This window comes from Microtus oregoni, unplaced genomic scaffold, assembly GCF_018167655.1.
Source record: "Microtus oregoni isolate MIOR12 unplaced genomic scaffold, Mior012 000050F_ref0000143, whole genome shotgun sequence".
Taxonomy (NCBI): Eukaryota; Metazoa; Chordata; class Mammalia; order Rodentia; family Cricetidae; genus Microtus; species Microtus oregoni.
Window position 1 is genome coordinate 15,877,570 of NW_024543256.1, and position 144,179 is coordinate 16,021,748.

The window sequence follows — 144,179 nt, forward strand, 5'->3', positions numbered from 1 at the left end:
TGAATTTTTAACAATCTAATTGAATTACCTAAATGTAAAGTAGATAGAAAATTGAGACTGTAAACATGAAGTCTTCAGAAAATTTATAACTTCTGGTATCTTACCTTTCTGTTGTTATAATAAAACACTATGACTAGGAAAACTTATATAAAATAAAGTATAATTGGACTTATGGTCTCAGAATGTTCAAGTCCATGATGGAAGAGCAAAGGCATGGTGGCACCAACAATTTAGTGCTCACATCTTGATCCAAAATCAGGAGGCAAAAAATATAATAACAGCACCAGTCTTTTGAAACCTCAAAGTCTACCCCCAGTGACATACCTCCTCCGACAAGGCCACACCTCTTAATCCTTCCCAACAGTTCCATCAGCTGGGGACCAAGTATTCAAATATACGATCATATAATTGCAATTCATATTCAAACCACCATACCTGGAGTCAATATTGAGGGACCAAAGACTTTCTTATTTTAGTTCATACATGTATTACTAAAATTTGTCAATAAGTATGCATGTTTTATAACTTCAAATAATTAAGATAAATTACCTTCTGAATGTAAACTTAGTGCCAGTCTGAACTGATTGAAGAGGGAGCATGAACTAAGGCCAAAAAGTATCTGGGAAGTATCTGGGATAGAGGCACTTAGCCTCCTGAATTAAACTTTGGGGTTGCTAGCCTGATACAAGTCAGTCCAGATGTTTTCATGGTGGAAAAAGAGCTAAGAGTTGCAGTAGACTTCTGGAGTGGCTAAGGGGTTTGCTTTGCCATCACTGTCTTGAGGACATCTAGAAATGAAAGATTAAAGTACTAGGTGGTTACGGTACAGTTAAATGGAGTGGGTTCTGAACAGAGAAAATGAAGAAGTCTATTTCTTGCTTCCATTACATTCACAAAATCTATGCAAATTATCTCAGATCCATAGGCCTTAAGTAACAGCAGTTCATGTGTTCCTTTTTTCCTATTCACAAGGCAGATGCATCTTCTGCTACTGCCCTAACACCTTTGAATTTCAGTATACTTTTTGCAGTATGGAGTAGACAGTCATATTTGGGGCATCAGCCAATGGTTGTTCTGTCTATTGGTTTGAAAGTTGAGGGTAAAGTAGATTTGTTTTCATACTTGTTGAGGTAACCATGCCTGCCTGCAATCCTTACAGGCATGCCCAAGTGATGGGTGGCAAATGAATAAGAATCTTTATATGTACAAACTAAACATTGTTCACAAAGGTTTTGTTCAAATACTTCTCAACGGCTTACTGTTCAGCAGTATTGGTTTGGGGCTTGGGGCTTGTGGACATCTGCCAGGACCATGAAGTATCTTATGACTTCTGATGGCTTGTTCAACGTGTGTCTTTAATAAGCCTGAAGAGGCTCCAGTAGGATACCAGGAAAGGCGTCAGTTCCTTGCTTCTTTGGGTTTGATGATCTTAGCCCATTTGAAATACTGATTGCAGACTCAATCCCTAATAATATGAGTCTTCTAATGTACTTTGTGGGGCATCTGAATGGGTCTTTTGTCTAATCGCTTCTCATAAATGTACAGTTTAATCTCAGAAATTGTGCAAATTTGGCAAAAGAATAATAATCAGCTAAGGTGTTTTGCTTCAGTTAGATTAGCTTTTAAGCTTTAGATACCTTTTATCAAGGGGTTGAGACTGGCTAAGCATATTAGCTAGAATTTTATTTGTTACTGGCATCCTGGGACTTGGCTCAGTTTATGAATATGAGAAGGCAACACAATGTTTAAATGGGTTAATCCAGGGAGAAGGGTTTTTCTAAGAGTAACTGATCTCAACAGTCTAGTAGGAAACACAAAATTACTACTATCTTCTTTTCCAAGGATTTCCTCATGTGTTATTTCTTTTCAGCCTAACAAAGTTCCCATGAGTCAGGTAAAGAAGGAACAAATGTTCTCACTTGCCTAGTGAAGAAACTAAGCTTTGGAGATGTACCTTAATTTATCCCAAACCCCAGCAAGTTACCGGTAGCACTTAAAGTGAAACCGAGCTATTCTGACCTTCTCGATGGTATCAGTGATATGGAACTTAAAAAATGATTTGGTAGATAGTTTTTCTTCTGTCAAATATTTTAAAGCAAACTACTTTAAGAGACTGAAACTTTAGTTAACATTAATGAGGTAATGCGTTTCTTTTTCTTTATTTTATTTCAAAATGTGAGGAAGCTCATTTCTACCTACCAAGTCACACAAAGCACAGAGAAGGTGAGTTCTGAGTTGGGTTGCTAATATGCTTGCCCCTTCCCTTTCATGTTCTTCAGTAGTTGCCACAGTCACCCAGGTATCTATTGGGCCAAGCCTCAAAGCTAGGAAACTCTTCTCTCCAGTAGGCAATAAATTTCTAGAATTCAGAATTGTAAACATCCCCACCATCTTTACATTGTCTGCAGTGAACCTGCTATTTAAGTCTCCCTGGGCAATTTCACATTATGTGAGTATAGTTGAATGAGATGAGATTCATAATAAAGATGAATCTGTTTTTGATTCTGCATGCCCTACATCACCCTTGTGACCTTGAGTAATTTGTTTAACTCTTATGACCCTCACTTTCTTGGTTCATAATTTGCCATTCATAATATATCACACACAACTTCTTGTACCAGTGCATGGATCAGAAACTAGTATATGTATATAGCTTCTGCCATGTGCCAGGTATACAGTGATAATGATGATAATGATAATGATGATGATGATCTGCTAAAAGGAACAGATTTAATAGTTTTATGATTTAAAACTAACATTCACTAACTGACTCTTCAGAACATTAATGTTGCCTGGAATTAAGAGTCCCAGTTAATGTTTGCTCTGCACTAATGAGCTAAAAAGAAAAATTACTTGCTTTGTCATAGACAATTCAGATCATTTTAGCACCCCTACCCCAGCAAACAAAGCTCTACTGTGACGATAGTTTATCTAGTTTGACATCTTCTGTGACTGACCAGAGTATTTGCCAGATCTCTTTACCATATGTGTCAACCTTCCCTTGGATCTTGCTTTTCACACGAGATTGGAAGGGAGTCAGAAAAGAAATCCAATTCTTGCCCTTCTGTTACTACCTCTTTGACATTGTGATTTAAAATCAAACACTAGAAAAACTCCTAAGTGCATGCCAAGGACTTCCAGGCAGCATAAGGTTCTTCTGGTATCACAGAATGAGGACTAACCAATGAGTGGCCAATGCATAGCACCTTGGGCAGCATCTAGAAGACAGTTTGTTGCCAATTGTGTTGTTGTAGTTACTTAGATGAACGGTGTTTTAGGCTTTCTGTTGACTGATTGTTCCAGCGATTAGCATTCAATACATTAACTAATCCTTTTGGACACCAGAGGTTTCTATGAGCCTCTGGAAGCTAAGAGGCTGGGAAAGACCCTTTCCTAGGGGCTTCTGAAGGAGCCAGAATCTTGATTTTGGACTTATAGGCTCTAAAATAGTGCTCCTTGGAACAACACATTCAATGTCCTCTTCCAAAGACAAAGGTCATTGCTACAATGAGTATCACAATTTAGTAAACTAGCATTCACTACTATAAATACCATGTGGAATTTTAGGCTTACTTAAGATGAAGAAGAAGAATTTTATGAAGTTCATCTGAGTCTACAGCTATACCGTACCAACACATCTCATCTGATTTCAGAAGGAATTAATCAGAGTACATAGTATTATATAATAGAATATATAGCAGTTCTTCAGTAGAAAAGTCATCATAGTTACAGTTTTTCAAAGTCTGTGAACTCTGGCTAAAGTAATTGGAAAATAATTGGTTAATATGTGATTATAAACTGATCCATAGCCTAGTAATTTCAAGTCTCTCTCCCATGGAGGAGAAGAAAACTGAGTAAATATGTTATTCACATATGTGTGGCTTACTAAGTCTAAAGACCAACTACATTTGGAAAGTAAAAGTCAGGAAGTAATAAAAGAACAGGAACCAAATGAAAATTTTTGGTCTTTCTTTTCTACTAATGTGATATAACTTGCCAACTGAGCTTGTCCAGAAAGTGGCACAAAAGATGAAGGAAGAATATGAAAGATCACAGGAGAGGTTAGAAAAGACAGCGCTACACAAAAGATGCAATTCATCACCAATAATATATTGGCCTCATAATGGAAAGAGGTCATACTATAGTGAATACAATTATGGACATTGCAAAATTAAGAATATGGTATATTTCTAATAGTGGAGTCCCTGATAACAGTCAGAGCTTGAATTTAACAGCTACTATGTGCCTGAAACAGAGGGAAATGAAATTCTAGTCCAAGTTCTGTCCCTTACCAGCAGAGCAAACTCAGAGAAGGTATTTTCTTATTGATATTTATTTCCCTAGTCTATGAAATTAAAAAATTGAATCCAAAGACATGTAAAACCCCTCCTGCTTTGAAATTCTACAAACATGTTTATTGAAACTATTAAAAAAAAGAAGAAAAACAGAATGTTTGGGTGGCATTTCGGTACATAACAATGATGCCTCTCATTGTCACCAACCATTGTGCTTGACCTGATTTCTTAATACATGCAGAGCCATCACCAAGCACTTGATAGATTGTGCCAACATTGCTATGAGTCACTGAGTTATTTTCATTGCTGTCTTTTTGCCAGCTACTACTCTTTGCACCTAGAATCAGAGTGTATACCCTATCTGGTGTCAGTACCTCATAATTTACATGAAATAATAAGGTTCTGGTAACCTCTAAAGTGATTTACTTTATTAGTCTGTGAAGACACCAAGAAATTTGGAGATAGATACTTCTTCATCTTTTCTATATTATAAAGAGGCTGACATTTCTTTAACTCAGTGGCACACAATTCAAAACCACAAATGCAAAAATGTAAGGGTTATCCTCACATCCTTCCAATGTTTTCAATATAATTGCTTGTCTCTCAGCCAGAATTCTCATCAATAGAGAAAAATAGGAGGATCAGTCATTGAAGTATTTATATTTAGCTTTCAAATGTGGTATTTAGTTTTTATATGAAAAGTTTTGATAATGCTTAGTTATATCATACTACAGCAAATATTGAGGCATATGACAGAAGACTAGCTAAGGAAACTTCAGAAGGTTTACAGCTGTCAGAACGCTATACAAGGACTTTTCTGACCTCACCTACTACCAAGTTTTTCTACAGTTAAAATTTTTTTCTATAGGGCTTTATTTCTAATTCCTACGAAGAACCATAATCTACAAACTGAAGTGGGAAAAAAAAGAGGCAAAATGAGCTAATAGCAAAAGGAGGCAAAATTGGTTTTGGCAATCCATCTGTCTATAACAAAGAATTAACTGTATTCTATTATGGTATAAGTAGAAATTATGATACATATGTATTCATAACCTTCTTTTCCCCATGTTTCACGAAGGAGAGATTTTTTCCTCAGAGTTTCAACATTCTAAGAACCTATCTTTGGCAAAATCCATCTTTGACCTTTTGTGCTGTAGAACTCAGAAGCAGCAAGAGTGTATGAGAGGGAAGGGGGAAGGGTTACTACGCCAAAGGCATAAAACTCTCTCTCATGGAGAGGAGAATTTTGTGAAAAATGAGAGATTTTGTGTGAATCTTTAAGAATGGTGAGGGAGTGGTGTATTAAAGGGAGAGGCACTGGATACCTGTGAAGTGGGAGTTTTTACAAAGCAGAAAAAGGAATTGCAACTTTAGTTGTTTATTCTTAAGTACATACATCGTGGCCTTTTTATTAGTATATGATTCTGAGTTATTTTGAGATTATTTTCAACTACTAAACACTCAAACTCCATCCTACTTTCAATGATTTCATAAAACCATCTTTCTCTTAGGTTGTATGCCTTGGCCCTGTAGATATGCAAAGACATTTCCTAGCAGACCTGACAAATTGGCTTTTCCCAGTAGCTAAGCACCAAAGCCCTCCCTGAGGCCTTAGCAGTCTGCTGGCAATAGTACTATTCCTCATCTCTGACATTTGGTTAAAAATTGTAACTTCCCCCACAATGCTTTGGAATCAATTTTCTCTTCTTCTGTCTTCATGGAAACTCTATGAGATTGCTCTATGGTCCTGTGATGTAGAATCAACATACATATTATTACTGCCTTTTGCCAGTGAGTAATTGGCAGAGATTACAAATACTTGGCTCTTAATATCAGTGCTCCTTGAGATACCTGCACATAATTTGGCAACAAGTTTGTCACCTGAGGGATAACTATATATAGAAGATACTTGCAAGTGGATGGAGGTCGTGTTCTCTGTCTATTCTGTTTCCTTAAATTTGATTATTCTATTACAGGTGAATAGGATGAAACTTACCTAAACTCAAATAATTTATCTTTCTTGGAGGGTAATGAAAGGAAGATCCATACTGACTTAACATGTGATTTTTACATGCCTTTCTGTTTTTTTTTTTTTGAAGAGGAAATTATTTCCCGTTGAAAATAATGTCTATGCATCTTGAAATTTGCAGCCAAATGGATGATTCTAGAAAACATCATATTGAGTGAGGTAACCCAGACCTAGAAAGACAATTACCACATGTACTCACTCATAAGTGGCTTTTAGACATAAAAATAAACCAGCCTACAATTCGCAATCCCACAGAACCTAGACAACAATGAGGACCCTAAGAGAGACATAATTAATCTAACCTACATGGGAAGTAGAAAAAGACAAGATCTCCTGAGTAAATTGGGAGCATGGGGACCATGTGAGAGAGTTGAAGGGAAGGAGAGAGGCAGGGAGGGGTGCAGAGGAAAATGTATAGCTCAATAAAATCAATAAAAAAGAAATTTATGTCTATGAATTCTATAAAGGTACATTTCCATAAAGAAAAATATAAAGTATATAAAGAGTTACATGATCAATTCCACCTTAAATTAAACAACAGTGAGAAGATCTGTCTGCACAGATAAGCTCACGGGCATCATTTTTACTCAGCAGTGAAGTACGCACCTAACTGGGGAAAGAGTTGTGTTTTCTTACTTATTCTTTTAGCTGACAAAAAAAAAACTCAGTGTGAAATTTAGTGACCAAATATGATGACTAGTCTGGGAGTCTGTCTGAATATCTAGCATTATTTCTTATACTCTTTTCTTTTGTTTTTTTGGTTTGGTTTCTTCTTCTTCTTCTTCTTCTTCTTCTTCTTCTTCTTCTTCTCCTTCTCCTCCTCCTCCTCCTCCTCCTCCTTCTCCTTTTCCTCCTCCTCCTCTTCCTCCTTTTCTCCTCTTTTCCTCCTCCTCTTTCTCCTCTTTCCCATCCTCCTCCTCCTCCTCCTTCTGTCTGAACTAAGCTAGTTTGGTGTGGTTTTAACATTTGAACACTGTTTAAATTTAAGAAGGTATGCAAATGATTTATACACCTAAGAGTTCTCAGTAGAAAGAGATCTTAATATTATATCTGAAATATTATCTTTACACACCACTTGATTATTTCACCTCTGTTTGAGTTGTCCTGATAGAAAAGAGAAAGCCTTATCACAAAAATTCTAAAGCTCAATCACTAGTTTTAGACAGCTCTTAACTACTAGGAAGTTCTTATGTAAAGTTTACAACCCCAATTTTATAATTTGACCAAGATTATTCTTAGAACACAAAAACAAAGTGAATGTTATGCTCATCAGCAAGCACATTCTTTTCAGCACATGAATGGTAAAGGGTTTGCTCCCAAATAGTAACCATCAAGGGAAAAATAGGTAACTAATTACAACATAATAAATATGTAGCTTAATTTGGTTGTTTTTAATAGTATGTAGAGAATATGAAACACTACATGGTTTTGCAAATAAAAATAAATTTAACTTCTAATAAATGCAACAAATACAATATAGTTTGCTTTCAAATAATATGCATTAAGTTTATATACATATATAATGATGAAAGGGAGGTGATATAGATAGACAGATAAATGGAAATACAAGAAAATATTAAGCCAAAAGTAAATATATATATATATATATATATATATATATATATATACATATACACATGGAGATACATAGAAGTATTCATTTATTTCATACAGTAAAATACATACCAAGTGCCTCTTAAGTATATTCTTACTGTGTAGAATGAGAAATTAAACATTTTTCAAGCCCTTAAGAAGTGTATAATAGTTCTTTTTTTCCTCTAAGTCAAAGAATAATCCAAGATAACAAATGTCCAAACACATTAAGAAATTAATAGTTCATAATCACTAAGTATGGATAAAATTATTATAGAAATTGAGAAATAAGGATATATGCTTTGAAGAAATAGGAAGGGTTTTCTAGAGGAAGTGGTATTTAACTAGACTTTCTTTGAATGATGGGTGGTATTTGGGCAGGTGGAGACAAGGAGACAGAGAAGGATGTTTGGGTAGAAGGAACAACATGAACAAAGGCAAAAGCAGAAAATCAGAAATAGGACTGGGTTAGGGAAAGCAATAGTATGGACTAGAGCAAAACCTGGGAAGCAGAGGGTAAAAAAACTAAGTAAAAGTCAAGGAATGACCAAAAAAGGAACATTAATGTTTTAAAAATCAAGAGTATTATACAATCAATACTGTAGCACATCCCCCCCAAATATATTGAATACAGAGATAGTTTTATATACAGCAGGGGGAAATCACCTACAGGAACACAATCATCTTGTAACATGCTTTTGTAATTGCATATCTGATAAATCATTAATGTAGCACTGTACTTTCAAATTATAGGCATAAATGGAGATGACTCCCATGAATGTTTGAAGCAAGGGACTAAACCTCTGCTCGAAGAGGTTCTACATGTTAGAAAACATGCTTACTCTGTGTCTAGATGGCTCCTAGATTAAGAGATGCCTAAAAGTACAGCCCGCTCTTGATTCAGAACCACATGAAAGACTAAATTAAAATACTGTCACTGATGAAAAACAAGTTCCAACAGGCAGTCCTTCTAAGTTGTTTCTTTTTATTGCCAGTGTGACTTAGAACAATTGCTTTTCCTTTGCTTTATAAACCTAGGAAACCATGGTCTTGAAGAGTTCATCTGAGGCTACTTCCCAATCTGGGCTCAATCACCTCTGCAGCTGCTGGCGTCAGTGAGCACAGGGACAAAGCCACTTTATTGGCAGCCTGACCTTACTGGGTATACAACTGTAGCCACACTCAGCCTCTTTTGTGACTTTGATGGATAAAAGTGCTGCTAAAAAGTAGCAATCATATACAGTTTTTGTTTTGCTTTGAAGCCTGAAGGCTTGGTTCTCCTCTATCTTCCCTCGTTTTAAACTGCAGCCCTCATATGTATAACAGACACATTGAAGCTATTCTTGACTTCCTGATATCTGCCAATGTAAGCCATAACCTCAAGAATTTCTGAGACTTTAACTCTGTCATACATAAACCATGTACCTGTGAATGAATCCAACCCATAGGATGAGGCAGAATTGGAGATTTATTTTGTGTTCATTTATATCAAATCAACTTAGTAATTGTATGACCATGAATAAGGCAATTTATTTCCAAGGAATTCACAATCTTTTCTTTCTTGTTAACATGATAGTGTCAACAGTTATACCATCCTATGCTAAACTATTCCTATCAAACTCATGTCTATATATAAAGTTAAAATTATTATGTTCAGGATCTCTATGAAGTAGTCCCAAATATCAATGGTTGTCATAGATAAGCTAGAATATCTTTACCTTAGTAAAACTGATTGTTTATCTAGTAACTAAATGGTGAATTCAAGGAAATGTCTTCTCCTTTCTGAACCCATATTTTCCTCCATATTATGATGAGTTAACATGTTCAAAATCTCTGCCAAGTCTATGATTATATGTGCAATTTAATTGGAATTAAACACCTCTGAAAAAATATTTAGGGACATTAAGAACCATTCTGACTTTTACCAAAGTGAGTATACAGATTAATAATTAATTCTACTCTTGTTCTTTCTTTGAAATCGACCCACTAATGTTTAGCCCTATTGAAAATCCAAACTGGAAAATAAGGTTCTACGGGTTCCTGGTTACTTCAGGAGAAATCCAAACAAAGTACAATTAACAGACATGGCATGTCTTATAAAAGCTAGTTTATGTCTATATCTGTGCTGTACCTACCAACTATCTTGATCTGCCAAGAAGACATGAGATAGAAAAACAATAAATTTTATTGTGCAGACTCCACCACTTCCTTTTTATAAGATTGATTTATTTATTATATATGCAGTGTTTTGTCTGCATGTACACCTGCACACCGTAAGGGGGCATCAGATCTCATTATAAGATGGTTATGAGTCAACACGCAGTTGCTGGGAAATGGATCCAGGACTTCTGGAAGAACAGTCAATGCTATTAACCTCTGAGCAATCTCTTCAGTCTTTATTACTTCCTTTCAAAATTATTCTTGATACAGCTTTTGTGTATCACAGGCTGGCCTCAAACTCACTAAGTAGCTGATGATGACCTTGAACTTCTGACGCTTGCCTCCACCTCTTTATTGCTAGCATAACAGTCATGGACCACCACACCTGACTTATGGAGTACTGGGTGTTGGACCTAGCTAGCAAGGGCTATTCATGCTAGGTCAGCACTCTACCATCTAAGTTACATCCCACCCCAGAATCTATTATTCTAATGATCTGTACAAGCAACCATATGGGAAAATGTTCTTGTAAACACTCACTCGAGTTTGTCTGAAGAAGAAGTTAAAGTAAATGGTCAAACCATTGTGGTCTTTCAGCTAATTAATACTGACTTGCTTCAACTGTGTAATATTCTATTCCTTGATTATCACATAGATGTGACCACCTAGCATATAAAGTATTGCTGATTGGCTATTTACCACTTCCTACTCCTTGCAAGTTGATTTCATTTGGATTGAGAACAAGGATGTGATGAGATTCTTGCTAATCAAGTTGTCTGTATAATAATAAGCCTAAGGCAAGGCAGTCATGGGAGTCCTCAGGCCAATACATCTTGATAGAGCAACTTTATACAGTAAATCAAGTGATAGACCTTGGAGGAGGTAGGTAGTCATCTGTTATCTTCTTTTATTTTGCTATGCCAAGTAAGATAAAGAACAAATGGATCACTAAAATCTGTCCACAGTCTCCAAGACTCAATGCCTACCATAAAAATATTAGAAACATTACTGGCAAGAAAACAAAATCAAAAGAATTTAGTTTGAGAATAAACTGACTTAGACTGGATAGAAGATATTATATCATGTCATAATCTGTTAAGCCAACCCAAACAGGAATTACAAAATAGAATAAATGATCTAATGTGATTTTGAACAATTCTAATTTCCTTTGTGGCTTTCTGTGTTTTCTACATTTTCTACAATGAACACATACTGCTATTGAGATTTATAGAAAAAAAGCTAAAAGAAAAAAAAAAACTAAATAATCCCCCATGAATGACCATTTCAGTAAATCATGTTTAGAATGTACAATAAAACTTCAAATAAACAAAACGTAACTTGTACTTCATTAGTGTTTTGCTTTCTTTTTGCAATAATCCTTTTGGAGAAAACAGACAAATAACAAGAAAACAAGAATATATAATGGTTAAAATGAAACAAATTTAAATCTCTATTGGAAAATCTTTAGTTTTCTAAATATTTTATGTCATACAGGAAATGCAAGCCACTTAAAAACTACTGCTTTAAAAAAATCATTTGGGTCCCTACCAACCCCAGCCACTGTGCTAGCAAGGAACACACACATAATCCCTTGTATATAGGAATCAGACTATACCTCACAAAGTCAATCAAATGAAAGTGAGGAATACGTTTCTTCTTCTTAAGTAATTAACAAATACTAAGGCAAATAGAAGAAATCTCTTAATGGTGAAGGCATTCATGAAAAAGAAACCAAGAATGCCTGGAACAGCTTTACATAAAAAATCACTAATGATTAAATCAAAGAAAAGAATATGTGATCATAAGAATACTGATAGGCTAGGAGAGGTACCAGCTAAAGGGCAAGAAAGGAAGTAGAGAATAGGGTCAGGCAAACAGCAAGGGAGCACTCTCGTTAGGTCTTTTGCCCAATGGAAGATTTGAACTAGACCAGTGATTCTCAACCTTCCTAATGTTGTGACCTTTTAGTACAGTTCCTCATGTTATTGTGACCCCCAACCATAAAATAGTTTTCTTTGCTACTGTTATGAATCATAATGTAAATATCTGATAGGTGACCCCTGTGAAAGGGTTGTTTGACTCTCCCAGTGAGCCGTGACCCACAGGTTGAGAACCATTGGGCTAGACAGTAATTATTTTGAAGACCTACATATAGGGAAGCCCAGAACTGGAGAATGATGGGATGATCCTGATCCATAGAACACTGTACCTTAGCACTAAGCCCCATCCCTTCATCCCAATGACCCTTCCATTTTCATAGTAGGGAGCCTTGCTACCTCTTCTGAAAGAGCAACACTGCTTGGAATAATTTCTCACTCTAGAAACAAAGTCTTAAAAGCTCAACTTTTGACCAAGTCCTTGACACAAATAGAAGAAGACAATTTTATGTCTCCTTCTCCAGAACATTCAGAAAAGGAAAAAGAAAGTTAGGCCCACGTCAGCCATTCTGAGTCCTAAAACACTGGCACAGTAAGTAAACCACCCGAGACTGTGATAGCAATTCAGGGAACTTGGATTCAGCACCGAAGGCAAAAGAACTGCTAGGGCAGGCTTTTGACTCCAAACTCAGATTCGGGGTAAGTTGATTATGGAAAAATTAAATAGTGAGAAAGGTACCAAATTATACCCTAGGCATTTCTTCCTTTTAAAGGGGTTGGTCCAGAAGAATTAACTTCTTTACTGGCTTACATGTTTGGGTTAGGTTTTAATAAAGAGATTATTTTCATAATAATGGGGAAGAAAGCTTGCTTAACCACTTCAACCATGCCTGTTTCTTAAGCCTTGCTTCTTTAGTCCATGTGACTATGGCAAGCCACTGCCAACAACCTCTTGAAAATACAACCTGGAAAACTAAAATTATAAGTAAAAACAAATATTGAAAGGGCTCACTTTTAGGGACAAGGATAAGGGACTGAAGACAGAATAGTCTGAAGAGAAGAGAAGTATAAAACCTCAAGGAAATTGTTCACTTGCGTCTCTGACTTCTATTATCTTTTATCCTGACAGTGTCTCTTACATTTATTCTTTCATGTTCACTGTATGTCCCTGAGGCCCAGAAAGATCCTTACCTACCAAGGACAATTCAATTGTATTATCTAGATTCTCTTTACTTACATAAGAAAAGAGACAGTAACAATTTGGGAAAGATTTTGAACAATAAGCAGTAAGAAGAGAAATTTCTTCTTAGCTTTCTGTTATCCAAATAACACAGTTATCCAGACTCTTTTTCTCCCCTCCATTCTCTATACATTCCAGTCAACTAAGGCCACAGTGGGACAGGAATAAGCTGGACGTTGGATGGAGGACCCTTTTCCTGGATCTAATCTCATATTTCCCTGGATCTAATATCATAGTATCAGAGCCATAAATTATACCCATTAAAAAAACTTTCTAGACATTCAAATGAAGTTAAAAGGAAAACAAAGTGTCCCCTACTTTTTTTGTGAAAATGGAGATCTTATCTTCATCCAAGTCAACCCTGCTGCTTTGGAATGATTAAGCTGAAATATGGTTCTCGACCCTTCCTGGATGTTCACATGCACTTCAGCTTGCATTCAAATAATTGTGGGTTTTTTGTTTTGGTTGTGTTTGGTTTGGTTTCAGTGCTACCTTGGTAATGAACAAAGCTTATGGGCGAAGTCCCTTCCCAGGAAACCCCATCTATTGAGATTGGGCTTGACTTATCCCTGGAGATTGACAACCACTGAGGAATAGTTATTCACTAATATCTTGCTCAGGCAGAACAATGTCTTGATCTGGAATGAGCTTCTCCATTGCTTTGTCAAGAGAAGATTCAGATGCCAGAGCTCTTCCATCTAGGTAGGAGAAAGAAAAAACAGTAAGCACACTTTCTCTGTCCAGCCCCTTCCACGGGCTTTCACTAATATTGATTCTACCCACATACAACCTCTATTCTATGAACAAGCCATAAATTTCTACTTTCCTGGATCCTTGAATGAATGACCATCATTGCCTTGGTCAGTTTTGCATGAATACAGGATTTAATTTTCACAAATATTGGACAAAGGAGGAAGACAAATATACAGGTAGTTTAAATTTGCTAATGAATAATTTGACTATGTGAAACGTGGAAGGCTTTCCTTAATAGAAACTGTGGGATTGTGCTCATATTTATATGAACATATATCAGATTTCTAGTCAGTCTGAAAAGGCTGATTTAGCCCACACGGAGCTCTAACTTAACTTTTCTTCTGAAAGCAGAAGGCTAGGAAGACTTTCTCCCATTCTTTAAAGTATCCTCAAGGAAAAGTTTTTAAAGAGGTGGAATAGAAACTGATTTTCCCATCTTTGTAATCATTTAACCCATCTCCCAGGGATCCATTGTACTCCTGTTCTCCTAAACCTGCCTGTGTGACTCCATTCTTCACAACAGCAGACTTCCATAATTCTCCCTGTCAGGACTGTCAGGGCCTCCTAAACATAGAGTTCAGTTCATATTCATTAGGATAGATATGGACGATTAATTGCTTCAAATTCTGCAAAAGGCACATCCATGGATAAAAGAAGTAGCTTATCGGTCTCAAATTCACCAGAGTTAGTGGAACTTAGGAATTGTAGGGAGGGGAAGTGAAAAAAGCAGACTTGGCAAGTCACAAGTATTTAGGGACACTAGATAAAAGCTACTAGATGAACAGTGTGACCCTGCCTATCAGCCATCCCATGTAGTCAGCCTCTCAAAGCTGTGCCCTCTTTTCTTTCTGCAGTGTCAGACTAACCTCACAGGGCTTGATAAAAATTGGTTCTCCCTCAGTAGTGCCAATGAAGTTGGCAGCAGGTCAGAACATTCATACATATTATGGGTCTTTTGTACATTGGGTCTCTTTCAATAAGAATCAGCCTGCGAATTCACAGAAATTTGCAAACCTTCTTGAGTAAATGATCTCATTGGGTGGCATTAATGCAGGGCATTTAATGAGAAATAAATGAGGTACTTGGGAATTCTTGGGTTTAGGTTAAGCTTTCTGAAATTTGTCAAGGGTACTGCTCTTTCTAGAGACTTTTGGTGATTTTCACAGGCCACCAAGATCAGAATGGTCAATTAATGTTATAATTTAAAGCACAAATACAAATGAAGCCAGGATCAGAGGCTGAATCCCCCCTCGACCAATGGTTTCCATGTTTCATATAGCCACAGTCTTGGCTAGCTGCCAAAAGTCCAGATGAGTAAGTTTTATATACTGCCTAAGCTACATCTGTTTAAGGCTGGAGCAGTACCATCATGTACACAGCAATGATGGTAAGTCAGCTGCACTGTGTTCTGCTGCAAAGTCCAGCGCCTTTTTAGGAATAGGTGGGTTCTTCTACAGTTCCTTCAAAGTCTGCAGGACTCTTTGGGGGGATGGGGAATTTTTCAAGGGCTTTCAAACTCTGTCCTGCCATGGGGGGAGCGGGAGGGAAGGGGAACCAGAGAAAAAATAAGGGAGAGAGGGAAAGACTGAATCTGTGACTGGTGGTACCCTTGTTTCCCTAGTCATAGGAAAGAATGTTTCCGGAATTGGATGACTGCGTATCCCAGCTGCTTATCTGCTTATGTTGGTCAGCAGGAAAGAACAAAGCCAGACCACAGGTGGCAGAGAATCAGTAGGTGGGACTGGAAGGCCAAGAACAGCTGCTTGTGAAACGGTACAGTTTTGACTAGTACGTAATACTTGTGGTTGTTGCAAAAGTGAAGATACTCTGTGGTTTCCTTATGACAGAAATACTCACAGACAACTGACAAAGTCCAGAAGCTGGCATGAGAATAGGTGTTATGTGGGTGTCTTTTGTAGATTTTGTTATAATTGTGATTATTCTGGGCCATACTAGAAAGCAAGAGACCAGGAGTGTACGGAGCTACTCCACTGTTTTCTTAGACTCTTCTGATATCTGTAGACTTTTGTGACTTCCTAAAGATACATGGAGAAGGAAATGAGCTTTAGAGCCAAAGTTTCTTTCCATGGAAGGGAGAATAAGGAATCAATCTACAGAAAAGAAGGAGTGAAGGCCATGGCTCAGTCAGTTAAGTATTAGTCATTCAAGCAGAAGGATCTGAGTTCAAGACTCTGCTGCTCATGTAAGAAGCTGGGTGCAGTAGTATGCACGTGTAACCACAACACTGGGAAAGCAGAGACAGAAAATGTCCTGGTGCTTCCTGGCCATCAAGTCCAGCTGGATTGGCAAGCTCCAGGTTCAGTGAGAGACCCTGTCACAAAATAGAAAGTGAAGAAGACAGCCAACATCAGCCATCAACCACTGGTTCACACACACACACACACACACACACACACACACGAGTGTTCATGTGTACCTGTACGCAAGTGCATAAACACACACAGAGAAACAGTAAAACAAAAGACACTGGAAGGAATATAAGAAAGCAGTATGTCCCTCAGATAAAATTATATGGTCATAATTATTTTGCTATTGCTTCTACAAAGCCATCTGATCTTAGGAAAAGGGAACAAGGCATCCTGACCAAGCCAATGGACAGACAATCTTATTTGCTTAGCAATTCTACCCAAGGAAAAGATCAAGCGGTGCCTCCAGAGGAAATGACATAAGTATCCCCTTCAATATAGTCATGTCAATGTATCCCACAAAACCAAGGATATTTCTGTATTACTTAGATAGATGCAAGTCTCTACAGACCTGCAGTGACTAACCATATGTCCCAGGTACTTAGCAATGAAAGACAGGTGCACCTGCCTGATAACTGTAAAAAAATGTCGTAGTTGTAAGCATTCAGACATGTGATCAATGAAGAAGTCAAAGGGTTCTTAGGCCACGGCAGTCAATACCCCTCAGATATCACTCACTCTGTAACGGGCATCTCCATGATACTTTTTTGTCCAACTCAGTGGAGTTTGGAAGTTCACCACCCGCATTACCTTCTGCCTTCTGCCAAACGAATAAGGTCTGAGAGTGGCACACATACCAAAGGGAGCCCCAGTTTGGGAAATCCAGCAAGCTTTTGTGCCATTTTCCCACTGGCCATTACCTTACGGCTTATTTTGCACCAGCTGCCTTTCTGCTTTTCTTCTTTGGAATACTGCAATCTCTGCTGGTTGCAAGCCATGGCCCACTTGCCTGCAGGACAACAGACACGGAGCTAAGTACAAAAAGAGTATGTCAAATTGGGGCATAGGAAAACTGACCATGTGGTTAAGTCTGAATTCCACTTACCCATCTTTGCCCACCGGAGGAGGTATAGGAAGAGGTTTTGTGAAACCTTTTTTCCCAATGAGCCAGAAGGTCTCCTCTGTGCCTTTGCCCTTATTGAAAATACAGATAACCTTAAGCACATAAGAACCATTTTTTTCTAAAGACATCCTTTCGTCAGTAGGGTACAAGCATTCAATTCAGCTCCACAATAGTCTCCATTCTCCCAGTGGCAACATTCCTTGTGCCTATTTTTCTATATGGCCTCCTCACCATTTGTACGTGAGGCATGACAAGCTACGGATTCAAATTGAGCACCATATTAAGCTGTCATTCAGATATTCTGTGTACTCACCACTAGGCAGTGCCATCTTCAGCAGTGGACTTTTTACTTCAAAGCAATCAAGCATCTGGATAGTTAACTGAAGGTGCTGTTTATTATTTTGGCCCTGATCTTTTGGCATTAAGCAAGCCACTAACTTTTCCTTCTAGCATATATGCATGCAGAGTCTACTGTTCCCCATGCTCTACAATCCAACAACTTGTAGAAAAACCCAGAAGAGAAAGTAAATGTTATTTCCAACTTTGCTTTTAAACCCAAGACATCTTGATTGCTGTGAGAACTCTATATTTACACAGCATATTTTTTTATGACAAAGGATTCCTCTTGGTAGAGTAAGACCCTAAAGATGCCCCCATTTATAGGCAAGTTGGTTGGCTGTCAAGACTCACAGGTCACCAGGTGATGGTGGCACATGCCTTTAGTCCCAGCACTCAGGAGGCAGAGGCAGGCAGATGGCTGAGTTCAAGGCCAAGCTGTTCTGTAGAGTGAGTTTCAGGACAACCAAGGCTACATAGTGAGACTCTATGAAGTAGTAAGGGCAGCGGGGCTGCGTTCCCAGCACCCCGGCCGCCTGCTCGGCTAGCTTATGCCCCAAAATAATTACACATCATGTCCTTAGGTCCAAATTTCAAATTCAAGGCATCAAAATATCTATGTTGGATTAGCTCAGCAGCATTTATAAATAAATATCTTTTAGTAGCTTTTGCTCTTTCCTCAGCATTCAAACAATTCAAAGAGAGCATAATAGCATACAGTATCAAAATTCTCTGTGTATTTTCCATCTTTGTGCAGCTTTGTTTTAACCTCTATTTTGTTTATTTTTACTTTTAACTCTTTGCTTTTTGAGACAGGTTCTCTGTATCTTTGACCTGAAGTAACTCTGTAGACCAGGCTGTCTTTGAACTCTCAGAGATCCGCCTGTCTCTGCCTCCCAGGCGTTGGGATTAAAGGTGTATGCTAATACACCTTGAACTCACAGAGAACTGTTTGTCTCTGCCTTCTAGGCACTGGGATTAAAGGCGTGTGCTACCACACACAACAACTCTCTTCCTTTTTTTGTTTTTTACTTTAAGAACTTCAACTTTTAGTCTGCATATATTTTTAACACACTTCAAACCATTTAGAAATTTTCTTTGTCTTTGAATCTCTCTTTACTGTATATCTCTCTTTTTCTGACCACATGAGTCTTTAATTTACCAAGCAATATCAGTAGGATTAAATGCGTGGCTTTGCTAGCTAGATCCAGTCCATTTCTTAGCTTTCCAGCCTCATGGCAAATATACAGGCTGTAGCTATGTTTACTGCAACAACTGTATGGCATTTCAAGGTCCCTGCCAGCAAGTGAGCTACAACAGACAACACTCAAGTCCTCTCTTGGTAGCCGGCCCTCCTGCCTCAAACAGTCAGAGTTTGCCCTGGCAGGATGGCCCAGAAAGCCGGCATTTTTAAATGGCGCAGCTTTTTTCCTGCTACGGCTGAAAATCGAAAAGCATGCGTTCAGCTTTTCGTCAACACCATTTAAGTGTTTCGTGGCAGGACCTCTTAATGAGCTGCAGGCTTTGCAGCTAAAGCTGAGTCAGGAAGCCTCTCTTAGATGAGGCGCTTGCTTGCCTCTAGCAAGCAGAGTAGAACCGAGAAATTGCTGCTATCAAGAAGCCAGGCACAATGCTTTCATTTTGTTCTAGAATTACTTCCCAAGCTGTCTCAGGCTTTATGTGGAAGCAGTTGTCCACGTGGGCGCCATATGAAGTAGTAAGGGCAGCGGGGCTGCGTTCCCAGCACCCCGGCCGCCTGCTCAGCTAGCTTATGCCCCAAAATAATTACACAGACACTGTATTCTTTTAAGCACTGCTTGGCCCTTTAGCTCTAGCACTTACAGGCTAATTCTCACATCCCGATCAACCCATCTCTAATAATCTGTGAGAATCGGTCTTACCGGGAAGATTCTAGCCTAGTCCATCCTGGGTCGGAGCTTCATCCCGGGAGCGGGGCATGGCGTCTCTCTCAGGCGTCTGCTCCCGAGAGAGCTGTGTAGTCTCTGAGCTCACTTCCTCTTCCTCCCAGCGTTCTGTTCTGTTTACTCCTCCCACCTATCCTCTAACCAATAAAATGGGCCAGGGCAGTTCCTTTATTAGCCAATGACCTTCCTCCATCAACTCTATCTTGAAAAAAAAATGAATCCCAGGTCTTAGAAGAGGAAGATCACAAATTCGTGCTAATCACCACCAGACTATCTCTCTAAAGAACCTGAATCACCTCCCTCTATTCTTTCCCCCACTTTTCTAGAAAATCTTTCTCTTAAGTGTGCGTCTCTCTCCTCGTTCTTTCAAATACTTTTTGCCTGTTTTCTCATTTCCTCCACTTCACAAGAAAAAATGTTTATTTAGACTGAAAGTCCTATCTTAATAATAATGGCATTAGGCATATGAAAATTAGCATATATACATAGTCTCCAAGAAGTTTGCAAATATTTAGTTCAAACGAACCCTCCAGAGGCAAGTAGAAAAAGAATACTACAAAATCCAAGTTCTATTACCTGCCAACCATGGAACTGACTTTCATACAGCAGGACTGTTTCTCAAGAGGAAAATAAAGGCCAGAATAGGCCCTATCGCTCATTCTTTGATTTCATATATCCTTCCTATACCATAGTTTTGAATAAAAAAAATGGCTCTCTCCTTAAGCATCTCACAAATTAATTAACAAACAAATAAAAAAACAAACAAAAAGAACTATCAGGCCACTTTTTGTAAAACATTAAGTACTACTTGTCTATTTCCCCTTTCATCACTGTACTTAGTAAAATGTGTTACATAACATTGCTTAGTAAATTATTAGACAGTTCCTTTAACTGCAATTCCTAACTTTTGAGCACTTAGAATTTTCATAAGGTTCATAGTGTGAGAACTCAAAACTTGAGGATCCAACCCTTAGCCGTATTTGACTGTCTCTCTTAAGATCTACAGGCCGCCAAGACAGCACATTAATTTCCAGAGAAACTTTGTGAATGTCAAGACTATGAAGAGATTTGGGTGTGTCCTGGGTGACTATGAAATGCCCAAACTAATGCTTGCAAAAGCTGATAGGAGGCAAGATTATAGACCCAGGCAAGGTTCCAAATCAAAGAGTATGCAAAGGTGCTCCAGGGGTTTCCTGGGGTTTGGGAGCTCATCCAAACAGATTCTTGGAATCTGGGCTCCCTGTTTAAACACCCACTTGCACTATTATGAAGACAGGGAGAGAAAGAAAACAAATAGGGCAACAACCAAAGTCAGACACAAACTCTCTCACTCAATATCAATCCCTAGGAAGTCCCAGAAGATCCCTACCCCATCCCGCCCCCACATGTATGCCAAATAATAGCATCTTGTTTTGGCATGATACTTTTAAGATGCTTTGACATCTCCTGTCCTATTTATTCTTTTTAAAGTTCTTGAACATATTTTTATTATCAGTCTCATTCTACAATTGGAACACTGAAGTCCATGACGTTAAATGGCTCATTAATAAGAAAACATAACAGACTAGAATCCAAGTCTACCAGACTGAAAATTATGAATTCCTTTCCCTTCACACTACCTGTTTCTCCAATATATTGAAGTCACAGGGCATATCTAGAGGCCAAAAGTCAACTCTTAGGATCTTAAAGGTTGTGAGACTAATGGGCTTCCTGGTAATCTTCGATAAGAACACACCTCTATGTAGATAAACAGAAACACAGAGAAGATAGGTTACTTGTCTGATATCATGCAATAATTATAGAACAGACCTTCATAACCCTAACAATATTAACTTTTCATTTCTTAGTCATCCCAACCCCCGCCCAGTGTGTGTGTGTGTTATGGGTTAAGAGAAGGAGTAAAAGAAATTGGAAAAGAAAAATCACAAAACAGTGCTAGTGTTTATATACCAGTGAACTAAATACCACTTAATCCCAGAAATTAGAGACAAAGTCTGAAAGCATCCACCTAACACTGAAAACACATATTTTCTGAGAACAATAGTTTAGGGGAACCTTTTCAGAATGTAAGTTTACATAAAAAAAACTTTGAGAAATGGGACTGATATGATACAATATATACAAAATTTCAGCAACAAACTCCAAACTTGTCAAGAAAACAGTGATCTAAGTAAACTCAGCTGAGGGAAAGGATGATAAAAACGGCCTTGAGTTTTATAGAGCCATCAGGAGGGAACTACTTGAGAAGCAGAACTGGCAGGTTAGGTATTGGTAAACTTGGTGCTGATATAAGTGCAACACAGGGTTAAGTGGGCATTAGGGTTGCTCTCCTGATAGGTCAAGCTTCTCATCTGTAAATGATTCCTTTCCTAAGCTACCTCGGCTTCCTCATTTTTGGTCTCTTTCTTTATATACCCAATCACCGTGAATATGCAATGTAATTATTATATTCTATTCTCTTGCCCAATCTAAGCCACTGCCTGAATTCCACTAAGGGAGGCCACATAGGAAAAAAATCACTTCACTGAAGGAAATAAAGTAAAGGAAGAACATTGCTACTGGATCCAAAGGTGGAGCTCAAGCAAAGAAGCTGTACTGGAGGGAGTTCAAGCATCAGTCAGCTGGAAAGAGACCATGTCTGTAGCCACCAACTTTGAAATCACCACTGGTTGGCCAGCACATGTGGTCTTTCTGCCCCCAAGTACTAAGGCGACTTTTTCTTGCAACAACAGAGTGGATGAGGGGTGAAAATCTTGAATTAAGACATCCTAAAGTGTAGTAGCTATATGATACAGTCAGAGCAGGCTTGCATTACCTGTTTCTAACACAGCAAAAACTCCCTTTGCCCAAGTCCTGCTATACAATGTGTATTTTCTGCCTCTCGTGGTGAGGGAGGGGGAATGAATGGGAACCAAAAAGCCTTTCCTATGCTCTCCCTTCTCTTTGGGCCTTCTCTTCTTTCCAATATTCCTATTTGCAATATTCCTTCCTTTCCTCAGCTGTCACTTTTTCCTCTTCACTTTGAACCCTGACCTCTTGATGTCTCTTCCTCATGAGGCTCCTGCCACCCTAAAATACAAGGCCCAGCGGGGCATTTATAAAAAAACTTCTTCCTCGCACTTGTGAGGAATATCTTCCAAAATTCCCTGGGATAGGGGAAGCTTCAGGTTGCAAAGGCTGCTTTGAATTTCAGCCTCCTTTCTCATTCATGTACTGGAAAGTCCTACAGATTCAACTGCCCCTGTCTAGAATCTGTACAGCAATAACAAAAAAAAAAAAAAAAAAAAAAAAGGCCATGGGACGGGACTATAGTCAGGTTTTTTTTTTTTTTTTTCTTTTTCGGTTTTCAAAAGTGAGAGCTCTTCAGCTTTTAGGTGAACTTTCTGAACTTTCTGTAGCAGTAATATGAGGAACCTGCTTCAGCCTTTGTCCCTCAGTGCTGGGAAATGACAGAATCACAAAAGCCTTGAGCCATCCAATTGCTGCCCAAGTAATAACCCTACCCTATCATGTCATTGTGTGAATTCTCTGCAGAAGTGATGAAAAGCCTTTGTCCCCTTATAAGTGAGTCACCCCAACTACCAGAAGATATTAAATATCTATTGGAAGAGCTGAACTAACATGAGGTAGGGAAAGGGGTAATGAACTAAACTTAGGCCTTCAGAAATCTAACTAGATGGAAATCACTACCACCATTCAGGGAAAGTATGCCAATGAGATAAACAAATGCACCACTCTGACTGCCCATCTTTTGCTTTTCCTCACGAACAATCACTTAAACATCATCTTCATATAACATGGTGTTATGGGAGCAAATCAGGCTTATTGAGATTTGGCCTGATTCTGAAGGCAAATGACTATGTGACCCCATCAAAAGCCTTCACCTTTCCAGGTCTTGATTCCTTTTCTGAAATGAGCAAGTTAGATTATCAAATCAGAACACTGGAATCTCCTACATTTAGATCCATGTGACGAGAAAGAGAGGAGAAAAATTCAATGGAAATTCCAAAAGGGAGATTGAATTATTTTATTGCCAAATTCCAGTTCAAATAATAACCTCAACAGAAAGGAAATATACTACTAAATGTTTGCCTTTCATAGAAACAGACTCTGTCCTTATCCCCTACCTTTCCAGTGCCCCTGATCTTGAAGAAATACCTGTGTATATAATGGGTCATTCATTGATGTGACTTAAAAGTCAGAAATGGTGGACACTGAGTGCACTAAAAGAAAATATAAATTCATCAATACTATGACTATGATCAGCAGTAACGAAGAGTAAATAAAATGGAAGTTAGACTATCAAAATAATAGCATAACCCATTAGTAAATCAAATTCTGGACAGATCTTTTAGAAGAGATAGAACTTACAGTCTGAAAAAAAAAACCAGAAAGATTTTCAATTCTCCCACACCCAGTTAAAGGTTAATTGTTCCAAAAGAAAACCAATGAAGCACAAGAGACCCTCAAATGGAACCTATTAACCTCCTAGACAATATCTCAGATGAAAGGTCAGGTCATGCAACAGCAAGGGGTCAATTTGACCCAAAGGTTGAGATGGAGAAAGCAGCACTGTGCTCTCAGCTACAATGTAACTTCCTCTGAGGGAAATGTGACTTCAGGAGCTTGTTGCACTGGCTTTTATTAAGGCTGAATTATTCAGACCTATATAATCCTCCTTTAGATCAAAGGTGTCACTTCCAAAACAGGTACACTTGCAGCCATGTCTCAGTATTATCATATTTAAAACACCAGTGAGAAATAGCCCAAGACTTATGTCCTTCAATATCTTGTGGGCATCAGACATCCCCAACATTTTTTTCATGGGTTGTCGGTGCTTTCAGATGTAAACGTGCATGACCATAGTCTTTCCTAGTCTTACATTAGGGAACTGGATCTTTAAATATTGATCTAGGATCAAATTGTAATTCTTTTTGTTATTTTTTTAAATTTATTTATTTATTAAAGATTTCTGTCTCTTCCCAGCCACCGCCTCCCATTTCCCTCCCCCTTCCCCAATTAAGTCCCCCCCCCTCCGCCCGAAAAGCAATCAGGGTTCCCTGTCCTGTGGGAAGTCCAAGGAACCCCCCACCTCCATCCAGGTCTAGTAAGTTGAGCATCCAAACTGCCTAGGCTCCCACAAAGCCAGTACGTGCAGTAGGATCAGAAACCCATTGCCATTGTTCTTGAGTTCTCAGTAGTCCTCATTGTCCGCTATGTTCAGAGAGTCCGGTTTTATCCCAGGCTTTTCCAGACCCAGGCCAGCTGGTCTTGGTGAGTTCCCAGTAGAACATCCCCATTGTCTCAGTGTGTGGGTGCACCCCTCACGGTCCTGAGTTCCTTGCTCATGCTCTCTCTCCTTCTGCTCCTGATTTGGACCTTGAGAATTCAGTCCTGTGCTCCAATGTGGGTCTCTGTCTCTGTCTCCTTTCATCGCTTGCTGAAGGTTAATATTCAGGAGGATGCCTATATGTTTTTCTTTGGGTTCTCCTTATTTAGCTTCTCTAGGATCACTAATTATAGGCTCAATGTCCTTGGTTTATGGCTAGAAACCAAATATGAGTGAGTACATCCCATGTTCCTCTTTTTGTGTCTGGCTTACCTCACTCATTCTTGAAATTTGCATACAAATGGATGGAAATAGAAAACAAATTGTAATTCTTTACTGAAGACCAACCACTTACTTGCCCCCTGAGACAAGGTCCCTCAGCTTCCTGACACTGTTACTATATGACCTGACACCTTGCTGAGACTGAGTCTTAAGCAAAAGTCCAAGATCTGCTCTCATATATACTCGCAGAAGCAACCCATCTAGAGGCTGGTTATGATCTGACTAGGAAGGCATGGCTGAAAAGAACAAGAACCTTTTAGCATGTATATTCATCTCTTTTCTTAACAGCTCAGTCCCCGTTTGTCTTTCTCACTGAATCACATTCCTGCAAAGCCTCCGCTCAGAAAAGGCTATTCTGTTTCTAAAAGCCATGTCCCTGACTAGTGTCTTCATTCCACTATGTGCCATCCCACTAGCATCTGATCTTCAGGAAATCTTGAAGTAGGGTGAGCCTACAATATAGCTCAAAAGGCAGTTGATTTTAATCACTAACTAGCTATGTGATAAGGAGGACCACTCTTAAGTCCCTAATCATTCCCATTCAAAACTCCCAGTGTATTTAACTGGATGTGAAGGAGATACTGATGAAATTGATTTCTTCATTAAGAAGTTTGTTACACTCCCTAGTGTCACATCCAATATGAGGTCAGAGTTTCTCTCTTATCAGACCTTCACTCAGTGACGGAGCGTACTGACATATTCGGTTCATAGACTTTAGAAAAGCACACTCCCCAGGTTCAGGAGCACAGAGATCACACGAGCATGCTTTGTGTCCTACACAATGCCTTTCTTGCAGAGCCAGGGCTTAAAAAACACTTACTGTGGATGATTCGGTGCATCCATTTTCTCTTCATGCCTGACGACCAGACAAGATGCTACCTAAAGCTCAGAATTTAATTTTTCTTCTCAGCTCCCTATTTCCAAAGTGAAGTGTGTGGCGTTTTCCCTAGAGGGTACCAGAATATGACTTCAGCCTTCTCCGAGCTTACATCAGTGCTAAGCATTGTGCCAAATCTGCATTGCAGTTCCATGCTCATTTTCACTCCATCTTGGGTTGCACTTCAAGCACAAAGTCATATGCAAAGTCATATTCACCCAGCAGCTCCCGGATGACTATCTCCATGACTTCTGCCATATCAGTGGGGTTTTAAAGACTTTCCCAGATGCCAGGAAATTTATGCCGCAAGCACTCTGTAAGTTCTGTGCTGCCCCCTTAATCACGACTGCACAGGCTAGATGGGCTAAGACTGGACCCATTGTAGAAACCTGCTTCTGCTGTACATGAGTGATGTGGAGTGGGGTCACACAGGGCACCACCTGCTGTGCTACATGCCCCCATATCATGGGGGACTAGTTTCAGTATGTGTTGCTGAATTTGAGAAAGAGCTTGCTTAGCAGTGGCCAGGGCTGCTGATGGTTTAAATGATTTCTTTCTTTCACCTAAAAAAATAATCCATGGAATCTGTATGTAGGGTTTAATGGTGTTCTGTATGTTTTCCTTATGATAGCATTTGCTTTGCTTAACCATGGTATAAATAAAAAGGCACATTGTGGTTCTGATGTACCTCAGTAGAGGTGGTGAGTAACCAAGAAACCAATAAAGCATCTTGTCCATAACCACCAATGGCAGAACCATTTATACAGTTTTATTTGCAAGGAAAAGAAGAAGCAGAATTTTTGCTACTTTGACCACTTTGAAGGAAGTAAGGGTTTTATGTGTAGGCAAGTTGGAATTAATTATTTTGGAATTCCAAGCTCCTTAGATTGAAAGATTATTACTAGCTGAGTTCTGCAGGCTTATTTGATAAAGCCAGGGACTCCTGGGGTCCTAACTAGTTGAAAAATTGGACTAAAGCAACAAGCAGCATCCACCAGCTGGGAGGCAGCTGGCTCATGTGCCTTCACAAACTAGTTGAACACTGAAAATGTCAAGTCTCTTACCTAGTTCTTTTCTCTACAGGGCTCCTTCCCACCTACCAGGCTGGCCAATTCTTTCTTTTGCCCAAAGACATTTTTTTTAGTTGTTTTGATCAAATTGACTGGCTGTTTCAGTATCACTTAGCTACAGCTTTATTTCTATAACAGGATAGGTACATGTTCAGTCCAACATCACCCCCTACTGGCTCGCTGTTAGAGACCAGAGAAATGTGTGATAAGTCTTAATCGTCTTGAATTATCTTTCACTTTTCTCCAAAACATAATAATACTGAGTATCCCATTTTCTTCCTCCCCCTCTTGCAGAATCACTTTCCCAATCATGAGATGGCCCCACTCCATCCATTCATCTACAGATACTCACGTAGCCCTGTGGATTCCATCCGAGAAGCTGTGTTCACAGTGTCTCCAAACAAGCAGTATCTGGGCATGGTGAGGCCCACCACTCCAGCAACAACAGGCCCTATTAAACAGCAGGAGAGTGGGACTGGAGTCAATAGGTGTGTACTCGGTGCTACTAGAAGAGACGTGCAAGCAGGACAGGGGTGGCTTCACAGAAGAACCAAAATTGCCATCAAACTGATCTAGAAATCTAAAGGAAGACTGGTGATTGAATAATAAATGCTGGTCTACAAGAAGGCAAATTTGCCATGCTCTGGACGCAACTACTTTTCTGATTTACACCTCTATTCTAGCAACAGGTTCACTCAAAATGCAAAATCTGTCAACAATGCAAAATAACATCAGAATCAAACCAGAAAAGCCTGAGGAAGAACCCAGGATTCAAACGGGTTTGTTGTGGTGTGGGGAAGGAGTGGATATAACTGTTTCTTATGCCTTAAGGTTGGAAGAATCTTTTAATCTATCTCCCAACTGTGTCTACAAAGAGAATTATTGCTCCAACAATCAGAAAATGTGTAAACAAGTGGAAGTGACTTTCCATTATCTGTGGTAGGAGTGTGGAAGAGCAGTGTGCAGAGATAATCTAAAATTATTTCCCATTTGTCCTTGCAGGAATTTTTGTTCTTATAAAAATGGCCGTGTTACATGTTCAAGATAACTGAAGAAAAAAAAATACTTCAGCAGGCAGACAGAAAAATGAGCTCAACAGTCTATTGAAAGTTCCCATTCTTAGCTTTCTGATTTTTGTTTTTTCTATGTTTAAAATTTTCAGCATTATATTTTTTGCTGTTTCCTAAGTTAAAGGCATTGTTTTGTTTCTAAAGATTCTTTCTGCTGTGAATAAGAGCAAATCAGAACTAAAACTATATTTTTTCATTTTAATTTACTTCTTTCTTTTTCAGTAGCATCAATTTGGGTACCCTGGGAGGCACTATGGGAGTCAAAAACAAATAATGTGCTATCTAAATTATAACAGATATTCACATCTGAATGAAGAGAAGAGACTACCAAGCAGGAAACATTCAAGCAATGTGGCTGAGGCCAAGCAAACTGTACAAAGAGAACTGAAGCGTTTTAGAAAGTGAGGTGTTCAAAAGTGACTTTTTTTAATTTTGAGGGAATAAGCTAGGATCCTCACATTGGAACTATAAAAAAAAAGAATATAGACAGTGCTTATTTTCGTACTCAAGAGTTCAAAATAGCAGTCACAAAACCAGGCTTCAAATTTTGAATATGTATTTATAACATCAGTGTGTGTGTGTGTGTGTGTGTGTGTGTACCTCTCTTTCTCCATCATTTAGATAGACAGATATAGATAGATATAGATAAAGATGGACCCATCCCCTGGGAAGACTTTTTCTATAAAATTCTGTTAATAATATTTGTTATATGAAAGATGATGGGTGTATTGAATTAATGACTTTATTTTTATACTTAATACTTGGAATTATCTTGAGACATAAAGGCTTGAAAACCTACTCACTAAAAATGTCTATGTTTTAAAATGTCTACTATAAAGTCCACGTAGTAAGTTGAAAATGAATAAGAACTATATAAGAGGTAATATCGGCCATGAAATTATAGCCTTAAGCAGGGATTATGTGCTGATATAATTTTTGTTTACACTACACTTGCTTACCCCTTCTTTTAGTTTTCATGACACCTTTAGAAGAACTTCACAATTTGTATGTAAAAATTATATACTTGTACCAATTCCCATTCCTTGCCCAATTCAGTATTTTTCCAATTGATTATCTAGGTAATAGCTATATCCCCTGGTACCAAATAAAATGAGGAAATATTTATTTTACATGAAAAAAAAAGAAAGTGAGGTGTTATATGAAAGAGGGTTTCTGCAGGCAAGGCTTTCCCAGCCTCTTGGAAGGTGACTAGGATTCAGTTACAGGGAAAAAAAGACATAAATCAAAGGCTTGTGGTTGGGATTTCAGCATGCATGGACTTTGGGGAAGCTCTTAGAGAAAACATTCTACCAATTTAGGCCCCCAGGGAGAAACTATAGATAAGTAAAGGTTAAATAGGTTGTACAAAAATATAGTCCTTGGCCCACTAGAGAATTTTGAGCAAAGGTTATATAAAAAATATTCTTTGTCTTTTTTTCTTCTCTGGTCAGTGTATTGGATTCATTGAAGCAGGAGTGGATGACCCTATAGAAAAGCTATTGGGCATTTGGTGTCACAAAAAATGAACAGAAGGCATTGGAAAGGAGGTATGGTGCAAAGTCAGCAGCCAAAGTGGGCACCAAATAGATAGGCATTAGGAAAAGAGAACCGGCAGACTTGGTAGCTGTCTGATTGATAGCCATGACTAATTGGCATGGGGCTCTAAATTTATGTTCATTCACTGGAAAAGACAGTCTGAAATTTTAAATATGTTCTATTTGAAATAATTAGAAAGTACCCAAACTGAGGGACACTTGGGACACTGCAGACATGACACTGGAGCACAAATGAGAGCAGTGGATTTTCTTTGGAGAAAGAGTGAGCAGCTGCTATATTTGATGCAAAAATATGGCTAAGTATGGTTCCTGCTGCCAAAGAATTTGAAGTCTAGTGAAAGTGTGATGTGGCAGTCCCCTCTATGTGCTGTGATTTCCATTAATGAATAAAGAAAATGCCTTGGCCTGTTGATAAGGCAGAACTTAGATAGGTGGGGAGGACTGGACTGAATGCTGGGAGAAAGGCAGAGTCAGAGAGACACCACAGAGCAGCCAAAGACAAACATGCTGAATCTTTGAGGGTAAGCCACTGCCACATGGCGATATACAGATTACTAGAAATGGGTTAAATTAATATAAGAGTTAACCAGTAAGAAGCTAGAGCTAATGGACCAAGCCATGTTTTAATTAATACAAATTCTGTGTGATTATTTCCATTTTGGGCGGCCAGGACCAACGAGTGGCCCCTTGTAACAGAAGTGCAAACAAGACAATGTGGATTATGCTGATAGTTATGGGAAGGATGAATAGAGAGAGGCAAGCATGGAAGCAAAATGATGTTATTACAAGGATTGATCCAGGAAGGAGATGCTGGTGGCCTAGACTTGAGTAGTGATTGTCAAAAGGGCACAACACAGACTCAAGGAATGTTTTTTTTAATATTTATTTATTATGTATACAATATTCTGTCTGTGTGTATGCCTGCAGGACAGAAGAGGGCACCAGACCCCATTACAGATGGTTGTGAGCCACCATGTGGTTGCTGGGAATTGAACTCAGGACCTTTGGAAGAGCAGACAATGCTCTTAACCTCTGAGCCATCTCTCCAGCCCCTCAAGGAATGTTTAAAAGGACAAAAAGTTTAAAAACTAGCTGTTGGGGCTGGTAAGATATTTCAGAAGAGAAAGGCAGTTGCCACCAAACTTGACAACCTGAGTTTGAGTTCCAGGACCAACATGATAGAAGGAGAGAAGCAAGTACTGTAAATTGTCCTCTGACCTTCACACAAGCACTGTGGCATAAACACACACACACACAGTCAAGTAGAATAAATAGAAGTTGGTTGAATACTGAAGGTCAGAGGGAGAAAGGAGTCCAGGATGGCATCTAAGATGATAATCGGGTCGTTGGCAGTAACGCTAAATGAAATATAAAACATGGTGGAAGGACATGTGTATGGGAAGAAGACATGTTAAGTCTGAGAACAAAGTGAAATGCTCAGGTGGAAATGTCGTTAGGAAGCGTGACACATATAGGTGAAGCTTAAGAGAAAAGACTGTCCTGGAGCTGTGGTGTTAAAAGGAAGTAATATAATAATATTTGAAGTTCTAAAAATGTGGTTATAAAATAGATACATAAATCATCTACAGTCACCAGCATATATGTAGTAGTTAAGAGGAAAAGATATAAGGGGAGGGGCTTTATTTGAGAGGGGATGAGTCCAGGAGAAAAATACTTTTGAATCATTGATTACATTATCCTAAATATCACAAATACTTGGTGATCTTGTAGCATAGCAGACATAGTCATGGTGGTGAGAAATGAGAAGGACAGACTGCAGCATCTATGGTGTGGAACATGGGCTGCTGTCCACAGCAGTGTTATAAGTGGAAGAGAGAAGAGAAACCGGCTAGGCAGAAAGTAATGAAGCACTTCTGGATACCAGGCTAATGCAGCTGTCCAGAATCAGGGGACATCTACATAATTCTCCTTCCTCGGCTAAGTCATCTATGAGGTGCATGGAAATGATTTCTCTTGCTTTGGCTAGCTTCCATTACCTGAGTGCAGACCTATTCGAATTCTGACTGGCACTTCTGGCATGTGTCGCATCTTAAAGGTCCCCACAGAGCTCAAGATATCCAGAGACATGTTGGCAATCTCAGCAGCATGTCTACTGCCATTCCTCTTTGGGAGGCCCGAGGCCACCATGTAGGCATCTCCAATGGTCTCTACCTAGAAATTATAAAAAGTAGGATTAACAGACACGTAACCTGTTCATGTTCTTTCCCACATACACAGGGTTTCAAGAGTATGTGGAAGCCACATATATAAAGTGAAGAAGGCAGCTCGGGGCTGTCAATCATTGACAAGCCTAAATGTACATCAGAATCATTTAAGGAGCTTTTTTTAAAATACTGATGCATACGCCTCACAACCAGAGATTCTGAAGTATAGCTTCTTCAAAGGCTATTGAATGACTCTACAAAAGTACCAAGCTTCTGGAAATTTCTGTATGATGAGAAAATAGAACTACCCCTAAGATGTTCCTGGCAAATTAGTTGGGGAAAATGTACCCAAGATACTGTCAGAGAGAAAGCCCTTCTCTAGTGAATTTTAGATAAATGGGCAGCCTTGGGAAAGTACAGGGAAAGGGAAAAGGGACAAAAAGAGTCTGTCCCCCTGACTTGCCTTGCTAATATGATCATCAGTGTCATAAATCTTTTGGGTATGAGAACTAGGTCTTTCCCCACCAATCACCTCCTTCTCTCCTATGCTATATCTTCGAGGGGGCGATAATTCTGGCCTTTGACTATTCTGCAAGAACCAGAGGTTAATTAATAACATTTTAAATTTTTTAAAAAAGAACCAGGGCTCGACACTTGGAAGTAAAGACGAGTCTCTGCTCCTCATCTTCCCCACAGAGTGTGCTCACTCTGAGTTAACTCGTACATGGAAGCTTTTCAGAAAAATTCAAGTCACAAGCAAACTGGACGGACTTCAATGAAATGCAAGAGTCTGGATAGCCTACTATATATGAGATTATAGCTAAAAAGCAATGCAATTCTGAAGACATACTGCCATGCATAGAGAGTCTCAGAGTCACCACTTACAATTCAGGGACTTCCTCTATCCAGTGTGCTTATCTTTAAAATAAGATAATGTCAGTCCTCATAGAATTCTTAGGACTAAATAATTTAATGTACATCAAAACACTTAAAGCTGAGCAGGTGGATGATAACATATATTAAATATAAGCTATTGCTACTGCTACCATTATGACCACCTCTAACAACGATAACAAAAAGCACGTCTTAAAGCCAGTCTTAGGACTATGGTTATTATTCAGTTCCATAAAATGAGGTTTAGGATTCAGCAACAGGGCTCACATAATGACTTTCTAAATTTAAATCAATAATAATAGACCTTTGACCCCATGGGACTTTTGCTTCAACGTGCTTCCCCTCAGTCTCCCAGCATTGGTATGGTTTGGAGGGATAATCTCTGCAGTCAGATAGTCATGACATCTTTCACAAAAGAAGAGTTACAATGCAAATGTCATTTGGGTGCAGTGAGTTAGTGGCTGGCCATTATCAGAGCATGGTAGCTGACCATTTAGCTTTGATAAGTTGTTAGCCCAGAGACCTCAGGGATATAGATGAGGACATTAGAAGAACACAAAGCCTGGCTCAGGCGAGCACTGGAGTGTAGATGGCTATGAGGAATTATGGGATCTATCCGTCAAAGGGCACTTCAAGGAAGCAAAAGCACAGGAAAGGATCTGGTTGAAATGGGGCAGTGGAAGAAGCAAAAGCGAAAACAAATCACCAGCTTCTGCAGCAGACTTCTCACATCCATTCCAGATTACCAAGGGCCAAGGGAGGTGACGCCAATTCCATAGGTAAGGAAAATGGAAAGGCATACAGCTTTGGTTACTCACTGATGGTTCAATTTTTATTTTCTTTGCAATCTTTTGTTTTAAATAAACAGGCTTGAAAATTTAGATTCCAGTTTTGGATTCAGACAGTCCTGTTCCATCTTAAAAAAAAAAACAAAAAAAAAAAAAACACTAACTCCATATTGCAGCCAAGAAGTATTAGAACAGCTAATGGCCTCATCCCCAGGACCCCCAATGATTGTCAGGCAAGACAGAAACCCCAACAACACAAGTGTAAGACTTGTATGACAAGAACTTTAAATCTTTGAAGAAAGAAATTGAAGGAGACACCAGAAAGTGGAAAGATCTCCCATGATCATGGATAGGCAGAATTAACATAGTAAAAATAGCAATCTTACCAAAAGCAACCTACACATTCAATGCAATGCCAATCAAAACACAGCAAAATTCTTCACAGACTATGAAAGAACGGTACTCAACTTCATATGGAAAAGCAAAAAACCCAGAATAGCCAAAACAATCCTGTACAATAAAAGAACTTCTAGAAGCATCACAATCCCTCACTTCAAACTCTACTACACATCTACAGTACTGAAAACAGCCTGGTATTGGCATAAAAACAGACAGGAGGACCAACGGAACTGAATTACAGATCCAGATATCAATCCACACACCTTGGAACAGCTGATTTTTGACAAAGAAGCAAAAAGTATCAAATGGAAAAAAGAAAGCATATTTAACAAATGGTGCTGGCAAACTGGATATCAACATGTAGAAGAATGAAAATTGACCCATATCTATCACTATGCACAAAACTCAAGTCCAAATAGATCAAAGACCTCAACATAAAGCCAGCTTCACTGAACTTTATAGAAGAGAAAGTGGGAAGTATACTTGAACACATTGGCACAGGAGACCACTTCCTAAACATAACCCCAGTAGTACAGACACTGAGAGAAACAATAAATGGGATCTCCTGAAACTGAAAAGCTTCTGTAAAACAAGGACATGTTTAACAGGACAAAATGGCAGCCTACAGAGTGGGAAAAGATATTTACTAACCCCACATCAGACAGACATCTGATCTCCAAAATATACAAAGAACTCAAGAAATTGGTCATCAAAAGAACAAATAATACAATAAAAAAATGGAGTACAGACCTAAACAGAGAATTCTCAACAGAGAAATCTAAAATGGCTGAAAGACACTTAAGAAAATGTTCAACATCCTTATTCTTCAGAGAAATGCAAATCAAAACAACTCTGAGATTCCATCTTGCACCTGCGTGAATGGCCAAGATCAAAAACATTGATGATAACTTATACTGGAGAGGTTGTTGGATAAAGGTAATATTCCTGCATTGCTGGTGGGAATGAAAGCTGGTACAGCCCCTTTGGATGTCAGTGTGGCGATTTCTCAGAAAATTAGGAAACAACCTTCCTCAAGACCCAGTAATACTACTTTTGGGTATATATCCAAAGGATGCTCAATCGTGCCACAAGGACGTATGCTCAACTATGTTCATAGCAGCATTGTTTGTCATAGCCAGAACCTGGAAACAACCTCAATGCTCCTCAACCAAAGAGTGGATAAGGAAAATTTGGTACATTTACACAATGGAGTACTACACAGCGGAAAAATTAATGACATCTTGAATTTTGCAGGCAAATGAATAGAGCTAGAAAACATCATTTTGAGTGAGGTAACCCATATCCAGAAAAACAACTGTACTCACTCATAAGTGGTTTTTGAACATAAATTAAAGAAAACAAGCCCACAAATCACAATCCCAGAGAACTTATACAACAATGAGGACCTTAAGAGAGAAATACATAGATCTAATCTACATGGGTAGTAGAAAAGATACGATCTTTTGAGTATATTGGGAGCATGGGAACCTTGGGAAAGGGTTGAAGGAGAGGGGAAAGGTAGGAAGGGGGAAAGAGAATAATGTAGAACTCAATAAAAATAAAAAAAGAAGGTAGAAAAAATAGAAAACTCTAACCTCAGTGAGGTAACTCAGACCCCCCCAAAAATGAATATAGTATGTACTCACTCATAAGTGGATACTAGATATAAACATAGGACAATGAGCCTATATAGTTCATAATCTTAGAGAAGCTAAGTCATAAGGTGAACCCAAAGAAAAACATACAGACCCACTGAAAATTGGAAACAGACATGATCACCTGACAAAATTGGGAGCTTGGGGGCAGAGGGGAGAAGAGGAGCATTGAGGAGAACTTGAGGGAATGGGATAGTCAAGATGGAGGAAGGACAGATAGGAGAGCAAGGAAAGAGATATCTTGATTGAGGGAGCCATTATTGGGTTAGCAAGAAACTTGGCTCTAGAAAAATTTCCGGAAAACCACAAAGATGACCCCAGCTAAGACACTAAGCAATAGAGGAGAGGGTGCCCAAACTGGCCTTGCCCTGTAGTCAGACTGATGATTATCTTAAATATCACCACAGAACCTTCATCCAACAACAGATGGGAACAGAGGCAGAGACCCACATCGGAGCACTGGACTGAGCTCGCAAGGTCCAGTTCAAGAGTGGAAGGAATGAGAATATGAACAAAGAGGTCAAGACCATGAAGGGTTCATCCACTGAAACAGTTTCCCTGAGCTAATGGGAGCTCACCAGCTCCAGATGGACTGGGAAGGAACAAGAACAGCACCAAAATAGTCCCTCTGAATGTGGTTGACAGTTGTATGGCTGGGGCAGACTGAGGGGCCACTGGCAGTGGCACTGGGATTTATCTCTGCTGCATGTACTGGATTTTGAGATCCTATTCTCTTTGGATGGATATCTTGCCCAGGCTAGATGTAATAGGGAGGACCTTGGACCTTCCACAAAGCAAAGTGCTTTACCCTCTCTTAGGATTAGAGGAAATGGGGTGGGAGGGTATGGGAGGAGGGGAGGAAGTGGGAATATGGATTGGTATTTTTTTTTAAAAATCTAATAAAAAAGGTTTCATCATCCAAAAAAAAAAAAAAACACTAACTCCATATTGCAGCCAAGAAGTATTAGAACAGCTAATGGCCTCATCCCCAGGACCCCCAATGATTGTCTGAGCAGAATCAGCTGGATTGATTGAACTAGTGGTTGTGTTACTGCCCATGCTCATCTTTGATTTTAGTTTCAACTGAATTAGCTTTTAGTGATTTGTTTTTCTCTTCAGGCTTCTTGAGTTCAACAAGTTAAGACAGGTAGTCTGATTCCATAGATTTTTTTTTCCTCCACAGTGGTTTCCATGTGCATTTCTTGATTGGTTTGAAGCTCCTGCTGATTGACAGGTATGATGCTTATTTCTGAACCCTATTTAGATAGCATATTTTAGCCTGTAAGGGTCTCTATCAGTCTAATCTGAGATAAATACACTGCCAAGTATGTGATTTGAGAGTTGGACCATTTGAGGCTACCATAAAGGATCCAATACATGAAGCTGCTCATTCTCCAGCTCTTCCATGGTTCCTGAGACATGAGTTATCTAAACTTGGGGATATTTGAGGCATCTTTTATCTCCAATACAAGTATCCATGTCACTAGCAACATAGAAATGTCTCTACAGAACTATGAGACTTTTAGTCATTTTCTACCTATTCCTACCCAGAGACAATATACCATGTAGAAAGGATAATAGTAAGGAAGCACACTGCCAACAAGAGTGAAAGGAGTTATCTGTTATCTCCTTATTTTCTGCAACCTTTGATTTTTTAAAACAGAGTGGAACTAAGCTGGAAGGATAAGAAATGGTGAATTAACACTTCCTCAAAACTTAGATGAATAGATGTACTTTGGGTTAGCCTGTATCAGTCCCCAAAAGTTGCATTTGTAAGAGCACCCTGGTGTAATGCTGTATTCCTAGAAACAATACCTAAGGGGAAGAGCAAATTTCCATAGCATGTATTATATATACATAAACTTGACCTAGAATCATTCTGTAGCAGCCATCAACTATGAAAAAAATCATCTTTTCATTACCCAGCACGATACATTGTCCATTGTGAAAATGCATTCACTGAACTACAACATGGCTCCCCATCTTAACCTCTTCTTGGTCATAATTCTAAACAACATCTCAAAAGAACTCTCTCAGACAATCTGTTCCTTGTTTGAGACTTCTTCTACTTGGCCTTCATTTCCAGCAAAATACCAGTGGAGTGAAGTGCTATCTTAATTTTTATTTCTAAAAGACAATATTCTGTGAAATTGCATCCTTAAATTTTGGAAAACCCATAAATCTCATGTAAAAATTTTCATGTGAGAAAGCATTAATCTGCTAGTTATCATACCTTGTAGACATCATGGCTACCAATGATGGCATCAAAGAGTGTATACAGGTCATTCAGAAGATCCACCACTTCAATGGGCTCACTCATGGCTGAGATGGTGGTGAAGCCCACAATGTCACTGAAGTACAAGGTGACCAAGTCAAATCCCTCAGGTTCAACTGTGCAGCCCTTCTTGAGGGATTCAGCAACTGATCTGAAAAGCAGACATAGCTATTCCTAAGAAGAGAGCACCCTCCCCTCCCCAAGTGCCACACACTAAAGACAATTTCTCTAAAAATCACTGTCAGGAAAATGATGAAAAAGAGCTTCACTTGGGCAGAGTATTAATGATTTCATTCAACAAGTATATACTGAGCACAAGCAGTATGTCAAGCACTGGGCCAGGTGATGTGGGAGACCCCTCTGTGTGCTGTGATTACCATTAATGAATAAAGAAACTGCTTTGAGCCTATAACAGAGCTATAAGGGAACAGATCTAGGCAGGGGAAAACCAAATAGAATGCTGGGAGAAAGGAGGTGGAGTCAGAGAGAAGTCATGGAGATAGATATGCTGAAACGTTGCTGGTAGGCAACAACCTTGTGGTGATGCACAGATTATGGAGATGGGTTAAATTAATATGTAAGAGTTAGCCAATAAGAAGCTAGAGCTAATGGGCCTAGCAGTGTTTTAATTAATATGGTTTCTGTGTGATTATTTCAGGTCTAAGCTAGCCCAGCAGCCGGGAACCAACAAGTGGCCCCTCCCCCAATAGCCTGGTGCTTTAATATAACTTGAAAAGATAGATATGGTCTGTGTTTCCATGGAGTTCCTTCAACTCCCAGGGCTTCTACTTCACCCACTCAAAGCCACTGGGAATACAGAGGGTGAAGGACAGGGGGTGGGGAGACACAGTTGGTTGATGGGTAACTTTTTTCGCCTTTTTTAAAAAATGGAACACACTGTTATAATGCTTCACACTCCTTGGGAGTTCACACATACAGTGGCAGCATCTGTGTTAGAAGCTTTTCTGTTTTCTGTTTTTCAATTTCCAGTTCTTCAGTCCGTTCCCGGATCAAATCTTCCAGGTTGCTAGAATACTGCTCTAACATCCGAAGCATGGAATCGATAATATTAGTCTTTTTCCCTTTATTGAAATATTTAAACTGAAAGTAAAAGAGAAAGAAAAGCCTATGACTGCTTGAGCGTCAAACTCAGTAATGATGGAGTAGGCCTCATCACAAATCTTTTCCTCAGAAGTTCCACATCAGGAGAGATGAGCCCAGATATAAATAGGAAACGTCTCATTGTCACCCTGCTCCATTCACAGAGCTCTTTCCCTTCCCTAACCCCAAAACATTTCCCCCATTATTCTGGTTCTTACGAGTCTAGACACAGAGGTTCAGAGAAAGACCTGCCGGCACTGAAATGCTATAACAATAGTAGCCATTTTCAAGAAAATAGGGTTTTGTCTAGAGCCCATGTCAATTGTGGGTAACATAAGAAGGAGAAAGAGGGCAGGAACTGATGTTTTATCACTGACATTATCAACCTACAAAATCACCCTTATCCTCAAATAATACAGTGTTGTCAACAACTTTCTTGACAACATAGAATGTTCAAAATATAACATGGTAAATACCATGCAGTCCAATACCAAATGGTTCCATCTAATAGCTGCCTTTCATATAAGTCAAGTCATGTAGAAGTTTAGCTAGTTTTGGTCTGTGTTGCTTCCTGACTTCTAAGAGGTTGCTGCTGGGTATGTTCAATACATCCTCTTGGGACCTTGTCAATCTGTGAAGAGCTTCCTAACATAAGCACTACAATCAGGAGCACATAGTTCCCTCAATGCTGTTCTAGTCACCATGTTCATAACCAGGAAAGATTGGTAGTGGTTATGATGAATAGACTTTGAGGGTTCTGCCCAACAAACTTCATACAGCATGGCTACACATGCTCTTCTTGCCCCAAAGTGGACAGTAAGAGGCTCCTTCTGATATCTGTCCACATCTGTATGTTCACTAAAATCCTAAGCAGCCAGTTCAGATCCTCTGGGTTCCCCCTGTAGCCTCACTTAGAGAAGCTCATTCACCTCTTTGCATTTAAGTTGTATTAGGTGCAGGAATTTAGGAGGCTATTCTTATCACTGGACAGACTAAACTTTTAGTAAAGCATTTTAGTGAGGGTAGCCCCAGTAATGTTTTGTTTGAAAGTCACATGATGGGCATTCTTCCTATCAGTGACTTCTCTCCTGCCTTCTGAAATAACATCTTTAGCATCAACACAAGGACAAATGATTTTTTCCCCTGCCTCACAGTATGTTTTTTTTAGAAATGTGACCTTTATGGTCCTTTGCCTTTTCCATACCATTGAACACCTGTTTGAGTGTCCTCAAGAACTCCAGCCAGACTAATGGAAGTATTGTTAGCTGGAGGACACGGATGACTTCAAAAGCAGGGTCCTCTCAGGTTCTCAGTCCAAGTCTTTCTCTTTTTCGCCTCAGATACCTGTCAGTCATAAAGCAGCTCAGTGCTGGACTCTGGCCAGGCTCAAAAGCCTCTCCTCCAGAGCTGAAACAGCACTCAAGGAGAGCACCTGCAATTTCTGTATAGTGCAAGTCAACAAGTCTTCAACTGCCTACACCAACAGAGGGGCTCTGTCTTTTCTCCCAGGCTCTTCCTAGCTCCATTACCAGGAAAAGTATCAAGGTCTTTAGAAATGCAATATCTTGAGGAGAGGGATTATCACTTTCCATGCACCCATATTCCCTCCACTACTCTCAAGGAACCTAAGAAATCTGTCTGTTTTGTGTGAACACCTTTTCAAACAAGTCTTATTTCTTCTGACCCTACATAAACAACCTGACATCACCTAAATACTATACTCGGCAGAGTTCCCTAGAAACTTTTAAACAAACGTAGTTGTGTGAGAAGTACTCCATGTGCCATGATACTTGTCTTTCAACAGTTTCAATGCTAAGTCTTACAAATGACCAGTGGCTTCATTCCATCATTGAAAGGTTGCTGAAAGCAGATTGCAGATGGCTCAGAAAAGACACTCATGTACAGAAGAGCACCAGAACCAACCCCTGAGATCATAGAGGATGTGCCTGTGTTATTCCAGGCTTAAGAACCTCAAAGCCAGCCCTGGGTCGCTTTTAAAAGAGGAATGTCCTTTCCCTTTGTAAGGAGCCCCTTCAACAATATAAGGACTCCTTAGCCTCAGGGAGGCGAACTACCATACATTGATAATATTAATAGATTTACCTGGTTAAATATTTCATCAAAAGTCGGTCGTTGTTCTGCAGCCTCAGCCCAGCACTGCTTCATCAGATGGAGACACTCTGGAGGGGCATACTCAGGAGAAACCACTGGCCTATACACAGGGGGAGGCTTTTGGAGTCTGTCTATGATTTCTTACAAAGCACAAGAAGAAAAAAGTTGGTGGTGAATCAAGAGAGAGGCACCAGGAGTCAGCAGAGAACTGAACTTCAACCAAGAAAGGGATTTGTCAGGATAAACCATGAAGGGACCTTTTCTTTCATTTCCCCTCAGACCGCTTTTTTTGTGAGTACAAATCACAAAAGGCCTTTTGGGAAGGTAGTGAGAAACTGATCAATTGGATTCTTAAGATAATTGAGTCACCATGTTATCCTGCTTCTGCGAGGTCATAGATGCAGCATCTAATGCCAATTCCAATATGGGCAGCTTCAGTATCCTGTCCCTTTCATCTATCCCCAAGTCACCTCACAATTACCACAGCACAAACACTGAGCCTTCTCTGTGAGCCTGTATCCAGCCAAGGTCCATGAATTGGGTCCTAGGATAATCACTAAACAAAGGGAACTAAGAACAACAGCGAACAATTCAGAGCCTTATTGAGACTCTTATGGCTGTTGGTCAAAGAATGTCACTTGGAGGGAAAAATTTAATACATGCCAAGCTATCGAATGGGCACTTGGCATGTGTTATTTCATCTGATGTTCAACACGAACAGATGAGGTAAGCACTTTTATTCTTTCTGTAGATGGTAAAACTGGAGCACACAGAGTAAGTAACTTGCCAGAATTCACATGGGTAGTGAGAGTTCAGGTCAGAACCCATGCAATCTTCATCTATTACACTGTTCTGCTTCCAATGCCTCAGGTCTCAACCACAAGATCATAGACCCTCTTTATAAAGCCAAAAGTCTTCAGTGGCCAAAGGCTTAGGTTATCCAAACTGAGTCCTTTTACAAATGCAGAAAACTCTTTATAAATAGAAAATCATTAGCTCCCAATGTTCCCTTCTACTCATACTAACCTTCAAACAAATGTTTCTGCTTTTAGCCTAAACTTCTCCAAACTATTCTAAAAATATGTGTTTAGTCATGTCACTCTCTGGTTCAAAATGCCTCCATGACTTCTATTTCTAACAGAATAAAGTCCAACCTCTTCAACATGGCCCTATTTCTTCAGACTCACTCCCCGTCCCAAGTCTCCTCTCCACCACCACCCTCAACTGTGATCCTCAGCATCCACCACCAAACTTTGACTGCCTTGTCTACCTCTATATTGACTGTAACACTGCAGGAGCGCTGCAAGATGCTAGGCTCCATGGAAGGAGTTCTGTTCTTGCCTCGATTTCTCTCAGTTCTGTGTACAGCTCAGTCTGGCTCCTTTAGCCTAGAGCAGCCTGTAATAGAGCTCTCAGTACCATAGATTCCATGGCAATTAACCCCTTGGAATGTGACTGCCCCAGGGAGTTACTGTTTTATCAGAACATACTTAGTTGACTGGATCACTTCTCTGCTGAGGCCCAGCATGGCTTATTTCCTTGAGGATGTCACAGTCCAAGGAGATAAGCAATGGAAAATACTACAAATGCTTTGGCAGGTACAGAGAGATGCAGGCAAGATGCAAACTGAGCAAGTCAAAGGAGAATCTCCAGAGTTGAGGACCGGAGTTGAATGAGGCCAGGTGGGAAGAGGGTGAGGAAATTCCAGACTGAATGGGCAACGGCATAAAGGTGGGGGAGACCATGTACTCTCAAGGCAACAGAATACTAGAAGTGGCAAAAGATAAGTGCAGACAGGGAGTGGATGGACTATGAAGGGCTATTACATCACGTGAGGAGCCTGAGCTGATTTCGAGAGAGACGAAGAAAAATTGGAGGGCTTTAAACAGAGGTATGATGTAGAATGCTGCTGACGCTGGCAAAAGACAGCTTCATAACTTAGTAAGTAATGTTTCCTACATTTTCAAAACCTTTTCCTTTGAAGTTAATTTAGACTTCCAGAAAAGAAGCACAGTAGTACTCAGTGATGACCTGCATACTTCTCACTGAGCTTGCCGTAATGCAAACATAAAACAACAGTGAGGACATTGGTATTTGTAGCACGCCATTATTACCGTCCTTATTTGGATCCCAGGAATGTTTACTTGAATGTATTTTTTCTATTCCACAATCCAATTCCAGATCTTTTTCTGCATATAATTGTTATGTTATCTCTTCCAACCTATGATGATTCTTCATCCTTTTTCTTGCTTTCATGTTTTTAGATACATTTGATAAGGATTGGCCAGTTATTCATTTATTTATAAATCCCACACTGGCCTGGAACTTGCCATCCCCCTGTCTTGGCTTTCCAAGACCTAGGATACCAAGATTGGGCCACCAAGCCCAGGTGCTATTATTCCCATGAGGTTATTTAGCAGGCATGTCTTTCAACCAGGATTCATCTGAAGTTCTCTCGTGATTAGACTGAGGCTATTCTCTGCTTTTGTCTTTGTTGTTGTTGTTGCCAAGAGTGGTACACCACAAAAAATGGTGTTCCTGTCTAAGTATGAAGCTGCACAAAGGTGATGCACTATCTTACTGCATCATGCCAGGGGTACATGATGTAGGGGTGTATTATTATAGGCAAAGGTAACCTCGATCACTTGGTTAAGGTGCTGTCACCAGGAGCCTCACAACTTGTAAACCTACTATTTTTCCCTCTGTAGTTACTAAGCATCTTCCAAGATCAGATGAAACTGGGTGCGTTCAGAGTGATATGACTGCATATAAACAGTTACTAAATGTTTTGTAAGCTCACATGTTGAGAATATGCAGCTAGCTTGTTAGCCCTAAAACTTCCACACACTGATTTTATTCTCTGTTGATGGAACTGACCTAACACTCACGTATTTCAGTGGAGACAGGCAAGAAAAATCTGCGACACTGCTATGGGGAAAGGCTGACACCACAGGAGTACCAAAGTACTTGGGAAGAACTATCAGGGGAGCAGAGGAACTACATGGTGGGGGTAGTGCAAACTAGAAAATTAACATAAGTCCTAAAGTTCCTGGATTATACCTGAGTTTGCAAAGGGACCAGCTTCCTGGGTGAGGGAATTTCTTCCAGATGCCTAAAGCTCTCTGGCTCCAAGCCCTGCCTTCGTATAACAGACCAACTCTTTTCAGACTAGCAGGCTGCTGTGCTAACACACACTGGCAAATCGTGACCTACTGATATGGGATGGGACACAGTGGGCCCCTAGCATCCAGTTCTCAGTTCCTGCTTACCTTTGGCAGGCAGATCCATCATGCAGAAAGGAGCACCCCGGACCATCACTTCTTGCATGATGATGGCAAAGCTATAGACGTCTCCTGCAAATGAACCTAACCTGATGCCCCTAGGGGCTCTTAACAGTTCAGGGGCTGTCCACAGCAGCTCTGCAAGGAAAGAATTATCTAATAAATGTGAGGAGGATTAACTGACATCTGCAACACCCTAAAGGGTTCTGAGTGTGCTGTTTTACTAACTGCCTTATATTTTTATTAGACAGACTGGCATGCTAGTGCCCCTCAGGGTCTGAATCTATTAATCTAAGGGATTACATAGAGAGAGAGAGAAAACCTACTATTCTCTCCACCCCTTAGAACTATGCAGCAAGACACAATATAAAGGTGTGGGGAAGGTCAGGACACCAGAAGTCGAGGCACTATCTGGTGCTTGCTTTCACGCTCTCTTGAGCCTGCAAGTAACAGTTGGCAGGTTTCCATGGAAAGGCAAGGGCAGTGCCAGACTGGTTGCCATGGATTTGCTGTTTGCTAAGATCTATATGTGTCTGGTAATTTGATTTTGCCGGGGCTCAATTTGCTTGCCCCAGGTCTTCTCTGAAAGGATGAGAGCATCCCCAGGCCTCTTGTGTTCCTTGCAGAGCAAAAAGTTCTAGCAGCTGCTTACCTGGCTCTGCAAATATTCACTGAGTGTCTACAATGTATCAGGCACTGTGCTGTGTGGAAAAATGGTGCCAAACATGACTCAAACTTTCACTCACCCAAGAAGAGTTTATAAAACAGAGGACAAGACAGCCATGTGAATCCCTTATTGCAATTACAATATATGAAAATCACTATATTATACAAGGAAGGGAATCTATTAAAAACCAAATTTGAGTAATGGCTGTACTGTGCTGAACTTCTGGCCCTATACAGGGCAAAAATTTATCTCTATTCTCAGAGTTTATAGCAGTCAGAATATCGGAACATTTGTAGCAGGCATCTTAATGCAAAAAGAAATGGACTTTTATAATATAAAGGAGGAAGTCAAAAGAGGGGGTGGACTTTTTGTTATTGTTGTTGAGTGGAGATATAAATAAAATACCATTTCTGTAAGATAAAAAATGGCTTAATATGGGTAATTTCATCAGATTTTAAACTAACAAACATCTGAGCTGGCTAAATTAATCCAGGAAGGCTTCCTGGAAAAGTTAAATCTCAAATGTGCTCATTAAGAAGGTCAAGGGTGCAGCCCCTGGAGCTGAGAGGTGAGGGCTTTGCAGGAAGAAAGAACAGTATGTACAAAAGAACAAGAGGCAGAAAGAAGCAAATTGCAGGTGGTGGGAAGGTGGTAAGCAGATTAGTGAAAGGCCCAAGACAAGGGCGCTGGTAAAGAATAATGAGAAAGGAGAAATGGGGCTGGTGAGGTGGGGGGAAGGGAGGGTGGCAAGAAGAATGAGGGCAGAAGGTGAGAGGCCCTGAGAGCCAAATGAAGGCATTTGGAGTGAATACAAAAGGCAGTAGGGGTGCTGGGGCTGAAGAGGGATTTGATGAAAACCCTGTTTGGGAAGATTAATCTGGAAACCGGCACAAGCTCGATGGAAGGAGAAAGGCTGGAGTCAGGGCGATCAGCTAGGAAGTCCATGCAGTAAAAGCTTGCCTGAGGTGAAAGGGACCTGAATGGGGGTGGGGTGCAGCAGCAAATCTTGGACCTGAATAGCTGAGGGGCTACAATAGAAAAGGAAGTGGCAGGGTCAGCTGCCTCCTCCCTGGGCTTCGTGAAAGAGGAGTTAGGGGAAATGCCTTTGAGTACAGACTGGAAAACTGGAGAAAGCCTGATAAGGGGTACAGATGCGAGGGCCAGGATTAGGGCTGGTAATGGCTAACTTTTCATCACGTGCAATGCAGAGGTATTAGGAAGGGAGCCTAGGAGACAAGTTCCTATGAATCAAGAAGGTACGTAGAAAACGGAGATTATTTGCTTTGTTAGTAAAAATTCAGGAAAGAGAAGCACAGTCTTGTTTTTAGACAGCCATAATGAAGAGGCTGGAACAAGATCTTCTAGACCCAGTCTTTCTCATGTGCCCATCTTCTCCCCTCTTTGCCTTTCAAGCATCTATTCCCAGTAACAGGCACCTCTGACTTCCCACCCAACAGTCTCTGGTACACTCACAGTAGAAGTTCACTTGCGGTGGTGGTTTGCTCTTATGTCTGCCTTCCTAGAAAGTCATATTTACAAAACCACTGAAGTGACTGAGTGATCCTCTAGTCACCGTGAGAATTTAAGCAGAATAGGTTGAGAAGGGTGAGCCGGAGTGGATATTTGAAAGCAAAAATAAAAATGGCACTTGTTCCTGGCATGGTCTCCCTGCACATTTAAAAGCATGAGAAGGGGAAACAAGCCAACCATCTGATAAAAAGCTCAGTTATTAAACACAATCATTACCAAATAGTTCTTTCAGAGAGCACAGGAGCATATGTTGTTAATGGCTAAAACAAGCTTGAATCTCTAATACACTACAGTTGAGAGCGAACAGTAATGAACACTCATCCCATCTTCCAACCCATCCCCCCTTCCTCATGTCCACCCCAGAACCAAGAGCCCCTGGCTGCCATTAGATATAGACTGGCAGAAAGGTGAGAAAAAAATTACTCTGGCTTCTTTTGTATTGGCTGCAGCTACTACTTACATGACCTTGTTATATTGATATATAGTCAACTTCGAAAAACCATGATGATATAGCATTAAATAATCAGAATGGAATTCAAGAGATCTGGGTTTATAAAGCCCAGTTTGACCACTAATCAGCTTACTTTCCTCAACCTCAATTTTCCCAAAGCAAAAGTTGAGCAGACCCTATAAGCCTCATCATTTAGGATAGATCAGTTCCATCATTTCATTTTTTTTCTCATTCATTCATTAACCTAACAAATATTTATTCTGTTACTGTGGGACTCAAACCTGCTTCTTATCTCCATGGAGCTTATAGTTTGGGAATGAAGAATAGATAACTGAGTAGATAAATACTACTAGCAAAGTACAAATCTACAATAAATTTGGGGACCTTAAAGATCTTGAAAGCAACTTAGCCGGGCATACGGGGTCATAGGAAACATCTTGATGCAACAATACTTAAGATGAGTCCTAAAGGAAGAAAACTGAGCTGTGTTCAGATAAATGTTTGTGACAATGGGAAAGGAAGAACATCCCAGGCAGAAAGCGCAGCATACATAAAAGGGCTAAAGAAAGAGCTTGACATACATAAGCAACCTGATGGAGTTCTTCAGGACTGGAGCAAAGAGACAGAAGAGAAAGGGTTAAACCCGGACCAAGTAAGACTCAGGTAAAGAATTTGAACTTTGCCCTAAAGGCAATGAGAAGTCATTCAGTGAGGGACACCTAGAATGAAGCCAGATTTGCAGTCTAGAAAGTTTGCAATGGCTGCAGTCTATGGAGAATAGACAGCGATTTCGAGAGTGGAGTGAAACAAGAGTGAGAAACAAAGATGCAGAGACAGTACACAGTACACGCCCACTCTCACGCACATCCATAGAGGCACAGCTAAAGGCAAACTGCAGAAATCCTGTCCTCACTTTACAACAAGATGTCCCTAAGGTTGAAAGTTTTGCCAGTCTGTGAATTAATGTGAATTAAATGGAACCCTGAGAAAGTATTGTGTTTTACCTTTTCTCCATGTCTAATTTTTACAGAATGTTAAGTACCTGCCATCTCTGCGGCTATTATCGCAACACCTTATTGTAAAGCAAGGCAAATGGCAAACTAGGCATTCGAACTAGAATTAGACAAGTAATTACCACGCAGCTATGTCAGGGACAGGTAAATGGAGAGGGAGCAGGAGAGAGGAAATGTCATAGCTGTCACTGTTATTTTTCCAAGAGTTTCAACTCCTCCAAAACATGAATGGGAAGAGAAAGAGAAAACTAGGGTTTGTTACCTGGGTGAAGACCTGAACTGAATTGCAGTAAGGTGACTGTATGATCTGAGTACCTGGTGAGCCTCTGTTCTCTCATCTGTAAATGGGAGAATTGGACCAGATGGCGTCCTACAGTTTAGTGTTGCATACATTTTGGAAAGTGTAGTTTGATACCTTCAATGCCTGGCTGTCCATCTCTATCTGGGCATGTGGCTCTCTGTCTTTAATTGTTCTTGCCTCCCCTGTAGTGAAGTCAGCAATTTTTAAACTTGCAGGGCCACCATGTTCTAGCCGCCTGTCTTTTGTGGACTGTCTGTTCTCCCACACCTCAGGTTTCTCCTTTAGCTCTGATGAGTTGTGATTCTGCCCAGCATTCCTTAGTGCTGCTACTTGTGCAACAGACAGAAGCCAAAGCCCAAAGTGGATGTCCCAAGCATGCCTGCTTACTTACAAGTCTTTTACTCGGTCTGAAGCCATTCTACACAACTCATAGAGTGCTCAATTGCAAGGGGCTGCCTCCTTGTTTCTTTCTCTCTGATAGATATGTTCTAGTGACATCCCATTCTAGAATAGAGTTTGGCGGGGGGGGGGGTCCAACTTCTAAATCACTCTCCATTCAAGCTGACAAGTATTTATTGAGCACCTACTGTGTGCCTAGCACTCAGCAAGATTCTCCAGGGACTGCTGGGGTGTCTAAACAATACAGCCTAATCTTGCCTCAGCAGGGACTGAACAGTACTGCAATGGCTTTGTTTGGAAGGAAAGACTGGGCTGAGGTTACAGCCTGCAGACTGCATTCAAGTCCCTTGGCTTGGAAATGAGGCTGGATTTTCAACAAAAGTGAGGAGTTGAACTCACCCTAAGGCTTTAATTCAGTGCATAGTTTCATTTGAACCTTGATGTTGCATTGTGTGCACCAGAGGGTACAATTCATTGCTTACCTTCTTCAGAAGGTTCCTCTTCAGAGAGTCTCAGCATTTCTAAGATGTCATTAAAGCCATAATCTGTCACCTTTAGTACAAAACGCCCATCTACAACACAATTCCGAGATTTTAGCCTCCCGTGAATAAATTTTCTGTGGTGTAAGTATTTCATTCCCTGCAGATGATACAACAAAATTTATTTAGCCACTCATTTAACTGTTTTATGCCTTTAGAGCCAATTTCTGTGATTGTTAATGGCACGGGTGATTATGATCCAGAGTCCAACCCTTTTTTCCTATTTGCAGACAAAGCAATCCTTTGACACGATGTTGAGGTCTAGTCTAGCTCGAGAATGCTTGGCTTTGATAAAGAAAGGTATCTTGTGTTTATTGAGAATTATGTGCTACTGGGAGATGTATTGACATTTCAAGTACAGGATGGATCCATACACGTGTAATTGCCAGGATCTGGGAGAGTCTCATTCTCCCCCACAGATCTAATGCAATTCTCAATCCATTATTAGCAGAAGCAGAAACTGGTGAGGCAATTTAACAGGAGCTACAAATTGTTTACATATGTACACTGTAGGGGTTCTACTTTTTCAGAAAAACCATGTACGCTTGTAGATATGTACATAAACAAAACAAGAAAACACTGCAGTTTTGATTTTCTATAGTGCATAATTGGAAATAAACTGAGTATCATAAGGGAGTAGCTAGATTTATGATACATTCTTATTCTTGAATATTCTGTAACACTTAGAAAGAATAAAGTCGATCAGTATGCACTTATAGTGATATAACTATAAACCAAATACAAAATAGTGAGCTGCCAAGTTATGGGATGGCCTGTGTATTAAAAATAAATATAATTGTTTTAATATATGCAAATAAACATAAAAGGAATTTCAAGTCTAGTTTCCAATGTTTTTGCAGTAGCTAACTTATAGTAGAGGTGATAAAAGGAAGACGGCTGGATAAATGTCAATATTTTTCCCACATAGGTTTGTAACACTTGGTTCTAATTTAATGTACTGTTTTATAAGGAAAGAATGGCTAAATGAAGAAAGCTAGGTATTTCCGATCTGTGGGATGCTTGAGAGCCTGTACATGACGTTCGAATGTGATGTACAAGAACTGCCCATCAGATGAATTTAATCACTTGACATAGACATACATCTGTATTTTAGTATTTAGAATTGCTGATGCCAAGTGGCCTTTTAGTGAACCAGCTCTGCTTCGCAGCCTGGTACCTCTTTGCATTCTCACACTTTCCATTCTGTGCTCTCAGGAAGGCTTGCTCTTCAGCACTTTCAAGCCAAGTCTACAATGGGCATGCTTTCCCCCAGGATAGCTAGTGTTTGAATATCACTGACTATGGGCCTGAAGATGTGTGTAGTGTGAGCAGAAATAGTACTAGAAGAGGAATTGGGGGATTTGCATTCATATCAACTGTGACAATATAGCTATACTGTCATATTTTCACAGCATTCTATTATCATCTCTGTCACACAATAGTCAGCTGATAAATACATATTAGGAACCTACTATCTGTGCTAGATATTGTAAACTAAAGACTGTCTCATGTAGCCTTTCCATGCTTCTGGGGGTTTGGAGAAGGTTAATCATGGCCATTTTACAAACTGAGAATAAAATAATGTCTTGCCCTTTTATACCTCCTTGAAAATGTCTGTCACTATACAAAATTCAAGGCTGTGATTAATGTGTACATAGCTCAATATGTACTCAGACCAACTCCATCAAAATGCACATACACAGAGCTTTATGTCATCCCATAGAGTTCATTGATTCTACAGAAGTTGAGTCATGGACCTTTTCACAAATTCCCATTGTAAAAGTCTATGGCACACACAATGGAGATGCTCCCTTATCTAATCAGTGGACATTTGTGTTCCAGTGATCAAGGCCCACATCCACAATTAGATTTACAAAGTCTCATCATCCAGTTCTAGATTTAGACATCTTTTAGAAAATGAAAGCCAGCAGCTGATTCTAAATAGTGTGAAAGATTCTAGGTGTGACTATTCCCCAATATCTACAAAGCAGCTTAGAAATGGGATATGGCTAAAGGCTAAAGAGAACTTGACAGCAAACAGAAGAAAAAAGGGAAATGCGGCCCTCAGATAGAGAGGGAACATGGGCAAATACTTTCTGTATCAATATGCTATATGTATATGGACAAAAGGGCAGTGAGAGGGTGGAGAGTCAGGACTTTGGGAGAAAATGCAGAGGCGTGAAATGATCACAATAACCCACAGGAAAGAAAACATCTCCAAACCTTACATTTCTAACCCAAAAGAGTAAAACAAAAACAACAGTCAAAAAATCTTTATAAATTTCAAATCTATAACGAAAATCCAAGATTCCCTTAGTCTTGCCAGTAACCTTGATGAGGTCCAGCAGTAGTGAAGATTTGAACATCCAGTCGAGTTTCACGTCATCATTAGTCAGTATGTCTTCTAGGCTCCTTCGAGAACAAAATTCTGTCACAACAGCAAACATCCCTGAATCACAGAAGAAACCCAATAAAGGGTTGACATTCTCATGCCGCAGGTCTTTCATCTGCAAAGAAGACACAGGGAGAACAGTTACAGCTGTCTTACGTCAGTGGCAGACTGTTGGCTGCACTACACAAAGGTACAAGAATGAGGGTGGGCAAGATGCCAAAGCTGTAAAAAGGAGAAAATAAATATATCTTATGTATTTACTTGAGATATGAGAAAATGATAATATGATCATAGGAGAAAAAATGAATTCAGTGCAGTTACTTGTCCCAAAAGAGCTCACACTCGGTAAAGAATAATAGGAAAGTGATCTCGAAATTATATCTCATCACACACTGTGTTTTAAAAGAGACCATGAGATGTTGAGTGAGTACAGAAGTTAAACAGCTCATCCAGACAGGCAGTAAGGGAGGCAGGTATCAAAGGAAGCTTTCCAAAGAATTGATAACTAAACTACTGAAGAACATCCAAGGATTGACCAGTTGCCACAATGGAGGGGCAGAACATTTCTGAATTGAGGAAACTGCAATAGGTTTATTCTTCCCAGGCTACTATGCAATGTGGAAAATGTGAAATAGAAAGGGAGAGAAATAGACAGAAGCCACACACCATAATGTGACTATCAAAATTTCACGGTCCTGTGTCATATAATTTTATGGAGAACCATGAAATAAAATTTAAATAGCTATACTCTATTAATAGTCTCAGTAAGTAGATTTAAGGCACACACATTTGAGCATTAGTATAATGTATGCATCTGCACAGTAAACTAATTATAGATCAAATTATTCGAAAAAGTTGCATTTATGCTGAACATGTACAAACCTTTTTCTTGTTACTTCTAAAGCGATGCAGCAAATTATGTACATAGAATTAACATTGTAATGAATATTAAAAATAATCGAGACATAATGCAAAGTATATGGGAGGGTATACATTGTTTGGATGCAAAGTATTGTTCTATTTTATGTAAGACATTTGAGTTTTCATAGATTTTGGTATCTGAGGGATTCCTGAAACCAATCCCCTGAATATAGTAAGTACAATTCTCTGGCCATATGTAACCGCATATATGTGAGTGTGCACACACTCATGTGCACACAGGCTTAGAATGGTAACAACACTGAATGACTAGAAACAGACTAGATCTTAGATGCATAATGTCATGAGGTGAGAAGTGAGAGGACAAAGTCAAAAGATTGCCACATAAAGTATGGAGAAATAGCAGTCCATTTACTGGCATGAATTACACTGTAAGACTCAACAAAAAGGTCTGAGCCAAAAATAAGTTAATCTTCATGGAAACTGACTATCTCCTTTGCCTATTAATTATAAAAAACCTGACACCCATGACAATTATTAGTCTACTTCAACCTAAACCAATTAAAGAAGACATGAAAACTCACATATAGCAAATTAAGCACATTCTTCTAAGATTTCATTCTCTTTTGAACCAAAAAACCGAAACCACTGGGCTCTAGAAATGTATTTAAAAACTAATACAAACTGATTAAGAAAATAATTCACATTCCCTAGCCTCTACTGAAAGTAAGCATAGCAATATGAACGAAGTCTAAGCAATGGAATAAAAGAGAAGGGATATGTTCCATTTCTAGTCAAAGGCTTTTAAGAAGCAAGTAAATATTTCATATTAATTTTCTAATTCCATTGATAAATACACATTTAACAAGGACATCAGACATCGTAAATCTGTAAGATAGCTGTAGCCTGGATTTCTAAACCGTCATATTGAAGGAGGATCACCTACCGATCAAGAAAACCTGTCTTTTGTTACTGATTGAGTGAGAACTAAACTTATGCAGTGTTTTAGGATATTTAGTGCCTTGGATATGGTGGGATACACTTTTAATATCAGCGCTCGAAAGGAAAGGCAGGTAGATCTCTGTGAATTCAAGGTTGCCCTGGCTACATAGCAATATCCATGGCAGCTGGGGCTATATAATGATAATCTGACTCAAAAATAAAACATTAAAAGGCCAGGGTTATAGTTGAGTGATTGACCACATACATGACTTACTGAATTCAATCTCCTAGCACCAAAAGACATTAATTATTCAGAAGTATATTTGTTAAAGCATCTAACATTATACGAATAGCCATAACACTGGCATATTTTGAGCCTACATCTCTGCCTAAACTTTACAGCCATCCATCCTCAGATGTAAACATGAGAGAATTTTCTGTGTTGAAAGTAGATAGATACTTACATGCAGTCTTGCCCTATGGAGACTCTGAATAATATGAAGAGAAAGACTAGACCCCTTTTGCAAGGTGAAAAATTACTAGATAGACATATACTTTACCTCTTCCATAACACTTACTTAGCTGTCTACCATCAAAATATCAAGGGTTGAATGTGTCTTGCATCAAGATATTTGCTATTTCCCTATCTGACATAAAACCTTTAAGCATTTAGCTACCAGAGATACCCGCTTCTGAGTCAAATACTAATCCATATAATCTTAAATTTATTTAATTAAATTAATTAATTAATTTAATTAATTAAAATGATTCTGAAATATGGCAAAATCAGAATTAATCCCAGCTACCTTCTCTCACACCAGGTATTATTAAATTATCCATTGATACATATTGCAGCAGCAAAATTTTTTTCTACCATTGGCTAATTGGCTATATATGTCTGTTTCTCGCACTTTATTTTGTCTTGTATAAACTATTGTTCATATTCCTGTATCAACCTATCTACTGCCTAACACCCAGAAGTCAATAGTCATACAGAAAATAATATTAAGGTACTGGCAACAAAACTGTTTTTAGGATTATTTTCTCTTTTATTTATTTTATTCTTTTAAATAGTGTACATGTATGTGTGTATGTCTATGCTTGCATGTGACAGCATGCATGTGCAGGCATGTTTATGTGAATTCAGGTACCTCCAAAGGCCAAAGACATTAGGTACACTGGAGCTGGAGTTACAGGTGGTTGTGAGTCATCTGATACTGGAAATCAAACTCAGATCCTCTGGAAGAGCAAGACATGCCCTTAACTTCTGAGCCATCTCTCCAGCCCCATACTAGAAATTTTATGATCTAATACTACCAACTAATATACTTCAAGAGTCAGAGGGCTCTTTGAATACTTTAAAATGTAGACATTTGTATTTTTGTTTACATGTATATATGTGTAAGACTGTATGACACATGTGTGTGCTCATAACAGTCCGTAGAAGGTGGTAGATCCTCCAGAAGTGGAGTTAGAGATGATTATGAGCCACCCAATGTAGGTGCTGGGAACTGAATTAGAGTCCTCTGAAAGAAAAAGCCATTACGCTGAACTGCCAAGCAATCTTTCCATTCCTGAGAGTATTAAAAATTTATACCTCTATTCCCATATCATTTTAGCAGCATTAAAATACATTTGAAAATTAGAAAAAAATGAAAATGATTACAAATAATAAATACGCTGATAAATATAAAACAATATATTTTAATTATCTTAATTTCTATAAAATATATATATGAATGTTTAAAGTAAAAACTGGCCCTATATTATGTGGTTCATGATATTCATGAAGATAATATACATTCAAACAGTAAAGCAAAGAATGTAGATACGCTAAAAATAGCAATGTGTTTATAAATCTTTTATGTTTGGTGTAAAGTGGTACAATATTAGCACTAAGTGTATTGTGACAAGTTTAAAATGCATTCAGAACTTTCTAGAACAATTACTAAAAAGAAATCAGTAATCTATACCTAAAAATGCAAATATAAGAAACAAATTGAAGTCCATCCACAGAATTTTAGTAAAAATAAGGCAAGAAAAATGAACAAAATAAAATAGAGAAATAGATGAGGTGGAAGATAAACAGTAGATCAAGTTCTGAACTATTTCCATTGGTACCTCAATTTACTAAAGATTACAGTTACTAAGTACAGGTTGTAGAACAGTGGGGGAAAGTGACAAAAATATGCATGCTTCCTGAAAGAAATGAACATTCAATCCGAAAATTAAAGAGTTTCAAAATGAGAAAATAGGAAAATACTCTACACAAAATTAAATGAGAAGATGAAATGGCTATATTATCATTGAATAAAACTTGTTAGGAAAACAGGTATTACCAGAATTGAAAGTGAATTTTTATAATGATAAAAACATCACTATCATAAATGTGCATATATGTAGCTGCAGCCTGGAGCTGACTCATACTGGATCCGAGGAAGAAAATTTTATAGAGTTCTTTCAACACTGTGTTTGGTGATATTACATTGGTAGGTAAAAGCAGGGGAACCTCATAATGTAAGTATTTACAAAACAGTAATCAGAAATTATTCAAGGGGCTGGAGATATGGCTCAGTGGTTAAGAGCAGTGACTGCTCTTCCAGAGGACCCGGGTTCAATTCCCAGCACCCACATGGCAGCTCACAACTGTCTGACGATCCAGTTGCAGGGGATCTGACACCTTCACACCAATGCACATAAAATAAAGTTAAATAAAGCATAAAAATAAAAAAAGAAATTATTCAAAATTGCTTATTCTTTCACATAGAAACTGTTGCGAAGTATTTATTTTTTAATTTATTTATTTATTAAAGATTTCTGCCTCCTCCCCTCCACCGCCTCCCATTTCCCTCCCCCTCCCCCGATCAAGTCCCCCTCCCTCATCAGCTCGAAGAGCAATCAGGGTTCCCTGACCTGTGGGAAGTCCAAGGACCACCCACCTCCATCCAGGTCTAGTAAGGTGAGCATCCAAACTGCCTAGGCTCCCCCAAAGCCAGTACGTGCAGTAGGATCAAAAACCCATTGCCATTGTTCTTGAGTTCTCAGTAAGACACTAACATATATGCCCTTAGCATTAGAGTATCGATGTACACAAAAAATGTGAAATTAAACAATAGGGAAATTTTAATAGTAAAGGAAAAATACATTGACAAGAATGGGGTAAGGATATATGAGATTAAAAGTAATCTTATCAATAAATTTTTCTGATAAACATAATTGGAGAGAAAACCCTAAGAATCAACCAGAAGTACTTTCAAAGAATGAACAAGTTTCAATGAACAAATGGAATTTGCCCCAGCTATATTAAGGTTTATTCAATACTTATTTTCAAGCAATGTACCTTACTATATTAACAGAATAAAGACATAAATAACAACCATTTCAACAGGTAAAATAAATTATTTTGAAAAAACTACATAATAGAAATTTCTAGACAACAAGGAGTACATATATGACTTGGAGATAACATTAGACATAAGGGAACTATGCTGAATCCTTTTCTTTTAAAACCAGAAATATGGCAAAAATGTTGACCCTTTCTAAACAACTGTAAAGTCTATGCATGCATAATGATTGAAAAATAATATGAACAGAGAACTCTCAACAGAGGAATCTAAAATGGCTGAAAGACACTTAAGGAAATGCTCAACATCCTTAGTCATCAGAGAAATGCAAATCAAAACAACTCTGAGATTTCATCTTACACCTGTAAGAATGGCCAAGTTAAAAAACACTGTTGACAACTTATGTTGGAGAGGTTGTGGGGAAGAGAACACTCCTCCATTGCTGGTGGGAGTACAAGCTGGTACAGCCCCTTTGGATATCAGTATGGTGATTTCTCAGAAAATTAGGAAAGAACCTTCCTCAAGACCCAGCAATTCCACTTTGGGGTGTATATCCAAAGGATGCTCAATCGTACCGCAAGGACATGTGCTCAACTATGTTCATAGCAGCATTGTTTGTCATAGCCAGAACCTGGAAACAACCTGAATGCCTCTTATCCAAAGAATGGATGAGGAAAGTGTGGTACATTTACACAATGGAGTATTACACAGCAGAAAAAAATAATGACATCTTAAAATTTACAGGCAAATGGATAGAACTAGAAAACATCATATTGAGTGAGGTAACCCAGACCCAGAAAGACAACTATCACATGCACTCACTCATAAGTGGTTTTTAAACATAAAGCAAAGAAAACCAGCCTACAAATCATTATCCCAGAGAACCTAGACAACAATGAGGATCCTAAGAGAGACATACATGGATGTAATCTACATGGGAAGTAGAAAAAGACAAGATCTCTTGAGTAAATTGGGACCATGGGAGAGGGCTGAAGGGGAGGGGGAGACAGGGAGGGAAGCAGAGAAAAATGTATAGCTCAATAAAATCAATAAAAAAATAAAAATAATATAAATAATAGAGGAGAAGGGAAGGTTTTTTCTTATAATAAATGTCAGCCAATAAGTATGCAAAGTATGTTAGTATTATAAAATTATGACCAGGTTTTAGTGGTACACACCTTTAAGCCCAACACTTGTGAGGGAGAAGCAGGGGGATCTTTGTGAGTTTGAGGCCAGCCTGGTCTACAGGGTGAGTTCCAGGACAGCCAGGGGTATACAGTGAAACCCTGTGTTGAAAAACGAAGAAGAAGAAGAAGAAGAAGAAGAAGAAGAAGAAGAAGAGGAGGAGGAGGAGGAGGAGGAGGAGGAGGAGGAGGAGAGAAAGAGAAAAGGAAGTAAGAAAGAAATCAATTAGTAAGTAAAATAATGAGTAAGAGTAGACTAAAAAAACAGAAAGACACAAACATGGTATCTCACACCTTTATTCTCAATTCCTAGAAGGCTAAGGCAGGAGGATTTTTATGTTTTGGGAGCCAGCCTGTATTACAAAGTGAGTTACAGGCCAGCCTGGGTTACAGAGTAAGATCCCATCACAAAAAAGAGTAAACAATTTCTATAGGTTCAAATTATTTTAAGATCATGTACTAATTCTCTGGGGCAAAGTAATTCACATAGGAAGCTGCTATGAACTCAAAGTTAACATCACCAACAATGGGATGCTAGCTGACATGTGTTACTCCTGAATAAAGTGTACAAAAAAAGACTACATCCCTCCTGAAACTATCTGGCTAAAGATGCATAAAGAAAACCATGTGGATGTTAGGCAAACCCAGGTAGAAGGTTAATTTACCAATAACTGACCAGAATTCTTAAAAGGATATTAGGGTGAAGAAAGAGAAAGAAGTCTGTGAAGCTGTCATATTAAAGGAATTCTAAGAGACATACAGCCATGGGAACCTATAGTGTAAACTGACATGAGAAGAATTGCATTATACTGGTATTGTGTTAAGGCAATTGATAAAATTAAAATATGGGTAGTAATTTAAATGACAGCGTTGTATAAATGTCAAATTGTCTGATTTTGATCATTGTACTCTAGTGAAGTATAAAAATGTTTTCGGCTTTAGAAAACAAATGAAAAACAACTTAAAGGTGAAAGACAATGTCTACAACTTACCTTTAAATAATTCCAAATGTATAAGTAGATCAAGTAGACAACTGAGCAAACTGAGCATGTCCTAAGTCTATGTGAATGTCCCCTTAAAGATTCTTGAGGGTTCTTCCATAAAATTGAATTGATGCCAAAATAAAATCTCACCATATACATGTACACACACACACACACACACACACACACACACACACACCAAAAAGAAAAGGTGTGATGCACAAACTCTTATGTTGGCTTATCTGTTTATTCACACACTTATATTTTATAAGCTTCTGTAGTTTTGGGCCATTTAGCCTCTTTATTTTTAATGTAGTAGTTATGGTAAGTATCTAAGGTCATAAAATCACTGTGAAATAGGCTGTTTCTGCTGCCTTTGGTCCTTTTCAGTTTATCTATGATTATTTTCCCTTCAGTTCCAGGCACCAAAATCCTTTGTAAAGGAAATACCACATCATGATAGTTCGTCTTAACCCTTAGAATAACCCCTGTTCCCCATGGGCCATATCGCTGGTTTCCTTTCTTTCCTCACTTGCATGCAGTTGGTCCTCAATCATATCTGTTGGGATTATTTGTCTGCTTTGTAAATGTGGAGAAATTCACTATTACTAGCACTTGAAAGAACCAAAGGCAATATCCACGAATTTTTCACAGACTCCAATTCAAGTTTAAGGAGGAGGCAAGAATTTAAATGGCTTAGGAGAGATCATGCCTGACTTATTTATTTATAGGCACTTCCTTAAGTAAACTATCCAAGGACACTTTGAACATAACCAGTGGAGTTAAGAAAATACCATATTTCAAACACTAATTACCAGATGAATCTTCAAGGTCTAAAAAATGGGCACATGGATGATTATGGTATACTTAATTGATAATTATCTTAATAGGCATGGTTTTATAAAGAAGTTATGAGCCAGGAATATGCAAGAAGCATTGAATGTATTGTCTCTTAATTTTCTTCCCAATATAGAAGAGAAAGCAATAAAAAGCAGACAGACATTTTGCAAAAAGGAACATGAAGGCTCAGGGAATGTGGGTGATGGGTGCAAATTAATAAAGCTCCTTCTTTGGTTCAGAGTCTGTGTTTTCCATTCTCCTGCATTTGCTATTGTGTCACAAGATCATACCATGACTGCCTCATGCTGGCGGGCTGCTGCTAATTACTTGGAAGAAAGTATTGGTTTGAGTAGGGATGTACACAAATGAGGGCTTCTCATACCATTTCAAACACATCACTTGCACTTGATTTGATAGACTTAATGTCCCCAAAATCTCCAGGAGGGAACTTTTTCAGCCACACCCAGTCACCCTGGAAAGAAAAGGGAAAGAATACTGATGAGACTTAGTTGTCAGTCAGGCTTACAGTAAAATTACCACTACAAACAGATTGTTTTTCTCCTCCCCCACCCTTAACCCCAAAGAAACTCCCATTCTGGGTGAAAATGAACTTGTACAAAGTAGGTAAAGTTAAATGTGTCAAAGCACTCAGGGCAGGGAAATAACCCACGTGTATGCAGATCCCAGGAAATGCGAGGATACCACTCTGAAATGTCTTCCTTAACTAACTGCAGAAAGTGCCAGGTCACTTCACTTATTCATGGCTAAGTGATGTGGCACAGGGCTTGCTTCGATTAATGGTGATGGTTGGTGATTGCAATTCCCATTGCCTTGAGGCGTCTGTAGTGGGAAATGCAAGGCAGGAGATGGAATGCCACAAATGTTTGCAGCCTTTACCTTGATTCATTTTTCTCTTGTGTGACGGGCCATGAGGTCAAGGTGGGGGCTCTCTTACTCACTAATCATAAACTCACTGATTTAAATGTAGATTAAACATTTTTTTGTTATTTTGATTAAAACATGTACTGCCACAGTAACAGGTCATCTAGACCCTTTCAAAAGTCTATTTCCAACTTTTTCCATTTGTAAACATTTGATTTTTTTTGGAGTTGAAATGTTTGTGGGTGTAATGTGATAATTTGATACAAGTATACAATGTGTAAAGATCAAATCTGAGTAATTAAAATTGATTCTTAACTTTGAAACACAAAACAATAATTTCTAAGGTCACTGTCAATTCTAACTCAATTATTTTATTCTTTCCTCACTTCACTGCTAGTACCTGATAATTTTCTTGTGCATGCATAGCCTCAAGGAGTCATCAGTCATCAAGCCCTACTTAGTTCTGTCCAACCAAAAAATTTTTAAAGGCAATATAAATATAGATTTCTTTTCCTCTGTGATAATGATAATGTCTTACACTGTGCTCCCTAGTCTTCAAAGTGCCTGCACATCTATTACCTATAGCCTGGAGAGTCCATTTCAAGCTGCACCTACTTGTCATCAAGTAGAGATAATAAAGAAGAGAGCTCTGTGCAATCAAATTGTGAAAATAGGAATGTGTAACCACTCTCTTATTAAGGAATATAGCCAGCTGTAGCAGCTCATCTGGAAAGCTGCCAGAGGCTAAGTCTAATGGCAGCTGCAGGCATCTCAGTAACTCCCCTGCATTTTGTGTTTACAAAGCCTCTCCTTGCCAAGGAGTTCAGAGTCCCTCGACGAGGGAAAGGCTCTAGATTTGTCTGGACAAATCTACGAGAGTCAAGCTCATTGCCCATAAAGCTCAAAAAGGCAGGGCAGCATGAGTTGGCGCCTGTAACAGAATGGTCAAGTGTGACCCTGGACCAGCTGCATCAGTGTCAGCTGGAAACGTTCCAGAAGCACCAGTAATTGAGTTCCACAGAACACCTAGGGAATGACAAGGTCTAAGTAGGGTTGGGACCAGTAGTCTGGATGTTATCAAGTCCTCATCTTAATTCCAACCCATAGTCAAGCCTGCCACCTAAAACCCAGCCTTTCCCCTTGCCTTATCTCTGGGATTCCCTTCACTCACATCCTCTCCTTTTGCCTCACACTGACGTCCTCTTACAAATTCTGCTCTCGGGCAGGGACCTAAAACTCATTCATAGTAGTCAAGAGGACCTGCCACAAGTTTAACTGTTTTAGCTCTTAAAGAACTTTGCCCTTTACAGTCAACAAAGGCTAAGCCTTAAGCTGAGAGAATAAACCTCTAACTGGAATTTTACAAAATGAGATGATGTATAATATGTACTGATGGGTTCAAAAAACAAACAAACAAACAAACAAAAAAACCTTTACAGCCCGTTGGCAATTGTCACTTGGCCCACAGTAACTACCAGCTGCTTCGGCACCTCTGTGCTAATTAGATGATGGTGTTTTCTCTCAGGTAAAAAAAGAAGCCCTAATTCTTTGAGTATATAATTGTGCACTTTGTTTTTGGGCAGAAGCCTTGGCTGTGTAAATGCACGCACATTTTATAAGCATGCGTGTTCCACCCTCACATTTACTTACCCACACCCTGGGCACAAAGGAGGGCATCCCGCTGGTAGTGTGTCCATTCTGCATGTCCCCAAGGTCTTCCTGCCAAGGGAAGCCTCTTTTAGGGGATATGGAGTCATGCTATCAGGATGGGAGAAACAAATGGGACTCAGGGTTCCATGAATACAAGATAGGAGAAAGAGGGAAGCTCAAGGAATTTCTGAAGCATAGTCAAAATAATGATTGAGCAATGTGTATAATTGGGAATGGTGGGATAGCTATAGATGTGAGGCTTGACACCCTACCCATTCCAGAACTAGGCCTGGAAGCCAGAACTTCTGCATCTCCTTCTGTACAATTTCCATTTAAGTTAGAACATATTGTCACCATGAATAGAGCCTGCATAGATGTGATGCCCTCATATGGTGTATGATCTGAACATCAGTTAGTTACTAAAGAGCTCTGACCGCCTTATAGATCATATGTGATTCCTTCATAATCAGAGACTATGTTGACCTTCTATTGGGATTATACACTGACAGAGTAGCTAAGAACACTTTTCCTGTCAAATCACTAAATTTGAGGGCTGGAGAGGATCTTACATATACAGAACTCAATCTCATATCTCCATAAAGAACCCAAGACAATAACAGCACCAATATCTTCCAGTTCCTCTTTTCCCTATCAGGCTCCCTAGGTTTGGAGTATATTTGTTTAAATTTTAGTTCTCACAAATTCTGTAAGCAAGTTTGTATTGAGTCTGTGTGCGCCTTCATTCATGAAAAATGAAGGAAAAGGAGGAAACGGGGAGCTTTTATCTCCACCACACGTGGACTAAATAGCTTTTGTTTGGGGGTTTTAAAACAGAACGACAAAATATTACAATTATCCTTTTACTTTTTAATTAAGAGAAAAAAATCATCAAATTCCATTCGTGGAAGTTTTCTGAAGAAATTTAGAATCTATCTGCTTTGCACTAAGGGCACTGTGAATTAACAAAAATAGGAGAACAAGGTCCTAAGCATGGCTCTGCTTCAAGCTCAAGGGTAGCCTTAGCATACCCGCTTAATCTGCCTTCAGCTTCCCCACCTTAAGAATAAGATTTACCAGACGATTTCTTCAGGCTTTGTAACTTTAATAATCTATACTTCTATGATGAGAGGCAATGGCTGATGGAAGGGAAGGTGTAGGGGGAGATAAGTGTTATAGGAAGGAGGAAAAAAAGGCTTTGAGAACAGGAAATGAGTGCACAGAGAAAGGAGACTCAATGTGCAACACGTAGAGAGACCCTGGGAGTTGGAAGGTGTCCAAAAATGAAGCAGAAGATGAATCCAGGGATTTCTCCGTGATTTGGATCAGGATCACATTGGTTCTTACCTCATCTCTCCAGCACTCCAGACTATGGTTATTAGAGCAGAACATGAGAAATGCCTAATAGCTTCTGCTGTCACTGTTGTCCTCCCCACCCACACACACACTGAGCAGCTCACCTGGTTCTCCTTTCTATATTCACAGAAAACCTGTGGAAGGTTATACAACTACACATGCATCAGAGTACGAATACTGTGTTGGTACAATGTAATATATGGGGACCCCCCGCCCCTCGAAAAGCCTGTCTTTGGCTATTGAGCATCTACATGCATATTATGTGGAAATGCCAGGAATCCCAGTAACAATTCCCCCATTTGATTGGTTGGTTGGGATTGTTTATTTATTTGGGCTGTATGCAAGAGTATGTGCATTTGTGTGCACACACGTGCATTGTAGTAGTAGTAGTTGCTGTAATAGTAGTAGTAGTTCATGTGTGGGAAATTTATGAGCACTTGTGGTCATGTGCATGTGGAGACCAAAGGTTGAAGTTTGATAGCTTTCTTTTTTTTTCATTTTTTTCTATAGTGTTTTATTGGTGGCTATGTCATACTTATGGATAGCTTTTTATTCTTGCAAACACTGTTGTAATGGTTATTATTCTACAATCCCTTTCCCCCCGCCCCCAAAGAAATGTGCAGAAATGTTTGTTGGATAAATTCCTGGAAGTAGAATTGCTGACTCAATGGGTAAGTGCGTCTTAAATTCTCCTAGATACTTTCAGACTTCTCTCCACAGGGGCTGTCTCACTGGGGATGTGTGTGTTCCGAGTCCACACTCTTAGAATGCCTTGCTCTAGCAGATCCTTCATTTTATCCATCCAGTGGGTGGAATGTGCAGCTTCTTGCTTTTTTAGATTGTACCTCTTTTAAGAAGATATATTAGAGTTGGGAAAAAAAGCAATAAGTAAGTTAGGTCAAGAGACATTTCTGATGGAAGTATTAGCTTTCTTAAATGCTCTCTGCCTTATGTTTCGTGAAAGGATCCTTCACTATATCTGGAGATTGGAGACTCAACTGGCTGACCAGAAAGTCCCAGAAATCTCTGCCTGTCTCCACCTTCCCGGGGCTAGGAATATAAACACAAACTGTTGTACTCGGGTTTTTTTTTTAATGGTTCTGGGGGATTAAACAAAGGTCTCTGTGCTTCTGTGGAAAACAATGTACTGCCTGAGCCTTCTTCCTGGTAGAGGGTATCATTATGTAGCTCTAACCTGTTTAGTAATTACTCAGGCTGCCCTCTTGTAACAATCCAGCTCCAGTCTCACAAGAGCTGGGATTCCAAGTATGTAGCACTATGGTGGGCTACAGTAACAAGTCTTATAGAAAACTGACTTGTTTGAAACAGAATTTACTTGAGGAAGAGACTTCAAATAACTTCTAATAGTGGACCATTTGACCAAGCTGCTGAACTTTTTTTTTTTTAATCTACTGATTCAATTGATTTATACTCCACCTTAGACACCCCTTTAACTCTAGTCAGGCAGTTTTCTAGGCTCTCTTTCTTCCTTTACACCTTACTCTCAGTCTAATATTTATTTCACTGTGTGGTTTTATTGTTATTACAAGCCTCCTGGGGCTGGAGATATGGCTCAGTAGTTAAGAGCACTAGCTACTCTTCCAGAGGACCAGGGTTCAATGCCTGGCACACATGTGGCAGCTTACAACTATCTATAACTCCAGTATCGGGGGATCCAACACCCACTTCTGACCTCTGGGTAAGCACACAGGTGGTTCAGATGTACATCCAAGCAAAACAGACACACACACTAAAACAAACAAACAAACAAACAAGTTTTTTTATAAAAACAAAAAAGCATACTCCTTTGGAAAAGATAAAGATCCCCCAATCATGAATTGACTGACCAGTAGTCATTCATGGAAAGTTATATAACCAGTTTCCTGTTCAATGTCCAAAACAAGAAAGGATCTGACAAAAATCTTCGAGAGCGGTAGCAGACTTTTTTTCTTCCTCAGTTCTACACTGTAACCATGCAAGCCCACCAAATAAAGTACACCATGATTCAATCCATTATTCCACTAAATCAGAGAATCATAGCAAAACCATGGCAGATGTGGCCTTTGAGGCTTCTCTATCTAGCAATTATTAAACCTGGCTGCATATATCAAAAAAGTATATCAATGGGATTAAAAACATACATTAATGCTTGGTTGCAGGTCCCTACCAACTGAATACCAACAATAATCAGTTGGTAAGAATGGGAGTTTGGGCATAGTTCTTTTCACTTTGAGTTTCAGAAGGGGATTTTAATGAGTCCCCAGGATTACGAACTCACTTCAACTTCTAATTTTGTAAATGAAAAGCAAAGGTTATTAATATTTACTTCAGAATCCTAATGATGTATTTCTGTTGTAAATGCCTAAGTTCATGCTGTTTGACATTCCAGAGCTATTCAAACTTTTCTGCCTTAAATGTTTTAGAGAAAAGATTCTTCTAAATCTCAAGCTCACATTTGAAACAAATCCTTCATTGATTAGATTAAATCACAGTGAAATCAAGAGGTTTCCTACTTCAAATTATGATAAAACCCACACCCTTGGGTATACAGAAAGACCCATGTGTGATGCTAATTTGATATGTAGTCGTAGGTAGTCCACTTGTGAAACTGGACAATTCATATACATTTATTTTTAATAAATACATAATATATATGTATTTATTATGTATATATAAACAAGAGTTTATTTATCATAGTTCTAGAGTCTGGAAAGTTCAAGATCAAGGGGCAGTAGATTCAGTTGTTGAGTAAGAATTGCTGTCTATGTCCAAGATGGTGTTTTCACATCCTTTGAAGTGGAGAAACACTGTGTTGTCCCATGGTGGACGGCAAAAGGGCAAGCAGGCCAAATGCTGTGTGAAGTTTTGTTTATAAGGACTTTACTCACATTGATTCGATCACTTTTAAAAATCTCATATCTTTTTATTGACACATATTCACTGAAAACAAAGACAAGTTCTTTCGAGAATATTCTGCACTTTAACCACAGTCATACTCCCACACCCTCCTTCTCTCTCTCCATCCCTTTCATTAATCTCCTCTCTTTCTCCGGTCTTTCTTCTACATTCACACCATATATCCCTATATATGTTTATATATTTTTAAAAATTCTAGGATCCATAAATAAGAGAAAACACATAATATTTGTGTCAGTCTCACTTTTTCATTTATTATCTTAGGGTGTTCCAGATGTTATCATATTGGCCATTAAACTTTAACACCTAAAGTTTGGAGGTAACATGTTCAATCCCTAGCAAATCCCCTGTGAATTATTTATTTGATGGAGGAGAATATTCCCTTGGAAAATCCATTGCAGCCAGTGAAATAAATTCTTCCTTCTTTTAGACTTTCTTTGCAGTTACTATTGAAGCTGAGAGTCTCTGATGCTCCTGGGAGTGTCTCCAAACACAACAAGGAAAGCACACTGAGAAAGCCTCACTTAGAAGGGACAGGACAGTCTAGTTTCCCTTCACCCCCTGCTTAATGTTCTCCTGCTGAGAAGAAACAGCTCATCTCTACAACTGATGCAAGATTTGTTCTGGTTGCCAAATTCCAATATCTAAGAACAATGGGGCAGAGGAGACCTCTTAAATCTTGAAAGACAGAAACTTCAAAGGGGATTTTTTTATTTTATAAAGCATAAAGTAACCTGTTATCCCCAAAGATAGTACAGATGACTAAAAAGAAAAAATTTTCAAAGTTTCATTGTCACCAAAATGTTACAAGTGTAGGAAAAACAACTAGACTTTGAAGGTTACTTCCAAACGAGTGACTCGGAGTCATTTCTTCTATTACATATAGCGTTGTGGGATGACTGGCCTATTTAACTATGTGGGTTTCATGTCTTTCCCCTATAAACCTAATCAATGCATTGAGTTGAAATATTGATGAGGTTTCAAGTAAGCTCATTTGCTGGGGAAAAATCACTGTCAAAACATCCATCAAACAAACTTATAAATGGACACAGACAGAAAAAAAAACCCTCAATATTTTTACCCAAAGACTGATACTTCAATGGCAGCATTGTGTTAAAACCCTAGGAAGCTTTGAATTAAAGAATTTTTAGATGTCTTACCTCATATATTGCTATGTTGGAGTTCTCATAAGTAGCTGGAATTAGACTACCCGAAGAAAAGGACAGCCTTGGGGACCTCCCACTTTGAACTTCTGAGATGATCTGGAAGCTTACACTGGCACGACTTCCTCTCTGTGAAAGGATTAGAAAAAAAAAAGAATATGAACAGCAGTGTCATTATGTAAAACTAATTTGTTATATTCACTCAGAACGCTTTTATTGGCTCTCTGTGAGTTCGAGGCCAGCCTGGTCTACAAGAGCTAGTTCCAGGACAGGCTCCAAAGCTACAGAGAAACCCTGTCTCGAAAAACAAAATAACAACAACAAAAAGAACTCTTTTTATGCTGCTGTTGGAATCTTATTTACATTCTATATACCACCAAAAAGGTTAGCATTCCCAAGTATTTTCTCCCAGATAACTTGCTTTTTTAATTAAAATATAATCACATCATTTTCTTCTTCCCTTTCCTCTCTCCAGCCCTTCTCTTGCATCCCCAATTGCTCTTTCTCAAATTCAAGACTTTATTTGTTGTTATGTATATATTTGTGGAAATATACTCTTAAATCTATAAATACAACCTGCTAAGTCCCTATAATGTTACTTGTTTGTTTGTTTGTTTGTTTGAGACTGGGTCTCACTGTGTGGTCCAAGCTGGTTTAGAACTCATAATCCTCCTGCCTTAGCCTGTGAATTTCAGGCATGAAACATGCCATCCCTGGTCCCCAGAGAGAATTTGAATTATGTATATATATATGTGAGGCAGTCCCATATATATATATATATATATATATATATATATATATATATATATCAGTAGTTTAACCTGGAACGCTCATTTTATAGACTTGAAATTTAGAAAAAAAAATAGTGAAATTATTTTCCCAATATCATCTAGCCAATCATTTAGTTAAGAGAAATGTGGTTGTAGAGAAACGAAAACTTTTAAAAATGGAACTAGGAGATAAGTTCAGTCCCTCACTCCCAACACAGACTCCATTTTCTTCCAACCTACCAAATGGCATCATTCTTTCTGAAGACGAGATTAATGACAGAAGGCCTTCCACAGAGCAATCAAGTTGATGCAGAGTAAGTGGGTTATCAGTTTATGGTGAGTGTGAGGCTGAAGTAGGCCAGATTCTTTATTCCTTCATTTTACTTAGATACACAGTCTGGAAAGGGGAGCTGCAAGCTTCGCAGGTGAAGGACAAAATCAAGAGTGTTCTCTGAAATCTGTGTTAATCTTTAAAGATAAGCTTCTATATCTTCAAATAAGCCAGTAGACTTATTTTATGTGAAGATAGACCAAATCAACAGGTACCTCAATATTCTTCTCAATAATTCTTAAAATGGTTGTCGAAAAAAATTACCATGAAAAGAAATGAATAGATACCCTTGTTACTATCTAGGCAAGGCTTCTCTTCCAACACACATACCACCACTTACTTATTCATTTATTATTGTTTTTATTACTAGTGGTCATAGTAGTGATTTCATTATTTTGAAACAAAGTCTCACTATGTATAACAAGCAGGCCTTAATAACATAATCCTTCTGCCTCTGCCTTCACAGGACTAAGATTACAGGCACACACCACTAATGTCCAGCTTCTATACTCTCCTTCTGATAAGGAAGAAAAAGACAGCTCACGAATATAGGGGTTGAACAAAGATTTTGGTGTGATAGTTCCCTGTCCTGTACACTTTCTTCTGGAATCATGCTTTCTATCAGTCTTGCTTGCCAATAAGAATTCATCTTAAGTCATTTTTAACACTGCGATTCCAGTGGTCTTTGATCACCTGAAGATAACTGTTGCCTTAGCCTTGAGTTAAGTTTTTTCGATATCAAAACTATCACGAAGTCCAAAGACAACGTTGTGCATTTTAGCAGGGCAAGACTTAGGCAACATGTAAAACCTGACTTTTCACATAACCCCTCCATCTACCTGCGCTGCCTCCAACAGAGCGAGGCCAGGGAGTCATCTACTTTTCCTTCTAGTCTTTATTTTCACATCTCAGCAAGAGCACGTAGATGTATATTAGGACATAGACCTCTCTGTGCAGGGCAAGGAGAAAGTGATAAAATCTGCCAAAATCCACATACACTTGGATTTCAGCTTCACTTTTCTCTAAAATCTTCCTTTTCTGACCTGCCTTCTCCTGACCTGCCAATTTTTCTAGACCGAATTAATTCCGTATTCTCAAAGAGTTTACACTTTCAGACATTCCTCTTGGATGGAATTTTTGGCTTGGTTTCTTAACTGATTAAACACAGCCAGCTGCAAGTTTGTGACTGCAGAGCAATTAAGCAAAATGTATGCTTCCCTATCTGTTCCACTCCAAAGGCTTGAGAGAAGCCAAATGCCAAAAAGGGACTTAGAGGCAAAGAGCTGTGTTCTTCGGGCATAATGTCATTCTTTTCCACTTAGACCAAAACACTTAAACAAGCAAATGAGCATTAACATACCCTAAAGGGCTATTGATATTTTCTGTCTTTTTCTTACGCTTACAGTAGAAAGTTGCAGTGATGTTTTTATCCTCTTCGGGTCAAAATGTGTGCCTAGATGAAATGATCTATAATCATGTGCACTGTCTTCAACCCCAGGCATTCTGTCTGTCTGTCAACAGCACTGCTGTGCTTTTTGTGACATTTTGCAAGTACTGGCATACTTCTATAAAGCAAGTGCAGTTTATAAATTAATATAAATGAGAAGACACATAATGGATATTTTATAGATGTCACATGATCTATGCATTGAAAAAGCCAATTTCGTCCAAAATTGAGCATAGTTATTTTTTCGCTACTTTAGAGCACAGCATCCAGGCAGCTGTCAAGAGCCATCAGGTTGACAAGGGTAATGCCCAATTATATGGGTTTGGGAAATAAGTTGCATGTTTTGACCAAAACTTTAGTACATTTATCTCCATTTTCACAATGACTTTTATGACAGATCACATTTGTAGATTAAAAAAATTAACCACAGGACTGACTTGTTTTATCTTGGTATCAAGTTATAGATTGGGATTGTTTTCACTTCAGTGTCTGAACTTTTGCCTGCTTCACTTGGGGAGTTTCATACAAAGAATACTGAGTTTTGAAAAACCCAGACAGATCCACCAGCATGACTGCTAGTGTCCTCTGTTGGTTTCAAACATGGAAGTCAATTATCAATGGGTTTCTGTGGCATGGGGGCAGAGTACAGATGTCAGGCATAGCGCTAGGCTTGCCTTTCATCGGCAGATTTCTAGGAAGGGGATATTCACTTCACAAAATCATCAGAGAATTTAAACCAGAGCATTGTAAATGACCAGACGGCAGGACATAACCACATAAATCCATTCTTCATGGAGCCTGCTAATTGCATGTCATTTTCAGTGTCCTTTTTAAGCAACTGCCCAATTTGCCACTGAAATAACCGATTCTTAAATTTGATGCGGTAAAATGACAACAGTAAATGGCACACGAAAGCAATATAATGCCTTTGTACCTTCTCTCGCCACCCCGCAGCACATGCAAGGGTCAGTGCCATTAATGCAGTCAAATAAGCTAACAGAAGGAAGCACACCAGCTCCCTTGACAAAGTCCCCACCACCACCCTCCCCCCGCCACCCATGCACATGCTCTTTTTGTCACGCTTCTGTTTATACTGCTTCTTATGCTCAGGATACCTATATTTCAGGGTCAGGAATAAAATAGGAAGACAGGATGGAAACTGTATAAAGCCACAGAAAGCATGTCTTTTACCAAATAAAAAATGTAACTACTTACTACTGAATTTTGGACAACTGCCAACAGTTTAAAAATACATTGATAAACAACTTTATGTGGTACAGTATGATGCTATGGTAGACACATACATTTATATTACTTGAGTCAGGGTACTTAGGTTGCCCATCATCCCAAACATTTATCATTTCTTTGTAATAAGAGCATTTACAAACCCTATATTCTAATTGTTTTGGAGAATACGACACAACAATGTTAGCTTGCAATCACCCTTCTGTAATAAATACCAACACTTACAACCCAACTTTTACAAAAGCTCATAAATCCAGACTTTTTATGTGTAATTTCAAAGCTTGCTGCTAATTTCTCCTGGGAGGGTCAAAGAAAAGTGATTGATAACCAGTCTGTAATCTATGACATAGACAAATTCTACTTTCCCTTCTCTTAAGACTCAGCTTTTGATGTGGATCTCTGAAAAAGCGCCTTCCACTAATCTGACTTCGCTACTGTCCTCTTCTATTTCCAGTTCATTTGTACAATCTGGCACCCATTGATTTCCTTGCATGATTGCATTGTCTTCAACTTGACTCTAATGCTCTAGAAGGTAAGGACTACATGTAATCTCAGAAAATGTATCCCAGGGACAGTAGCAGGTTCTTATGAAGATCACCTGTTATAAGAAAAATACAAGCAATCATCCTTTCCCAAACTTTTATTAGTACCTCTTATACTGTAAGCACCATGTTGGGTGTTAGAGGCTAATATAAAGTTTACCTAAAAGGGGTTATATGAAGCAAAAGCTCAACTATTGCCCAGAGTGAATTGTGTTTGCTTTCAGAACACGGTGCTAAATAGCACTATCTAACTGAGATACAACACGAACTATATATGTAATTTTAATCAACAGTTAATATTCAAACATATGTCAGGGTAAAAAATTATTAAATAATTGATATATCTACATAATGCATAATGAACAAATCATAATAATTAACATTTTAATATCCTTAAATATATATATCATTTTCTTTTTATTTATTATTTTCTCATACAATACTCATTTCTCTTTTAAACATATTTTAACTTTGTGAATTTTTCTGTGTGTATGTGTATGAAAGCTACATGCATGCAGGTATCTCTGGAGGACTGAAGAATGTGTTGGACCCCCTGGAACTAGAGTTACAGGTAAGCTTCTGGATACAGGTTCTTGAAAAATAAATCCAGGTCCTCTGTAGCATCAATATAGTTTTTAAGTGCTAGACCATATTTCTAGTCCCCTGTCTCATTTCTTTACGTTAGTAAACTTTAGCATCTTTTTTCTTTTCATTTATTTTTTGTAAGTTATTCATTAAATTTAAATTATAATCACCCAAGTGTTCTATAGAACACTGGAATTTATTCTTCCGTCTAACTGTAATCTGGTACCAGTTATATAATTTCTGTCTATTTCCCTGTTTTCTACTCTTCCTACCCTCTAGTGACTACTAGTCCCTTCTCCTACTTCAACATTTAAGCAGGATCATGTGACAGTGTCTTCCTATATCTGACTTATATCCTTTAACATTATGTCCTCCAGTTTGATCCATGTTGCTACAAATGACAGATTTTATTCTTTTGTGGCTAAAGAATACTGACGAATATCTTGCATATCATCATAGAACCTTCATCTGGTGATGGATGGAGATAGAGACAGAGACCCACACTGGAGCACTGGACTGAGCTCCCAAGGTCCCAATGAGGAGCAGAAGGAGGGAGAACATGAGCAAAGAAGTCGGGACCACTAGGGGTGCACCCACCCACTGAGACAGTGGAGCTGATCTATTGGGAGCTCACCAAGGCCAGCTGGACTGTGACTGAAAAAGCATGGGATAAAACTGGACTCTCTGAGCATGGCGAACAATGAGGGCTGATGAGAAGCCAAGGACAATGGCACGGGGTTTTGAACCTACTTAATGTGCTGGCTTTGTGGGAGCCTAGCCAGTTTGGATGTTCACCTTCCTAGAAATGGATGGAGAGGGGAGGACCTAGGACTTACCACAGGGCAGGGAACCCTGACTGCTCTTTGGACTGGAGAGGGATGGGGAGAGGAGTGGGGGGAGAGGGAGAAGGGTGGGAGGAGGGGGAGAAGGGTGGGAGGAGGGGGAGGGAAATGAGAGGCTGGGAGGAGGTGGAAACTTTTTTTTTCTTTCTCCTTTTCTCAATAAAAAAAATGGAAAAAAAAAGTTACCAGCAGACAGAGAAAAAAAAAAGAATATTTCATGCCACATATATAACTATATGTGTTCTAGCAGTTATAGTAAAATATAAATAAAATAGATAAAAATAATTTAATAATATGCTTTCTTTAACCCCATATATCTAAAATAGTTTTTATTTATAATCAATGTTTCACAAATTTTCATGAGATTTTTTACAGGTCTTTATTCTAAGTGCTCTAAATGCAGTGTGCATTTTACTCTTGTAGTTTTGGTTGTGAGCTTAGCATTTAATGGCTAACCCATCTCTCCAGTCCATGCATCTTATTCTTAAAGCACATCGTAATTGAAACTAACTACATGACATGCATTCAATGGTAACTTGTAGCTTCTGGCTATGATATCAGGCAATACAGCCAGAAAAGACGCTACTTACCTTACTGCCAAAGTGAGGATTAATAAATGTCACATCCTCCAAAGTCAGTAGAATTCTGTTGGGTCCTTTAATCAACTGGATTTTATTTATACGTCGCCTGAAACAAATATGAAATAAGATGGGAGGGGCTGGATGTTTTTGCAAAGCCTAGGTTGATTTGCTCTAGTGTGTGTGTGTGTGTGTGTGTGTGTGTGTGTGTGTATCTTTACCATAATATCTACAGCGAAGGGAAGTAACAACAAGCCTGGTCATCATAATTTACAAGACAAAAATACAAATATGAAAATATTATTGAAATCATATCTAAAAATAAAGCAATGGTGATGTACAGGATATTTCAGACTAATAAAATAGTGCTCTCGCATCAGGAGCATCTTTAAAACACCTCTGAGTAACTTTTAAGGAACCATGCATACTTCCTACTCGCAGTATGCACCCGAATAATCTTAAAGCCAAAACTCAAAGATCTCTAGTTTATAAACAAAATCACATTATGGAAACAAAGCAAAATAAGACAAATTGTATGCAATTCCCTAGCCTTAGGCAGAGCTGGAACTGGATCCTTGGTCCCTGGCTATATGCCCAGATTTCTGCCCACTTGTCTTGTAAAGTTGCATGCACGCGTTGCCAAAGCAACAGGTAGAAAAGTGGAAAAATCCAGTCAGTTGTTTGCTTTCTCCAAACAAGTGGGCTGACTCGGATTTTTTGTTTTGTTTTGTTTTCCCTTTTACCAAATTAATCTCTTGTCTGAGCATTACATAGTCATGGTTTAAACATGATTCTCTCCAAACAAGCCCATGAATTCGCAGTCAATGTAATTATTTTATACAAATCAATTAGGAGACACATAAGAGTGTACGATGTCTATTTCACACAGTCACATGTGTGTCCCAGACAATTTAGGATCAGGAAGGAACCTTAGTTTGTGTCATATTCTCTCTCTCTGTCTCTCTGTCTCTCTCTCTCTCTCTCTATCTGTGCTTGAAGCTAAATTCTAATTTTGTTTTCTTTTCCATAATTCAATATAATGCAATGTGTTCACTGCAAGAGCCAGGGTGAGAAAAACAACCACTGAATCAAATGCTTTGCCAAGTTGGCCTAAGGAGACTTTCTTCTGTAGCATCGCTGTAACTTTACCAGAAACCCACTCAATTGTTCTCAGGGACTTCACTGGTTTGGAAACAAACAAACAATTAATGTGTCCCTAATTGTCTGTCAACAAATATGTCCCTTATCACAGTGGGAGCTGCTGCCCCACAGAGAAAATTAAAAGAGCCCTGTAGTGACTTCTTGGGTAAAGCACATGAATCTTTTGGCAAAGTAAAACATCACTCCCTAACTTATCTGTTTCATATGTGTAGAAAATTGTCTTAAAGCAGGCACACCTGTAAAAATAATTGTGCTTCAAAATACAATCTAGTAGAAAGCAAATTTAACTCCCAGTCTGGGGAGGGGGTGGTACTGATTCTGTCATTAATTAGCCAGGTGCAGGTGACCTTGGATAAATGAGTTAACCTCTTTAGGCCTCAGTGTCTCCTATCTAGTTGGATAATAGTCCTTACATTCCCTGCTTTCGAGAGTTGTTTTGAAAATCAAATGAGATAATGTATGTGCAAGTGCTCTGAAAACCATGAAGCACCAGGAAAGTAGCAGGGCTCATTATTATCATTATCATCATTAGTATTGCAAAGCTCCAAAGAGCTCTCCAGAGAGGCAATACAATCTGGTTCAGAGGAGTAGGGAGAAAAGAGTTCAAAGGATGCTTTGTTTTGGGGTAGTTGGGTTCTTTGCATGGCTTTCTTTCTGAAAAAAAAGAAAGAAAAAACCTTAAACAATCAAAACACACAAAAAGTAAAGACCAGAGAGTCGCTCTCCTACAAGTAATCATCTATTACAGAAACTCAGCAGCCACTCAGCTCTTCTGATTGCAGCCATGGTGGGCAGAGAGAGGGAGGAAGGCGGCAAAGAGGGGTACCTTTTATGCTTTGTTAACTGAGGAACCAAGGACCAGGAGACTCTGGGAAATGGTGTGCTTTGTTCTCGTCTCTGAGTTTTCTGTGACCACTTGAAGTACCAATTGTCTCAAACTCATTTCCCTCTCCAATCATTTTCCTCTCTAATCACGTCCCTCTCCAGTCATTTTCCTCTCCAGTCTTTTTACCCTTTAGCTCACAAGTTCCAAACAACCCCTTATCCCCCCACATACACACATACCTTTGTGGGTCTTCTGTTTCTTTTTTCCTTGTCTTTCCAATGATTAATGAATTGGACTCACTCAAAGCCCAGAGTACCAAACCATTCAGTTTAAAAGGCCAGCAAGAATTATCATTTGGGGATGTTAATTAGTCATATAAGCAGCTGACTGGGTGGAAAGAGCCTATGACTCCTAAAATCTCGGGGGTGGAGGTTCTTGTCCATCATTTGTTTTTGATGAGAATCTAAGGAAGCTAATTAAATATTAAATTATTTGACAACACATAAAGAATATTAAATTTCTGTTCTTAGCAGTGATATATCCCAGCCACAGAAGTTAGAAGAAAAAAAACTTGCTTTGCTTTATCAAGGGTGTTTTATCAATTCATAACCTACCTAGTCTTTTGTGTGTGTTAAGTTTTTACTAGGTACTAATATATTAAATAGGAAGAATAACACCTCCTATGATGGTTTCAATCTCATTTTTGTAAGTTCATTAAAATAGCAAAGTTGAAAGAACTTTTCAGCATCATCTAAGCTAATTCCTTCACTGTACAAATGAGAAAATCCTGGCCATGAGGTTCAGTGGCTGGCCAAAGATCATACACTCTATGTACTTTCTCTTGGGATGTACCCAAACAGTCCTACTCCCAATGAGTCCATCCGTACTACTGTTGGGACTAGCCTTACGAAGAGATGACAAGGTAGAAAAGAGAGATCTACTTCGTTTCTCACTATCCCCAAATTACTCTCATATGGACACAGTCCAACTCTTCAAATACAAAGATCAGAAGAAAGGATTTTCAGACTAAGTGACATTCAGACCAGTCGAGAAACATGTCACCACCTGTTAAGGGATTTGAGGGAGGAACCAAGAGTTAATGGTAATGACAATATTGATGAATAGAGAGGGGTATCCAAGGAAGAAGAACAGTAGAAATCCAGATCATGATATCCTGGTCAAGAGGTATAGATGTTGCTCGGTGGTGGTGGCACGCATGTTTAATCCCAGCACTGGAGAGGCAGAAGCAGGTAGATCTCTGAGTTCGAGCCCAGCCTGAATTCCAGGACAGCCAGAGCTTCACAGGGAAACCATACCTTGTGGGGGGAAAAAAGAGAGACATAGATGTCCAAATGGAGATTCTGAGTTCACAACAATTAGCAGGAGAATCCAGCATATCTACAAAGGGCTTAAGTTTTTCCATTCATTGAGTGCCTATTCTGAGTCATGTACTAAGGTAAGTGCTTTACTCACTTTTGCTTGTTTAATCTTCATTATAATCTCGTTTTAAGATTTTATTTTTAATTATATGTATATTTGCATGTACTTCTAGACATGGCATGAGTGCAGTGTCAGCAGAAACCAAAAGAGGTCATCAGAGTCCTTGGAAATGGAGCTTTGGGCAGTGGTAAGCTACCGGACATGGGTGCTGGGAGCCAAACTCAGCAGTCAATCTTACCCCTGAAGCTATTCTCCAGCCCCTAAAATAGGTTTATGTATTTTATGTGTGTGCATGGAGGGGGGCGGGTATTGAGCACTCATGTAACACAGCATGCCTGTGTAGGTCAGACGACAGTCTGTCAAAGTCAGTTATCTTCTTTCACCACTGTGGGTCCCAGGATTTACACTCAGATCTTCAGCCTTAGCAGCAATTGCTTCTATACATTGAGTGATCAAGAAAGCAGAACCTGGTGTTCCAGACTTATGAATTAGCACCACTATTTATAAAGCTTAGAGTCTAGCCAAAGTCTGCCTACAATATTCCAACTCTATTCCCTACCATACCATTTGGGGAAGAAGATGGTTCCTTTTCCAGTGGGGGTCGGTGGTATGGGAGTTACCATAGATAGGCAGTAATAAAGAAGCTTAAAACCATGGTTCTTTTACTTCACCATTATGTTGAGAGCCAGATCTACTCATAGGCAACATCACCACTGACACTACAACCGGGAAAGTTATTCTCAGCATCATGAAAACACTTCACTCTAAATGGTGCCAGTAGAGATGGTAAATCACTATGGCAAAGAAAATCAGTGGGCAATTGTACTGAAACATGACTTCCTGGAAATCAATATTAACAAGGCTATTGTGGACTTCCGTTTTGTGTACACAAAAAAAGAACAAAAAAATGTACCTTATAAAGTAAGCAAATCCATTAATAGACAGCAAGGCTACAACCAAAGCAAGGCAGACCATCATGGCTAAGGCGGGGTCGATATCTGCTGAGAGGGAACGAAAGAAAAAGAACAGCGTTGGAATGGAAAAGCAGTAAATACAGCGCACCACAGAGTGACTCCTTGTGCTTCCTGGTGACTCTAAAATCAAGCCACATGTACCTAACCTAATTCCATTTTTCTACAGCACAGTCTGTCTTGTTGACTTTATGGACAAGAAAGCAATTTCACTGTTCTAAAGCAAAACCACTCACCACTCTGACAATAACAAATCACACGAATTAAGGCTGACCAGGGTGTTTTCTTTGGAGGAAAAAGTCTACAAATGGAAAACTTTAAGTGCATTCATTTAAGTTGGACAGCAATAAAATTCTTCAGAATAGGTGTGGTATCTTACCTGTGAAGGGTGAGTATTATGCTGTCTAAAATAAAAGGCCTTCTTAATCCATCTGAGCCCACAGACCTTATGAATTATATCATTATTTGTCTTTCAAGGGTGAGATACAGTCCAGTTTTGATAGTGTCTTCATAAGCATATATGTTGGTCTCTATGAAATCTAAGTATCTAAATAGATTACAAATATTTCAGGGGGAAATAGGTGATGATGTGAGTAAAGAGGCAGTTGGATGTGTCCTGTTAAAATAAAATCAGGCTATTTCAAATAGATGCTCTTGGTTTTGGAAAGGCATAGGCAAATACTTAAATCAGAATACTGTGGGTCCTTCTAAAGGTACCCTCTGGCTCTCAGAGGTTTGATGAGATTTCCCTCTCCCAAAACCTAGAAGAGTCTTACCAGTCAATCAATCTGCTAAAGGACATCAGAATTACTAGCTGTGGTTCCTACCCTCAGGGAGCAGTACATTTTGGGGGTAAGGAGACACAACCAATACATAAGAAACAACTGAAAATTGATTTTGTGCTAATCTATAAGGCAGAGAATTTTAGTATAATAGTAGTTCAGAGAGGAGGGGTGCAAATATGGTGTTCTTGTGGTAGAATCTGATTGACAGGATTTGAATATATCACGGGATACCCAGGTGATCTTTTTTAGCAGAAAAAAAAAAAACCCCACAGTCCACAGCCATCTAAAGTCAGGGGAACGGAAGACACTTTTGTTTTATTAAAATTATGTCTTGGAGAAAGATTGAGACCTCTTTCAGGTCCAGTGATGGGTTAGCTTTCAGATTGTGAATGATTCTTTAAGACAGGAAAGTGCCTTTCATGGTTCTGATTATTTTAAAATCAAGGAGATAAAATACTAAGACGTTTGTGCAATCTGAAACGCAAACGTATGTCTTTGTGAGTGTTTCAATATTGAGATGGACCTTGTCTTAAAGAAGTGCCCCTATAACCCACAGTAAACCACACTGATGCCCAGTGACTTCCCATTCCTTACCTCGTCGGCAGATCTTCCCTTCTGCAAACCAGCATTTTGCATCTGCGCTAGGGGGCCTGCCACCAGGGAAGTGAATGGGTGTCCCTCTGAACCGAAGCTGTTCAGTTTCCATGTCCACAGTGTAAGTGCTGCGGAGTTCCCATTCTTCCCCGTTGCTGTCCAGGATTACATATTCAGAAATTCCATTCCCATTTGAATCTGTCCTTATCAATTGGCTGAAGCCATAGAACTGCATGTTTCTGGAATGCTGGACCAGGCCGGCAGCACTAGTCTGTCCATTTTCTTTCATAGCCTTATTCATGGCTTGTGCGATAAAGTAAATTGAATTATAGATGGTTCCAAACAACGGTGAAACCTATTTTTAAAAATTACAATTATCTTGAGCCCTAATCACCCTAGAGCAATTTCAGGGTATATTCCAAGCTTGTCTTCATTATTATGTGCCACGCGTCTGAATGCAGCAGAGCTATGAAGACCCAGAGGGGGAAAATAGTTCTGAGGACTTGCTTGGTTTCTCCCCTGAATTTTTCTGTTATTTCCCGAAGGCCTCCACATCTTTAAACATATCAAATATGACAATTTTATGAGCGAACCAAGTCATACACAGCATATGTTTATGCTCCTTAGCTAAAAAAGTGATTTAGAGTAAAAAAAAAACATAAAACACAAGCATGAACTAGACAAGGGGAGTTCAAAGGAAATTTACCAGACTAGTTATTGGTGCACTGCACATGGGAAAAAAATCACTTCTTTGCACTACTAGGGTAATAAGTGTGTACTGCAAGACTGTAAATAACGGAACTCCATAATCTATGGCTATGACCTCCTGTCTTCGTCCAAAATAGCTAGTCTCCTAAACACATACCTCTCAGAGAAGTGGCTACTAAGATTCCATTTTAAATGCATATCTACACACTAGACAACATGCATTCAAATTAACAAATTGTATATCCTATTGGCTTGCAAAGTTGCAATACTCTGATAAGAAAACACTGTAAGTCAGTAAGTAGTTTGATACAGAAAATTGCTTGACTATGCCTGCTACACTGTTCATTAACCTTGTAACTTATTTTTGGAATAAATCTTGCATCTTTTATCATAAAACATGAAGAGAAAGATCAAACAACTCTTCTACTCTGCAGCCCCCACAACCATGGCCTCATGGTTTCCTATAGCATTTCAAATACAGCATGGAAGTCAAGAAGGTTACGATCATGTCATTTTACCAAGTTTTGAGGAAAGCTGATGCTCACTGTCTCTGTATCCTAAGGTCTACAAAACTAACCTCTTGTGGCAGGCTTCATGTGAGAGAAAAAAATACTTAAAATTAACCGAGTTATGTTTGTGTTGGAAACACAAGCAAATATGCAGAGCAGTGTAGTAACAGAATAGTGCCAAGCTTTGTTTACATAGAATATGATGGTACAACTATGACTACATATTAGCATCACCCAAGGAATGTCAACACTGAGCTCATAGCAACAAACTGAGATGCTAAATTTGAGACCCATGGATCAGGATTATAAAAAGCTTCCTAGGGATTCTAATATATCTAAAATTAGGGAAAAGGCCTGTTCTTAAGAAAAGAATGTTTGGGTGTATCCCACATTACCTCACTCAATGTCTCCTTAAAATGATAATACAGAATTATGACTATCATAACCTTTTTTGTCATCCGACTAGGTATCTTTATACTTAGAGAAGGGAGATTCAGAGACACCAAGTAATCTAATAAATTCACTCAATCAAGCCTAAAATCAGGGCTAGAATACAGGGTTCCTATATTTGTGTTAGTATTTTTGATTGGGAGAAAAATCTGGCTGTAGTCTCTTCTGCTTCTAAATTCTTCTAAAAATTCTCGACTTTTGGACTTGTTAAGGGACTGAAGTTAGCAAGCAGTTATTTTTATTTGGCCTACATATAGGTCCTTGTTTATCTTTCTGTTCTGTTCATATTAGAGTACCCAAACTCAGGTCTTTATCTTCCTTCCTATCTATATTCTCTCATTTGGTGACCACTTCTGCTTTTATGAATCGAAATGACATAACTATATCATGACTCTGAGTTAAGGTTACAACTCAGACCTCTCTCCTATATGACAGACTCAAATAGTCAGCTGCTTACTTCAATAACTTTACTTGCATGTTCAGTCTCAACATATCCCAGATCTTCACCTCCAAACCCCTTGTACCATCTCTAATAAGTATCCCTCATTTTTTCTGGATAGCTACTGTATTCTTTCAATGTTTTCGACTACAAAGTCTCAATCTCCTGAATTCTGTTTTGATGAACTCTCTACCCAACCCCAACGCACACCCTTCAGAAACAGATTAGAAATAGATCAAAACAAGATATCCACCTTCAGTGGACAACCATACACAGAGATCCCTTAGGAAGTTTTCAGTAATCATATGTCCTGACTTTCTTGGACAGTAGTTGCCTTTAGTATTCCTGCAACAGCCCAACTCTTTCTGAGACATTGGTGGGTTATGACACAAAGTGAAGGAAAGAAGGCAAAGTGCAAAATCAATACTAGTAAAATAAAAAACTAGTTTTTAAACACCCGCAGGGCAGCAAGTCTCTGAAAGCAGCAAAGAATGCTAGTATTCTGTTTTGAAAGGCACCGAGCTTTCTGGGAAAGAGACTGTATCTATCTATCTACTACCAAAATAAAATATTGAAACTCTTTTTAAAAATCTGCCTCTGAATTGACGCACTGCACTGTTTCCTGCTGGCCAGTCAATCCTGCCATCTGTGTTCTTAGGCAGCCTCCTGTGAGAACTAACTGACAGCAACACCCTAAGATTAATGAAACTTGGAGCTTATTTGGGATTCTCTTGCCTATGCCATACTGTAAACACACACACACACACATACATAGGGGGATGGGGATCTGATGTGAGTGCCCTCATAGCCACAAAGGTATAATGAACAAGGGGCTTGAAGTTAAGAGAAAAGCCTGGCAACAGCATTCAATTACAAAGAAGGAGCTGTCATCATGGCCGACTGTCCATGACATGCCTTCAGGCCTATTTCACCTGTTCCACTCCTTAGCAATGGAAACTTTCCCTTTGTGTAAGTTCAAAGTCCAAAACATTCTGTGTTAGTATCAGTTACAAAAGTTCTCTAGTTGTATTTGAGGCAAATGATAAAAATAAGACGAGAACGATGAAACAAGGCCCTGGCCTGGCTTCTCACTAAAACCATAAAGAAGTAGTTTGAAAGACACTGACTCCCATAGACTCAAATGTTTAAATACTTGGTCCTGTGTTTGTGGAAATGTTTGAAGAATTGGGAGGCGTGGACTTGTTGGAGTAGGCATGGCCTTGTTCAAGAAGGTGGATCAGTGGGGTTGGGTTTTGAGATTTCAAAAGCCAATACCAGGCTCAGTCTCTCTCTCTCTCTCTCTCTCTCTCTCTCTCTCTCTCTCTCTCTCTCTCTCCCTCTCCCTCTCCCCTCTCTCCCTCTCTCCCTTTTCTTCTTGTGGATCAGATGTAAGATATCAGCTACTGCTCCAGGACCACGCCCACCTGCCTGCTGCCATGTTCCCATCAATGACAGTCACGAACTCATCCTCTGAAACTGTAAGCACCATTAAACACTTTCTTCTGTGAGTTGCCTTGGTCATGATGTTTTGACACAGCAATAGAAAACTATAACAAGAAGCAAGACAGAATTGACGAGAACACCAGCCAGATAGATGACTTTGTTGATATCCCAGTCCAGAATGGTAAGACCATTAATGATCTGTGCTACTGTTTTTGCCTACCGTGTAGATCGAAACCTGAATAAGTGAATTAAATAAATGGCAATTAAGACATACCATTGGTTTTTGTTTCATGACTTTAGATAACTCTATTCTAAGCCTTTTAGAACTTTTAAAGATGAGAAGAAGGTCACAGTAAGGAGCAGTGATACTTGAATTTGTTCAGCGGTTTATGCAATTCTCAAGCTGATTATCATCACTTCAGATTTGTTGTGCGCTATGAGAAGCACTCCAACCGCCTTCGAAGGAACTTTGTCCTCAGAAGTGTACATTAAAATCTACTTCCTCAAAAAGTCATTACCTGAATGACAAAAATAGCAACATCACTTTCAAACAAGAAGCTGAATACATGTAGAGATTTTAAAACTTTAAGTTAATTTAATTTCTGTTGTTAACAACGATACTTATGCCAGGCATTAGTGACTTACACCTATAAGCCCAGCATTAGGGAAGCAGAGATAGGCAGATCTCTGAGTTCCAGGCCAGCCTGGTCTACTGAGTGAGTTCCAGGGCTACACAGAGAAACCCTGTCTAAAAAAACAAGAAACAAAATTATACGTACAATAATTCATAATCACAAACCATGGACTTAGCCAAAAACTAGATGAAGAACAAATTTTTGATATGATGCTCATGGATACAATATTCTTATTTTACAGAGAGTGAGACAGATAGACAACTGTGGTCACTGTCAAGTTTGAGAAATCTTTCTTTACACCCTGTCTGCTGGGCTTCTTCTAGAAAGCTCCAAGCCCAAACTATCTCCCCTTCAGCTTAACGGCCACCTGCCAAGCACTCATATTTAAGATAATAGAAGACATTAGGTATATGGAACATCCTAAGAAACCATACAAGGCCACATTTGGGGAAAATATCCAAAATATGCATTCCAGCAATATATGACTGTAGTCAACAGAATTTCATTTGAAACAAACAACAGAGTACAATAAAAAGGAAAGAATTAAGGCATCAAAACCTAACTTCAGAAGCCTATTTTGTGCCCAAGTATCCAGGTGCATAGTGATAATCATTGCTCATTCATCCTGAGACCAAATTAGGAAGTTTGCCAGTAGTCTCCCACCCCTAAATCTCTCTTTTCTGATTTACTGCTGTTTTCACAGATCCTTGGAACGTCTTACTACCTCCTACATCAAAGGAAAACAATCCAATAAACATGTTCAGATCAAAATATCTGTCACTTAGTTCTGTTACTTCCTGTAGTAAGGAATGAGCACCAGCCCAGCTAAGCACAATAAAAGCACAGCAAGCCTGATGTGTGCTTCCATAGTCAGGTTCTGATAGCAGTCTTGGGTGGAATCCCACTTGCCTTGACCTTTAGGAAACTGCTTGAGTTTTAATTTCCTTCCACATAAAATATAGATGCTATTGTGTACTTTCTGAGTTGGTTTGAAGATAATGAGATCATTTATGTAAACTACTTAGTACTGAGCAAATACTGAATTGCTGTGGGACAATGGTCTGTACCCTGTCACTTGTATTTTAAATAAATGCTGATTGCCAGTAGCCAGGCAGGAAGTATAGGCAGGGAAACCAGGCAGGAAGTAGAGGCAGGGCAACAAGAATTATGGGAAGAGGGAAATTTCAGTCTATAGTTGTCACACCAGACAGAGAGGAAGCCAGACAAAGAGCAAGCAAGATGTGACTGCCTCTCCGAAAAAAGGTACCAAGCCACGTGGCTAACACAGATAAGAATAATGGGCTAATATAAGTTATAAGAGTTAATAAGAAGCCTGAGCTAATGGGTCAATCAGGTTATGATTAACATAGACCTTTGTGTGTTTATTTGGGACCAAATGGTTGTGGATGGCATGGCTAACATAGAGGGACTGGGTAGGACAGAAAGCTCAGTCAACACTGAATACACAATGCCTGCTATTGTTTGTATTTATGAGGAGGAGCTCCTGTCCCTGGCAACATCATCCTGTAAATGTGGCGTTTATGCCCCTTGTTCCAGTCTTGAATCTGTGACCAGTTGTAGTCTCAATGTCCCCAAATTTTAATACCATTTTTAATTGGGACAAGGATCTGTTCATATTTTGTTTTCTATTATAGTCCTTGAAGAGTTCCTGAGTCATAGTAATAATAATAACTATTTTATTAAGAATAATGGCTAACATTTATTGAAGGCTTATTAAGTATCAGGCAAATTCATTACTGTCCTCACTCATCTGATTCTCAGAATTCTGTGTGCACTTTACTGTGTGCACTTTAAAATGAAGAGAAGACACAGACTTTAAGTATATTCAAGATAGTCTTATTGAAGCTTTTAACCAATGTTCTAAGTCTGAGCTTACTAAATACTTATTGAATTAATTACAGATCTGTAGAAGACAACACAAAGGAATATCATATGCACCCTTTTATAATTCTTTTGTTTTTCATGTTTTGTCTATAACTTCCTGGTACAGGAAGAAGAAGGAACAGAAACATCAGTGTTTCATAACTAGCAATATCAAAGTTGCCTGCAAATCTGAGCCAGAGATCATGAAGAAAGAATGTGGCTGTAGGAATGGCAACTGATTTTGCAGAGTGAAGGCCAATCAAACTTAAGTATCTTCAGTGGAAAGTATTGATAAGCAGCAAGCAACTATGCTTACTCAGAACACTAGAAAGAATCAGTAGAGGATCTCAGCACTATGCTAGTGGGGGTAAGGCTAAGCCTTAGGGAAAAGTCTTCTGGATTTGAAGGAAGAATGCTTAGATATCTCCCTGTCCTGATAACCACGGAGAAGAGAAAGACCTCTGGGAAAAACAAAAAACAGAATGCATTATGCTGATTCACAGCAGCTCCAGAACCAAAACAAAGGAAACAAAGAAACTTGGAATTGAGATGGGGCACAAGACCAGTGATGAAGTTAAAGTATTCTTGAGACTGATAGTGAGACTCTCAGGTTTATTCACCCAAATTTATGCCCAGATTCTGCAGTCAAGATTATGAAGTCTCTTCTGTGAAGACAGCACTGTCCCAAGGGTCAAAACGTAACAGATATCAACCAAAAACAAACAAGCAAAATAAAATTGAACAACAGGTGGCTAGCCAACCGCTCTCTGCAGAAGCTCACTAGGCAACACACCTACCTTCAAATTATTAACCATAAGCAGATGTTTAGATTGTCAGCTAACCAAGCAAAGCTTCTAACAGGAAATACAATGATTAAAACAAAGAAACATGAAAAATGAGGAACTAAAGGGCAAAAACAGAAGTGAGTTTCAAAGAAACTATGATATTTTAAAAAAAATAAGAGCACCATGCTCATAAATTCAACCAAATGTGGATCTCAAAAAAAAAAACCCAACAAACATTTGCATACACATAAATATGCATGCATATATTTGCATGTATATATACTTGAAAAGAATGCACATATATTTGAAGCTTTTTCTGTTATTCCCCTATAACTCTTGTATTAGAAATCCCAAATCATCTAAAGTTGATTCAGAGCATGTGGGAGGATGATCATAGGCTATCTACAAATGCTGTAAAATTTTAAGTATGAGAATGCATGCACTTTGATATCTGGAGAGAATCTGAAACCAATGTTCTATAAATACTGAAGGACAAATGTGGTTTGTCCTTGATGAAACAAAACACCAATAAAATAGAAATTAATCTGCTGTAACTAGGATTTTTTTAAAGAATTGATAGAAGACTAAGAACACAAAGTTGAGAAATTCATAAGATAAATTAAATCAAATATATGAGATATATAAGAGAATAACAAAATAAATCATCAGTCCAGCATATAGAGAAAGCAGATAAAACATACAGGTCCTTGAACCTTTTCAGCACTGTTCAGAAGAGGCAGACTATGAAAGCAACCCAGATGCATTATCTCCGCAGATGAACAGACAAGGGGAAGGAAGCATTTGGGCCACTCACCTGGTAAAGAGAAAATTTTGTCATTTGTCTCAGTATAAACTGAAACACCTTACTTTAGGTAAAACAAGCCAGAAATACAAATACCGTATGTCCTCACTCAATTAAGGAAAATAAGTGTATCAACTTGTAGGCGTATAAAACAGTACAGGGGTCTCTAGAGAAAGGAAAGAACAAAAGTGGGGGGAACAAAAATTAAAAAGTCTTATTTGTTGTTTTGTAGTTTTATTTGTTTGTTTCAGACAGGGTCTCATGTATATCAGACTGATCCCAAACTTTCTATGTAACCAAGAATAACTTTAAGCTTGTGATCCTCCTTCCTCTACCTCCTTGAGTGATGGAATTATTGAAATGCAGGACTGGAGGTTAAAACCAGAGCTTTCTGATCACAAGATAAAAATTCTACCAACTGAGCTACATCCCCAGGTCCTCATCACTTATTTAAATAAAACAATGTCAATACTTTTAATATAAAAGAAAATCTAGAGAATCTTACCTAATTGTCTTCTGAGAGATAATTAAGACAAAATTACTGAGAATAATATCAAATAAATGATATAAAGAAACATCCCAGGAAGAATGGGCTTCTAGATAACTAGATCTACCAAAGGAAAACTGTAAGATGTGTTAAAGACTCATATTATCATATTTCATAGCATCAGAAATAAAAGTTAAATAAAACTGGAAATTTAGCCGGCAGTAGAGTGGTAGTTTAGCAAGTATGAGACCCTAAATTCAGCCCCCAGTCCCTCGCTGCTCCCATAAAGGAAAGTCAACTTTAAAGGACTGAGGAAAATGATTTTTCACCAAGATTGATACAGTAAAGATAGACTAAAGACTTTCCCAACACACAAAACTTCAAGTATTTACCACATATACCCTTTTCAGAGGCTAGTAGGAGATGTGCTGGACAAATATAAATAAGAGAACAAATCAAGAAAAACGGGAGTCGTGAGAGTTATGAAACGTGGTGAATCCAGTACAGAAGAGAGGAAATAGGAATGTGTAAGGTGAAAATGGCAATTTCAGACAAATAGCTGTGTGGCACTCTTAAAAAGCGTAAGCTTAGATGGGACCGGGAAGGCAAAGAGCCTCAAGAAAAACAAAGTTGATAAGGGATTTTACGGGTTTTACCATGTATAAAATTATTTTGAGAGGATTTTGCAGTCTTATCAGAAAGCATGGAATGACTTAGAAATGCAAATGAAAGTAAGTTTATTTTGTGTATAAGGTAAATTTTGCTGGTATTGTTGTAAGATACGTCCCACATAAACTTTTGATTTCTGCAATATCATCATTGAATGATACTGAGATGGATACTATATGTAAAATACTGCTGGGTATAGTAGCCACTAATAGTAGTAAGAGGATCATGAGTCCACGACCATCTGCCTTAGTTAAGTAATAAATTCATGGTATGCCTGGGATTCATGAGATCCTGTGAGAGAGAGATAGATACAGAGACAGAAACATACTTGTACTTAACTAAAAACTGTTAAATGTGATATTATCGTCTGTGTATATATAATATATTTGTATATATGACATTATCATATATATACATGATATTTATAATAATACAGGTGTATACAAAAATAAAGACCCTAAACCACATAATAGTGAATATTTCTGATGAAGGGGAAAGATGGAAACTTAAGGACAGCTTTTTTTGTTTCTGTAAACATCTCAGCCCTTCTTGACTTTGAAATCTATGTGTATTCATCTCTTTGATAGTTTATTTGCTTTGTTTTAGTCTTTGTATTTTAGCTTTTAAATAAGGTACTTATCATATTACTAATATAAATAAGGCATCATTCATACAATCTATAATTTAATAATGAAAATATTTAAAAAGCCTTTCTTCTACTTTTTTTGAAAAGCATGCATGTTATCTACAGTCATCCTGTTATACAACTTCTTACTCCTACTGGTCTGTAACTAAGTCTTCACCAATGAACTTAGAGCTAGCGTCCAGACCCAAGTTTGCCTAATCCTCATCATAGTCTCTTCCTGCTATACCAGCTGCCTTCGAAAATACCTTTTAGAGGAGGAAGATTTTTAAAATGGGGGTTTTGCTCATGAGAGACATAGGCTAACTATCCCGCCTCCTATCATTCTTTACAGTCTTTAGTTCTACGGGTTTAGCCTATGCACCTGAAAAGTGAAAGCAGAAATGCATCTAAGGAGGCTCTTTAGAAAAATAAGCTCTGTACGCTTTGTTGTCGCTCTCTATTTCATTGTGGAAAGCAGAGTACAGGCTGCCTAGCAACCAAGCTAAGGGCATCTTTTTTTTTTTTGGTGTTAATTATCTTATGTTTTGCACAAGTCCAAAGGAATTGAATCAAATACCTAGAGTGTAAGGTCTGAATTTTTATACAAAAATATGTGTTCATATATATATATATATATATATATATATATATATATATGCACACCACACACAGACACACACACATGCACACACACTTCTTTTTTCAATGAGATGACTAAAGGAGACTATATATGATCCTGTCTCATTGGTTCCGAAGGCACAAAATTTACAACCTGATCATTTGTGTATAATTACAACACAAAATGACTGATCTGAGCAAAATTTAAGGGAGTCCCGTCACTCCTGACTACATTGAACAGTTGTTTTCAGGTGTGCATATTTCCTAAAAGACAGTTTTCTAATAGACATATCAGCAGTGATACAGAACAAACGCAGTACTATCGGTATTTTGTAAGTCAGATTTCTTAAAAGAAAAACAATCTGAGAAATCTTTGCTATCAAGGCAGGAAATCATATGTAATCCTAAATTTTATCTGAATCGCTTGTTCATAGAGAAAAATCAATAGTACAAAGAAATAAAAACTGGATCAACAGCATATCATTTGAGGGATGTGAGAATTAGACACAATCTCCCTTCTTCTTTGCTAACTGAATTTCAGTTTTATTCCTACTCTGCTGGCAACTATAGACTATATCACAGCAGCCTCATTCATCTCTCCAGATTATGGAACCAGGCATTGGTAAGAGCCACAGTTGTAACAAAGAAGGTAAAGGTATCGGGGAAAGTCTACATGGATAGCTTCAGAGGAATATTTTCTCGATATTGAACAGAGATACAAGAAAGGAATGTTTTTGTTTTGCATTTCTGAATATCTATACCTGTGTACAATGTCTGGAATTGTGGCAGTCATTTGAGGACCTTAAGGAGAACCAGTTCATGAGTACAAGCTAGCATGGCATGACTTGCAAAGTGGTAACAGTGAAAAACTGGATGGCATTATTGATTTGCTGGGTTGATCACCACTAGAGTTCTCTGTTTCACACTTTGCAAAGTAACAATTATTTAGGATAACACATGTTGAGTTCTCTGTTATTTATAGTGAGATTCAATAGCACTAATATAATATCCTTAAAAAATTCTTGAACTTTGAAATTTATCCACAGGCCATTCTAACCACTTTTGAAAATGCTTACTGTCTGTGTCTAACTTCCAACCTATAGAAACTACCATATGAGCTGAGAGTTGGCCCACATAACTGGAATTCTAACATTTAGGAAGTAGAAGCAAGAGAATTGCAAGTTCCAGGCTAGCATATGCTATAATGAGAACTTGGCCAGAAAGAAAAGGAGAAGGAGAGAGAGAGAGAGAGAGAGAGAGAGAGAGAGAGAGAGAGAGAGATCAGGAAAGAAGAATCTTGGAGGGAGAAGGCTGGAAAAAAGGAAGGGAGGGAAAGAAAGGGAGGGAGGAGGGAGGAAGAGATAGGGAAGAAGGGAAGAAAGAAGGAGAGTAGAGGTAGGAAGGAAGGAAGAAAAAAAGCAGAGAGAGAAGGAGGGAAGAAGGGGGAGAGGAAGCTTTTATGTGTATTTCTCTAACATAAACAGCTCCTTTGAACCCGGCAGTGGTGGTGCACGCCTTTAATCCCAGCACTCGGGAGGCAGAGGCAGGCGGATCTCTGGGAGTTCGAGGCCAGCCTGGTCTACAAGAGCTAGTTCTGAAACAGGCACCAAAGCTACAGAGAAACCCTGTCTCGAAAAATCCAAAAAAAAAAAAAAAGCTCCTTTGCTTTCCTGTCTTCCTCTTTATTCTACTTTTTCCCCCCTTCTAATTCTTTTTACTTTTCTAGGCCTTAAGTGACTTTAACTTACATACATGCATATATATATATCTATATAGTTCCTTGTATGTATGTTCTCCCTGGGGAAGACAACCTCTCTTGCTCCCAAGCTTTCCTCGGTGCTTATAGTTAATACCTTGTCTTCCTGGTGAATTGGTTCCAAACTTGGTTCACACAAAAGAAGACTTCTAACAACCTCAGCATATGTAAAAATATGTTTCTGTTTCCTCATTTCTAGTTACCAGAGAGAAGAGAAAGTTGGCAGAATTGGAGAAAATGTTGACAGCTATTCATCTGACATGGACTTCTCAGAATACGTAGTAAGGGGGGTGGGGGAAGCCATCCTTTTCCCCACATTTTATGTTCTCAGCCTGGGACAACTTGTGAGTCTGCACTTACTTGGTGTGAATCCAGCTTCTTCGGAATTTCTCCCCTGGTCGCTGCTTCTGTATAGGCATCATAGAAAGTTTTTCCATGGGACTCCACCGTAACAGTCAACACAGCATCATAGGCTTCCCGGAGCTTTTGATTGTTCCTCAGGATCTGGTAGGGGGTGTGCTTGTAAGGTAAACTGTAGAGCAGCGCATCATAGGGGACAAATACGTAAGTGCCATCCGTCATTTGCAGATCATGAGCCGATTCCAGAAAGTGTGTTTGAGTCTCTCCCCCAATCAAGGCGGAATGCATGCACATGATGATTACTGAAACCAGGGGGAAAGAAGTTATGGTAGCAAAACATACAGGTCGAAACCAAACAAGGGAAATACATAAATGGGTTCTAACCAATCATTTAGAAATGATTTCTTTCCTATGCCCACCGGGTAAACAAGATCCTGAGGTCCTAAGTTAAGGCTGAGTTATGAATGGGAACTCTAAGTTGTGTATAGAGGCAAAAAGGACATTTCTACAGGCTGCAGAGCCTAATCCTAGGTTGCAACAATAGCTTAAATTGGGGACAGAAAACTAAGAGGCCCTGAGGTTGAAAGGTCTATTGAGTTTATATCCTGATAGCACTAGGTTTTAGCTGCGTACTTCTGGGTAAATGCCTTATCCTCACAGTGCCTTCAGAAGTCAATATTTCATGAAGAGGGAGTGATAATTTAAGGAGGAAACCCATAAGATGGGTCTAGTATCTACTCTTGAATCTAAGAAGGGTAGATTGGGAGAGAGGCCCACAGCCACCATTGCTTATTACTCATTACAAAGATGCAACCCAGCGTATTTTGACTAATGTCCCCCGCTCTTACCAAAAGCCATTATAAACAATGACTGACACTAACACACACTCATCGATAAATGCTACTAATATTGTGGATGATATGTTCAATTTTTTTCAATCTAAATTCCCTATAATTGGAATTACTTTGCACTCAATTTAATTCTTCCTAGACTTATGAAGCTACGTTGTTTGGCAAGGCTATGCTAGAATAGACTGGATTAGAGGGGGCCACGGTTGAAGAATGGTGGCTCAATCATGAGACTGAAAGTCTTATATCCAATTTTGTCCTTGGCATGCTAAATGAGCTCAGTTTAAGCCCACTTGTGCTTCAGTGCCCACATCTTTAAAATGCAGATGCCAATGCATTTCACAGGTACATTGAGTAGTTTAATTAGATAATGCCTGGCAAGTATTCTGAGTTCCTTGAAGAAAAGCAAAAGTCCTATCACCACTGGTAAATATTAATTATATATGCTTCTGTGGAACCTTTAATCTCAGGAACTAAGTGTGCTTAACTACATTCAATGAGTGGTCTCTGGCATAACCGTATTGCTTCATGTGTTTTCCAAAGCTTTCTTTTACACTCTCTAAATACTCCTGGAAAGTTTGGCTTTGTAACTAGAGCTGCCACCCCTCAATTATAAGCCACTCAGGAACTTTTAAGGTGGATTTATTTGTTTTTTGAGACAGGGTTTCTCTGATTATCCTGGAACGCTCTCTGTAGACCAGGCTGGCCTCAAACTCAGAAATCTGCCTGCCTCTGCCTCCTGAGTGCTGTGTGTAAAGGCGTGCGCCACCACTGCTGACTTAAGATGGATATTAAAGATACACACAAAACCCACATACAACTCGGCCAAACTTCAGTTTTTAAATGACAATTAGATCCTGGAAAATAAATACTTTAAGAGTGTCTACATGTATTCTAATGCTCAGACCATCCTTTGAGTGCCCCAAGGTCGTCTTTGGAGCGATCTCATGAGCCACACAAAGAATTCAGTTTCAGTTGTGGATAATCACATACTGTGGAATGGGACAATGTGGTACCAGAGAGGTTTGACAAGGCGAGAGTTGGGCTTAGGAAGAGAGATTAAAACTGGCATCACCCTCTCTGTTTGATTACAGCGTCACACATGAATTCATTTGATCCAATGAATTTGACCAAGTGGAAGGTCTGTTGCAGGGGCAGGGGGAGACAGGGTGAATTAAACTATGGGCTTTAGTTAGTGGCTAGTTCATCGGTATTCGTGGCAAGTTAAGCCAGTGTTGGCATTTCTCTTGCAAAGGCAGTGATAAACTGACTTGATCAAGGTTACCAAACACAGTTCCATTTAACTCCCTGAAGGGATATTGAAATTACTGCATGGAAAACATTAAATAGGATGAAGTACTTTGTATTTGTTAAGATTCAAATATCTCAGTGCCTGCAGTGGGAGCCATTATGATGTGCCACCCAGACACACACTTCAGAACCGACACACTCACTCCTCTAGCTGCTGGGAATGTTAGCATGGAATAGCTAATGCTTCACCAGCAATTAACCTCAGCAGAAGAGAGCCACCTCTCACAAGGTCACATGCCTTTAGCCGTGAACTGGAGCTTGCGGGGGTTGACTCACACTGAGCCTATGGTTACATTTTCCCTACCACGGTAAGCCAGTAAACTACATGTTATTAGCTTGAAATTGGTCATAGTGAAGGCAATTTACTCTACAGAAATCAGCAAACTACAAATCAGGGCTCTCTCATTCCTGGGACGATGCTTGCTAAAACAATTATTAGCACATTGTAACCTTTCTTTGAGTCAGCCTACACCTTAATGAACAATCTGCACAGATGTGAAAAGCCCCAGACTCTTTATCTCAATTCTAGTTGTCCCAGCTCCAGAGTACCCCTCGGGGACTGGATGAGGCCTTTGTTGTTAATTCTTTCCACCTAATTCTCTAGCTTTCTCTTTCTCATGGGTGTTATACTTGAAAACAATAACCAATAAACTTCATGCACTGAGTCATAGCTAACGCCAACTTCAAGCCACCGCTATACCCTAAACTGGCTTCCATCATGCCACCCATGGTATTTATTGCCTTAATTTGTACATGACAGCTTCTATGAAACTGTGGTCTTCTTAGGGTCAGAGACCCTGTCCTAGTATCATTGCACCTGGATACACACACATGCATGCATGCACGCACATGTACTCATGTACACACACACACACACAGACACACAATTGTTTAGATAGATGTTTCCATGCTAGCAAATTACTGGGAATAAAAAGTCTGCATTCATGGGGTTTTTTTTATCTTTTATAGAAAAATGCATTTATTTTTTTAAATTTATTTATTTATTAAGGATTTCTGCCTCCTCCCCGCCACCGCCTCCCATTTCCCTCCCCTCCCCCGATCAAGTCCCCCTCCCTCATCAGCTCGAAGAGCAATCAGGGTTCCCTGACCTGTGGGAAGTCCAAGGACTGCCCACCTCTATCCAGGTCTCCTAAGGTGAGCATTCAAACTGCCTAGGCTCCCACAAAGCCAGTACGTGCAGTAGGATCAAAAACCCACTGCCATTGTTCTTGAGTTCTCAGTAGTCCTCATTGTCCGCTATGTTCAGCTAGTCCGGATTTATCCCATGCTTTTTCAGACCCAGGCCAGCTGGCTGGGTTTCATGAGGTGTGTGAGACATGGACAGATTTGCATTAATAAGAAAGCAGAACAATTGGCAGTTACACTCTTGGGTAAGTAGACACTAGCAGGCTTATATATAATGCCAAGTGCCAGTATCTTGCCCCTCAATCTGAATCTCTATTTTTTCTCATTGCCGCATATAAATGACATTTTTTAAAGGATCCAAATTTCCAAAGCTAGAAAGACCATTAAAGAGTATCTAGCCCCATCTTTCTCGCTCATTTTGAGATGAAAAAATGAAAACTTTGAGAGGGAATGATCTCAGGCCTCTATTTGTACAGGGCAAGAACTTGCCATTGAGCACATTCAAGTGGAAAGCATAAACACTGAATTCAAACAACAGCATCTTAATTTAATAGGTTGAGTGCTTCATGCACAAGGCTTTAATGGATGCATCTGTTCTATGAGATGGTTTTCACTAAATAGCTTTTATTATCTCAAAATTACATTCATTAAAATGGGATTTGACCTCTAAGTTGTTGTCGGGAAAGGATTAGTATACAGAAAACTGAAATCCTAGGCAAGGTTTAGGTCAACAGGTGGTCACCAAGTAATATTAATTTTAAAGTTCCCATCTTGATTGTGGATAGCCATGCCTTTTTATAGACAAAACAAGAACCAGAAAACACCCCCCCACACACACACACACACACAAGAGATCATATCTTAGAAGAATGATATGGGCTCTTTCTCTGGTATCTGAGTACTCCTCTTGAGCTACCTAGCAACCATGTCTTTAGACTGTAGCTCTCTCACATTCGGTGTTTGTAGAAAAGAATACCATGAAAGCCTAGAGAAAGCCGGTCCCTGGGTTCCTCAACCCTTCTTTCTCTTCCTATATGGAAAGTCTCTACCCACTACTTTCTTAAGAGAGATAATCTGTATTCTTCAAAGGGCAAAACTTGCAGACACTGTTCTGCGTGCCTATGATCCCCAGAACCAGGAAGACGTGGGCAGGATGATCTTGATGAAGTGTTAAAGTGCATGACCAGCCTAGACTATAATGAGTTCAAGGTTAGCCTAAGATATACCAGAAGGCCTTTTCATAATAATAATAATAATAATAATAATAATAATAATAATAATACAGCAGATCTCTATCTCTCACAGATACACTGACTACAGAATCCTCTGTGGAGAAAACTAGAGTCTGGTTTCACATCTTGGGAGATGGGAATGCTTCCAAAAACTAGTGCTAAAGAAGCTTCTGGGGCCATGCTCGTGTTTGTGAATGCTCAACTAACAGAAACCCGCAGTCTACCCTTCACCTGCATTTTAGATGTTTGTGTGCCCTTTTCTTTCCCTGGCATTCCTTTTAGTCTATTTCGGTTGGATGATTTGCTAATATTGAAGGCAGGGCAGACCACAGGAGGGCAGACACATAAAGGACATTAACATTGAGGGGGAAGGTCTAGATGTTAAGAGGTTTCTGGCTGGAGAGACACCTTAATGGCTGAAAGCACTGACAGCTCTTCCAAAGGATGCAGGTTCAATTCCCAGCACCCACATGGTGGCTTACAAACATCCATAACTCCTGTTCCTGAAGATCGGATACCATCTGCTGGCTTCTACAGGCACCAGGCATGTACATTGTGTACAGTCAGACATGCAGACAAAACACCCAGACACATAAAATAAGTTTAGAGGTTTCCTCTAGTGCTGGGTCTTCAATGCTGCCAGTGGATCTGCTCATAAAAACCAGTGGTCTTCTCATCATTTATATTTATGTACACTTACATTTATCTATAGGAAATTGTATACCAAAAATTCCTAACAGGACTAACAGCATTTACCACAGTACTGTCAATATCACTGCTATTAGTGTTGGAAACAAGGCTTACCCCTGACACACCTGGGGGCACGTAAAATCATTCATCTGCGGGTCTTAGAATCAAGACAATAACAGGAAAGGAAGGGCTGAATCATACATGATCCAGAGAGCACAGACTCTCCAGTGCTTGTGTTTTAGGAGCATATCCCAAGCAGAAAGGAAGCAGTAAAGCCTTTTCATAGATCAGTTATCAAGGTATAGTCCGTGAGTCAGCAGGGTGAGCATCACTTGCGAACTTACTAGAAATACATATTCTGGATCACACCCCAGCTTTTCTGAATCAGAAACTTCAGAGAATGAATTTAGCAAAGCGTTTTTAGAAGCTCTTCGGGAAATTCTGCTGCACACTTGGATTTGAGAGCCACTATGTCAGATAAACCTGAAGACATATATCTCAGCTCTCCCATTCACCAGGCAAGTGTTTAACCTTGCTGTCTCAGAGGTCTTACCCATAAAAATGGAAAATAGTGATGAGTCTTATTTTATATGGGCATTGAAAGAATTGAATGAGACAGTCCATTTAAAGTCCTTTCAAAATGCCTAGGATATAATAAATTCTCAATAAATATTAGGAATTATCAGCTATTCTTTTATGTGCAAGGATATAATCAATGGAAAGAAGCTGGTCAGACCCTGGCTATAAAAATAGAAGAAACTATATCTAATTTGAGAGAACAAGAGAAGGCTATTTGGGCTGCCACAATAAAGCAATTCTAATATGGAAAGATTTAAAGGAAACTCCAAATGGTGGACAAGCAGGTAAACTCAAATGGAAAGGGTTTCAAACTAAGAAGACAGGAGGGGTTGAAACAGTCATTTGAAAAGTCCATTGAGGAGCTAGAGGTAAGGTCTCCTGCTGGCCTTTGTAGGAATGAGAAAAGGAACCCCTTTTGGGTGGATACAATCCCTCAGGTGCTTTGCATGGCCACTGAATGCTCTCCTTTGTGTCAAGGGACAAAAACTTCCAGCAGGGCTCATGGTTGGAGAAGCAGACAGTGGATGGAATTTGGACCCCCATATCCACTCTGCTAGGTTCCCAGGCAGAGGGCAAAACTTACATAATCCCACACATTATTCCTAATGGCAAATCAAGGTCTTTGTCTTTGATTAATACCTCCACTTGACTTTGTTAGAAATAAAGATAACTGGCAAGCATTTCAAGATTGAAACGAAATGACTTGATAACCTTGAAAAGGCTGAATCCCCCTACTCTGAGGCTTTATTGCCCCTATCAGTTGGTGTTCACAAAGCCTACACCTATCTACTTGCTCTTATGAGCCTCACAGATATTGTAAACTTCGAAGAAGGAAAACAATAAAACCTAACTCCTGGAAAATAGTGACAAATGAGATGGTCAGTGTGTCCATACCTTGGAAACTGCAGAGCCCTGCTTACGTGTAAGGTAGAATGACAGGTTTCATTTGTTGTCTCTGTGACCAAACATCTAATAAAGCCTCTGTTGTTTCCCTTTCCAAAAGTCTGGAGCTATATTATTGTTGCTTTACTGTTTAATTGACCATTGCCTTTGTACTGTGTAAACATAATTCAGACTCATTTCTGAGAAAGATACTTCCTCTTAACACCAATGAAGCACCAGTAATATGATCTAATTGGAAACACTAATTTCTAAGGAACAGAAGCAGCACATGGACAAGAGTCTGCTCTTCTCTTCCCTCCATTCCTATTACCATCATTAGTCCCACCACCCCACATTCACTGTCACACAGGAGTGTCATGACTGTTACTATGAATCAACCTTCCAACTCTTACCAGATCTGGTCAAAAGAAGAGGTCCCTTCCCACTGCATTCTGTGTTACAAACGGTTCTTCTATGAAAAACTAAGTACTATTGAGTCACTTTAGGATCCTGTGGAGAACTTCCATCTTGGGTTACAATGTTTGGAGCTCTTGGTTTCACAACCTAACCAGACCTATTTTCGTTAACACTCACTCCTCTTCTGAACTACTGCCATACCTCACCTACTGGCTGGCATAGACTAAAATCCGAATACTTAATTGCACCAGCTGTGGGAACTACACACTCCTTTGCTCATTCTACACAGAGATACGTGTAATCAAACCTGGTCTACAGCCCAATTTATAACTCAGTTTCTGTGACTCAGGTGAGTGAGGTCCTGGGACACCTCATCTGAGTTTGCTTATATTTGTCAGAAACACAAAAAAATAATCCCAGAGCATAGAGATTTACCGCCTCTTCTACCTGCCACTGCTATCCTTGTTAAATAGGCTCCTTAAACATTCTCTGTTTGGCTTCCCCTCATTCTCAAAATTTCTATCCCTTTAGTGGGCTGATTCACGTAGTCATCAAACAGATGTTGGACTAAACAAAGATCAAGGCAAAGAAGACTGGTCAATGCAAATGAGGAACATTTATTTGTATTCTAATTAACTTAAAAACAGTGACTCTGAACTCCTGTTGAGCCAAAAAAAAAAAAGTACCCGGGAAACAATTTAAAGGACCTTTGCTAGGGGCCCACCACAGGCCAATTCAATCCAAGACTCTGAACATAGCTTCAGTCATTTTGAAAAGATGCCCAAGTAATACTAGTGGTCAGCTAATGCAAGAACCCTTGAAAAGAAAAAAAGATAGGCTTCCAATGGCAGGACAGTACAAAGCATGTTTACTACCTCAAAAATTGGTGATGGTGAACATTCAATACTAAGTCCTCTCAGTCTGATGACAAAAAAGCCCAGGGGTCTAGATTTATTTAACATTTCATGATCGGAATCAAAATATCAGTATAATATTTAGAGTGAGTAGAATATGACATATTCAGGGAATATAAACTCACAAGAGACATAGGGCTTCATGAAGCTCTGCAACATATAATGTTTGGACACTATATATGTTGTTTTATTTCTAGCATGGCTACTCTCTGAAAATGATGTTCTATCTTTAAAAATATGTTTGTGCTCAGCAAGTATTACATTCTTTTATGAAGCAACCAGAGCCATGTTGACTGCCTACTGATGTGGGAGCCTATGGTAGGGAAGAACAGAACTAGGCAGAGAAAGCTAGATTGTATGCTGGGAGAAAGAAGAGCAGAGTCAGAGAGATGCCAGGAAGCTGCCACCAGAGACATACGCTGGGAACTTTACCCGGTAAGTCACAGCCACGTGGCGATATACAGATTAATAGAAATGGGTTAAATTAATATGAGTTAGCCAATAAGAAGCTAGACCTAATGAGCCATGCAGAAATTTAATTAATACAGTTTCTGTGTGATTATTTTTGGTCTAAGCTAGCCTGGTGGCAGGAAACCAACAAGCAACCTTTCTCCAACAGCCTATCCCTGAAGATTTTTATAGACTGGAGCTTACAGACCCCAGGAATAAATACTGTAGATCCTGGGACTAAAACCTCAGGCCTTCTTCCAGCAATGATCATAATTAAGGCCCAATAGTTGAGAGACTTGAATTTTAAAATGGATTCTGGTTAAAAGCCAGGCCTAAAACAGACTATTCTCTAGCAAGTCCATTGTTATGTTAAGAAAAGGAATGGGGTCAGCACTAACTCTAGAAGCAATCAGTTAAGAAGTGGTTTCTGAGCTCCAGGTCCTGAAGTGATGAAGTGGCTGCAGTTTGACAATAAGCGCTGTTCCCATATATCACTGCCACTTCCAGAGTATGTAAAGACGAGATTTATTTTCAAAAACCAAATAAAAAGGATAGAAAAGAAAATGTCAAAACGAAGGGTCAAAAACGTAAGAAAAAAACAAAGATCTGATTCTAGAGAACGAGGAGTGTTTCCTCCCCAGATCAACTCAAATCCTGGGTGTCATTGCAGCTTCGGTGAGTCAAATCCTCTGTTGCACATTTTGCCCCTTTCCTCGGCAAGAATCCTCTCTGAGCACAGAGCTTCCCTTGCAATGAGAGACATATTAATAGAAAGCATGCTGTTCCATGTTTCGTTCATCACCTAAGTGCCTTCCATCGCAACGAGCTGCATGCTGCAGGGAGAAGAAGGCCACTTTAGGAGGAAGGGGAGAGATGGACTTTAGCACTCTAGAGAAGATGGGTTCTGAGTGAGATGTGATGACGCACAGACTGGGCAACTATGAAGAAACGACTCAGACAAGGGGCCAAAAAAAAAAAAAAGACAGGCATTTTAAAAATGAAATCCCAAGAGCACATTGCCGTGGTTAGTCTGAAACTGCTATGGTTCTCGGGACAAGTTGTCTGGCTACCGTACTCTTGATGTCTTTCTTCTACACCAGGGACAGAGCTCAGGTGCTGGTACACAAGAGCGTTAAAATCCCTAGAAAGTACGATTGACTCCACTGAAGCCACATTCTTGGGGTCTGAGTATCCATGAAAGAGGGCATGCACATAAAGAACTAGGGAGCAATGTGCCAGCCTAGGGTATGAAGGCAGAAAATCTTTTAGAGACCGTCATGCTTAAACCACATTTAAACCTCGGGCGGGGTGCAAGCACTCACTGCGAATTCTGTCTGCCTGGCGAATCTGCTGCAGAGCTTTCTGAACGCTTTGACTGTCTTGTCCTGTGCTCAGGATGACCCCTACAGGTAGACCGTGGCTCTGAAGAGCAGTTGAGACTCGGCTGGCTGTGTGCACCCAAATGTCTTCATCTGAGGAAACGACCCCAGCTTGAGCCCACTGGAAATACTTCATGACAGTTACAAGCACCCGGATAGGAGAAGGGAGTGTCCGAGAGAAGGTCGGGTAGCTCTGTTTGTTATCTAATTCATGATTCACACAAGCCCAAGAGAAAATCCCTTTGTCCCAGCTGTTTCCCAGGAGTGAGGCTGCTTCACAGTAGCCAGGGTTGGCAGGGCCAACAAATCCTGAGGCCATTTGCTGGTGGGAAATGAAACTGGAGAGGGCATTGGAAGTCCTGCAGTCTTCATTAAGAATCACATATTCGAAGGAGTAACTCCTGTCAAATTCCACATCCCGGCTGATTCGTTCGATTGCTAAACCAGCAGCAACCTCAGGCAGGGCCTTTGAGAAGAATGGATCACACGTCCAGGGGCCTATGACCCCTATCTTGTAGGGGAGTGCTCGCGTCCACCGCAGGAGAGACACTAGGGCCAGGAGGCACACATATTGCCAGAACTTGGAGGATGTAAGGCCATGGTGTCCCGACAGTCTACTGGAAATGGCAAACCAGGACAGAAGGCGAGAAAAAGGCCAGGGTCTGAAGAACATAGCCTTGCTGTCTTTCAGCAAGCTAATGATGAGATACTGGAGGGTTACTCTGCCCTCTGGAGATGGACAGTGGTATTTCCGAGTGCCTGTCAACCAGAGTAAAATTTTGTTACATGAGTCTGAAGCCTCTGGGGAAAATCACTTATGAAACAATGAAGTCTCCAAAGAGTCCAACCTCTTTTGATGAACTCTACCTTCAAGAAGCAATTGAAGTGTTTCCCCACTTCGTGCTACCTTAGTTAACCCTCCCAGGTTGAGTTCAGTGCGCTCATATCCATAACTGTGAGAGAAGGGATTCCTTTCGCACAAAGCTGGCTGCGATACACATACAGGACTGACTGATGCCTCTGTGCTTACAGAATGTCACAGAGAATAAGCAGTGACAAGGGCAGCTGTGTGGAGAAGAGATCCCACTGGACTAGGAGTTCCTGAAGCCAAGTTCCCAGCAAAGAAAATCAGATGAATGTATGCAAAATGGATAAAGAACGTTGAAGTTGGCCCAAGACCGTAAATGTCATCAGTAGACAGAATTCATTGCTCACTACTATAATCATAGCATTTCAAAGATTCAGACTGCAGAAAGCTCAGCCCAGCATCCGGCGTACAGACTGAAATCCTGTCTCGAAGGGAAATTTAAAATATATATATATATATATATATATATATATATATATGGAAACATGAATCGATCAAGAGAGATGATACTGAGGGAAACCATTAATAAATACTTGCTTGAATAAAATGTCAAAATAATGGCTTGGCTCTCCTTGGGGCTGATAATCAGCACAGCTGTGCATTGATCAGGCCATGCTATTATTGTTTGATTAACTGTAATCATTTTGCCCATGGTAGCCCTGTTGGATGTGATCCTGGCTCCAAGCCCTAATTTTGTGAGAAAGCCTAATTGGGGCACACCTGGTAGATTTTAAAGACCCACCAAACTACTGTGACTAATCTTCACACACCAGAGCAAGCTGTTTAAATGACAGTGGGGGGTGGGGCAACGTGGGAAAGGAAGCAGTTCTAAAAGTAACGTGCCAAACACTGAGGGGTATGAGGGTCAGAAAGAGAAGCTCCCAACTGCTTTAAGGGTGCTTCTGGAATGGCCACATGCCTGAAGATCTCACGTCCATTACAAGACTTTGAAAGACAATATAGTCTTATTTCTCTTCCATAAAAACCCACACCCGGTCCGCATGCTATTGTGGAAGCATGAGGGTCGGACACAAATTAAAGTAGAAAGCGTGGGCTACAAGCTGAGACCTAGCAAACAGCCACACACTTCTTCTCCCACCTTCATCCCATTCCAGGTTTTTCCATTGTGTGTGAGGGGTCCCTGTTTCAAGTACATTTTGGGATGAAGATATTGAATTATACAACTCTTAGCTCGCAGGGCCTCACCCTTTCTACCACCAGGGGTGGACAATAAAAGCAACCCATGTGGTGGACCAACCAGCAATTAGGTGAAGAAGCTGCCATCATTCATTGGTGGCTTGTGCATTACAAAATTTAGGATGAAAATCATCCCCAGTGTGATAGTGCTGCGGTAGGACATTTAAGAGGTGAGTAGGCCTTTAAGAGAGATGGGCAGGCTTTGGGGGAACTTGATGTTCACACAGGGATGAAGGAGCTCTTGGGAGGATGAGTGTGTTCTTATAGAGTGAGTACCTGGTGTTTCAAGCCACGTGATCTCTTATATGTGTTCCTACCATTCTATGTCACCTGAAATGTTACAGTGTACCATGAGATCCACAGTGGATGCAGCTGCCAGATCTTGAATTTCCTATTTTCCAAGATGTGAACTAAACAAACATCTTTCTTTTAAAAAGTACTAAGCCTCAGATATGTTGTCATAGCAACGCAAAATGGACTATGGAAGACAAACAATTGGTTCTACTAACGCAAATACACCAGTCTTATGAGTTCTTTTCCATAACCTGTACATTTAAATTAGAAATCAGCACCCAGAATAATAAAGGCTAAAATGTACTGCATTCTTAGTATGTGAAAAGCAGTAGGTTATACCCCTTGCATATATTATCTTATTTTAATAACAACTTAATTTAAAGAATTCATTATACCTCTTAGAAGTACCTGCTGTCACAATTAATTATAGATGAGGAAGGAATGCAGAGAAAGAACAACTCACCTGGGGGTGCACCACGGTAGACTGAGGATTTACACCCCAGTTGATTAAACACTGTGATAGAAGGCTTATACATATCCCCTAATCTATAAAATAATTGAGATCACCTCATTCTACCTTGTATTCTACTCAAATTGAATTTTATTGGCTCATTTGTGGTTTAAGACCTCCTTAGTCCTCCCCTCTCCATGAAAGAATAAATTAGACAAAGAGTTAGAGAAACAAAGCAAATTGGAAGGAACAATGAAAAATTCGCTATCTAAATAGAAGGAACCTGCATTTTGTGTTTAATCCTAGCTCTGCCATAACCTGACTTGAAGCACACTGTTGCAAAAGTGGAAATGGGGGTCACTTGTTAAGCTGCACTATATCCCAAGCTTACACTGGTGTTCAGGAATGGAAGTCTTAGAAGCACATCCCCTCGTGCTCAATTTCTTCATCTGGAAAGTGGATAAATATAATCTATAATCTTTTGAAGAGAGCTGGTTAAATAAGTTATAATGCTAAGCACACAACTGTCTTTCCATAACACGGGTTCTTCCCTGCTGCTCGCAAAGTGGATTGTCCTGGCAATCAGAAGGCCAGGTCTCTGGGTCCAGCTCTACTAGTGACTCAAAATGCAACGGGCAACAAATTCCTCCCTTCTTTGCCCTAACCTGGACTTTGAGCTCTTCAATTATCTTTCTTCTCTGGCATACAGTGATCCTGGCTTCCATGTTTCTTCCAGAAAGTTATTCCAAACCCCTCCACTGTTAAAAATTCTTGCTAGACCACCTTTAAAAGGCTTCTTTTTCAGTTCCATCCCCAACTCTTTTCCACTGAATTCCATCGGACAGATCCGGGGGGGTTTGTTTGTTTGTTTTGTTTGGGTTTTTTGTTTGTTTGGTTGGTTGGTTTGTTGGTTTTTCAAGACAGGGTTTCTCTGTAGCTTTGGAGCCTGTCCTGGAACTAGCTCTTGTAGACCAGGCTGGCCTCAAACTCACAGAGATCCGCCTGCCTCTGCCTCCCAAGTGCTGGGATTAAAGGCATGCGCCACCACTGCCTGGCTCAGATCCAGTTTCTTAATTTCGATTTAGAGTCCTTGATCAAGGACCTCCCATGTGAAGCCTACTCTCTCCTTCAGTGTGAGTTAAACTATGCTGACAGCCTGGATGCCTAAAGCCACCACTTACCATTATTACTCCTAAACACACATTTAGAACCTAAGCACTTTGCACTGTGCCTGAATCATAGTAAATGCTCACTAAATATTTGTTGAGCAATTAGTGAAGAGAAAAAACAGCTGTAATGAGACATTTTCACATTGAAAAGGCCCTACTTTAGACCTGAGTCAGTATCCACTTTTCAAAACGATCCACAAAGTGAAATTTGCAGCCCCATTTTTTTTCTCAGTTCTCGCTGGCCTCTCCATTAATAGAGAGCTCAAGAACTCCATAGAAACCTCTCTTCAAATCATCTGCATGGATATGTGAAGAATGAGGACATTTAATGCCTTCTCCCACTCTGCTCAAGCGAACAATGCTGGAAATAAATAGAGGTACAGGCACGTTTGTGCCCAAATAGTCAAATTTGCAGTACTTTCATGCCTAAAGTGCAGGGAGATGAAGAGCACCCACGCTTTGAAGAGGAAAATTAGGGCTTGCAACTCAAAGCCACCAGCTATCCTTTCTAGTGTAAGCCTGGCATTCTAATGGGATAATCCAGGCCACTCTTCCCAAGCACAGTGCCTGACCCATCTCAAGTTCTAAAACGTTTACATTTCTGGAAGCATTTTCAAAGTTTATATGCACTTATAACATAGGCTCTTCCTCTAGCCATGGGTCAAAAAATGTCCCTTGCCTATCCTTCCCAGTTACTGCTGCTCTTTTCCTTCATTAACTACAGAGTGAATGCCCCACCAAGCTGAAGATCTACCCTCTCACTCTTTCTGGCATGTATGTCATGCATTACACGCTACTAACTCTGCTAGGTCTCCCTGGAGAACCACAATTGCCTATGTTGCTATTGTATTTCATCTTGATTCCACAGCTCAAAACTTTACTGGAGAAAAACTTAATCTTAAAAAAAATGAATAGAGGAGTTAAAGGAGGGATGAAAGGGGGAAAGTGGAGATAAGAAGGGGGAGGAAGAAGGAAGTAAGGAAGGAGGAAGTAAGGAAGGAGGAAGGAAAGAGGTAGTAAGGAAAGAGGAAGTAAGGAAAGACACCTTCACCTGTTGGTTTTGATTTAAAGACAAATTATAACACACTCTTGTGTAAAAGGCCTCTGTCTGCGGGAAGGTCCCCTAGGGTTAATGGGAAGCATAGACATAAATAAAATGAAATCTGAAGTTATGAAATTTTGGAACTAAAACACTACCAACCCCACAGTTCTGGGGTTGTTGCCTAGGTAACTCCTTGGTAACTCAGGTGTGAAGATCTGCATGGGGGTCAAGCTTCCTCAGACTATGCTTAGCACGTAGGAATGCACCATTTCCTCTCAGATTGCCTTCCCAATCAGCTGAACATACGCAAGGAGAGAGTGTGACAGATAGAGCTGAGGGAAATGGCTCCTCATCCCAGCTTGTCACGCTGGGGACTTCTCCAGATGATTGATCTTCGCAGTTATAGCCTGAATCAAGTTAACAGCTTGGCTAAGACAACATCAGGAAGAAATAAAAAAGAGTCATGAGAGAAAGTAAATGAAAGCTTGGAGAAGAGTTTTTAAATCCAGATCTTGATTTAAAAGCGTCTTCAAGGGCTGGAGAAATGGCTCAGTGGTTAAGAGCACTGGCTGCTCTTCCGAAGGTCCTGAGTTCAATTCCCAGCAACCACATGGTGGCTCACAACCATCTGTAATGAGATCTGGCGCCCTCTTCATGCAGGCAGAATGTTGTATACATAATAAATAAATAAAATCTTTAAAAAAAAAGCGTCTTCAAGTCTCTGTCTCTCTCTCTCTCTCTCTCTATCTCTCTCTCTCTCTCTCTGTCTCTCTCTCTCTTATCCTCTCATTCTCTCCCTCCCTTTCTTTCCTTTCCTTCTTTTATACCATGTATCACAGTAAAAGTAACATACCTCCCAGTGTCTGAGCTCATACGTGGGCTGTTTTTCTTCTCCCATCACAATCTCTCCTATAAACAAGAGTTATCAACTACTTACCATGTAATTCACCACTCAAATATCTTCAGTGGACGACCTGTGCATGCAGATCTCAGGCACAGCTACTCCAACGCATCCATTTCTGCACATCTTCCAGGCTGTCCTAATCCTGCTAAGGACTCCAGTCTGTTGACATCTTCCGTTGAAAGAGTAAATGATTATGAGGCATAGTAAACCTTTGGGAACCTACTCCAGCATCCCCACACCAAGATCCGGATTAGGATTTAGAGTGACACTTCTAATCCTTTAAATTGATCCCACCTGTAAGAGCTGACCTAAATGCATTGACCCAGAGAGGCATCCTCTTGAATATTAACCTTCATCAGGCGATGAAAGGAGACAGAGACAGAGACCCACATTGGAGCACCGGACTGAAATCTCAAGGTCCAAATCAGGAGCAGAAGGAGAGAGAGCACGAGCAAGGAACTCAGGACCGCGAGGGGTGCACCCACACACTGAGACAATGGGGATGTTCTATCGGGAACCCACTAAAGCCAGCTGGCCTGGGTCTGGAAAAGCCTGGGATAAAACCGGACTTGCTGAACATACCGGACAATGAGGACTACTGAGAACTCAAGAACAATGGCAAAGGGTTTTTGATCCTACTGCACGTACTGGCTTTGGGGGAGCCTAGGCAGTTTGGATGCTCACCTTACTAGACCTGGATGGAGGTGGGTGGTCCTTGGACTTCCCACAGGTCAGGGAACCCTGATTGCTCTTCGAGCTGATGAGGGAGGGGGATTTAATTGGGGGAGGGGGAGGGAAATGGGAGGCGGTGGCGGGGAGGAGGCAGAAATCTTTAATAAATAAATAAATTAAAAAAAACAATTAGAACCCTCTAGATGGGTGCATCCTACACAGGCTACTGCCTTCAACCTTTCCAGCCAGACTCACATAGCCTTGGATGTGGCCTGTGTGTTTCTCCTTTCTCTCCTTCTATCTAATAACTACAAAGCTCCCTTTTCTCCAGGACTGCTACTTCTAAATGCCAGAACATTCATGAGCTGTTCTGGTCCCAGATATGAATGATAATGCAGGCTGGCTCCCTGAAAACTACAAAGTAGATGAAATTTCTCTCCCTCATATATCTCCCTTATGGGCTCACACTTTCTTTTCTTCCGAAAGGGGGTTTCGAACTTCCCTGCACTCCAGTCTTTCTACTTCCTTGAGAGTTCAGATCTGTGCTTTTCCCATCATCCTTCCATCTGGGTATCTGCTCACCATTTATTCAGGGCACTACTCTGGAATCCAGAGTTTAAAAGTTGAGATATTAATGAATAAAATTACTTCTATTAAGTAACGGTTACTACATGACAGTCATTTTTATAAAAGCTTAATTCTGGCATAATTCACCTGTCATATTTACTCTCATAAAATGTATGACTTAGAGTATTTTGGTATACTCACAAAATTGTTCAATTATTACTAGCCTCCCTTCCCAGAATCATTTTCATTTTCCCCATGAGCAAATTCTATCCCCTGTTAAAAATAACTCTCAATTCCCCTTTGCTCCTATGCCTAGGTAGCCACTGTTCTGCTTTTGTTTTCTGTAGCCTGCCTTTCCTGGACACATATAACTAGAATCATGCAGTATGTGGCCTTTAGTATCTACCTTGTTTCCCTTACCATTATATTTCCAAGATTCATTCTTGTCCCATCATTCCTAAATACTTTATTCCTTTTTATTTACGTAAAAGGATTCTCTGGGCACTTGTGTGCATATATGCGTGTGTGTGTGTGTGTGTGCGCGCACGCGCGCGCACACAAAGATAAGAAGATCAGTGTCATCCTCAATAACTATCCACTTTTTTTTTGATATGGGGTTTCTCACTGAACCAGAATCTGGCTAGAGTGGTACCTTGTGAGCCTTGGGGACCCTCTTGTCTCTGCCTCACAATCGCTGAAATTACAGGAGCATGCCACTGTGCTCAGTCTTTGTATGTGTGTTCTGGGAGATAAACTCAGGTATCCATGCCTGAAAGTAAGCATTTCACAAAACTGAGTCATCTCTGCAACTGCAATCGCACATAAAATGTTTAGGAGGGCCAGGAGGTAGTAGTGCACACCTTCAGTCCCAGCACTCGGGAGGCAGGCTCAGGTGAATCTCTAAGGTGAGGCAGCCTAGTCTACCGAGCAAGTTCCAGGACAGCCACAGCTACATAGAGAAACCCCATCTCGAAAAACAACAAGAAAAACCATTAAGTGGAAATAATTTTCTTTTCTCTTGGGTACGTACATAGAGAAGTCCTGGCACATGTATCCCCCACACCCTCGTGCAGTGCCTGCAGAGGGAGCCCATTCTTTCCTTCCCCCTTTACATAAATTCAGGGGATTGAACTTGAACCTCTAAGACTGTAAGTTCATTTACATACTGAACCATCTAGCTAGGCCCCTGACTTCCTTTATAATTACAGTTACAAAGAACAAAGAACTGTCTCTTCACATTTAATAATATTTTTATACTAAACACTACAGAAGACTTCAAAGACAACTATCTTGGAAAAGTGGCCAAGGCCTCATGTGGCATTAGGTACCAATCCTCATATTCCTTCCATGACTGAGATATAGGCTAGAGCATGGTATAACATAAGGGCCTGCTTGTTGGGGTTTATGTCCTGCCCAGTTCGCACAGCTGGTAAGCCCCCAAAGAAAATCACACAGAGAGTCTACATTATAAACTGATTGGCCCATTAGCTCAGGCTTCATATTAGCTCTTATAACATATATTAACCCATTATCCTTATCTATGTTAGCCACATGGCTCAGTACCTTTTTCAGCAGGGTAGGTCACATCCTGCTGCTTCTCTGGTCTGGGCAGGACTGGGGAGAGAGCTTCCTTCTTCCCAGAATTCTCCTGTTCTCATTGCCCCGCCTCTATTTTCTGTCTGTCCCACCTATATGTCCTGCCTGGCTACTGGCCAATTAGCGTCTATTTAAAACGTAATTGACAGAATACAGAATTGTCCCACATCAGCATGGGCTATAAAAACGGATCCACAATAATCAGTCCCTAGTTCGTCACCCAGAATGAGGCTTTGGACAAGTTCTTTCTTCAAGTCTGGAAATCTTATGTGAACCCAGGGAACCTATTGGGGGAAAAATAAGTTTAAAGACAGAGGAAAGCTACTAGACAAGATGTCAGACAAATTGCCACACCCCTCCTCTTTTCAATGAGGCCTCATACTGGCAACTTTCAAGCCTTAAAAAAAAGTTTCCTGGGGGCTGGAGAGATGGCTCAGAGGTAAACAGCACTGGCTGCTCTTTCAGAGGTCCTGAGTTCAATTCCCAGCAACCACATGATGGCTCATAACCATCTGTAATAAAATCTGGTGCCCTCTTCTGTACTGTAGGATACATGCAGGAAGAACCCTGTATATATAATACATAAAAATCTTTTAAAAAAATTTTCCATGCCCTGATGCCACTGAGATGTCTTTCTTGAAATATTTTTGAGCAATATTTGCTATCTTTCTGTGTCTGAGTATTTCGTCTACATGTATGTCTATGCGCCACGTGCATGCAGTGCCTGCCGATGGAGTCCAGAAAGGGGCGTCAGATTCCCCGAGGCCAGAGTAACAGATGATTGTGAGCTGCCATGTGAGTGCTGTGAATTGAACCTGGGTCCTCTGGAGGAGCAGCCAGTGCTCCTAACTGCTGAGCCCCATCACTGAAATTTCTTTAGTCCACTCAGTAGTAATCGCAAAAGTCTCTCTCCATTTATCATGTTTATCATGCCCACCAAGGAGGCATCACCAGGATGTATCTTTTAAAAAGACAGTCTGGGGTCAGGAGCAATATCATAATAACCAATTACTGTGCATGTCCTCACACATGGCACTAAAAATGCATTATTTATTTTTCATAACAACCCTAAGACACAGAGACAATTCCGAACTTCACTTTACACGCGGAGAAACTGACTAAGCCCATATAGGTTATGTGGTCACACAGTTAGTGAATGATGGGGTTGTGACTGGAATTCAGGGAGTGTGGGTTAAGAGCCTGGCACTTAATAATTTTGCTATATTACTTCAGATTGCACAGAAACAATAGGAAGGTGATTTTATACATATATATTTCTGTGCATATGTATATGTATTTATCTATGACATTACAAATGGGCTTGGTTTTCTGCAGTTTTAACTGAACAGGCGGAATTTTGCTCCAGCTGTCATAGTCGGTCCAGAAAAGAAGGCCCGCATAAAGGTCAGCACTGCCCTCTGGTGGTCAGTTTCAAAACTGAAATTAAAACTAAAGCGGTAATGACAGCACATAGCCACAGGATGTCACTATATCATCATATAAAACCCCTCTAACATGAATTTTTAATATTAATATAAGGGTGTACATGCTGGTTGTGAAAATATTTTGTGCTGCAAAACAGTACAAAGTCATTAAAATATTTTGTTTACATTGAATCTAGTATATTGTGAATTTGTTTTTTTGAGACAAGGTCTCACTCTACAATGCAGACTGGCCTACACTTATGGCAATCTTTCTGCCTCTGCCTCCCAAGTGCTTTGAATAGAGGTGTCAGCCACCACACCGAATTTACATTTTATTTTATTCTATGAGACAAGTGCTCATGTAACTGTGGCTGGCCAGGAATTAACTATGTAGTCCAGGCTGGCCTTGAACTTACAGACCTGCTTAATTCTACTTCCCAGTTGCTAGGATTAAAGGCATGTGCCATTACACCCAGTGCAGTTATTTTCTAAATATGACATTACAACATACACGTTCTCATTAAAATCACAGGCTACGGAGTTAAACTGGACCTACCTGCAAACACAGGCTCCACCTTTCCTAACTTTCACTTCTGGAGGCCATGCCCCATAGCTTCTCTCACATACATTGACAGGAAATGTTACATGTATATTTGAAGAATAATTTAGAGGCTGGCTGAGATGGCTCAGCTGTCAAAGAGCACTGGCAGAGGGCTAGGGTTCAGGTCCCAGCACCTACATATTGGCTCATAATGTCTATAACTCCAGTTCTGGGGATTCCAGCATCTTCTTCTGTCCTCCTCACAAAGCAGGCATAGATGTGGCGCAGGCATCCATGCAGACTAATACTCGTGTGCATAAGCTAAAGATAAATCTTTTATTTAAAAAAGGAGAATTTGAAGAGTTTAAAGTTTTGACTTTAAAATTTATTGCTTGTTATTTTTTTGGTGAAATTTCTGTGGTTGTTCTTTGACACAGATTCTCACATATAGCCCAGATTGGCCTCAACTTGCTATGTAACTAACTAGAAAACTGAATTTATTTTTATTTTATTTTAAAATTTGAGTGTGCATGTGTATATGCATGTATGTTTGTGTTTGTGTATGTGTGCGTGCATGTGCAAACATGCTACAACATGCTAGTTCAGGTCAGAGAACAACCTGAGAGAGTCAGTTCTCTGCTTCCACTATGTGAGACTTCGCTACCAAACTCAAGTTATGAAGCTTTAGGCCAAATGCCTTTACCCACTGAACCATCTCATTGGCCCTGACACTGAATTTGTGATCCTCGTACTTCTGCCTCCCAAGTATTGGGAGTATATTTATACTTCTTAGTAGAAATAGTATATATTCATTCCTTCTTATAAACATACCATTTAACTAGCCATTTTGACAAACTACTGAATTTTTCTGAATTTAAAGTGTAAGCATTAGTAAAAATCAATGCACTGTATGTTTTGACATTTACTTAACATTTATTGACTTGGATTTCAGAGTTATCTTGATGTGTTGAGCCAGTTAATCCCAACAACTTTAGTCAGGTTTCAGTCCTTTGCAGGACCTTGAGAATGCCACAGGTCTGAGGCATTGTGCCTATAATGGTTGAAAATTAAAACTTCTGGTTAATATTATTATCATGTCACTTATGTGTTATTTTTACAGCTGCAAAATATTTATATCTATTCCAAAGTGGGCCCATCAATATTCTGTCAGTATAGATTTAGGTTGTTTCCAGTTCTCCCATTATAAATGATGTGAAATATTTAAATATAAACCTATTTACAATATATTAGATGATTACTTTAGGATAGATTCTCAGACATGAAATTCATCACATCAGTGTATATGAAGATCGGCTATAGTTCATAGCATATGTGGTGCAATTATTTTACAAAATATTACGAACAATTTGTGCTCTTCTCAATAGCAAATAAAAGCTCCCATTCTATTGTTTCTCAGTAGATGTGTGGACCCTCCAAAATGGCATTTTGTTTTAGTATGTATTTCTATAATATGTGATTTAATTAAACAATCTGTGGGCAAACTATTTTGTAAGCCAAACCCTTATAGTGCTTAATGAATTACCTTTTTCTGCATCTAAGGTTCAAGAATAGGCAGAGAATGCTCCAAATTAGCATTTTCTTCACTTATGCAAAACTACAGAGTGAGGGGCCTGTGAGATGGCTCAGTAGGTAACGGTATTTGCTGCTAAGATTGAGGATCTGGGTTCAATTCCTGGAACCCACAGAGTGAAAGGTGAGAGTTGACTCCCATAGGTTGTCCTCTGACCTCTGTGTGGTGGCACACATATGACCACACACATGCATGAGTGCATGTACACACACACACACACACACACATGTGCACACATGCACAAAGTAAATAAAAATGTAGTTAAAAATAAAGCAAAAGGAAAGAACTCTGTAGTATCTAATACTATAAAAAGCCTTACAATCAGATAATAAAAGGGATTGGTTCTGCTTCCTCTCCATGTCGGAACATTATGCAGTTAGGATTATTCATATAGAACAGATGTCATCAAATAAATACACCTTGTGTAATGTTTGGTACTTGAAAGCAGTCTGACAAAGTAGAAAGATTGTGTGTGTGTGTGTGTGTGTGTGTGTGTGTGTGTGTGTGTGTGGTTTTTATGTGGTGTTCGCTGTCCACCTTACAGAGAGTAGTTGAGGTTTTGACAGAGAAGTTCTTTTTTTTATTTTATTGAGAAAAGAAGAAAAAAAAACAAGTTTCCACCTCCTCCCAGCCTCCCATTTCCCTCCCCCTCCTCCCACCCTTCTCCCCCTCCTCCCACCCTTCTCCCCCTCCCCCCACTCCTCTCCCCCTCCCTCTCCTACAGGGCAGGGAACCTTGACTGCTCTTTGCACAGAGAAGTTCTTAAAGGTAGCTTCCTGACCTCATTTCTAATCAGTGGACCTCAGATGGGGCTGTTCTTACAATGGGCTGCATAAATGAGATAAATATAAAAGAATATTCTCAGAAATGCCATACCAAACAAGGGTCTTGCTTGTAGTTCACTAAATATTGTTGCTGAGAACAACTAGCCCAGTCCAAAGAAACATCAGCCTGCCTGCCTGCCTGCCTGCCTGCCTGCTCAGATTCCCCTCTCAAGATCTCAAGACACTAGAGTCAGGACACACGGGGTCAGTTCCCAGAAGGAAGGGGAGCAGTAGACAGAGGCTGTTTGGTTTTTGGCTGCCCAGACCCAAAATAATCATATAGAAACTGTATTAATTAAAATGTTGTTTGGCCTATTTGCTTAGGCTTTCTGTTAACTAACTTTTACATCTTAAATTAACACATTTTTATTAATTTGTGTATCACCATGTGACTATGGCCAACAGGTAAGGTTTTGTCCGGTGTCTTTCTCCTTCATTGGCTACATGGAGCTTATAAAACAAGCCCAAATTTAAGCATGATAGTTTTTTTCTATGGTATTTTTTAGCCTGTTGTCCAGACACATGCTAAAGGTGGCTCCAAAGAGGCACAAAAGGCAGCATAGCTTTAGGTAATGTTTGCAAACTCAAGAGAACAGAAATGGAAGTTTGACGAAGCCCCAAGCCCTGCTAAGATGTGAGTAGCCTTGAGTCTGAGGAGACAGAAAGGTGGAACTAGCACTAAGCACAAGCATTACCATCTGTTAACCTGCCAGTCGTGCTGTGAAGAACAAAGACTAGGAATGAAGAATAGCAGCTAAAAAGTAGCGTGGAGTAGCAAATGCTTCATGAAGTTAATAGGAACTTCTTGAAGAACACCGATGCTGGGAAACACCCATCCCTGCATCTCATGGTGTGTTCTTCCCTTGATAGTAGGAATGTGGTAGGCTAGATATAAATGGATTCTAGCAAATATTGCAATCTAGCCTCCAGTTCTATCCCAGAAGCTTCATTGATTCAAATAATTTGTGTTTCTGTCACTTGCAAAAAGCAATATTGGTAGCCACACCAGTTACCAACAACTTTGAAAGAGTAAAAATAAGCTCAAACTCCCTGACCTTTAATCAAGGTGGAACAGGCTCACATCTGTGGGCCCTCACAACTAATATCACCATTTAAAGCAAAAGCAAAGGCAGTGAGATGGCTCAGCCTGTTAAGGTACTCCCCACAAAGCCTGAGAATCTGAATTTCAACCCTGAGACCCACATGGTAGAAACCTGCATTTAAAAATGTTCCTCCCCCCCCCCCCGCCTCCCATTTCCTTTCCCCTTCCCCTGCCCACTCCCTGCCCATGTATTCTGAAACAGTCTCACTAGCCTCAAGCACTATAATCCTGTTGCCAGAGGCTCCTGAGTCCTGTGATCATTTAGGTGTGCCATCCCTTCCAGCTAAAAGGCCAATCTCTTGCTCACCTTTTCATTGTGTACTCATAATACATTGGGCTCATGTGTTTAAAAAGATCCCTCTCGCCGGGCGGTGGTGGCGCACGCCTTTAATCCCAGCACTCGGGAGGCAGAGGCAGGCGGATCTCTGTGAGTTCGAGACCAGCCTGGTCTACAAGAGCTAGTTCCAGGACAGGCTCCAAAACCACAGAGAAACTCTGTCTCGAAAAACCAAACAAAAAAAAAAAAAAGATCCCTCTCACCAATAGGCTAGACACAGGCACATTATAGACTGGGGTTAAAATTACCTGGCATGAGTGAGAAGGAAACATGGAACACACAAGAAACTCACTTAGGAGTTTATTAGAAGGGGCGTATACAGGCCTGGGAAAGTCAGTGTGTAGAGAGAGAGAAAGATGGTGCGTCCAGCTTTTAAAAATTGCCTAGTCCATGTGCACAGGAAGTTGACACGGCTACATCATAGGCAGATGATGGGGCTCACACATACATGCAAGGGCTTAGCTGAGTCATACTTGGATGATGTAACCACATGCACACAAGGGCTTAGCTGAGTCACGGTGTGGGAGGTCCTTCTGTCTATGTGTTGTTTTTACTGGTTAATGAATAAATAAATGCTTTGAGCCTATGGCAAGGACAGAACAGAACTTAGTGAAAAACTAAGCTGAATGCTGGGAGGAAGAAAGGCAAAGTGGCAGGGGCACATGGAGTCATCAGGGACAGATGCTGGGAACTTTACCTGGTAAGCCACTGCCACGTGGCAATACAGAGATCAATAGAAATGGGTTAAATTAATATGTAAGAGTTAGCTGCTAAGAAGCTAGAGCTAATGGGCCAAGCAGTGATTTAATTAATACAGTTTCTTTGTGATTATTTTGGGTCTAAGCTAGCCAGGAATGAAACTAGTGCCTTTTTCCAACAGAGTCATATGTAGATGATACAACCACGCATTCATGTAAGGCCTTAGCTGAGTCATACATGGATGATGTAATCCATGCTGTACGGGGGTCACACGGGCCCTTTAACATCCCTGGGGGCCATTAGGCACTTCTGCCTGAGGGCTTGTCTGCACAAGAACCCGGAAGTATCAGCTTTCTTGTGGCTGAAATCATTACGGGGGTCCTATGTCAGATTCTCCAGTGTCTCATAACCCTATACTATGGAAGAACATTGCTTGTTTCTAGCAACAGAGTTTATTTCACAGTGAGTTGTTACTATGACTTGTGTACCTGGTCTTGAATAAGAAAGATGATATAGTGACACTCAATGATCGGTTTTTCCTTCAGATCCCAGAGCCGGTATCTCAAGAGTCCAGCAGCTGAAGCTCAGCTTTGAATAGGCCAATGCATTACCTGGAAAGTGAGCACATTCTACCAGTAAAATAGAGGGACCTAGAAGAGGATCATGGAGTGCATCCCAGAATTGTTAATAACCACATACCTTCAGGCACCCAAAGGATACTGCTATCAGCAGCTTATACTCTAGAAGGAAGGGAAAGGGGCTCATCTAGGACAAAAGGAGGTGCTTCTGGGATGGATGGGACTCAAGCTGGTCTGTTCATCTAATCTTATGTCTGATGAGGATCCATTGGGATGTGCGTATTCACCCTGTCTTGGAGTTTTATTGCTGTGATGAGACACCATGACCACAGCAACTCTTATTAGGGAAACATTTCATTGGGACTGGTTTATAAGTCAGAGGTTTAGTTCATTATCAGCATGACAGGAAGCATGATGGCAGGCAGGCAGACATGGTGCCAGAAAAGTTTCTGAGAGTTCTACATCTGGCTCCTCTGGCAGTAGGAAGAGAAACAATGAGCCTGTTTTGAGCATCTGAAACTTCAAAATCCACCTCCAGTGACTTCTTCCCACAAGGCCACACCTACTCCAACAAGGCCACCCCTCCTAATAATGCCACTTCCTATATACCTACGGGGGCCATTTTCTTTCAACCTACCACAGTTTCCTTCCTATAACTGACTGCCATCATAAGGGTTAGATTTCCACTGGTGCCTCCTGTTGGCTACTGGGTATGATTAACTTGTTCAAAGATGTTCCCTCAGCACTCTCTGCTTCCTGCTGGTGGAGGAGGTATTCAAAGACATTAACTGTGCCAAATGCCAAACACACTAGAGAGGTCAGATTAATATGTAAAATAACCATTAAAAAGTGATGTTTCCACCATATCCAAGAACTGTGTAAAAGAAAAAGAATACAAACACATTATAGATCACAATTTGGATGCCACAGAATAAACAGATTGCAAGAAACATATCATTTGAGCTAGAGAGATGGCTCAGCAGTTATGAGCACTGACTACTCTTTCAGAGGACCCGAATTTAATTTCCAGCACCCATATGGCAGCTCACAGCTGTCTGTAACTCCAATTCCAGGAGACCCAACACCCATGGTAAAACACCAATGTACATAAAATAAAAATAAAATAAAGGAAGAAGCATATCATCTACCAGGGATGAATGATGAATAAGAAATAGAAAATATGAACAGAGCAACAGCTAGTATGGTAGTTTGAATGTAGTTACCTCCCTCCATAATCTCACAGGGAGTGTCACTATTAGGAATTGTGACTTTGTTGGAGGAAGTGTGTCACTATGGGGGTGGGCTTTGAGGCTTTCTATGCTCAGGATAACATCCAGTGTCTCAGTGGACTTCATGTTGTCTTCTGATCAAAATATAGCCAGCATCATGTCTGCCTACATGCTGCCATCCTCCCTGTCATGATGATAATGGACCGAATTTCTAAACTGTAAGCTGCCACCTCAATTAAATGCTTTCCATACAGAGTTGCTGAGGTCATAGTGCCTCTTCACAGCAATAAAAGCCTTAACTAAGACAACTAGTACAGTCACTGAAATTAGGCATAGAAGGAATGTATGTCAGTGCATCAAAGCCCATATGTGTCATAAGCATGGGTATCATGACATTGAATGTGGAAAAGATGAAAGCCTTGCCTTCCAGATCAGGAAGGAATGATTTCATCTTTCAACACTTTTACTCAACATTCTACTAAAAGTCCTAGTCAATTCAATCAGACAAGAGAAACAAGTAAAAATTGTCCAAGATGTTAAAGAAGAAAATCAAATCAAACTGCCCTCACAAATAATACAATTTTCAATGTAAAAACCCTAAAGACTTCACCAAATACTGTTAAAACAAAAAAAACAAATTTGATAATGTTGAAGGATAAAATACCAACATACAAAAATTATATTAATTCTATATATTAATAAAAGCAAATGAAAAAGAAAACAATATAACATCTATAATTGCTACAAAATTTTACAAATAAAAAAAGGTGAATGCTATCTATAGTAGGTAGGCTAACTGCATATCTTCACCTCTCTCTCCATCCCTCTAAATCTAATCACCTAGTGTCTTTTTTTTTTTGGAGTGTTTTTTTTTTTTATTGAGAAAAAAAAATTTCCGCCTCCTCCCAGCCTCCCACTCCTCCCCCCTCCCCCCACTCCTCTCCCCGTCCCCCCACTCCTCTCCCCGTCCCCCCACTCCTCTCCCCCTCCCTCCACTCCTCTCCCCCTCCCTCTCAAGTCTGAAGAGCAGTCAGGGTTCCCTGCCCTGTGGAAAGTCCAAAGTCCTCCCCCCTCCGTCCTGGTCTAGGAAGGTGAGCATCCAAACAGGCTAGGCTCCCACAAAGTCAGAACATGTAGTAGGATCAAAACCCAGTGCCATTGTCCTTGGCTTCTCAGCAGCCCTCATTGTCCGCCATATTCAGAGAGTCCGGTTTTATCCCCTGCTTTTTCAGTCACAGTCCAGTTGGCCTTGGTGAGCTCCCAATAGATCAGCCCCACTGTCTCCGTAGGTGGGTGCACCCCTCTTGGTCCTGACTTCCTTGCTCATCTTCTCCCTCCTTCTGTTCCTCATTTGGACCTTGGGAGCTCAGTCCAGTGCTCCAGTGTGGGTCTCTGTCTCTATCTCCATCCATCGCCAGATGAAGGTTCCGTCCAGATGGGATTCCTCAGCAACTCATCACCTAGTGTCTTAGTTAGGGTTTCTATTGCTGTGACAAAACACCATGACCAAAAGGCAAGTTGGAGAGGAGTTTATTTAGCTCACACTTCAGTATTGCTGTTCATCATTGAAGAAATGTTTCCCTTTATAAGAGTTGCTGTGGTCATGGTGTCTCATCAGAGCAATAAAACTCCAAGACAGGGTGAATACCCACATCCTAGTGGATCCTATGAGTTGGCCCATCCATCAATGAACTGCTGTAGCATGTTAAGGGGACAAACCTACAGATCCAAAACAGCAGGATCTTCATGACACAGCACAACAACAGGATATCCAAGAGGAGCCCCAGCGAGAGCCCATTATCAGTGGTGTAGCAAAAGCCAGAGGCCTTGAACCAGACCAATGACTCAAGTAAAGATGAAAGTACCCCCATCCACTCTTCAGAGGGTTTAAGCCCTTCCTTGGGGAGTCAATGAAGTCTGACATTCCAAGCTGAGGCAGAACCAAGCCCCTCCCCCCATGTATCAAGGCTGAGCAAGGTATTCCACCATAGGGAATGGGATCCGAAAAGTCAGTTCGTGTGCCCGGAATAGGTCCTGGTTCCATTGCCACTCCTCCCCACAGTGGATCAAGTCATATAACTGTCTCTCACATTCAGAGGGCCTGGTTTGGTCCCATGCAGGTTCCCCAGCTTTCATTCCAGAATCCATGAGCTTCCACTAGCTCAGGTCAACTGACTCTGTGGGGTTTCCCCCATCATTATCATGATCCCCACTTGCTCATATAATGCCTCCTCCCTTTCTTCAACTGAACTCCAGGAGCTCAGCCCAGTACTTGGCTGTGGATCTCTGCATCTGCTTCCATCAGTTACTGGATATAGAATCTATGATGACAATTCAGATAATCACCAATCTGATTATGGGGACAGGGCAGTTCAGACACCCTCTCCATTATTTCTAATAGTCTTAGCTGGGGTCATCCTTATGGATTACTGGGAATCTTTCTTTCTTTCTCTCTCTCTCTCTCTCTCTCTCTCTCTCTCTCTTTCTTTCTGCTTGTTTGTTTTTCTTTAATTTGGTTTTGATTTGGGGGAGGTTACAAGGCCAGAGGGCAGATTCAAGGAGACTGGAAGATAAGTGGGATCAGAGTGTAATGATGTAAAATCCACAAAAAAAAATAAAAGGGACAAAAGAAACATCTGAAATCAGTGACTTTATACCTCAAGGAATTAGGGGAAAAAAAGAGCAAAAGAACCTAATGTCACCAAGAAGAATGGAATAATGAAAATTAGCATACATGTCAACAGAAAAGTAGCTGAGAGCATAAGGCAGATAAAAAAAATAATTTTGTTCCAGTACAGCCAGGGTAAAATAGAGAAACTCTGTCTCAAAAAACAAACAAACAAAAAAGTTAATTTTGTGAAATGATTAACAAATAGGAAAATGTTGCCAAAGTTAACAAGGAAAGCAGAGAAAAAGTGAATCAGTAAAATAAGAAATTAAAGTGAAGACATGTCTTACAGATATAAAAGTGAAAACTAAAGCTGACAGGATGGCTCAGTTGATAAAGGCACTTGCCACCAACCCTGAGTACCCAAATTCAATCTGAGACCCATATGGTAGAAGGGAAATTATTCCTGCAAGTTGTCCTCTGACCTGCACACATGCTCTGTGGCAACAGGTATGTGCATGTGCAACACACACTCTCTACATCAGAAATAAATAATAAATTATATTTAATAAAAAGGAACATATGAAAGAATACTATGAACAATAATAAAATAATAGATTATGTAGCATAAATAAAATACATTCATTCTTATACACACACCAATTACAAAAAATAGCTCAAATTAAATATGGGTCATCAGGAAAATTCAATGGGTAAAGTGCTTGTCACACAAGTGCTATGACCCGAATTCCATTTCTGGAACCCACGCAAAGATGGAAAGAGAGAAAGAACCCCACAAAGTGTCCTACGCATGTACTTAATGGCACAGCCTCCCATATACATTATATGCCCAATAACAATAAATAAATTTCTAAAGGAGGGGCAAGAAAAAAGATTATAAATGAAAACAAACGAATGTAGAAATATAGTAACTGAATAAATCATTAAAAAAATTTCCTGTTAAAGGAATCCTGGAGCTGATGCCTTCAACTGGGGAAAGCCATTACATATTGAGGGAAGAATTAGTGTCAGTCATTCACAACGCCTCCCACAACAATGAAGATGTAAAGACATGTCCTATCTTATTCAGATTGTTATAATCCTGATGTGAGTAGCAAAGACATCACAGTAAAAGAAAACGATATCCAATGCCCCAAAGTATTGAAAACAAATACACATATGTATGCATATTCATAGCAGCACTATTCATAACAACCTAAAAAGGAGCAACAGCTCAATATCCACCGAGAGACAAATGGAAAAATAAGATGGGTATCTTTACAAAAAAATGTTGCTCAGTCACAAAAAAAGCCATTGGTTATCCACCCTCCAACCCTCACAACAGCAGAGCCTTTAATACTGTGTGTTAAAATTTGAGTATTTGTAGATAACTGGAAACAAGAGAGTGCACTGAAAGAGAGTTGGCTTAAGAGGACTGGAGTAGGGGGATAGAAGAAGGTAGATAATATGAAAATAGAGAGAGGGAATACTGGGGATTGAAAGGTTCACTCAGGGAGGGCTGGGGATGGGAGAAAACAAGAGGCAGCAAGAGAGTTAATCAAACCAAAAATGAATGAAAAAGTCATATGGAAACTTACTATACAGTTGTCAAGTAAAAAAAATATAATTTATTTAAACCTAGCGGTGGTGGTTCACACCTTTAATCCCAGCACTCTGAAGGCAGAGGCAGGCTGATCTCTGAGTTGGAGGCCAGCCTGGTCTACAGAGTGAGTTCCAGGACAGCCGGGGCGACACAGGGAAACCCTGACTTGAAAAACATAAATAAAAAATAAATAAAATCATTTAAAATGAAAAAGTGAAAAATAGGTACCCTCCATTGCTAGAAAAAGCTGTTCCCAGATGCTATAGGTTATTAAACAAAAATTCAAATGCTAGGGGTGTGAAACAACTCCAGAAGTTATCAGGGACACCCCAGAGGCCCATAAAACAACACAGGCTTTTGCCATTTCTCTTGATTGCCCAACAAAACTAAATGATAACATGATTGTTCACTAGTCAAAAGAATCTATTTAATTATTTAAACTTAAATATTAAATTATTTTAAATATTTAAATGAATATTAAATTGGTTAAATTCAAATATTAAGTTATTTAAATTTAAGTATATTTAAAGTAGTTAAGTAAACACAAGAAAATACTAGATAATATTAAACAGACAAAATCATTCATATGTGTATATAATTATCAGGAAACAACTAGAGATAATTTCAAAATATAGACCAGATTTGTTACTACATGCCTGTTATCTCAGCACTTGGGAGACTGAGGCAAAGGATTTCTGTGAGTTCAGGGCAACTTTTGCTTTAGAGTGGCGTCCAGGTCAGACCAGATTATATGGAGACACTATCTAAAGAAGGTATTTTTAAGAAACAAGACCATTTACAGTATCATAAAATCCAAGCTACCCAGGAAGAACTCTAATGAAAGTTGTTTACCACTTCTCATATGAAGCATTACTGAGAGAAACCAGAGACCAAAATAGTAAGAAATACATCATGTCATGGTTTTAGAAAGTCAATATTATTATGATTTTAATTTCTTTAAATTGACTTAATTGAAAAGTTTTTGTGCCCCAATAAACCTCTCCACCAATGTAATAATCCAAATCAGACAAAACCAAACTAAATTTCTAAAAGCCCAGGTTTAATGGATACCAGTGCTCCCAGGTGGCCTTCTAGCCCCCAGAGAGAGGAGAAAGGGAAGGAAGACCAGAAAACCACATTTATTCTCTTGGGGTCAGTTTAAATACCCTCTGGTAGTGGTCTTGAGCATCTCTGGGGAGGTGGTCATTGTTTGGTGGGCTTTCTCAGAGGTGGAGTCTGCACTGAGGCAACTCTCAGAGGAGGGGGCGTGGAATGGAACTTCCAACCAAACACCCAAACCCAAGTCACAACATAATTTATCAGGAAATTACAAAAAAAAACCCTGAAACTTTTTACCAAGTTGCAAAAGACCCAGAACAGGCAAAAATCATTGAAAAATCAAATAAAAAGTTTTTATCTTCACTCTCATTTTTTAAGAGATGTTCTGAATCTCTAACAATTAAGAGAGCAATTCAAAAACAGAAAGAAAAACTCAAGGGAACCAAGTGACATCTGAAAAACAAAGACCTGAATTATAACAAAGAATACACTGCTGCTTCCCGGATGAAGGGATGGTTTTTGCAATAAGAGGTTACCTGATCTATGTCCAATCACACGGTGTAATAAAGAAAATAAATTGCTCGAGTATAGGAGAATATATTAAAGACCTCCAACTTAGTCAAACTTTCTACACTGAGACACACAATCATTAAAAGGAAAAAGTGACCAATTGTATTTCATCAAAATTAAAACCTTCTGTGCATCAAAACACAACAGTAAGAGAAAAAAATGGAAAGCCATGAATCTAAAGAAGACGTTCATAGTACATACATACTCAGTTTTGACCACTACTCTGTATGTTTACTGGATGTCAGTGATTTTAGTGTTAAATATATGAAAATTACATATTGTAATTCCTGGAACACTAAATCCACTAAAAATAAGTATATAAATAAGAAAGGGGATAATTATAGTAGCTTTTAAAAATATGACTAAAATATAGGAAGAAATATATAAATCAAGTTTTAGAAACACAGACTACCAATATTTTTGATGATTTTGTTTGTTTGCTTGCTTTTTAGTTTTTCAAAATAGTATCTCACTATTTAGCCCTGGCTGTTCTGGAACTCACTCTGTTGACCAGGCTGGCCTCAAATTCACAGAGATTAATTTGCCTGTCTCTGTCTCCTGAGTGCTGGGATTAAAGCATGAGCCACCACTACCCAGATAGAATGCTTATTCTTTGTTTTTTTAAGACAGGGTTTCTCTGTGTAGCTTTGGTGCCTGTCCTGGAACTAGCTCTGTAGATCAAGGTAGCCTCTAACTCACAGAGATCTGCCTGCCTCTGCATCCCGAGTAGTGGGATTAAATGCGTGCACCACCACCTGGCTTAGATTGCCAATTTTTAATTGAGTAAAAATATACAAATACCCTTTTCTCTATAAAGAGCAAATAAATAAACAATGAGGATCTTAGCTCATTACCTACCGAGAAACAACTCTGTGGTGAAATGCCAGCCCATATCCTCCAAAATAGTTCAAAATAAAATACCAACCACAGAAAAATGTTATCTGCTAGAATCTCGCAGAGCTAATCACATTTGGACACTATAATCTAGCAATTACAACTCAATACACAAAGCAGATGAGATCTCTTCACAACACAAACATGGTTATCCACAGCATTTTTATTTAAAACATCTCCAAACTGAAAACAATGCAAAAGCCAGTTGCTAGGAGAGGGGGGAGATACACTGTCATACATTTATAAAAATAAATAATACAAATTAATGTGAAACAACAGACTAAAAGACAACAAGGATGAATTTCACAATAATTTCCAATAGGGGGAAAACAGATGTGCTCCAAGTTTTACTATGTACCAAAGCGAGAGTAGCTAATAATAAATCATACTATACTTCGAAATTGTAAATGACAGATTGATATTAAATGTTTTCTTGGCAGAAATGATAACTATGCCAAAGATAGTTGGATTTGTCTGATACAGTTATTCTGCAATGTATACAAATAATTAACATTTTAACCACTAAGTTATCTCTCCAGGTTTTATTAGTCAATTAAAAATTTTAAATTACATTTAAAAAGCTAAGCACTGAAGAATGTGTACTATGTAATGTCATTTATATGAAGAGCAATAACTGTCAAGACCTATCTATAACCAGAGAAGTCATTATAGGTACCTTTAGGAAATATGGACTGGGAAAGGACTGGAAAGAGCTTTCTGGAGCAACACAATTATACCATTTTGATACAAGCCTTATATGAGCATATATATAAAATCCAGAAATAAATCACTTCAACATTATGAAAATTGTTATAATTATGATGGATAGTCTTGATCGCTAACTTGACTACATCTGGAATTAATTAAAACCCCCAAATGAAGGGGCACATTTGTGAGGGATTTTTGTCAATTTGAAGCGGAAAAATTCAATTCTAATCCAGATCTTTGAAGTAGGAAGGCTCACCTGCAATCTGGGCCACATCTTTTATTGAAAGCCTTATGTAAGGGTGGAGAAGAAGGGAGCTTTTGCTCTTTGCCTGCTTACTGTCACCTCACTAGTAAGTCCATTCTTTCACTAATATAAAAGTTACTACTTCGGGATTCCAGTTTATACCGAAGACCAGACAAGATATCCAGCCTGGTGGATTGAACAATTACTGGATTCTTTCTATATTTTAAAATAACTTCCTTGTTGTTTGCCGTTTTAAATATATATCCTTACATAGACACTTTTCCACAAAAAAAAAACAGCAAAAATAAGGCAATATCTCAAGATGTGCTTGGCATACAAATATCATCTTGTAGAATAGGAAGTCTGGATCCCTGTACAACAAAAATCTGAAAAACAAAAGGCATTGTATTCTAAATATACCCAAATGTGTGTGTAAAACCAGCACATACACAATATGGCTTACTTAGGTTCCTTTATGAGCATAATTCCTTAATCATCCTTATGTGGAGTAAGAATTAATATTAAAAAATGTGAGGCCAGGTGAAGGCATAAGTCACAAACAATGCCACACCAATTTGGGATTATGATTAATAGGGTGGTATTTATTTAAAGGGGAAAAAACTTACAGATCACTGTCCCAGGCAACAGCCCTCTACGCAACCAGGAAAGGAGTCTAGTCGCAGGTGGAGCAGGAAGTGAAGAGAGAGAGAGGAGAGGGAAGTGGCCACTTTTTTAAAGGGAGAGAGACCACGCCCCAATGGGCTGGTATCTCAGCGGTGATAGGCTGGAGGAGTGGGAGGACCTCCCGCAAGAGCCAGGTGATGGTGGTTCACACATTTAATCTTAGCACTCGGAGGCAGAAGAAGGCAGACCCTCTGTGAGTTCAAGGCCAGCCTAGTCAACAAAGTGAGTTCCAGAACAGCCAGAGATACACAGAGAAACATTGTATCAAAAACAAACAAAAAATATAAAATCCAAACTACATTTGTTTTCACAAATCAGTGTTAAACTCGACAGAAACAACTTCATTGACTAAGTTTCAAAAGTAAAAGGTAACCTTAATTTTTAGTAACCATCTAAACAGGGTCTTGAAGAAAAAAGGTAGATTTTTCTCTCTTGGCATGAAAAAGGAAAACAAACAAGTATCATTGAGAATGCCCACAATATATAAGGCTATCATGGGAACCATGCTCTTTCTAACATAGCAAGCCAAATAAGAAACCACCAGAAATATTAAATATATCTCAGGCAATAGAAGCACAAAGTTAATTCTATACATTTGTTAGAATTTTCAAGTTCTTGCTTCTAAGACAATTTTAGTATGCCTAATAAGTATAGCAGGTCATTTAGAAAAGCAGAAACAAGATATATATTCAGTCTTTGTAATTTGAAATATTTTTACATGAGCAATATTCAAATATAAAATTTTTACTTCTTTTTCTAGATACAATTTATGCAATCAAGGTTTTATTAAACAAGCCAAGCCTTAGGAATATGATGCATACAAACTAACAGTAGTGTATATTCCAATCTCATTCTTCCTGTGTTATGATATGTCATAACTTTTCTTAAGGAATGTTTATGTTAAAGCTTAAGGTGTAAGCACTTTAGAAGGTAACTTAGTAAAATGATTGTTCACTTAAAAATAAGTATCATCCCATAACAAGCCTCTGAATGTTGAAACTTACATGTAAAATACGTTTATATCTTACCTTTCTAGAAAAGGCACTTTTTATACAGAAAAGCAGCAAAATCTTAAACCAACCAATTTACTGAAAAAGCCATTACTTTATTAGAAACAATAATGCTTCTCAAGATGTTGGCAACAAGGCATAGTATAGGACACACTTCATGTATTGTATTTAATTATATTCCATGCCTCCTTGGCTGTGGGAAGCTGGTGTGTTTGATGAACAATGTAACCTGGTCTGCTTCTACACAAACCAAGCATTTCCTCCCCCAAAGTATCATACTCAGAAAGCCAAAGATCACGGATACATTTAGGAATCCTATACTAGTCACAAGCCAAAGTGACACATTGTTACTTTTGACTGACAAGGCACAAGTTACTAAACAATATTGTGTCTGGTAGCTAATTTAATATCTGTAAGAGATTTAACGCAGGCGGAGAAGCAATAGTAACAATCAAGTCAATGGTGGGAAGTTGGCGACTATCCCAGTAGAGAGAGGTTGGTGTACCCCGTATAGAGCACAAGGGCAGCAATGCAGTACAAGAACACAGAGACTAGGATTGCATTGAATCTATAGATTGCTTTTGGTAGAATTGCCATTTTTACTATGTTGGTCCTCCCAATCCAAGAGCAAGGGAGGTCTTTCCATTTTCTGGTGTCTTCTTCAATTTCTTTCTTCAAAGACTTATAGTTCTTGTCAAGTAGATCTTTCACTTCCTTGGTCAGGGTTACCCCAAGGTATTTTATGCTATTTGTGGCTATCGTGAAAGGTGATGCTTCTCTGATTTCCCTCTCTGCTTCCTTATCCTTGGTGTATAGGAAGGCAACTGATTTTTTGGAGTTGATCTTGTATCCTGCCACGTTACTAAAGCTGTTTATCAGCTGTAGGAGTTCTTTGGTAGAATTTTTGGGGTCGCTTATGTACACTATCATATCATCTGCAAATAACGAAAGCTTAACTTCTTCCTTTCCAATACGAATCCCCTTGAGTGGGGTAAGCCAGACCCAAAAAGAGGAACATGGGATGTACTCACTCATATTTGGTTTCTAGCCATAAATAAAGGACATTGAGCCTATAATTCATGTTCCTAGAGAAGCTAAATAAGGTGAATCCAAAGACAAACACATAGGCATCCTCAGGAATATTAACCTTCATCAGGCGATGAAAGGAGACAGAGACAGAGACCCACACGGGAGCACCGGACAGAAATCTCAAGGTCCAAATCAGGAGCAGAAGGAGACGGAGCACGAGCAAGGAACTCAGGACCACGAGGGGTGCACCCACACACTAAGACAATGGGGATGTTCTATTGGGATCTCACCAAGGCCAGCTGGCCTAGGTCTGAAAAAGCATGGGATAAATCCAGACTAGCTGAACATAGCGGACAATGAGGAATACTGAGAACTCAAGAACAATTGCAGTGGGTTTTTGATCCTACTGCACGTACTGGCTTTGTGGGAGCCTAGGCAGTTTGAATGCTCACCTTAGGAGACCTGGATAGAGGTGGGCAGTCCTTGGGCTTCCCACAGGTCAGGGAACCCTGATTGCTCTTCGAGCAGATGAGGGGGGGGGGACTTGATCGGGGGAGGGGGAGGGAAACGGGAAGCGGTTGTGGGGACGAGGCAGAAATTCTTAATAAATAAATAAATTAAAATAAAAAAAAAAAAAAAAAAAAAAAAAAAAAGAACACAGAGACTACAAATGTGGTGTAGAACTGTGCAGGAGGAGAATCGTCACCTATGAGGACATGCTTTTCCCATTTCACATCACACACATTGACATGTGAAGGCAGATTAGATGACGCCTGATTCAACCTGAATAGATAACCAAAAATAGTTGTAATCGTTTTATTGTCGCCAACATTATAAGAACAACTCACTTGGATTTTGGTTTTGTCCTTCAACCCATCACAGGAGGCAAACGCAAAGATGGAAGCAAACCACTTCATGACCTTGATGAATCCGAGAAGCTCCTGAGCTGGTTGAGGTGGACATTTTCTGAGGAGAGGAGGGAAAAGACAATTACTCAATTCTTGAACCTTCTGTACATAGGCAACTATTGTTGGATTATCTGGACCACAGCCTGTAAGCCATTCTAATAAATTCCCTTTACATATCTAGAGATAGATAGATAGATAGATAGATAGATCGATAGATAGATTATGTAAGTTCTGTTATTCTGTAGAACCCTGACTAATACAGTAACTAAATTCATATTTGAGGGTTGGGTTGAGATAGGGTCTCACTATGTAGCCCAGACTGGATTGGAACTCACTATGTAGCACAGGGTGGTCTCAATCTAATAGTTATCTCCCTAACTCAGCCTCACATGTACTGGGACTACAGGTATGTGCCACCACAACACCCAGCTGCCTCCATGGTTTTCTGTTTGTTTGTTTGTTTTTAGGAATATTTCCTGGCACACACCCATAATACAACTTTATGCATTTTTCCTTTTTTAATTAAAATGTAATTACATCCTTCCCCTTTTCCATTTCCTTCCTCCATTCCCTCCCATTTATCTCCCCATCCTTTTCAGTTCAAGGCCCCTGGCCTCATTTTCTTTACATGTTGTCACATATATGCAATGTTGAAAAGGCCACATATCAATACTAGAACTCAGAAACACTGAAAATAAAATGATGGAATAAAGTTATGCAAGACAAATACTAAAAATACTGATTAGGAGCATAACTCAGTGGGAAATGCTTATCTAGCTTAGGTGAAATGCTAGGTTCAATTCCTATTACCATAAAATACTTTGTTACAAAAACATTAATAAATTTATGTTAATATCAGGAAATATAATTAAAGGTATCAGAAGAACTGAACCATGACATTAGGTCCATAACCACATATTCTTTCTGTTTGGGAAGGCAGGCAAAGAAGGATCACATATTGTCTTCATAATTTTTTGTTTTGACATGATAGGAAAGAATATAAAATAAATGGATTCTTAGAATGAAGAAGAATTCACTGGTAGAGCAAAGCAAGATAAGGAATTCTTTAGATTTTAGTTTGTCATCTTGCTAATTAAATGCACATCTCTGCCAGAATCTTCTATGCCAATATCTTGACCATCACGGTCATATTTTTCTAAGACGTTTGCAGTCTGGATGAAGCAGCATCTCTGCAAGACTCCCTGAAACCAGAGAGCTCAACCAATACAAAAGACTTAGTACATGTTTTATTCTGAAAATAATTAATTGAAAGCAAAGTTTCCAGCAGGGAGATGAAAGACTTGTTCTCCTTGAAGAGAAGACTTGTGAATGCCCCATAGAGGATGCAGTCAAAATGTAATGAGGTGAAAATGGATTAGGCTCTCACCTCTGTGTCAGAGGAAGAAAAAAAAATCCCTTTACTGGAAATTAATTCACACCTTCACTTCTTTCTGAGTGGATTCAGAATGTGGATGTAAGGAGGTTTACAAAAAGAAGAAATTCTATTTGGTCACTCAGCTTCAACCATACACTCTATATAATTTTTACTGAGTGTCAGGGGTTCAGGTGTTAAATATGTGAAAATTATACAATTATTCGCAGGAATGTCAAATCTACTAGAAAAAATAAGTACATAAATAATAAAAGGAAGTTTACTGTAGAATATATTAAAATATAAATTTCATTTTGTCTGTTTAAGGTAGACATCATCTAATCATCAACTAATCATCTCACAGTTACCCAATATCCTTCTATGACCAAATCGTCTGCATTTTCTTTGTTCACCCAATTCCTGAATGCAATACACCACTATTACCTATGGTCCTATAGTATGTTTTGCCCCAATTCCCAACTCTTTCCTGAACTGTACTGATGCTGCTCTCTACCTCTCAAATTATCTAATTTCTCCCAACTTCATTTTATCAGAGTCTGGGCTGTCTAATCTCTGACATTTATTACCTAGGAGTCTGTGTTGTATGGTAGCTCTCTAGACTGCTACTTTGAGTCCTTTGACCTGCATCTCCCCATTCCCTTCCCTACCTGCTCTCAATAATCACTGTTTTATCCTCTGCATGTGACAGCTTTAAAATTATACATGTAAAAGAAATCACCCAGTATTTTTCTTTTTATGCCTGGCTTATTTTATCATTCATATTTTTCCAAATGACAGCTCTTTTTATTATTATTTTTAATTACTATATTTAAGTTATTAGATACTGAGGGTTGAATAAACATGGCTCACATAGGCACATATATTTGAATGCTTAACCACCAGACAGAGGCACTATTTGAAAGAATTGAAAGGACTAGGAGATGTAGCCTTGTTGGAGGAAGTGTGTCACTGGAGGTAGGCTATGAGATTCAAAAGTCCATTCCAATATCAGTCTCTGCCAGCCCACCTGCCTGCCTGCCCACTCTTCCCTCCCCGACTAGAGATTAAGATATCGCTCTCAACTACTTCTGCAGTACCATGTATGACTGCCTTGCCTGCTGCCATGTTCCCCACCATGATGATAATGGACTAAACCTCTGAAATTGTAAGCAATTAATTAAATTAATTAAATACCCAATTAAGTGCTTTCTCTTATAAGGGTTGACACGGTCATGATGTCTCTTCACAGCAACAGAATAGTGACTAAGACAGATACTATGGAAGTTTTTTACAAACTGTTGCTTTGTTTCCTTCTAAAGACTGAATAATATTCCATTATGCTCACACAGACACACATATTACATTTATCCCTTCTTCCATTCCTGGATACCTATTATTCCATATCATGGCTACTATAAATGCTGTTACATATCAACAGGCTATAAAAGCATCACTTTCTAAAGTTACTTATACTCTCATAATTATTGTATTATATAGATATTAGTTCATATTCACTAGGATGGCTGTACTCCAAAAGACAATTAAAAGTATTGGGAAATACATAGAAAAATTGAAACTTTTGTGTCTGAAGAGATGGAATGTAAAATGTAGGCACCATGGAAATCAAACTAGTAGTTTCTTAAAATATTTAGTATGTTACCATATGATCCAGCAATTCCGCTACTTGGTATTTGAAATGTACCCACATAAAAATTTATACAAATATCCACAGAAGCATTATTTAAAATGGCCAACATGAGGAAGCTACTCAAATAACAATCAATGGATGAATACGTAGATAAAATGTGTTGTGTATGTATAGTGGAAAGTTATTCTGCAAACTGAAGTAAATGATGTCTTGCTATTGTGCTATAAAATGGTCAAATCTCGAAAATATTCTAAATGAAAGATACAAATGATCACATTTTTACAATTCCATGTCCATGAAATGTCCAGATTAGGAAGACACCTAGAGAGAGGCAGAATACAAGTCTACCAGGAGCTGAACTGAAAGAACGAGCAATAATCAGCTGAAAAAGGGAAACATGTTTGCAATAATGCTTGAATAAATCTGTCACTACAAGAAAACTCTCCTAATTGTATGCTCTAAATGGGTAGTAGATCATGTGGTATATAAAATATACATTATTCAGTATGGATAAGATGCTTTCTAAGTAGAGACCCACGAGGAAGTGAATGACTACTCAGAACCCTCCTCCCCTATTTTCTAGATTATTCCTACTCAAATACGATGCAAGAGAAAGAATTCAAGTAAGAATTGTGGTAACTACCAAGAACTTTGATTCTCCTAGGTCCACACTACACCAGAGCTGGTTGTACAATACAGCTACAAGAAATCCTAACCAACCCCATCTATGGTCCTATAGTATGTTTTGCCGCAATTCCCAACTCTTTCCTGAACGGTACTGATGCCGCTCCCTACCTCTCAAATTATCTAATTTCTCCCAACTTCATTTTATCAGAGTCTGGGCTGTCTAATCTCTGACATTTATAGGAAAATGAATTTTTCAAACAGAGAACACATGAGATTCTGAGTGACTCATTACATTCTCATAACAATGGGCTTTTCAAAATACAGTTATTTATTTCTAATTTATCAGCATGGGCATGGAGAAGGATGCATGCCATGATGCAAATGTGGAGGTCAGATGATAACTTGTAGTGGTTCATTCTCCCTTTCTGCCATGTGCATCCTGGGGACTAAACTGGGCTTCATCAGTATTAGTGCCAGGCTTCTTTTCTAATAAGTCATTTTGTCTACTCCAGCAATGTTTTGAAATATATACTATTATTTCCATTTTACAGGTTGAAAGACTGGGTTTTATAATGCATAGGTAATTTCTTCAAAGTCAGAGAATTTGAACTCAGACAGATGACAAAAATAGCGTTATTTTAATTCATAAAAAGTTCGTTAATGCAGTTCCTAGTAACTCCCCACACATTAAATAATTGCACGGTTATGTAGTGAAGATGAATCTTATTACCCACCTATTGTTTTCTTTCCCGCTGGCTGTTTTCTCATCCTCTCTACCCCAACATACATCCAATGTGTTTTTCAAATGTTTCAACTCAAAGCTCCAACAATCAGAGCCCATTATTTATTTTTATGGCATCATTGTCCCCAGCCTTGCACTTTTGTGTAGTCGTTCTCCCATCATAACACAAAATTATGTGCAATAAAAATCTGTGTAAAGCTCTGTTTTTTTCATTCCTCCTCTAACTCAAATATCCCTTTCCCAAGTCCCAGCACTTCTCTACTCCGTTAGCACTATTGTCCCTCCCAATAGCCACTTCTGTAGTCCTAAGAGTAGCATCCTATACACTATGTTTCTAGAAAAATGAAATGAGCGAAAGCTTCACAAAAGTGATTATACTTGCCCAGTTACTTGAAGGACAGATAGATGGAGTAAACAAATCAAAAAGAAGAAGAAAATGAGGAGGAGGAAACAGTAATAATATATACATAAATGAATAAACAGCACAGTGTGTTAATCAGACAGTTTGGGGTTTAAATTATGGATCTACCATGAAGACATACCACACACATGGTGGTGCCAAAGAAACCTAGAAGAAGATGTCTGAACTCCTGGAACTGGAGGTACAGACAGTTGCAAGCTGACAAATATGGCTGCTAGGAACTGAACCTAGGTCCCTTGCAAGAGCAATAAATGTTCTTAACCACTGAGCCATTTCTCCAGCCCAGATCTGTGTTATCTTACCAAATTTTGTTTGTGTTTTTGGTTTTCTCTTTTGACTTTCATATCAAATTCTTAAAAATATGTGTCATATTAATCACTACCTCTCTGTTTTTTGTGAAGATTGAATGCAATCATATAAAATACATTTCCTCATTCAAGAAAAGCCAACACCAATGTAACAATGAACAGAAGTCATTTTGTGGAAAAAAACATAGTTTACTAGCCTTTCTTAAATTTGGGAGAGAACTCTGGGAAAAATAAAATAAAACCACATCAAGATAGGCTGTAAATATTAGGAGAACTGTGGAGTGAGAATAGAAGAAAGGGGTAAAAGAAACAGGGAGGAGAAGGGGGGAGGAAAAAGAAAGCGGGGTTAGAAAGGCAGAGATACAGAAAGAAAATGAGGTAGAGAATGTTTTAGAGATTGGCCAAAACTAGCTACTTAGAATTCATTGCTTGGAATTCCCTTAAAATGTATTAATACTTAACTGATCGTTTGTTCCTCTGGTTCGTTCATAAGCTTTGTTTTTTGTTTTAGGTCAGCTTTAATTTTTAATTGGACTGGGACTCCAAAAAGTCCATTCGCATAATGACAGTATCCAACAGCAGAAACAATTGGAAAGATTTGGGAAATTTTATACTCTTTTTTTTGTTTGTTTTATAAAAATACCACTCAAGCCAGGCGGTGGTGGTGCACGCCTTTAATCCCAGCACTCGGGAGGCAGAGGCAGGCGGATCTCTGGGAGTTTGAGGCCAACTTAATCTAAAAGAGCTAGTTCCGGAACAGGCACCAAAGCAACATCGAAACCCTGTCTCGAAAAACCAAAAAAAAAAAAAATACCACTCAAAATTTCCACTTATTCCCTTCCTCCCACTATCCTCCCACTTTCCCCCACTCCCCTTCACCCTCCAGTTTTAAAAGAGGGCAGGGTACCCTGCCCAGTGGGAAGTCCAAGGCCTTCCCCACTCCATGCAGGCCTAGGAAGGTGTGCATCCAAAAAGACTAGGATCTCAAAAAGCCAGTACATGCAGTAGAATCTAATCCCAGTACCATTATCATTGACTTCTCAGTCAGCCCCCATTGTCAGCCACATTCAGAGAGTCCAGTTTGATTACATGCTCCTTCAGTCCCAAGGACTGAAGCCTTGGTGAGCTCCCCTTAGATCAGTCACACCTTCTCAGTGGGAGGACAAACCCCTCACAGTTCTGACTTCCTTGCTCATCTTCTCCCTCTTTCTACTCTTCAACTGGACCTTGGGAGCTCAGTCCAGTGCTCCAATGTGGGTCTCTGTCTCTATCTCCATCCACCTTTGTAAGAAGGTTCTATGGTGATATTCAAGGTATTCATCAGTGTAGCTATGGGACAAGGCCAGTTCAGGCACGTTCTTCTCTACTGCCCAAGGACCTAGCTAGGGACATCTCCTTGGACACCTAGGAACCCCTGTAGAGCCAAGTCTCTTGCCAACCCTAAAATGGCTTCCTTAATTAAGATATCTTCTTCCCTGCTCCCATATCCGCCCTTCCTCCATCTCAACCATCCAACTCCCCCAAGCTCTCCCCAATCCTCCCCTTCTCCCTTCTCTCTCCCCCTCTTCCCTTCCCTTCACCCCAACTCCACCCCCTTGCTTTCAACTTTTCCCAGTGCTCTTGTCTACTTCCAATTTCCAGGAGGATAAATCAATGTTTTTCTTTGGGTTCACCTTATTATTTAGCTTCTCTAGGATCACAAAGTATAGGCTCAATGACTTTTTTTTATGGCTAGAATCCACTAATGTGTGAAAACATACCATATTCATCTTTTTAAGTCTGGGTTATCTCACTGAGTAAAGTGTTTTCTATTTCCATCCATTTGCACGCAAAATTCAAGATGTCATTGTTTTTTACCGCTTAGTATAACTCTAATGTGTATATGTGCCATACCTTCTTTATCCATTCTTCTATTTGGGGGGCACCTAGGTTGTTTCCAGTTCTGACTCTAACAAATAATGCTACTATGAACATAGTTGAACAAATGCTTTTGTAGTATGTTTGGGCATCTCTTGGGTATATTCCCAAGAGTGGTATTGCTGGATCCTGAGGTAGGTTGACTCCCAGTTTCCTGAGAAACCGCCACACTGATTTCCAAAGTGGTTGCACAAGTTTGCATTCCCACCAACAATGGATGAGTGTTCTCCTTACTCAACATCCTCTCAAGCATAGGTTATCATTGGCGTTTTTGATTTTAGCCATTCTGACAGGTGTAAGATGGTATCTCCAAGTTGTTTTGATTTGCATTTCCCTGATTGCTAAGGAAGTTGTCATGACCTTAAGTATCTTTTGGCCATTTGAACTTCTTCTGTTGAGAATTCTCTGTTCAGTTCAGTACCCCATTTTTAATTGGGTTATTCAGAATTTTAATGTCTAGTTTCTTGAGTTCTTTATATATTTTGGAGATCAGACCTTTGTCTGATGCAAAGTTGGTGAAGACCTTCTCCTATTCAGTAAATTGCCTTTTTGTCTTAATGACAGTGTCCTTTGTTTTACAGAAGCTTCTCAGTTTCAGGAGGTCCCATTTATTCATTGTAGCTCTTATTGTCTGTGCTACTGGGTTTATATGTAGGAAGTGGTCTCCTGTGCCCATGTGTTGCAAACTACTTCCCACTTTCTATCTGTCAGGTTCAGTTAGGACAGATTTATATTGAGGTCTTTAACCATTTGGACTTGAGTTTTGTATGTGGTAATAGATATGGATCTATTTTCATTCCTCTACAGGTTGACATCCAGTTATGCCAGCACCATTTGTTGAAGATGCTTTCTTTCTTCTATTGTACAATTTTAGATCCTTTGTCGAAAATCAAGTGTTCATAGGTTTGTGGATTAATATCCAGGTCTTCGATTTGATTTCATTGGTCAACACCTCTGTTTTTATACCAATACCAAGCTGTTTTCATTACTGTAGCTCTGTAATAGACTTTGAAGTCAGGAATGGTAATGCCTCCAGAAGTACTTTTATTGTATAGGATTGTTTTGGCTATCCTGGGTTTTTTGTTTTTCCATATAAAGTTGATTATTGTTCTCTCAAGTTCTGTGAAGAATTTTGAAGGGGATTGAATTGAATCTATAGATTGCTTTTGGTAGAATTGCCATTTTTACTATGTTGATCCTACCTATCCAAGAGCATGGGAGATCCTTCCATTTTCTGGTATCCTCTTCAATTTCTTTCTTCAAAGGCTTAAAGTTCTTGTCAAATAGATCTTTCACTTTTTGGTTAGAGTTACCCCAAGATACTTTATGCTCTTTGTGTCTATCGTGAAAGGTGATTTTTCTCTGATTTCCCTTTCTGCTTCTTTATTCCTTGAGTGTAGGAGGGCTACTGATTTTTTGAGTTGATCTTGTATCCTGCCACATTTCTGAAGGTGTTTATCAGCTGTAGGAGTTCTTTGGTAGAGTTTTTGGGGACACTTATGTACACTATAATATCATCAGCAAATAATGAAAGTTTGACTTCTTCCTTTCCAATTCAAATCCCCTTGATCTCCTTATGTTGTCTTATTGCTATTGCTAGAACTTCAAGCACTATATTGAAGAGGTATGGAGAGAGTGGACAGCCTTGTCTTGGTCATGATTTTAGTGGAATAACTTTGAGTTTCAATCCATTTAATTTGATGTTAACTGTCACCTTGCTTTATATTGCTTTTATTATATTTAGCTATGAACTTTGTATCCCTAATCTCTCCAATACCTTTATCATAAAGGGGTGTTGAATTTTGTCAAATGCTTCTCGAGCATCTAATGAGATGATCATGGTTTTTTTTCTTCCACTTTATTTATATGATGGATTATATTAATAGATTTTCATATGTTGAACCAGCCCAGCATCTCTGGGATGAAGCCTACTTGATCATGATGAGTAATTTTTTGATGTATTCATGGATTCAGTTTGCCAGTATTTTATTGAGAATTTTTGTGTCGATGTTCATGAGTTAAGATTGGTCTGTAATTCTCTTTCTTGATTGAGTCTTTGTGTGGTTTTGGTATCAGGGTAACTGTAGCTTCATAAAAGGAGTCTGACAATGACTCTTCTGTTTCTATTTTGTGAAACACATTAAGGAGTATAGGTATTAGCACTTCTTGGATGTTCTGGTAGAATTCTGCATTAAAACCATCTGATCCTGGCTTTTTTTGATAGGGAGGTTTTTGATGACAGCTTCTAATTCCTCACAACTTATAAGTCTATTTAAATTGTTAACCTGGTCTAATTTAATTTTGGTATATGGTACTTATCTTAAAAATGTCCAATTCTTTTACATTTTCCAATTTTGTGGCATGTAGGCTTTTGTAGTAAGATCTAACGATTCTCTGAATTTCCTCTGTGTCTGTGGTTATGTCTCCCAATTCATTTCTGATCTTGTTATTTAAATGTTCTCTCTCTGCCTTTTGATTAGTTTGCATAAAGGTTTGTCAATCTTGTTGACTTTCTCAAAGAACCAGCTCTTTGTTTCATTGATTCTTTGGATTTTCTGTGTTTCTATTTTGTTGATTTCAGCCCTCAGTTTGATTATTTCCAGTCTTCTACTCCTTCTGGGTGAGTCTGCTTCTTTTTTTTCTAGAGCTTTCAGGTGTGCTGTTAAGTTTCTAATGTGAGCTTTCTCTGTTTTCTTTATGTGGGCACTTAGTGCTATAAACTTTCCTCTTAGGACTGCTTTAATAGTGTCCCATAGGTTTGGGTATATTATGTCTTTATTTTCATTGAATTCCAGGAAGACTTTAACTTCTTCCTTTATTTCTTCCTTGATCCAGGGGTGGTTCAGTAGTTGACTGTTCATTTTCCATGAGTCTGTAGGCTTTCTGGGGGTAGAATTGTTGTTGAATTCTAACTTTATTCCATGGTGATCCGATAGTACACAGGTGGTTCCTACAATTTTTTTTTGTATCTGTGGATGTTTGCTTTGTTACCGATTATGTGATTAATTTTCAAGAAGGTTCCATGAGATGCTCAGGAGAAAGTATATTCTTTTCTGTTTTGGTGGAATGTTCTATAGATGTCTGTTAGGTCCATTTGGTTCATTACATTTGTTAGTTCTCTTATTTCTCTGTTAAGTTTCTGTCTGGATGACCTGTTCATTGGTGAGAAAGGAGTGTTGTAATCTCCTATTAGAGTGTGGGTTTTGATGTGTGCTTTGAGTTTTAGTAATGTTTCTTTTACATATGTGGATGCTTTTATATTAGGGGCATAGATATTCCGGATTGAGACTTTCTCCTGATGAACTGTTCCTGTTATGAATATTAAGTGTCCTTCTCCATCTCTTCTGATTGATTTTAGTTTGAAAAAAAAATTTGTTAGATATTAGTATAGCCACACCCACTTGTTTCTTAGGTCCATTTGATTGGAAAACCTTTTCCCAATCCTTTACTCTGAGGTAGTGTCTGTTTTTGAGGTTGAGGTGTGTTTCTTGTAAACAGCAGAATGTTGGATCCTGCATTCGTTTCCATTCTCTTAACCTGTGCCTTTTTATAGGTGAATTAAATCCATTGATATTAAGTGATATTAATGACCAGTGGTTTTTGGTGGTACTGTTTGTGTGTTTCTCTTCTTTGAGTTGTACTGTTGGAGAGTTCTCAGATGTCTGTGTTATTATGGGTGTTGTTGGCTTCCTTGGTTTGTGGTTTTCCTTTTAGTACTTTCTGTAAGACTGGATTTGTGGCTCTGTATTGTTTAAATCTGTTTTTATCCTAAAATATCTTGTTTTCTCCATCAATGGTGAATGCAAGCTTTGCTGTGTATAGTCGTCTGGGCTTGCATCCATGGTCTCTTAGCATCTGCAGCACATCTATCCAAGACCTTTTGGCTTTCTTGGTTTCCATTAAGAAGTCAGGTGTAATTCTGATAGGTTTCCCTTTATATGTTACTTGACCTTTTTTCTTTGCAGCTCTTAACATTCTTTCTTTGTTCTGTATATTTTGTGTTTTGATTATGATATGGTGAGGGGATTTTTTTTAATCCAGTCTATTTGGTCTTCTGTATGCTTCTTGTACCTTCATAAGAATATCCTTCTTTTGTTTGGGAAAGTTTTCTTCTATAATTTTGTTGAATATATTTTCTGGGCCTTTGAGCTGTAATTCTTTTCCTTCTTCTACCCCTATTATTCTTAGGTTTGGTCTTTTTATGGTGTCCCAGGTTTCCTGGATGTTTTGGGTTAAGAATTTGTTAGATTTGCTGTTTTCTTTAACCAATGAGTTTATTTCTTCTATATTATCTTCAGTGTCTGAGATTCTTTCTTCTATCTCTTGTATTCTGTTGGTTATACTTGTCTCTGTAGTTCCTGTTTGTTTACCCAGATTTTCCATATCCAGCCATCCCTCGGTTTGTGTTTTCTTCATTACCTCCATTTCATTATTCAAGTTTGAACTGTTTCTATTACCTGTTTGACTGCTTTTTCTTGGATATCTTTGAGAGATTTACTCATTTCTTGTAACTTTTTGTTTGTCTTCTCCATTTCTTTAAAGGAGTTTTTCACATCCTGTTTAAGGGCCTCTATTATTTTATTAATGTTACATTTAAAGTTGGTTTCTTCCACTTTTTCTGGACTAGGGTGTTCAAGTCTTCTTGTTTCGTGTTCACTGGATTATTATGTTGTCATGTTGCTTTTCAGGTTGTTGGAAGAATTCTTTCATTGGAACCTGACCATCTTTTCCTTCAAATGCAGCCAAGAGAGTCTTGGCATCTTGGTCCAATCTTTGCTGTGACTGGCTGTGTACTTTGGGAATTTTCTTGGTTTGGCCTCTCTTAGGGCCCCTTGGCACTATAGTCAGTCATGCTGGTAGATCTAAGGACCCCGCAGATGGAAAGGAGCGCCCTCTGGCTGGATCTCTTCAGTACAGGAGCAGGAACTGTTCCTAGGCCAAGGACCTCACAGAAAATAGGGCAGGCTTGGGGGAGGCAGGGTTGTGTGGAACAAAGAAGCCCCTGCAGCAGGAGCTGGAGGGGCCCTGTACTCCCTTCTGGACTGTCCAGAGGGGGGTGGGTGTACACACTCATCCCTCTGGATGGATCTCCTCAGCACACGAACAGGGACTCCTGGTGGGCTAAGGACCCCGTAGACAAAAGGGCAAACTTGGGGGGCAGGGTTGTGTGGAACAAACAAGCCCCTGCAGCAGGGGCAAGAGGTGCCCTGCACTCCCTTCCGGGGACCTTCTGGCAGGCACACTCACCCCTCTGGGTGGAAAGCCTCAGTGCAGAAGCAAGAACTGTTCCCGGGCCAAGGACCTCGTAGACAATAGGGCAGGTTTGGGGAGGCAGGGTCGTATGGAACAAAGAAACCCCTGTAGCAGGAGCTGGAGGTGCCCTGTGCTTGGTTTCCGGACCATCCACCCCGGGATGGCACACAGTCACCCATCTGGATGGAACTCCTCAGTATAGGAACAGGAACTACTAGTAGTCCAAGGATCCTGCAGACAAAATGGCAAACTTGGAGGGGGGCAGGGTCGTGTGGAACAAAGAAGCCCCTGCAGCAGGAGCTGGAGGGGCCCTGTACTCCCTTCCGGATTGTCTGCTCATGTCGGGTACACACTCACCCGTCTGGATGGATCTCCTCAGCACCTGTCTGTAAGTTTTGTATGTGTATTATGTCAATTGTGTTCACTCCTTGTCAGCGAGAGCTTTGCACAATGCCTGGAGCACAATAAATGACTATAAATATATGTTGAATGAATAAACAATAAGAAGAGAACCAAAAATCAATCAATAAATAATGCAGATTTGTGCATAGCTGACTGAGAAAATATATACTAGAAATAAACTGAAGAAAAAAATCAGTTTAAATTTTGGACTTGAAGGTCTGAGAAACTTGAGAAACATGAAGAACATTTTCATTTTCACTATAAGTAAGATCACGTATGTATCATTTCAGCTCCATAAAGGTAGAACTGAAGTTATAAAACTGATTCAATAGTATATGAAGAACAGTTGGACGTCACATGGGAGTAGCTGCCCCGGAAGTAATAAGTACTGGCCATAAGCATCATAGCAAGCAAACCGGAAGTAACTGAAGCGGAGTCCTGCAGAAAAGAAAGCCGTCGCCGTGAGTACACTCGTGAGCGCCGGGTGGAGACTAAAAATATGAAGAAATACAGTAGCGACTGGTCCCGTGGGGACAAGCTCTATGAAAAGTCTGGCTGTTCCTCTCAAGAGTCACAAACAAGCTACCAATAGTAAGTTTATAGAAATATTTGATTCAAAGTTCAGAAGTCTGTCAGGGCCATGTTGGGATAAACTGTTTTAAGAAATGGCACGGGAAGTGGGGGGAGGGTACTGAGACCAGTTTGTCACAGCGGCATTTTCATTACTTGAGCTTAAATCATAGCTAGTCACTGGTTAATCCTGTTTTAATAATGTGATGGTAAAAAAATAGCCTTTAACTCAAAGTTTCCATAAATAATTAAAAATGCTTAGAAAAGTGCTTGTTTGTTTTTGTTTTGTTTTGTTTTGGGGGAGTGCTTGACATTTAATTCTCTTCGTGTGGAGGGAGTAAGTAAAATATATGTGTTTTAAACAGCAGAAAATTTTCAGGAATTCAACTATGGCGTTAGTAACAGAGACACAGAATGAAGAATATTCTAGAACTTTAAGTGGTGTTCCAGCCCCTTATGTAGTAGGCGGTTTTTCTTATCCTTTTCTCAAGTTCTACCCCCTTTTCCTGTTGGCTACTAACCTGGGTTATTTCGTTTCTCATTGGCCTGCCTCCTGGAATAA

At 39.4% G+C, this 144,179-nt stretch overlaps 2 protein-coding genes across 2 annotated transcripts in view; one reads left to right on the top strand and one right to left on the bottom strand.

The window, feature by feature from the left end:
* Positions 1-17,075: 17,075 nt before the first annotated feature.
* On the bottom strand, positions 17,076-102,628 carry LOC121437210 (retinal guanylyl cyclase 2-like). Its single transcript, XM_041637069.1, has 22 exons — positions 101,899-102,628; positions 92,108-92,409; positions 79,938-80,292; positions 78,501-78,585; positions 74,173-74,269; positions 67,818-67,949; positions 60,239-60,328; positions 51,623-51,799; positions 49,236-49,392; positions 44,381-44,530; positions 41,103-41,251; positions 38,836-38,999; positions 37,857-38,049; positions 31,720-31,894; positions 27,449-27,547; positions 27,216-27,217; positions 25,698-25,730; positions 24,305-24,327; positions 22,646-22,671; positions 17,429-17,439; positions 17,260-17,348; positions 17,076-17,163 (listed from the first exon to the last, which is right to left on the bottom strand). The coding sequence occupies exons 1-22, from the start codon at positions 102,626-102,628 to the stop codon at positions 17,076-17,078; spliced, it is 3,327 nt and encodes a 1,108-aa protein (XP_041493003.1).
* Positions 102,629-143,546: 40,918 nt separating this feature from the next.
* Positions 143,547-144,179, top strand: part of LOC121437120 (NTF2-related export protein 2-like) — a 9,261-nt gene continuing 8,628 nt past the window's right edge. Inside the window, exon 1 of the mRNA XM_041636957.1 lies at positions 143,547-143,638. Within this exon, the coding sequence (XP_041492891.1) occupies positions 143,547-143,638 (92 nt within the window). The remainder of the gene's footprint in view (positions 143,639-144,179) is intronic.

What these genes read in the sequence shown, in the direction of transcription:
- LOC121437210 (XM_041637069.1), bottom strand. Translation starts at nt 102,628, where the DNA reads ATGTTCTTCAGACCCTGGCCTTTTTCTCGCCTTCTGTCCTGGTTTGCC. An exon ending in TTGAAGGACATAAGTCTTGG is followed by an intron (nt 22,672 to 24,304) that starts GCTATTTCTCAC and finishes GAATTTTGGAAG; the next exon opens with ATATTCCTCACAAGTGCGAG. An exon ending in CCTCCGGTGGGCAAAGATGG is followed by an intron (nt 17,164 to 17,259) that starts GTAAGTGGAATT and finishes GTTGTCCTGCAG; the next exon opens with GCAAGTGGGCCATGGCTTGC.